At 42.4% G+C, this 144,179-nt stretch overlaps 1 protein-coding gene across 1 annotated transcript; it reads left to right on the top strand.

Moving 5' to 3' along the window:
• The first annotated feature begins 35,973 nt into the window (after positions 1-35,973).
• LOC136867178 (myosin light chain kinase family member 4) lies at positions 35,974-111,147 on the top strand. Its single transcript, XM_067144301.2, has 2 exons — positions 35,974-36,285; positions 109,968-111,147. Exons 1-2 carry the CDS (start codon positions 36,055-36,057, stop codon positions 110,616-110,618), a joined length of 882 nt encoding a protein of 293 aa, XP_067000402.2. The 5' UTR covers positions 35,974-36,054; the 3' UTR covers positions 110,619-111,147.
• The last annotated feature ends 33,032 nt before the right edge of the window (positions 111,148-144,179 follow it).

The following is a 144,179-nucleotide window of genomic DNA, read 5'->3' as shown; positions in this document are numbered from 1 at the left end:
AATCACCAATAATTTCACCCAAGTACTGGAATTGTTTGACTTGCAAGATGTTGCCGTATTTGGTCGCTAGTGATGTTAGGTGTGTGTACTTGGAGTCCATGTATTGCGTTTTTTCATAAGAGATATGGAGACCAGTTTTGATTGCAATCTCGTGAAGCTTCTCGATGGCGTGCCTGGCTTCTTCGGGAGTCCGGGTAATTATTGCTAGATCGTCAGCAAAGGCAAGGCATTTAATGTTAATCCGTTTACTTTTCGTTCCCATGTTTATTGCGGGTACTTCTTTCTCCCATGTTTTAATGACCTTATCCAGTACTAGGTTGAACAGAAGTGGGAACAATCCATCACCTTGTCTAACGCCTGTTTTTATTTCAAAGGGTGCAGAGATTTCACCCATGAACTTCACCTTAGAGGTTGTATCTGTTAAGGTTTGTTGGATTAACGTGACTGTTTTGTTATCAACACCGTATTCTCGAAGGACATTGAACAGGGTACCATGGTCTATTGAGTCGTATACTTTTTTAAAATCTACGAAAGTGACCACTGTGCGGTTTGACTGGCGGTGTTGGAGTATCATCTTCAGGTTCCAGATCTGTTTCACGCACGATCGATGTGGACGGAAGCCCACCTGGTATTCGCCGATCTTATCTTCTGTCTGTTGTTCCAATCTGGTAAGCAGAGCACGTGAAAGAATTTTGTATGCTATTGGAAGAAGAGAAATACCTCGGTAGTTGTTTGGATCCATCTTGTCACCTTTCTTATGAAGTGGATGGATCAGGGCAGTTTTCCAATTAGTGTTATTATTATTATTATTATTATTATTATTATTATTATTATTATTATTATTATTATTATTATTATATCGTAACCATGACGACCGAAATATATTTGCAGTGGTGGTGGTTATGGTTTTTGTTTTAAGAGGAATTATAATACTAAGAAGAGGGGGAAAATGGAATGGGTCCGACACTTTGAAAAATGAAATTATCGACCATGGAAGACAAGGGACACAAAGGACGTAGAAATAAAAGACTCCCTAGGCCTCGACACCTAATACTGTACCGTCGGGTCGGAAAAGAATAAGAGTTGACCAAGAGAGGTCGGACAGGATAGATGAAACTGAAGAGCCTGGCACAAGTAAGTAGAAGCAATACCAGTACTCAGGTAAGGGCACCTCGTCACCCCCCCCCCCCCGCCTCCTCAAGTTAAGAGTTCCTGCGGCCCATTTAGTCGCCTCTTACGACAGGCAGAAGATACTGTGGATGTCACTGTTGATGGACTAAGCGATAAAGATCGAATAATGTGTGATAGTGTGTGATACGCCGTGGGTTTGCATTACCTATGATTAGTACCACCACGAGAGTGGCACCAAGATGATACGTGGCCCGTGATTAGTTCCAGTATGTGAGGAACGCCATGGGTCTGCTTTGCTTGCGAATGGTGCCCTTATGTAAAGAGCACCATGGGTCTGTGTTGCCTGCGAGGGGTGCCATTATGTGTGATATACCATGGGTCTGAATTACCTGTGATTAGTACCACTATGTGAGGAACACCATGGTTCTGCTTTACCAGTGATCATTATTATTATTATTATTATTATTATTATTATTATTATTATTATTATTATTATTATTATTATTATTATAAGGGGCCGGTGACCTGGATTTTGGACCCCTTTTTATAACAAGCATCATCTCAGAAAAGAAGGCATTGTGGATTGGATCCATTGATTGTTTTGGATTCATGGCTATTTTTTTCATCATCATTCGTTTTGTATTCCAGTCAGTGGATACATTTTGAAGGTTTAATCATCGTTTAATTTCGTTGCAACTTGTACCATTAGGGGCCGATGACCTAGCTGTTAGGCCCCTTTAAACAACGAACATCATCATCATCATCATCATCATCATCTCCGCACGACGGCATAACCAATCGAGCAGATATTAAGGACGATCGTTTTGCCCCGGAGAATCATTTTTACCTGGTATCCCCTATATATACATAATCCTTTATTTAGGAAACTGACTGTCAACGTGCTTACCATAAGGCACAGCGTTGTCATATTGTTATCTATTTAAGGAGTGTACATGGCTCCTTAAATGAAGCAAGGACGCACGCACAGCCGCCTCGGTAATCGTGGCTAGGTAGCTGTTCTTCAGAACAACTCTCTTCCGTAACTCAACCAACATCCCTGATATGGTATCTCTTGAGCCCACTAACAATCCATAAAGGATGACGGAGCTTACGTGGTGTTTCTCCGTGATGTAATTGGATATTGAAATCAATTGCCGGCTGTTGTTCGCTTGATTCTAATCGCACTGTAGGGTCTAATATTACTCAACGATCTCTCTGTTTATCGATGGTTAGAATATCTACTCTTCTTGTGCTATAATTTTCAGCTAAGCAATTCAAATCTTCGTATACCTTCCACCCGTCATCTCGAAGGGCTTTTTCAATAAGGCTGGGAATTGTGTTATAGCGAATATTCCCATAGCTGTCTATAGTACTACAGGCGACAGTGAGCCGAATGGACAGTAGCCGAGATAATGAAGAAGACTATCGAAATGAGAAAAACAGCATAAAGGAACGACCTCTCAAGAATGAAGGGAAAGAGAAATCGTAGATGGTGGCAGAGGCGAGAGGACCAGGCCTCGAATGCCCTAATATCGCAGAGTTGAAAAAAAAAGATGATGGCCTGCTCTGTCATTACAATGACTGACTGTTGTTTATTAAGGTGTGTTTGGTCTCTTCTGTTCATCATTTCTAGTGAATCGTATTACTGCTGCGGTTACAAATCTAACCCGTCAACGACGAGTACGCAACGCCTAGTTTCTTCTTCTTCTTCTTGTTGTTATTTAATAGGGACGGGTTTTGCTATCGATTTGGCCAAGTTTTACGGCCGGATGCCCTTTCTGACGCCAACCTTTTGTGGAGGGATGCATTTTCTATTACATATTTCTGTGGTGGTTAGTTGTGTGGTGTGCTATGTGTAGATGAGACGAACACAAATAGCCAGTCCCCGAACCACCTAAAATCCTCGGCTCGACCGGGGATCGAACCCGAGGCCCTTTCAACCAAAGGCTATTACACTGAACATTCAGCCAAGAATACGGACCAGCTAGTTTCTAATATACGTCGTCTAAGAAGTTATTCCTTCCAAGAAGATTAATTACCGGGAAATGTTTTACAGTTGTATCACTATGTCAATATGTTTGAACAGCTTTAGATAAGTAAGAAGAGTTTCGTCAGTTTTTGTAAATAATCTGGAAAATCCGTAATGCAACTTACGTTATCGGATCTTTGTTCTCATTCCGCAGTGTGAACCATTCTTATCAGGTGAGACAACCGTAAACAATGACATAAGCTTCTGAGAACTATACTTGATTCTCCAGTCTGCCACGAATTAACTACAAATAGCTGCCACTGAGGAATAAGAGAATAAAATGCTATTTACCTATTAATAATAATAATAATAATAATAATAATAATAATAATAATAATATTTGCGTATGGAGCCTGTTGGATCACGCACTGCTTTTATGATTCGCCTTTCTCCGTGGGCTCTCTTACTTTCTTTAGACCACCTGGTTCCTGATCTCCTTGGAACTTCATTCTCTGGCTGTATTACTCATCCGTTTACTTTTTTACGGAGTAGATTTCTGTCTAATATTTCTGACATATCTCTCTGGGATGTTTAAAGGTCCTTTTTGACTTCTTGGATCCACGGTAGACTCTTCAATTGTCTGCTGTATGTCATGATGTTATGTGTAAGCCTTGTTGTTGGAAGTCTTTGAACGTGTCCATAAAATTTTCAATTTTCGTTTCCTAATATCTTCTGCCAGGTTGGACAGTTTCTCTGTCGCTTATTATTATTATTATTATTATTAGATGTGCAACCCCCTGTGGGTCGGGGTGGCATAATGACTAATGAGGAAGATATGGAAAGAGTTCGAAAAACCCCCAGCCTGTCAATGAGCATGAAGAAAAGAAATAGATGGATTAGACATGAGAGTTTACTAGCCTTCATCCTGGAAAGGCTCTGTGGAAGAAAGAAATTGTAGGAGGAGGCCTAGACTGGAATGCATTGCTCAAGTGGTGGAGGAGCTGGGATGCCAATCTTATGTAGAACTGGAGAGAATGGCACAAAACTGGAACCTTCGGAAAGCTGTTGCCAACCAGCCTTAGGGTCGTAAACTTTAGTAGTAGCCCCTGACTGTTCTAAGAGGCGACTAAAAGGGGGACCAGGTGTCCTCAGCGTGGGTTGTTGGCCACTGTTCCAGTAGCTTTTTCTTGTGTCCAGTTTCTCACGTTCATCTTCCTACCCCATTTCCCTTGATTTTCTTTCGATGAGAATGATATTAGATTTGCAAGCCCTAGGTAGTCTTGCATTTTCACGTCCTTCCTGCCCCTTTCCATTTTTTTGCCGATACCTTCATTCTTCTAAGTGTCGGGTCTCTCCTATTCTATTTCTAATTAATGTTAAGAGAGGATGGCTGCTCAGGTTTACTTCATCTTTAAAAAATGATCACCACCATCACAAATTAGATGTGTGAATTTCCCCTGTTTCACTGGAGACAAATATATTCAATCTCCATGCACTTGAGTATATTTGTATGTACAGTACATATAATAACATGAAGTTCCCAGTAGGTGGAGTTGCCATAACTCAGATGTCCAAAACCAGGACACTGTTGCAATTTAAGAGTCGAAAACTAGGTCATGATTTGCGTTTTGGTATGACCGAGGATTTATCATAAGAAAATATCATCAATATCATTTAACAGCGATATCGTATACATGAATTTATACTGCACTAAGCATTTGTATTTAAAACGTCGAGATCCTGACACAACAACAAAATAGAACCATTAAAATGGAAACTCAAGATCTTTTTTTTTCTTTTTGCTAGGGGCTTTACGTCGCACCGACACAGATAGGTCTCATGGCGACGATGGGATAGGAAAGGCCTAGGAGTTGCAAGGAAGCGGCCGTGGCCTTAATTAAGGTACAGCCCCAGCATTTGCCTGGTGTGAAAATGGGAAACCACGGAAAACCATTTTCAGGGCTGCCGATAGTGGGATTCGAACCTACTATCTCCCGGATGCAAGCTCACAGCCGCGCGCCTCTACGCGCACGGCCAACTCGCCCGGTAACTCAAGTTCTAGATTAATACAGTTTGCGACAAAATAAACAGTACTGATATTGCAAGCATGCTCTGAACATAAAGATTCGTCACACCAGGCAAATGATGGTGCTGTACCTTAATTGAGGCAACGGCCGTTTCCTTCCCTCTCTTAGACCTTTCCTATCCTATCGTTGCCATAAGACCTATCTGTGTCGGTGTGACGTGAAGCCAATTGTAACTAACATAAAAATTCGTCATTGTAAGATGCAAGCTGATGACGGCAAGACGTACCTAACTGCATCGGTTCAGCATGCATTCAAATGTGCATCCTCACGTCTCACGCGTTGTTCCTGAATATTGTCAAACAAGTTGATGGAGGTTGTCACAAGTACACAAAAATTGACTGTATCTTATAACGTAATTCGGGAACATTCCTAGGTGAGCAATCTGTCCGGAAAAGGATTATTTCAACATCCGTATTTCAACATTCTCTAAGCATACCACTGAGATATACTAGACTGGTCACCCATTTCGTGTCCTGGAAATAATGGAATAGTCACTTTTATTATCAGTAAGACACAGTTCAACTTCGTTTCCGAGTTACAATCTCTTCCGAAGTTAACTACAGGACAGGCAATGAACTTCCGAAATGGAGAATTGCAGGAGAAAATCTCGTGGCTTTGTATTGATACGAGGACCCGGCGATTGAAAAACACTGACCTTGAGGTTTCATCAAACAAGATGGACCAATGAGATAAAGAAAACAACAATAATGTGTACTGTTGTCAGCAGCTGATACTGTAACAGTGTTCTCAAACAAAATCGTGAGTTAGGTATCTTTCTTTCTGATTTTTCATGTGTAGGTTCTTCATTGATGGCCGTGTGGGAGTTAATAACAAAGAAATACTTTGTCGAGATATGCCGACAAATTAAGCAATTGTTCCTTATCAGCTGAACACGTTATCGTAAACACCTGTTGTTGTGATCACACAAGATATGTGATCACTCTTATACCGTCAAAATAAATTTTGCGGATTGTTATCTCCACATGGAGCAATGGATTGAATTTAGTTTCTTTCAAGGACCCTGTCGGGTCACGTCAGTTATTTGGATCCTTGCGGATTATCATAGAGATTGAATAACGTCAGCATTTCTAAAGAAAGCGATGTTGATCAATGGAGTCAAGGTTTGCGTTAAGAAACTGCCGAGCTCAGTAGCTCAGACGGTTGAGCGCTGAAGTTAGTGGGTTCGATTTCGGCTCAGCACGATGGCATTTGAAGGTCCTCAAGTACACCAGCCTCATGCCGGTAGATTTACCGGCATATAAAATAAATCTTCCGGGGCAAAATTCGCACCCTGCTGTCTTTCAAAACCGTACAAGTACAGTAGTTAGTGGTTTGTAAAACCATCTTATTATTATAATGAGCAATAAAGTAACGAAAGGAAAGTTAACTGTGATGATATTATTCTTTATTTGATAAATGTTTAACAACATTTGTCCGGCTTCTTGGATGAATAGTCAGCGCTCTGGAGTTTGGTTCAGAAGGTTGAGGCTCGAACATGGTCGGAGATGTTAACAACGTCCGGTTAATTCCTCTGGCTCGGGGATGCGGTTTTTGTATTTGTTTTCATACACATCTCTTCATTCACATTGCCAACTATCACAGAAATACCGCAATATACAGTAGAGAAAGATTCCCCCCACATACGGTTAGCATCAGTAAGGGCAATTGATTTTAAAAGCCAGGTTAATGTGTGTGACACAGATCCCGAGTGTGGGAAAAGTGAAAGAAGAGGAAGAAGAAGAACAATGTTTACCATTTCCCCAAAGTACTGCGATCAACTTCGAATAGCATGGGACACAAAGTATCAATCAATCAATCATCATTGATCTGCATTTAGGGCTGTCGCCCGGATGACAGATTTGATGTACATCGAATTGCATGTTACAATATTTCTTGAATAATGATTTTAAAATTACAATTATTATAGATTAATCCATCTATTATTGAGTAGATGAAAACGCGGGCAAACGATGGAAAGGAACGTCGAAGAACGGTCTTTTTGGAGAATCTTTCTCTTATGCTATGAGAAGTAACTCACGTAAGGCATACGTTCGCTTGTCATATTGCGAGTGAATGCAAGGTCTAGGAACGAGCCGCTGGTGGTCAGCGATGGTTTGCAAGACGTCCCAAGCGAATTCTTCGTCACAGTCGACTCCCAGTCCACAGGCGCGGTAGATGTTCTGGGCTGTACGTCCCGCTCCGCGGACGCTTCATTTTCTTGCACTGCTGGTACTCTCCGGCACATTCTGTTGCAGATTTCTCAGTCGATTCCTCTGATCATTCTTTATCCCCCTGAATGTGTTTATTGTAGTTCCTGAACTATTTAGAGCGAATATATCCAGTGGGGACGTAAGTCCGCATTGCAATCCATACAACCTGAGGGAGACCACAACCCGCTCCACAGCAGCAACAACACAGGTATCCTTTCACTGGAATGACTAGGAGTTAAGCCGGCAAGTTGTCCGTCTACGCCATTAAATGGCTCTGCATACATTCCAGGCGTTCTAAATGGCGATGAGAACGGACTTTTGTACCCTACTAGATATTGAGACTTTTTGCAAATTTAGCACAATTCTTAACTTTTCAACTGACGTGGTCACGAAGCTATGGTAACCAGTCATGGCTGATATGATTGAATTTTACAAGACAAATGAAACGATATAATTCTTGCAATTTCCTCGTTGACGACCGGCAACAGTTTGAAGCCTAGTTGGGTGGCTGTGTTTACATTCCTTGTCCGCGGGGTGCCAGGATTTCCCCAACTTGAGACACAGCATTGCCAACTCTCTGTTTTAACTGTTTAGCCTCTGATAGCGAGCAACCAGACTGGACAGAACTGCGAGCAGCTGTGCAACACTGGAGACCTGACAAGCGAGCCGGCTCCAGGACAGGTAAGCTTTTGAAGTACTCCACGTGGACTGTCACTGACAAAGCAGGCATGCTATTGGTCAAGAGGCATCTGCTATTGGTCACCTCTGCTGTGACTGTAGACAGCCATAAATCTGGTACTAATTTCACTGCTGCTCGACCATCTCGATTTCAGAAAGAAAAAAGAAAAGAAAAAAAGAGCGGTCTTCCTCCACTCGCAATGACGTTCCCTATTATTGTAACTAATTTAAAATAATAGTTTAATCCTTCACCATTTGAAAAGTTTTTTTATTATTTTATCGTATGGCGTTTAGTGCCAGGAGTGCGAGCAGCCAGACTGGACAGAACTGCGAGCAGCTGTCCAACAGTGACAAGCTCCAGGACAGGCACGCTTTTTCAGCTCGCCTTGTGCAGTTACTGTGGGAGACCTGCGTATCTGGCCTACCCCTGTCGAATAACACGGACGGGCCAGTTCAAGGCTTAAAGTCTCCATCCGACGGATAAATCACTATCAACAGCACCGTATGCCCTCACTCCATGTGAATACTGCGGAGAGCTTTGGAATCGAATCAAGGCCTTTCCACGTAATTTAGTTATTATAAATTTTACTCCACGACCTCCTCTACCCTTCCGGCCAACATTCTGATGGTCAATGTTTTTTCCACCAACGTGACTCGAACCAGCTAACCGCAGTATTCACGCCTTGACGTGGTCCTTTTGATCGTATATTAACTGTTTAGATATCGTTTATATTTCTAAATTTATGAAGCCGAACTTACTACACATGTCCGAGGCGACCTTCTTCCTGACCTTTTCCAAAACTTCTTGGGATCAGTGGTGGATGTGGATTTTGCCTAGTTTTACGGTCGGATACCCTTCCTGACAACAATCCCGAGTTGAGGGATGTATCCACTATTGCATGTATTAAGACGAGTACAAATACCCAGTCTCCGAGCCAAGGGAATAAACCAAATGCAGTTAAAATCTCCAGCCCGGCTGAGAATCAAACCCGAGGGCCTCTGTACCGAGGCTCAGTACACTGACCATTCAGCCAAGGAGCAGAACACCCATGTGATGCTTGAAATGTATATTTATATTATATACATTACGTGGTGCCAGCCCCGTGGTGTAAGGATAGCGCGCCTGCCTCTTATCCGGAGGTACCGAGTTCGGTTTCCGTGCAGGTCAAAGATTTTCACCTGGACCTGAGAGCTTGTTTCACTTCAGCCTGCGTGACGGCAATTGAAGAGCTATCTGACTGTGAGACTGCGGCCTCGGTCTAGAAAGCAAAGAATGTATATATTTATAATTTGCTTTACGTCGCACCGTCACAGATAGGTCTTATGACAACGATGGGATAGGAAATGGCTAGGAGTGGAAGAAAGCGGCCGTGGCCTTAATTAAGGTACAACGCTAGCATTTGCCTGGTGTGAAAATGGGAAACCACGGACAACCATGTTCAGCGCTGCCGAGAGTGGTGTTCGAACCCACGACATTCTGAATGCATGTTCACAGCTGCACGACACTAACTGTACGGCCGACTTACTCGGTAAAGCAAAGAATAACGGCCAAGCAAATTCGTCACGCTGACCATGCGTCACGTCATTATCTGCAGGGGCTGCTTGGTATGCCACGGGACTGATAGCGCCAGAGAAGTTTTTACGTATGGATTATGTCGACTTATACTCATAGCGCAGTTATTTCTTATTTTATTAGAAGACGTGGTACGCCCAGGCTTGAGGGGTTGAACTGGGTTCACTCAGATTCGTGACATCTTTTTTTGACATAAATATGTCTTATAGCTGGGCATCATCCGAAAATTCACGTAACGAAATAGTATCATGTGACAAAATGTGTGACGGGATATTACTACCAACAGTGCCTTGACAGATGAATTTTTTTCTTTTTACACGTTGTTTTAAGTCACACCGACGCAGATGGTTCTTATGGCGACGATGGGACAGCAAAGGCCTAGGAGTGGGAAGGAAGTGGCTGTGGCCTTAATTAAGGTACATCCCCAGCATTTGCCTGGTGTGAAAATGGGAAACAACTGAAAACCATCTTCAGGGCTGCCGACAGTGGAGTTCGAACCCACTATCTCCCGAATACTGGATACTGGCCCCACTTAAGCGACTGAAGCTATCGAGCTCGATGACAGATCAACAGGCCATAGATCTGTATAAAGTGAGCAGCACACTGTCATCCATCAATACTTCACATCACAGCCTGCACGGTTGCTAGGTAACATCACGTCACACATTTTATTGAAATACAATATATATTTATGATCATATGATTTTCCCAAAGGAAACTTTAACAGTTTCTCCCTTGGCCTTCATTAAGGCATTTGCCTGATGCGAAAATGGGGTAAACCACAGAAAACCAGGTCTGGCGACGGTGGGATTCGACCCCACCTTCTCACTAATGCAAGCTCACATCTACGCGACCCTAACCGCATGGCAACTCGCTCGGTTTTCGTGACATCAACCGATGAGCTATTCATATGAAAGCCATCGGACCCGGTCAAGAAAGATAAGTAATACAGCTGAGGAAATAGTAGGTAATTAATTAATTTTTCATTATCTTAACCGGATCGAGCGAACTGACAGCTACGAGATCCAGAAGTGAAGCATATTGCGGAACCACAACTAATGTGATCAATGGTCTTCTGGCAAGCACTGTTACAACATCTAATGCAACACCTCATCCTTGCCCCAGAAGGACGACGAACTTTCCTCTGTTGCCAAGTGCACGTAGAAAACTAAATTTAGCCGAATTTCGGAATTTCAATGTCTTCTCTTGACTCACGGTCGTGTATGTTGAATGGAGGTCGACCGCATTTCTGAGCGACTGCGCACTCTGGGAGGTTGGCCAGGTAAACAGCGGTGCAGAGAACAGAATGGAGTTTACCTGGAAGTGTGAGGTATGAACTGCGTCATCGTGAACTATTGAAGGGTGGCTATGACTGAGAGACATATACGTAGAAGGCTCTTTTATCAAAAAGGTATTGTGCCATCATACTCTAGAGCAGGGGTTCCCAACCGGTGGTACGCGGTAATGTTTCAGTTGGTACGCGTGGGTCATACGAGCATAAATACAGATAGAGTACACAAGCACGCCGATCCGATGCATCGAAGGTAGGAGAGAGAATCCATTACTCCTGATATTGATATTTTAGTCTCAGGCAAACAACAACAACAATTTTCGCACTGAAAGTTGATTTTTGATTGTATTGATGGTTTTTTCGGTCCGCCTCTGTGGTGTAGTGGTTAGCGTGATTAGCTGCCACCCCCGGAGGCCCGGGTTCGATTCCCGGCTCTGCCACGAAATTTGAAAAGTGGTACGAGGGCTGGAACGGGGTCCACTCAGCCTCGGGAGGTCAACTGAGTAGAGGTGGGTTCGATTCCCACCTCAGCCATCCTGGAAGTGGTTTTCCGTGGTTTCCCACTTCTCCTCCAGGCGAATGCCGGGATGGTACCTAATATAAGGCCACGGCCGTTTCCTTCCCTCTTCCTTGCCTATCCCTTCCAATCTTCCCATCCCTCCACAAGGCCCCTGTTCAGCATAGCAGGTGAGGCCGCCTGGGCGAGGTACTGGTCATTCTCCCCAGTTGTATCCCCGACCAAGAGTCTGAAGCTCCAGGACACTGCCCTTGAGGCGGTAGAGGTGGGATCCCTCGCTGTGTCCGAGGGAAAAGCCGACCCTGGAGGGTAAACAGATGATGATGATGGTTTTTTCCTTAGTTTGTACTAATTATATAGAATTACTTATTTTTATACCTGTGAGTAACCAAAAACAAACTGTAATTTTCAGTAATCATTTATTTTTTCCTTTATTATAAAAATGTTATTACTAAACATATATCTCTATATATTTTAAACTAAGAACTAGCAAGAATTTTTTTAAAAATCTATGTATATTTATTGTTGTCCTGATACTCCGACTCATTGGCTGAATAGTCAGCGTCCTGACCTTCGGTTCAGAGGGTCCCAGGTTCGATTCCCAGCTGGGTCGGGGATTTTAATCTTCATTGGTACATTCCAAAGGCCCCGAGGCTGAGTGTTTGTGCTGTCCCCAACATCCCCGCAACTCACACATAAGACTATCCTCCACCACAATAACACTCAGTTACCTACACATGGCAGATGCCGCCCACCCTCATCGGAGGGTCTGACTTAGAAAGGCTGCACTCGGCTAGAAATAGCCACATGAAATTATTATTATTGTTGCATTGATAAAGCCCAGTCAGCATTGCATTTCACAATAAATTCACTGTGAGTTCACAGTAAATTTCAACGCAGACTGAGCAGTAAAGAAACGAAATATGTTGAAACTCACGAAAACATTTCTGCAACTTGATTCTTAGTTAAAAAATAATTCACTGCAAAATCGTTTGCGGCATAATGGGGCGCAAATTGTGAAGCGCATGTGAAACACATGTAATTCACATGTGAACTCACAGTGAATTCACTGTGAAATTCAATGCTGATTAGGAGAGTTGAAAAAACCGAAATACAAGTGCGTTAATAATGAACTATGAAGTTTTCTCAGGAATTTAATTAAAATAAAACAAGCCATTGGGCACTTTCTTTCTTAATCTGCTTACCCTCCAGGGTTAGTTTTTCCTCGGACTCAGCGAGGGATCCCATCTCTACCACCTCAAGGGCGGTGTCCTGGAGCGTGAGACTTTGGGTCGGGGATACAACTGGTTAGGATGCCCAGTACTTCGCCCAGGTGGCCGCACCTGCTATGCTGAACAGGGGCCTTGTGTTGGAGATGGGAAGATTGTAAGGGATAGACAAGGAAGAAGGAAGAAAGCGGTTGTTGCCTTAAGTTAGGTACCATCCCGGCATTTACCTGGAAGAGAAGTTGGAAACCACGGCAAACCACTTCCAGGATGGCTGAGGTGAGAATCGAACCCCCTTCTACTCAGATGACCATCCTAGGCTGAGTGGACCCCATTCCAGCCTTCGTACCACTTTTCAAATTTCATGGCAAAGCCGGGAATCGAACCCGGGCCTCCGGGGGTGGCAGCTAATCACGCTAACCACTACGGTACACAGTTTATGCCATATACAACTCAATAATAGTGTATCTACGTATGGGCTATATTTTGAAAAATTCCTTAAGTAGTTGCTGAGATGTTGAAATGTTCTGATTTGTTTTTCAATTTGTTTTACGTCGCACCGACACATATACTGTATGTCTTATGGCGACCATGTGGTAGGTCAGGGCTAGAACTGTGAAGGAAGCGACTGTGGCCTTAATTAAGGTGCAACCCCAGCAATTTTCTGAGGTGAAAGTGTGAAACCACGGAAAATCATCTTCAGGGCGAATGGTATGTTCAGTTTACAATCTAAAATCCAACATTCGAGGCTTCTTAAAAATAGATTAAATGGATCTGTTGGTTTTACAATCATGTCTCTGTCAATGTTCCAAAGAGCCTACACATTGAGGCCGACTTTCACTTGTTTATTGTCAGTTACCGTTTATTTTATTTTGCGTCTTTTGTAGTACTGATAGCGAATTAGAGCTTACAAAAATATTTTTTTAATACTGGAATTAATTCGATTGTATTCAGTTCAACATATTATTACAGTATTGTACCTACTAGTCGTACCTGTGTGAATGCTTCTTACTAGGTCTATTCTCTTACTAAGGACTGAATAGATGATATCATGCCGTCGATATGCAGGACTGGAGAAACTTGGAAACGCATGTCTGAAATATGACGCATGCGAAGAAACAAGTCTGAAGTTGGGAAGTCCTGGAAATGTTTAGGAAGAAATACGATGTGAGTAAAGGACTCCATTCAAGGGTTGGACTGAAAGTGGAACATGCGCCTGTGAGCTATTCATCGACGTATTTTGGATAAACCGGCATAGAGTAGTCCTTGTATTTTAGACAGCTAGGGTCGGACAACGGTTGCCATTGACGTGTTCCCAATCACTAGCCCACTCTTGGCCGTACATTTATCAACAGACCAGAAATCCAAGATTTGGTTTTGGTCACTGACTAGTTGTCAAACATGCGCACTGCTATACACTTGGACTTGGCGTTATTCACTACGAAGTAATTTAAATATGTAGCTCATGTGATCATTATTATCGTCCTATTCAAAGAGTTGTTTACTTAATTATATAATTTTTATAGCTTTTACTTGACCGTGGATTACAAGTATGATACTGTAGAAGTTCCTCTTAAGTAATAACTGGGAGATATTTATTTACTTAGCTGGTATTGTGAAAATGCCTTAGTTTCTCTCCCCTATTAGTTCTCAAGTCTAACGCTAAGTAAAAATTCGCAGTGCATCCGTTACATTCGGATTCAAATACTCTTATTTAAATTTTATGATCTGCGCTGCCTTCTTTACAGACTTACCTACGTTTAACAGTAGATTACGATACCAGGATTTTGATAGCAAGATGCCACTGTCATGAGGGTTTTGTGTTATGCACACGAAACCGTATATTTGCTTAGGAAAATTCGTGCTGTGGTACATTAAAGGTGAAATAATTACTTCTATTAGACAAATTGGCTTCTTTAAAGCGTTTGTTCATTTTAGTTCATCCAGGAATACACAAGGACAGAGAGAGGATATATGCTATATCACAACTGAAGAGTATTACGCTAGTTGTTTTACGTCGCACCGACACAGATAGGTCTTACGGCGACGATGGGAAAGGAAAGGGCTAGGAGTGGGAAGGAAGCGGCCGTGGCCTTAATTAAGGTACAGCCCCAGCATTTGCCTGGTGTGAAAATAGGAAACCACGGAAAACCATTTTCAGGACTGCCGACAGTGGGGTTCGAACCTACTATCTCCCGAATACTGGATACTGGCCGCACTTAAGCGACTGCAGCTATCGAGCTGTTTCACTCACAGCCAAAAAACCCACAACGAAAATAGGAGTATTATTTTAAATTTCGATTCTAATAAAGAAGAAAAACAAATACCTGATATGAACTCGGCAGACTTTTGAACAATAAAGGAAAACACGGAACTGTAAAATGAAATGGGAGGGTAGGCCCATTAGAAAAATATTTCCGGTTTAATTTACACCGAATAAAACTAGCACATGGGTAGCCTACTTGAAAATAAATATGCCAGGCTTGAACACGGACATCTTGAAAGAAATTGCAAGGTAAAAGAACAATGTTCCTTTTAACACATAGAGTACAAAGTGGACTTGTATGTGATTAGAAATGACGAGATTATGGGGTAACAAATACAAGTACTGTGTACTCTTTTTTTTTGCTAGTTGCTTTACGTCGCACCGACACAGATAGGTCTTATGGCGACGATGGGACAGGAAAGGGGTAGGAGTGGGAAGGAAGCGGCCGTGGCCTTAATTAAGGTACAGCCCCAGCATTTGCCTGGTGTGAAAATGGGAAACCACGGAAAACCATTTTCAGGGCTGCCGACAGTGGGATTCGAACCTATTATCTCCCGAATACTGGATACTGGCCGCACTTAAGCGACTGCAGCTATCGAGCTCGGTAATATGTACTCTAGACGATATGTTGCAAGAGACGATCCCTGTGTGTATTATACGATGAATACCGGAATGAAGTGGCACCTGATGGGATGAAAGAGGTGAATAGAAATGTAGAGGTGAATGTACTGAATTGAGCGGGGATTGCAAAAATTCAGGGGGTTGGGAGGATATGTAATAATTTCATTAGTTCACAGTGAATAATACCGAAATACCTTCCTAATAATGTGGAAGCGTGATCATTTAACGTCTACGGATCTGAAGCCTTAATCAGATTCTAATGTTCTGGCATGGAGATAAAATGTGTAGGAGAGCGTGTTGCGTTTGAAAATACGCCAAATCCTGTGGATCACCTCATCCACTACCTTCAGCTAACCCTTGATTGATTCTTTGGAAGTTAATTACTGACCACTACCTCACATGTGCATCAATATACTACGAGTATTTTAGCCAATTCTTTAAGGATAATAATTCATTGACGTATTCTTACACTTACCATAGGGGTTTTATATCGTTTGGGATAAGATGTCAAACCTTCTAAATCATTGCGAGCACTTATTGAATATTATAACCCACACACACGAGCAGGTAATTGCGATTCTTTTCCTCTTAACGTAATTTATTTTGGCGTTCACAAACCAATACTTTAATTACGGTATCTGAAGTTTTACACGATAAGAATAATTACTACTCTATATGGACAGATGATTATACAAGTAGGAAAATAAAATCATAAAATCTACAATAGCGTCTGACAACGGAAGTCGTTTAGACACCACTAACTAGTGTCGTCAGCACGAAAAATTACGGGATGAAAAACATAAAACATATAGGAACTCAAACAATAAATGTAATGAAGTAGTCTACGGGCGAAAAATATATACGTGTTGGTATCAGTGAAAATGGATGTGACTGATGGTTATAAAGAACAATAGCAAGTCACAGTAAACTCTAGTGCGCATGCGTGAGTATGTGATCGCTTACAACCAATCAGTAACCAGAACTAAATCGTGGATTTCTGGTCTGTTGATAAATGTAGGGCCAAGGATGTTCTAGTGGTTAACACATTGAAGGCAGAGGTCGGCCGACCCCAGAGGGGAAACCGGAGCCATTACCCCTGCTGTCTAAAATACAGGGAGGACTCTATGTCGGTTCGTTGAAACGTAGGTCGTTGATCCCTGCTGTGTGCGTTGCCTACCTCTCAGGCGCTACCCCATTTTCAATTCAACCCTTGAAGATCTTACCTTACTTATATCGTACACTCAGCACAAAAATTAGGGGAACACATGTTTAACATGCTGTAAAAGTTTATGTCGTGGAGCATGAAATATTTACAGGTTTATACAAATCGCTGCACACCACAGTAACGCAGTCACGGTGATTTAATTGCGTAAAGGTTACCCTAGTTAACATAAACATGCTTCCAGTCCCGTCGGGTCTTAATACAAAGTAGTCCGCAGTACACGAACCACTGTAGCCACGCTATTGGTGACGTTAATACGCATTATTTGAATATGAGACAGTCAGCATGAGGCATGTAATAGAAGCAGACGTGTTCCGAGCTGTTGCCCTACGTCAGAAAGGAGAACAATGCGGTATGTGGCGAACGACCTCAGAGTGTTTCCATCCGTTGTGCACAGGCTCTGGCATCGTCATGCGGAGAAAGAAGGGTATGTTAGATGCCGTGGACAAGGTCGTATATGGAAAAGTACTGCTCAACAAGACACATTCCTATGGTTATCAGCACTACGCCGGCCCTCCAGTAGTGCCAGGGAACTTCGAAGTGACCTTACAAGAGCCTCTGGTGTTCAGCTGTGTGTTCAGACCGTACGCAACCGATTAAGAGAGGATAACATACGCTCAAGAAAACCTGCTCGTGTAACCCCCCTCACTAGGGAACACCGCAGAGCTCGTCTTGCATTTGCCAGAGAACATCGTCACTGGAGTCAGGTAATGTTTACAGATGAGTCCAGGTTTACCTTAAATGGACCGGATGGCCGTCAACGCGTGTGGAGACGACTAGGCAGCGATTCGTTGAAGGTATTATGCAGGAAGTGGACAGACATGGTGGTGGATCGGTCATGGTTTGGGGAGGGATCGTGGTTGATAATCGTACGGATCTTGTGCTGATACCTGGCCGTCTGAATGACACATTGTTCGTGCTGCCCTTGGTGTAGGTTCTGATTTCTTGCTGATGCATGACAATACGACAGCCCATACTCCACGATACACCAGAGATCATCTCCAGCGATTGCACATCATGTGATGGAGTGGCCTGCAGGGAGCCCCGACCTAAATCCACTGGAGCACTGGTATTGCAGAGACGGATTCGGCAGCGCGAAAATGCTCCACAAACATCACACGACGTCATCGAAGCACTGGTTGAGGGGTGGGACGCCATTCCACAGGCAGTCATCCGACGTTACATACGCAGCATGCCACGCAGGTGTGCAGCTGTAATTGAAGCTAGGGGAGGTGCAACACGGTATTAGACAACTATCGCTCGGGTATGCAGACTCTTCAGCAAGAACTTCACATTGTGATTGTGGTAGTTCATCTGTTGTTTTGTGAATTGTGGTGAATAGTTAAATGCAATAGCGATGGTTTTGTTGTTGCTAATTAAACAAAGCATGCAGTTCTTCCACCAACATGTGTTTCTTTCCTCAAATCCATATGTCGAGATTCTACACAGCATTAAAAACCTGTTCCCCTAATTTTTGTGCTGAGTGTATTTCTTCTGAACAATTTCCTGGACATTATCGTTCTTCAGATTTCCTTATTTCATAATTTCTTATCCGCCTTATTTCAGATATTTACTTCTACGTTTCTAAAGCCGCCCGTGTCTCCGCCATGACACCTTCTACGCAGGTGTTGTATCCAACTGGTTCCTATTTGCTGCTCTGCACCTCTCACTTCCTTGGTACTCTATTATTCAAAGTTATGTTCATCTATATTCAGTAAAAGTTGTCGGCCCGACCGGGAATCAAACTCCAAATGTCCTCTATTCACACTCCAGCGCCTTACCCCGAGACCAAACTTCACTGTCGGGCAAACACACTGAAATCATCGGTAATAAAGAGGAATAAATAAAAGGCTTATTAAAATCCTTTTCTACAAGCAAAATTATCGTGAATTTTGTTTAGCATGTTCCCTATTGTAAAACATACCGTAAGTGACCGAAATAATATAGAATTGTTTTAAATATAGTAATGAAATCGGTAGTATGCCTTATTTCTTACTTACTTACTTACTTACTTACTTACTTACTACTTACCTACTTACTTACTCCGTTTATCATCCAGGGTTGGTTTGTCCCTCGGACTCGGCGGGGGATCCCACACCTACCGTCTCAAGGGCAGTGTCCTGGAGCGTGAGACTTTGAGTCGGGTAGATAAAACTGGGGAGGAGGACCAGTACCTCACCCAGGCGGTCTCACCTGCTATGTATTTTCACCAGGAGCCTTTTGGCGGGATGGGGAGTTCGAAATGCATGGACAAGGAAGAGGGATGAAAGCGGCTCTGGCCTTAAGTTAGGAGAAGTGGGAAATTACGGAAAACCTCTTCAAGGATGGCTGAGGAGGGAATCGAACCACCCTGTTTCAGCCTTCGTACCACTTTTCAAAAAGTCCTGCTATACTTGGGAATTGAACACGGGCCTCCGGCGGTGGCAGATAATCACACTAATCACTACACCACAGAGGTGGACCAATACATTAATTACGGTACCCCTTTTCCTACACTGTGCCAACAAAATCAAATTCATGTCACTTATACATTAGGAATGGAGTTTATGCCCCCTTCTCTTTAGAACTTTATTACCCAGTATTTCAATGACTGCGTCCGACAGTATATATAGTTTTGGGGTAATGCGCTGGAGTATGAATGTTGAACACTGGAGTTCGAATCCTAATAGGGCGGGGTATTTACCTGAATAGTAAATGAATATAACTTTCAGTAATAGAGTACCAGAGAAGTGAAAGGTGCAGAGCAGCCAATAGGAACAGCTGAGTAGAAGGTGTCATGGCGGAGACATGGATGGCTTCAGAAACTTAGAAGCAACTATATGAAATATGACGGATGAGAAAATATGAACTAAGGAATTGTGACAAATGAGAATGTCCAGAAAATGATTCAGAAGTAATACGATACGAGTAAGGAAAGTTGTTCAAGGGTTGAATTAAAATGGGGGTAGCGCCTATGAGGTAGGCAACCCATATAGTAAAGGGCATAGACCTACTTTTAAACAAACCGACATAGATTTCTCCCTGTATTTTAGACAGCAGGGTTAATGGCTCCGTTTCCCCTCTGGGGTCAGCCGACCTCTGCCTTCGACAGGTTTCCAACCACTAGCCCGCACTTGGGCCCATTTATCAACAGATCAGAAATGTAATATTTGGTTCTGGTTACTGCTTGGTTGTAAGCAATCACACGCTCACGCATGCGCACTATTCTACATTTGGACTTTGCGTTATTCATTGCGAAGTAATTTAAAACTTTATCTCATTCGATCTGTATTATTTTTGTCATACTCAGGTAGTAATTTACATACTTTTATCCTAGTTACTCTATAGTGGCCATACAATCATGATACTAAAGAAGTCAGTAGCGTAACTAGGATCGACCAATTGGAGGGGGGGGGGGGGTAAAGTTTATAGTTACAAAAAGACAACAGAACATAATGAAGATGCTTGCGAGTGTGTGGTGTGCGCATGCATGGGTGTCTTTACAAGGACACTGATACAAGTGAATTATATTGATATTCAGATTGCAGTACACTACAAAATCTTACAATAAAATACAGAACGAAAACAACATGATCAGGGTCAACAGTTTTACAGCGAATGGTGTGTTCAGGTTACACTTTAAATCCAACCTTCGAGGCTTCTTAGAAAGTAGATCCAGGGATCTGTTGGTTTTACAATCACGTCTCTGTGAATGTTAAAAAAAGCCAACACATTGAGTCGACTTTCACTTCTTTATTGTCAGTTTCCGTTTATTTTCTTTTGTAAAACTTCCAAGGGTGGGGGGTGGGGGGTATAACCCCCAGTAACTCACCCTTGGCTAAACCCCTGTTATTGGCTTTTACGGTTTTCGGAGACGCGCAGGTGCCGGACTTTGGTCCCGCAGGAGTTCTTTTACGTGCAGTAAATCTATCGACACAGGGCTGAGGTATTTGGGCACCTTCAAATACCACCGGACTGAGCCAGGGTCGAACCTGGCATGTTAGGGTGAGAAGGCCAGCGTCTCAACCCTCTGAGTTACTCAGCCCGGCAAACTTGAATGTTACTTATGAAAATAGCTAAACATTAGCCTACACAAAAACAAAGAGTATCTTAATGCACTACTGGATATTCACTTATATAACTACCGTATATTATTCATGAAACTTTTAAAGATATAATCCCTTACCAATTGCCTTCTCCGTACAGACCATGAAGGCCCTTGGAGGAGTGGAAGGTAAAGGCTTCCATTTCACGTAACCTTGTTAACACTATGATCCGCCGCCTTTGCTCCCATGCATTAACACTGTCCTCATTTTTTGTGTAGGCTGAGTGAACCCCAGGCCCATGTGCCGCTGCAGAAGTGGAAATCTCGTTTGTTAATTTTTTTGACCTTCTGGTCACGTCCTTCCGGCGCCTTTACAGCCTCAGCTAGGCAGATTTCATCCTTGAACAATTTGGTTATTACTGTATTATTCGTAAATGCCACTATTCAACTGACCTGATTTTAAGCTAATCAGCTTACATTCCTAAAGGAGATAACATGAATTCGGCTCCAGAGGGAAGCGCATATTCTGGGAAAGACACGAATTCAGTCCCGAGTCCCTCGAAACCCCTCTTTCTCACCAAGCTTGTTCACTGTATCCCACTCTGCTCTCTCTACACGAGTAGCGCATATACCTTGAATGAGGTTATGTTGATTGTAAACATATATCCGTAAACATTAATTATTCAAACATAAATTTACTGGAAGAATATCAAATTTACACATATTCAAACAAACAGTAAATTATCCCGCGGCTTCAAAAGCTACCCTGAAAGAAGCACACTTCACAAATTGAGTCCTGTTAATTTTACCATTCTTAAATAGCAGTAATTTCTTTTCTACGAATACTTATTTTAATTTTTTTTGAGCACTTCCACTTTAAGCGCTGTTTATTCTCATATAACTGTGTCCGCGCACTCTGTAAATTTAAAAAAAGTTGGATGTGTTCGGATGAGTGAAAGAGCACGCGTTAGTAGTACGCCACAACGCTGAGGATCGACTGATCACCTGTGCGGAGGGAGACAGGTATATCATTCCTGTCATTGTCCTGTAAGGTTATCAGTAAAGACGGACAAATCTCGATTCGCTAGTTGGATTACTATGAGTTTAGAGAAGGCATCTTCTATTTCCTCCAGTCTGACGTACTCAAGTCCAAAGCAACAAGGGTGCAACCTCCCCACTTCTGATCTTGCTCCTTGTACTCTGTAGACAGGCAATGTTCCTGGATTTTTCTCTACCTGAAAATAAAGTAATACGGAAAAATTAACTAACAGAGGATTAAGCCAGTTAACTTGTTGAGATGTGAGCAGACTGAAAATTGTTTTGGTAGGAAAGAGTTGTCCAAAACCTGGTAGGTGGGTACTCTCATTTCAGATACACATACTGCTACATGTCAAATACATATTTTAAAATAATAATAATAGTCGGTAACTAAATTTGACTACGAAGGCAAGATATGATATATATAGCCTATATATAGATATGCCGGGTATGTTAATTTTCCCTTCAACACAAAAATATTAAAAGGATTCGGGGACAACGTTGTTTGATTATGATACCTCAAAAACCAACAACATCAATGTTAATTTCAGTTACAACGGATGTATCACTTACTACACTTATCCAGGATGGGACCTGCAGCCGACTCGTTTGGTATGAGGATTTTCAGACATCACACTCTCGGTGGTACTCTGTTCAAAGTCAGTTGCAACAATTGTTGTATGTGGTTTAAACTGTTACGTTTATTTTTCAGAAATTTGAAGGCATTTATGTATCTATGTTTGTTTTTCCTTGTCCTTAAGTAATAAATAAGCTAAGGGAACGTATTATCCATTTGAGTAGCCATGCAGAGTAAAAAGTTGCAACAAGTGTTAGGTGCATATTCAAATGTCTCGTCCATAAGCACAATGTCTTTTTCACACAAATTCCTTACCTGAAACTGGTTTCGCAAGAAAACATAGTCATTTCTTTCACGAGGCCATTTGCCGAAAAAAAACTTTCGTTTCGACTGTATTTATGTCGATCTTGTCCATTGCGGATTGCACTTCTGCTGAGGATTTTGGAAGTTATGGTAACAGTTTCAAACGAGTTGTGGCAATAATATTTCTTATATATAGTGTAACTTCCCGGTTCAAGGTGCTTAAAACCCTTGCATGATCCTTGATTTTTTGCATAGTCAGTTTAGTGGGTCTTTCGTCGACGTCGTCCAAAGCCTTTCTTTTTATAGAATTGCTGACTAGCTGTCTTCTCAAAACTTGTAATAAAACCATTTTTCTATAATTTGTATTTGGTTAACATTCAAAATAATTTTACAAGCATTCATTTGTTGGTAGGCATTTTAGCTAAGAATATTATTAAGTTATGGCAGTATTTTATATTTTTCTGTTAAAGTCACACAGAACAAATGGTTAAGGAAAGTAGCGTTCATGCCAGTAAATTCACATAAAAGATGTTCGCCTTCCTGTCGGGAAAATAGCGTTCCATCTTCAAATGTGTACAGTACGGCTTTCCAGTTATCACCGGTACAACTCCACGCCAGCTCTCCCGTGGACTTTAAATATTTACTATGTTTAAACTTAAAATGATTCAAAACTATAAGAGTCTTTCCTCTTTCACTTGTATTTTCATTAAATCTATATTACGCCATATTATTATAAGTTTGATTATTTCAAGTGTCATTTCCCCCTGGCCTTCCACAGACTCTGTAAAGGTTTCGTAGTAAATAAATAAATAATGAATGAATGAACTTTAGCACTATACCTATAAGTCAACTACATTCTATGCAGGACATAGTACAGGAACGAAATGAAGGACTTCGTCAAAAAATGCTGCAAACATACTTAAACTTGCCACTTTCAACGAACTGTTAGATGAGACTGAATGTTAATATGTATATTGACCTCGCTCGCTTCACATGCCTAGATTTTTCCAGAATTCCTCCGAAATCAAAGCAGTAAGTGTGTGTTTACTGGTTATGCTGCCTAGTTTTCGGGGTCGAGGCCGAATTCATACGCGAGGATTGACATTCCATTCAGGGCGTTTTCTAGCGTTCATGGTTTGGGGCCGAATTCGTGTTTGCCCTCCTAAAGCAATTAATTATTTACACACCGATATGAACTAGTGGTTAGTTACACGATGCAACAATATCAACACTCGCAACAGTTCAACTACTCGTAAATCACAAATTAAAAAGAAAATAGAAGTTAAGGCGGCAAAGTTTATGGCGTCTTTCTGACAGAAATTAAGTAGATCGAATTAGATGTAGCAACAAATCTTGCCCAATGCTCCTCCTCCACTCGGCCCTGGTGACCTTTTCCGAGCGGCTGGTGGTCGGAGATTGTCTGCAAGAGTTCCCCAACGACTACTTCTTCAGCTACATTTGACTCCCAGCCCACAGACGCGGTAGATGTGCTGGGCTGTACGTACTACTGCGCGAACGCCTCCACTCCCTTGCTGCTAGCACTCTCAGACGTTATGGGCTTACTCTATCCTCCTGAACGCATTTATAGTAGTTTCCGGTCCATTTAGACTGAAGATATCTGGACACTTTCAAATTTAGCACTATCTTCAGCTTTTCAGTTGTCACGAAATTCTGGAAGTTACGGTGACCAGTGTGACGGAAATGTATCGATACCACTTACAACTCTCCAGCACAGGGCCTCTCAGGGTGCGTGCACTGTGCACGGTGCAAAAGACGACTTCGCTTGGCTGACCAGAGTGCAGACCCCTACTCCTCGATTTGGAGCAATAGTGCTATCTCTTTCTTTCCCCATGCCTGTCTCGCTCGCTCCCCCTGTCTCCCTCTTCCTCACTTGCTCCGTAGCACTCCAAATCCGAGCCGAGTTGAGCCGAGCTTAGCCGAGTAGCCCAGAGACGAAGCGTTGGTCCGAGCCGAGCCGGGCGGGACCGATACACTGTGCACATGAACTCTGCGCCGCTGTTTGCACGCGTGAGGTTTTGGACGTTTGAGAGGCCCTGTCTAGCACTATTAATTTTACTGTGTCGCAACAATATCGATTTCAATACAAAGTTTCGGACGCCCCTACCATTTGCCATGACGTATTGTAAGTAATTTAAAGAATGTTTTCATCTTTTCGCCATCTTAATCGTATTTTAACAATTTCGATATCGTTTGTAGTTACGAAGTTACGAAGCCTAAATGACTGTATATTCCCGCGGTACGATTGAAATTCTGCGCAGGGCACAGTGCATGAACGAAATTAAAGATTTATTCTACGTCAAAAAATTCGGCAAACATGCACATTAAAAGGTAACTTTATGTATTGGTAAGCAGGATCTCTTCGCTTTATGAGTAGCTCCCTCAGTATCAGCCTCTGGATACCAAGATCACGGGTTCAAACCCGGCGGAAGTAGTCACACTGTTAAACGGCGGAAGAAAGTACACTGACTGACAGAGCAAATGCAACACCAAGAAGGAGTGGTTCGAAAGGGATGAAAGTTGGGGAAAAAACAGAGACGGCACGGACGAATAATTGATGTTTATTTCAAACCGATATGCAGGTTACACAATGCGCACGGCATCGACTCAGTAGGATGTAGGACCACCGCGAGCGGCGATGCACGCAGAAACACGTCGAGGTACAGAGTCAATAAGAGTGCGGATGGTGTCCTGAGGGATGGTTCTCCATTCTCTGTCAACCATTTGCCACAGTTGGTCGTCCGTACGAGGCTGGGGCAGAGTTTGCAAACGGCGTCCAATGAGATCCCACACGTGTTCGATTGGTGAGAGATCCGGAGAGTACGCTGGCCACGGAAGCATCTGTACACCTCGTAGAGCCTGTTGGGAGATGCGAGCAGTGTGTGGGCGGGCATTATCCTGCTGAAACAGAGCATTGGGCAGCCCCTGAAGGTACGGGAGTGCCACCGGCCGCAGAACATGCTTCACGTAGCGGTGGGCCTTGAATACGCACTAGAGGTGACGTGGAATCATACGCAATAGCGCCCCAAACCATGATGCCGCGTTGTCTAGCGGTAGGGCGCTCCACAGTTACTGCCGGATTTGACCTTTCTCCACGCCGACGCCACACTCGTCTGCGGTGACTATCACTGACAGAACAGAAGCGTGACTCATCGGAGAACACGACGTTCCGCCATTCCCTCATCCAAGTCGCTCTAGCCCGGCACCATGCCAGGCGTGCACGTCTATGCTGTGGAGTCAATGGTAGTCTTCTGAGCGGACGCCGGGAGTGCAGGCCTCCTTCAACCAATCGACGGGAAATTGTTCTGGTCGATATTGGAACAGCCAGGGTGTCTTGCACATGCTGAAGAATGGCGGTTGACGTGGCGTGCGGGGCTGCCACCGCTTGGCGGCGGATGCGCCGATCCTCGCGTGCTGACGTCACTCGGGCTGCGCCTGGACCCTCGCACGTGCCACATGTCCCTGCGCCAACCTTCTTCGCCACATGCGCTGCACCGTGGACACATCCCTATGGGTATCGGCTGCGATTTGACGAAGCGACCAACCTGCCCTTCTCAGCCCGATCACCATACCCCTCGTAAAGTCGTCTGTCTGCTGGAAATGCCTCCGTTGACGGCGGCCTGGCATTCTTAGCTATACACGTGTCCTGTGGCACACGACAACACGTTCTACAATGACTGTCGGCTGAGAAATCACGGTACGAAGTGGGCCATTCGCCAACGCAGTGTCCCATTTATCGTTCGCTACGTGCGCAGCACAGCGGCGCATTTCACATCATGAGCATACCTCAGTGACGTCAGTCTACCCTGCAATTGGCATAAAGTTCTGACCACTCCTTCTTGGTGCTGCATTTCCTCTGTCAGTCAGTGTATATGTGGCACTCGATATCGTACGAAGATATATTTAATAATCTCTTATATGGGTCTACCTAGTCAATACTTATTTGTGACAACAAATTGTTATCTACGTTTTATTTATTTCAGTACTTATTTCGGGATTGTATTCTAAGGGGGCTGATGAAGTGATTTGAATAGAATCCCGAAATATGTCCTGAACTAAATAAAATGATAACTATTTGTTGTCACAAATAAGTATTGACTAGGTGGCTCCATATAACATAGATTATTGTATTTTGTCAATACGGACCAATCGGCCTATAAAAATGATCAAGATTATAAATTCCGAAGGTCTCTTGACACATTTGGTGTCACCCGACATTATTAATTGAAAACTCAACCATCAATCGCCTGCCCTCTAGTTGAATAAAACGGAACAGTGAAGGGATACGCAGACAACCTAAATGACGTGAAACCAAAATGCCTGCACACGGTAGCTGAGGCCACAAATACAGTAATGATGATGATGATGATGATTACTTGTTGTTTAAAGTGGCCTAACATCTAGGTCATTGCATCGGCCATAAATAATATTAATAGTTATTAGTATTGTATTATTATTATTATTATTATTATTATTTACATTTCCGTAATATAACGGTTAAAGCTATTAGCTGCCGTTCTCGGAGGGCCGGGTTCGATTCCCGGTACTGTCAGAAATTTAAGGTTGTCAGGAATACTGATATGTGCTGAAAAAGGTACATACAGCTCACCTCCATATGAGCTGAAGAGACCTGCACTACCTTGGGACGATGACACAAATTAATTTTTCTCTTTCTACCCACAACGTTGTGCCCATCTAAGGAGGGCGATTGAACATATTTATCAGATACACATGCTTTCTTCTCTTTATAGAATCTCTTCGCCCTCTCACTATGATGTTTCTTCCGTTCTTCCGTCGACGTAGTGTTGGTTCTCATCTTGGGTTTCCCTGCAACATTCTGTTTATTCGCCAACGTTCTAAAGCGAGCCTTTTCGTTTGTTATGGTGAAGGTCTTTTTCAGTTTCTATCATCCATTAAGTCCTGCATTGTCCACTGTTTGAATATGACCATTACATTTCAGTCGTCCTTTTCTAATAGTGTATGATATTTTCTCAGAATACTGGTATAACTTCTTTACATCTACACTTCTTATGTGTAGCTGTCTCCAATGATCAGGGTTTCGGACGCGTATAATGTCCCACGCTTAGTTAAGGTGTTGTGTTTTACATAATTTAGCGTTGCGGGATATTGATTTTTTGTTGTGCCTGTTCCGTGTAGTTCTATAGACATTTTGTAATTTATAAATTGTATTACAATTGTATTGCAATTGTATTAAGTTTTTTACAGGGAGTGAATTGGTTCTTGCCTGTTCTTGGATAGAATTGCTAGATCATCTGCAAATGAATGTTGTAATTGACTAGCTTGCCGTAGTTAATCCCTTTTGTTTCCTTTACTCAGGTACTGGTAGATAGATTAAAATCGATCTCTCCCCAACTTTCTTCTTCTTCTATTATTATTATTATTATTATTATTATTATTATTATTATTACCACTAAGGATCACGCTACAGCTTCATTTCTTCGTGCGGAGTTTTCTCTGTTCCAGTACTCCTGCATGAGTTCACTGGCCTGCTTCCGTTGTTCGTCTGTCCAGGCTCTTCCGGTCTTCTTAGTTCTTCCTGCGGCTTGAACCCCTTCTAGAGTCTTCACTGTGTTCCTAAACGTATTCCTTTCTAACAACTAGACTTCCGAGATGCTTAACCTTTCCATATCCTTCTTCGTTTCCTTAATCCTTGCTATAGTGGTCTTTTTTTTCTCTAGAAGTAATCAAATATCTGTTTGGTAAGTGTGTTGCGTCCATTCTGTACAGATGTCCGAGAAATGTCAGTCTCCTTTTCTTCATCGTCTCTGAGATTTTTTCCACCTTCTGGTAAACTTCTTTGTTGCTCCGAAGTTTCCATCCGCTTTTAGTTTGGACAGCTCCCATAATTTTTCTGAGGATTCTTCTTTCCAGAACCTCTACCTTCTCCAGCTTGTAGTTCATGGACAGGCATTCACTGCCATATACACGTTCTGTTTTGTCCACTGTGCTGTAATGTTTTAATTTGGAATTCCAGGATAAGCACTTCTTTTTGTAGATGCTTTTTGTCAAGCTGTATGCTCTCTCCATTTTTGAGATCCGATTATTATTGTATGGGTGGTAACGTAAATGCAACCCAAAGGTGGGGGTAAAATACATCCACGTTATCCCCTGCCTGTTGTAAAAGATGCCTTAAAGGGAGATATCTGGTGGCTGTGAACCTGGAATGATGAGTTTGAAACTTCGGGGCCGGTAACTGAGTGTGGCATTGATTGCACATACCTATACCAGGCTCCTCACTTTTCTCTTTTCTATTTGACCTCCTTGGTTAACTGTTGTTTTCTTCCCACCCGGGCGGTATTGGGTTTGCGAGCTCTACTGAGTCCGTTGCAGCTCTTCACTTTATTTTGCTGATAGCCCCATTCCTCGAATAGGAAGAACTCTGATTGTTTTAAAGAGGGGAATGATTTACGAGTTGTATTTCCCTTTGAAACAATGATCACCACCACCAGCCCAGATCCACTTCTTTTTATTGCTTCTATAATCATCGTTCAATACTTACAATGTGCCGGAATTTGTTAGTTCTTTAGAAGCCTGTTAATACACAGTACTTTCACAAGAAGTACCATCGGACTTGAAGAAAAGCCAGGGAGGCGGTTCTGTTTCTTTAAATAGCACAGTAATGAGTTAATGTACCTGGAAGTGAGTGGGAGGGACTACTGGTCTTGAAAACAAAAGTTCAGCGCAGTCGAATGTTTTACGAGTATACCGGATGTGAAGCGGTGTTTACTGCTTGCTGCTGTCGGTTTCTTTCTGATGTTACGAACATCATCCCCTACCCACTAGTTCCTGGTAGTCATACGCGTACAGGTTATGAGTGGGCATGTTCCTGTAAAGGTATAGTGTATATAATGGGATAATGCAGTGGTTAAAGAGGCTATATTTAAAAATAAGCATTGGAGGAAAGGCCGAGAAGTAAGTATTAATTTGTTGGATGTAGAAGAAATGGAAGCGCATTTCGCCCTAATTGAGACTTGTAAAACCATGTATACAATATTGTTAAATTATTAAACAAAGATTGGAGTACACCGAGAAGAACAACACATGGCGAAAGGAAGTAAGACAAAATAAAATAAGCACTAACGAAAATGTCTGCCTCCATAGCGTAACCTTTAGCGCTATTAGCTGCCGTCCTCGGTGACCCGGGTTTGATTCCCGGTGCTGCTAGAAATTTGAGGTAGGCACGGATAACGACCGACAGGATTCATCCTACTGACCATGTGCCACCTCATAATCTGCAGGCCTTCGGGCTGAGCAGCGGTCGCTCTGTAGGCCAAGGCCCATCAGGGCTGTAGTGCCATGGAGTTGTTAACGAAAATAATGAAGGGTAAGATACATGTTTGTTCTAGAATATGCAGCATTGTATTACATCTAGTACAATAAGGAAAACACGGTTTAAGTATAGACCCTAACACTTAATGTAGTAATAGACAAATAATTGTAACAAGGATAATTTAATGCATGTATTAAATAAATTGATTACACTAAATGGATGCTCTCTCCCTAATTTCAACGGATCCTGAATTAGTGAATAGGAATATTCTATTCTAGACTTGTAAAACCAATAATAATAATAATAATAATAATAATAATAATAATAATAATAATAATAATCGTATGGCCTCAGATACCGTGTGCAGACATTTCAATTTGACGCCATCTAGCTGTCTGCTCGTCAATTTTGACGTTCCGTTTTACTCTAGGCCCACTAGATGGCAGACCGAGTAAATGGAAACTCTCTTGGACGTCTATGGCTGAGATTTAATGAATTTTGTCGGGTAAACACCAAATGTGTCACTGGAGATCTTTTACATGCCGACATCGTACGACATGGAGTGTCGAATGGACTTTTTCCGTCCTTCAAAAATCCGACTACCTCTGCCGGGTTTGAACCCGCTATTTTCGGATCCGGAGGCCGACACTCTACCACTGATCCACAGAGGCACTGATGAGTTAAGGATATACTATAAGTAAGGGAACTTTTTTATGGTTAGTGTAAATCTCAAATTTCGGAACAAAATGATTGATTTCGGTATTATTGTGTATAAAAACATAACTTTAACATCATTTTGCATAAAACAAACAAAAAAATATCTCCTCCTAATAAGAACAAATTTTGAAAGGGGCTGTGTCTGGATCCAGTCCTCAAGTGTCAACATAGATAGCCCTATTGTCTAAATAAGTTATCTAGTCAGTATGGGTTTCAAATTACATTGTTGATGTGTAAATTTGTATAGAATTAACATATCTTCAGTACCTTCTTCTTCTTCCTCTCCTAACGCTCTTCCCACGCCTGTGTCGCACATGTGAATTTGGCCCTGGTTTACGTCCGGATGCCCTTTCTGACGCCAACCCTACATGGAGGGATGTAATCACTATTGCATGTTTCTGTGGTGGTTGGTAGTGTAGTATGTTGTCTGAATATGAAGAGAAAAGTGTTGGTACAAACACAAACACCCAGTTCCCGAGCCAGAAGAATTAATCATACGCGATTAAAATCCCCGACCCGGCCAGGAATCGAACTGGGGGCCTGTGAACCGAAGGCCTCAACGCTGACCATTCACCCAATGTGTCAGACTACATATCTTCAGTACCATGAGTTCTAAATCCTTTTATGTCACTGGCGGCGGCAGATGTGCTAGACTCAGGCGCCAGTAGATCTGAACTGACCACACGACGCTCAGCCATCTTCACTTTGAGATGTTCGCGTGATGCATTTTGACGCTCGGCATTGGTGATTCTGGAATGTGGAATTGTGACAAGCCATTTTATTCTATCGAATGCGTTTTCGATAATTTTGGTACAATTCATTGTCCGTACGTCGCGACATTACACGAAAGAAAGAAAGAAAGAAAGAAAGAAAGAAAGAAAGAAAGAAAGTAATGCCGCACCACATATTTCTCAAATGTTCACTATTTGAATTATTTGCTATCTCTACTCCAAAAGATGAAGCACGCTCTTTAAGTTACGCGGTACACTGAGAGCGATACCATGAAAAAATTAAATGGCGTATGGCTTTTAGTGCCGGGAGTGTCCGAGGACAAGTTCGGCTCGCCAGATGCAGGTCTTTCGAGTTGACAGCCGTAGGTGACCTGCGCGTCTTGATGAGGATGAAATGATGATGAAGACAACACATACACCCAGCCCCCGTGCCAGTGAAATTAACCAATTAAGGTTAAAACTCCCGACCGTGCCGCGAATCGAACCCTCTCTCCTTGACGATTTTCTTCGTATGCCAATGACTGAAACATGCTGTCGCAATTATAATATTGGGGTCAGGAAGGGTAACCATCCGTAACGTTAGGTTTAAATTCACGATTCCAAGAAATTAGGAGTGCCTGTTTATACACGCGCATATACAGCCAGAAAGGAATAAAAACAATCAGACGTCTTGCACAACTCGCTCACGTCACGTAACGAAGAATTGAATAATCACTTTTGGCTCCATTGTAGATAGTTGCCCATTAATAATTTACCTTACGAGGTTTCACGACAGCTTCTTGGCATTCATGCTCACCGGTTAATGATCTATCGGCCACAACTTCTTATCGACCTACTTTATCTAATTGTTGACGACATATGTCACTCAAATAGACGCGAAAATCAGAATGGAAAGTTATAATAATAGTAATAATAATGATAACAACTTCGTATCCCACTAAAACCTTTTACGGTTTTCGGGGACGCTGAGGTGCCGGAATTGTGTCCAACAGAAGTTATTTTACGTGCCGGTAAATCCACAGATGTGAGCCTGACTGTATTTGAGCTTCTTCAAATACCACCAGACTGAGGTGGGATCGGAACCGCCGACTTGAGCTCACAAGTCCAGCGATCAACCGCCTAAGCTACGGTACTCATCTCGGCTCGAGAGTTGTAATACCCTACTAGAGTGAGTTCCGGCTCGGCTTCCTCAATTCTTCCCTCACTCAAACCAAGAACTGGTCCTCTTCTCTTTGTAAAGTATCGCGTTTGGAGCCTCTTGGTTGGTGGGGATGGAATACATTCGGGATATTCCCTGACTTTTTAAGACGTGATTAAGGGGCTCTCAACTGAGGAGCGTGGGATGGCGACCACGAGGTTCCTAGCTTACTCGAGTATTGCTTCCACTTACTTGTGCTAGGCTCCTGACTGCCCTTGTTCAACTCTTGTACTTCCGACCCCGACGGTATTAGTTCGTGAAACCTTGGTAGCCTTTCATTTGTACGCATTTCTCTAGTTCCATTATTAAAATAGAATTTACTTCTGTAACGCAACGTAATTAGCTCCTTTCCTTAGATGTATGAATTAAGAGTCTCGGCCTTCTGAAAGATCCAAGGTTGACAACCAGCAGCGCAGCTGGAGCTAACATATGACGCTGTAAAAGTGCGCGCTGCGTCTGATTGGTGTCCGGCCATGGACGTTCGTGTTGTCTTTAGTTACTACTTCAGTATCATCGCCATTGATTCCAGCCAATGTTTCATATCACTGTAAATCATCTTTCGGCTCACGATTCTAGAATTAACGTAATACAATAACTTGGACTTTCACGGTCAGCGTTACGCCAACGTTTCACCAGACACTGCGTCTAGCATTTTCAAAGGTCCACTCTCTCCGAAGGTCATTCGTGGAACGCAGGGCGCAGCCTCTGTTGAAACATTGGGAGCTTCAAATCCAATTGGACTAAGGTCTACAAATAAATAATAATAATGTTGTTGATTTACGTCCAACTAATTACTTTTACCGTTTCCGAGACGCCGAGGTCCCGGAATTTTGTTCCGCGAGAGTTCTTTTACGTGCCGGTAAATCTACAGACAGGAGGCTGACGTATTAGAGCATCGGACGAGTTGGCCGTGCGGTTAGGGACGCGCAGCTGTGAGCTTGCATCCGGAAGATAGTGGGTTCGAACCCCACTGTTGGCAGCCCTGAAGATGGTTTTCCGTAGTTTCCCATTTTCACTGCAGACAAATACTGGAGCTGTACCTTAATTAAGGCCACGGCCGCTTCCTTCCTACTCCTAGGTCTTCCCTATCCCATCGTCGTCATAAGACCTATCTGTGTCGGTGTGACGTAAAGCAAATAGCAAACTAGCGTATTAGAGCGCCTTTAAATAGCAACGGACTGAGACAGAATCGAACCGGCCAACTTGGGCTCAGAAAGCCAGCGCCTTAACACTCTGAATCACACAGCCCGGCTAGGGTCTACAAGCCCGGGAAACTTCTATCATCGTAATCTTAGGACTGGTTTGCGACAGTAGGCTAATCCATGTGTCTCGATCCTCAGGAAGTCTTGTCAGTTCTACGTAGCAGTTGCAGTGCAGTTTTTCCACAAACTGTCCTATGTAATCCACTCTGGGTCTGTCTCTACAGTTCCCTTCCTGTAAATTTTCCAGAATTGTATGTATAAATACTTCATATCCAATCCTTGAGTTTCTCTCTCTCCCGTGGCTACTTGCTAACTCTTCAAACCACCATTTAATTCGAAATTCGATCCACGTAAGTCATCTCCAACACCCACTGGTATTATCAGAATTCCATGGGAGGTGAGTTGGTTTCCACTTCAACCACCCACTAGCTCCCCTTAGAAAGCCTATTCAAGCGGAGTTCTGTCCCCAGCTTCCTGCACGCCAGAAGGAGTGTACACGTACTCACTTTGAGTGGGATTTATAATTCAGTGTATATTCAGTCCTCAGCCCGAAGGCTGGTTGGATCCTCAACAGCTCCACTATTAGCTGTCATAGATGGCTTAGGCATCATTGAAAAGGCGTACTAGGGAAATGAGGAGTGAGGTACTTTCCCGTTGCTTTCTTCACAGAGCCATAAGTTGCTATTACATATCAGTCTGCTAAGCCCACTGAAATGCATGCACCAACTGACCTTATGAGCAACATTTTCATACCATCCATAAAACAGGGGCTGGCTGCATTAGGAATGGTATTACTAGCATCGCTCATACCTCAGTCACTTTCATATTGTCAAAGCCAAGGATGAGACTGAGACAGATCAATGAGAGTAACAAAATTGTTCTAGTCCGTACCAGAAGACACAGTGCACTGTAAACAATAGGTCTCACCAGCAAAGGCATACTGTTAAGTAACAAAACCTAATTCATCAGAATATTTGAAGAACCAATTCTAATATCTGGATAATACTTATTTCTGTGACATTTCTGAGTTATGCTAATTGCGCAATGCTATATGCAGTACTACACAATGTGTTTTCCATCATTTATTCCTTTGCATTTTGTTTTTTTATGGGTTACAACAAGGTGTCGCGTTCACATAAATAAACTGGTTAAAATAATATATAAAAGCAAAGCAAAGCAAAGTCATCTCCGTACAGGCCATGAAGGCCCTTGGAGGGGTGGAAGGTAAAGGCTTCCACTATCCGTCACTTCGGCACTTGATGGGGTAGAGTGTTTAGCTCTACGCCCGGCCGCTTTTGCCCCCAGGAATTACCCTGGTACTCATTTTTGGTGTAGGCTGAGTGAACCTCAGGGCCATATGCACCTCCAGAAGTGGGAATCTCATTTCTTAAATTTTACGACTTCCTGACGGGGATTCGAACCCACGTCCTTTCGGGCGAGCCGAGCACGCCTTTACCGCCTCGGCCAGGCAGCCCCTTAAAATAATATATACAGTTCCAAAAGTAATGTGCATAATAAGTTATAGACATTACTAAGTCTGCAAGATGGGAAGGAATTATTGTGTGTGTGTGTGAGGACGCAATTCCATCCCTAACCATGCCATCTCAGGATGGAGCTAAACTCGTACAATCCCCACTCCTCCTCAAATCCCATCCCTAAACTACGTTGAACTGTACGCGGAAAGAGTCTCTACTCGCCAAACACACTATACAATGCTCTCCTGTATTTTAGTGCAGTCTTACCCACCTGTTAGTTCCATAAATTTGTCTGTAAGGGTTCTGAACCGACATCATCCGTTCATGGCCTCAATTAAACTGTCGTTGTTTCTTGTTCACTCGGGAGATTCCAGTTCCAAATTAGGAGAAGAGCGAAGTCACCTGTGGTCCCTACCCCCTTCTCTGGAAGCCGGCGCCGTGTTTGTTCTATAATTGGCGTCGCTGTGTCAGCTGCTAGGAATGCTGGCCGTACTCCAGCGGCCAGGCTGTCACAGCGCAACTCATCGCAACGCCCGTGGAGTGTTCCGTACTTCAGTGTGTTGTGTCTGTGTCTATCTCACTGCTAGCTCGACCACGCGCCCTTCCACATCCTATATTTAGAAGTGTTACGTAACAGGGCGTCACGTCAGTTGCACGTTCAGTACTAGCGCGTCGCGACGCAGACAAGGATGAGCTGCCTGACGGAGCGCCGGAATGTTCCTTGGGCCGCGCTCTTCAGCGACAAAGTGCGGCCCGAGGTTCGCCTGCAGCCCATGGTGGACTTCAGGCGACGCTATGAAGTGCTGGAGATTCTAGGAGCAGGGCGCTATGGCATCGTACGAAGAGTGAAGGAACGTATCTCCGGCAAGGAGTTCGCGGCCAAGTTCATGAGGTGCAAGGAGACGACAGACTTCGACAAGGTGAGAACTTACACGCATACCTTATTTGTATTATTGTGCATAGAGTGACAGTTGGGTCTCGACATTAATACTTATGGAGGAACCAGTTTATTTCTTTTACATCACCTTCATTTCCAGAGTGACATCTGCGGTCATTTGGTTGATAACTGTTTCCGTAGTGAATTAATAACAGAAAATTCCAGGAATTATTGTACGCTCTAACCTGACAAACAAGTTTACATTCCTTAGCGAACACGTCAGACTATCACTCCTCCGAAAGGAAACAAGAACATCGGCAACTTGGAGTCTTCAAGAACGTTAAATGCTAGGTTCCGACCGTCAGTGGTTTTGACAGACTACCGGGCTGAGTGGCTCAGGTGGTAGAGCGCTGGCTGTAGGCTGTTTGGATCCTGGCTCAATCCGGTGGTATTTCAAGGTGCTCAAATGTCAGTTTACTGGTACGACGAAGCGCCCGGCATCTCGGCGTCTCTGAAGAGTAGTTCATGGGATATTATTATTATTATTACTATTGACATGCACCTGACCATCGGAACATTATCCCAGAAGATTCTTTTAAGTGTCGGAAGCCAGCGATACGGAGATTTTAAATTTAAGCACCCGTAAAAGCTCGTCTGGCATCGATCTCGTTCTCTTCTGAACATAAAGAAAACAACTACAACCCAAGGTCCGTCAGATCAGCGAAGATGCTGAGATGTGTGGTGTGCAGGGTAAAGACCTTCAAGACACGGTCAATGCCTGCGGATGTTGTGATTATATGTTACGGAAACGTACTTTGTGTCTCAGTGAGGGAAGTAATGACACATTTTTCAACTTGCCTAACATGTCTCATCATCACGCAGTGTTTGGGATCTTTGAATGACATGGTATAGGGGTACCGTGCCTGCCACTTACCCGGAAGTCCCGGGCTCGATTCCCGGACAGGTCAGGGATTTTTACCTGTATCTGAGGGCTGGTTCGAGGTCCACTCAGCCTACGTAATTTCAATTGAGGAGCTATCTGACGGTGAGATGGCGGACCCGGTCTTGGAACCCAAGAATAACGGCCAAGAGGATTCATCGTGCTGACCACACGACACCTCATAATCTGCAGGCCTTCGGGCTGAGCAAGGGTCGCTTGGTAGGATATGGCCCTTCCGGGCTGTTGCGCCAGGGGTTTGGTTTTGGTTTGGAATGACGGAGTAACGTGTGGTGGTTGAGGATCAAGCTGCTCTTCGGGTTGACGGTGTCCATGTTAGTCTGCACTAATCTCAGGAACCTTGGAACGGATTTTGATGCAATGTTCACCGTCGTATGGAGCATTTGACGAGGAAAGGTTAGTGTATTAAACATTAATCTATGACAGAAGAAGTCGAGCAGTGGCGATTTTAATGAAGTCAAAGAAAACACGGCCATATGAGTGAGTACATTCTTGGCTTACACTTCAATAAGTCAATGATAGACTATAATAATTGTGGACGAATTGTAGAGCATAAGGAATTCTACCCACCAAAAAAACCGACCAAACTTACCAAGATAAAATATCCTTTAGAGTATGAATGAAATTTCGTATGGCTTTTAGTGCCGGGATATCCCAGGGCGGGTTCGGCTCGCCAGGTGCAGGTCTTTCTATTTGACTCCCATAGGCGACCTGCGCGTCGTGATGAGGATGAAATGATGATGAAGACAACACATACACTCAGCCCCCGTGCCATTGGAATTAACCAATTAAGGTTAAAATCCCCGACCCGGCCGCGAATCGAATCCGGGACCCTCTGAACCGAAGGCCAGTACGCTGACAGTTCAGCCAACGAGTCGGACAGAGTATGAATGGTTTGCGATTTATCGTCATTTTAATGAAAGCACAAAAATGATTCATTTATTACATGGGAAAAAAATGGGTGAGCAAATTGACAGGTGGCTGGAAGGGACTTAGAAAAATGACGCGTACATACAGTACAGGAAATATAACTGATGTGTATAAGGAGATCTTGCAAGGCCTGCCAATGCAAATTCAAAACTGCTCCGCTAGTGTCTACATACATATTATAATATATTTTTGGTCCCCCATGTGTATCAATTCGAGTCACCACTGTCCTGATGTCTTTCCATTGTGAATTGTTTTGTTCAGTGTTTCGTTTATAGTTAGTGTAGAATCATGTTGTCAATAAATGTGTCTAAATACTGCCACTGTTCTTTGGAATGTCTGACAGTATGAAATATTCACTTTGGATGGCCGAAATGATGTAGTCGAGAAGCTTTACGTCACGAGAAAACAAGTCACAAATCTCTGTTCCCCTTCGTTGTGAGTTATATTTATAAATGTTCTCTCTCACTGCAGACAAATGCCACATGTGATTTCCGTCACACCAAGCAGAGCGCTTTATCATAACGCTTGTTTAATGAGTAATAAATTAAAAATAACTCAAAGTTAAGGTTATTTCATTCTCTTATAAATAAACAGTCTTACAGATTTAATAAATACCGCTACAAATCTAGACGAAGACACAATACGCAGCTCGTGACTTACACGCCAGCACGAGCGAGGTGGTGCCAAAGTCGTAGTAAACACGGTACGGAACTAGCTATTTAAGTGCAGTATTTACCTAGGTTAGAGACGACTCTCATTTACTGACGCACAACAGTCCAGCACATTGTCAGTAAGTAACAAACTTCATCATCATCATCATCATCATCTGTTTACCCTCCAGGTTCGGTTTTTCCCTCGGACTTAGCGAGGGATCCCACCTCTACCGCCTCAAGGGTTGGTCGGGGATATAACTGGGGAGTATGACCAGTACCTCGCCCAGGCGGCCTCACCTGCTATGCTGAACAGGGGCCTTGTGGAGGGATGGGAAGATTGGAAGGGATAGGCAAGGAAGAGGGAAGGAAGCGGCCGTGGCCTTAAGTTAGGTACCATCCCGGCATTCGCCTGGAGGAGAAGTGGGAAACCACGGAAAACCACTTCCAGGATGGCTGAGGTGGGAATCGAACCCACCTCTACTCAGTTGACCTCCCGAGGCTGAGTGGACCCCGTTCCAGCCCTCGTACCACTTTTCAAATTTCGTGGCAGAGTATCGAACCCGGGCCTCCGGGGGTGGCAGCTAATCACGCTAACCACTACACCACAGAGGCGGTCAACAAACTTATAACACAAATTGTTAATGATGGTTATGTTTCATTTTTTAATAAATACAATAGGATTTTGTAACGTTCACATATTTTTAATTTTTGAAATAGGTTTTTGAAGAAAAATAATAGAATTTGAGTTGATTCTGGGAAATAGATAAAATCCTTTTGATAACTGTATATCTGTCCCTCAGTCCCGTTCCCTGATAGGGGATAAAGCGAGGTCATTCTTCTCGGTTCCTTTGATGATATTAATCCTTCTTTCTTTTTTTTTCTTTCTTTCTTTCCTTTCTTTCTTCATCCGTTTACCCTCCAGGGTCGGTTTTTCCCTCAGACTCAGCGAGGGATCCCACCTCTACCGCCTCAAGGGCAAGCCTTTTCGTCGGGGGTATACAACTGGGAAGGAGGATCAGCACCGTACCTCGCCCAGGCGGCCTCACTTGCTATGCCAAACAGGGGCCTGGTGGAGGAATAGGAAGAATGGAAGGGATAGACAAGGAAGAGGGAAGAAAGCGGCCGTTGCCTTAGTTAGATACCATCCCAGCATTTGCTTGGAGGAGAAGTGCGAAACCACGGAAAACCACTTCGAGAGTGGGAGAGGTGGGAATCGAACCCACCTCTACTCAGTTGACTTCCCGAGGCTGAGTAGACCCCGTTCCAGCCCTCTTGCCAGTATTCATATGTAGTGGCAGAGACGGGAGTCGAATCCGGGCCTCCGGCGGTGGCAGCTAATCACGCTAACCACTACACCACAGAGGCGGACGATAATATTAATGTGAAATTAAAATCGTATTTGTGTACAGCCAATAGAAAAATAAAACAATCTTAGGAAAGGGAGTTAGGGATTGGAATAACTTACCAAGGGAGATGTTCAATAAATTTCCAATTTCTTTGAAATCATTTCGGAAAAGGCTAGGAAAGCAACAGATAGGGAATCTGCCACCTGGGCGACTGCCCTAAATGCAGATCAGTATTGATTGATTGATTTGATTGATTAAAACTGTATACTTATTTTAAATAATATCGGCCGAAACATAACGAAGAAGAAACAGACATCTTATACGGATGGAAAATTGGAATAATAAAAAGGTAACTTAAAACATGTTCCTGAATCAGTGACAATGAACTTATCCCAGCATTTTGTTCTGTCATTCCTGTTCTACTAATTGCAGTTCAGTTGTACTTACTGAAATATTTTTAAGCACTTATAATCTCGATATTAAGTGCGGCCAGTATCCAGTATTCGGGAAATAGTAGGTTCGAACCCCACTATCGGCAGCCCTGAAGATGGTTTTCCGTGGTTTCCCATTTTCACACCAGGCAAATGCTGGGGCTGTACCTTAATTAAGTCCACGGCCACTTCCTTCCAACTCCTAGGCCTTTCCTATCCCATCGTCGCCATAAGACCTATCTGTGTCGGTGCGACGTAAAGCAAATAGCAAAAAAAAAAAAAAAAAAAAAAAAATAGCAATCTCGATAGGACCTCAAGGAGAGTACATTGCAGAGCTGCTTGGACAAACTCCTCGTTTTAAGTTCCCAGGAGGAAATTAAAGCATGAGTTAAGTATTTTTAAATTGTTGGTTTCGCATTTTATCTCATTTCCAAAAATGTAGATATTAGAACTGCTTTACAGTTCGCGAAAAATTAAAATACAAAAGTACAAGCCTTTTCAAATATTTCGCGTAATATTGCTATGGCGAAAAATCGGCGTCCCTAACTGTATATTGTCTGTGAGGTGACAAGAGACCAAATAACAGATTTATACAAGTTGTTTTACGTCACACCGACACAGATAGGTCCTACGACGACGATGAGATAGGAAAGGGCTAGGAGACGGAAGAAAGAGACGGTGGCCTTAATTAAGGCACAGCTCCAGCATTTGCCTGGTGTGAAAAAGTGAAACCACGGAAATCCATCTTCAGGGCTGCCAACAGTGGGGTTCGAACCCACTATCTCCCGAATACTGGATACTGGCCACACTTAAACGACTGCAGCTGTCGAGCTCGGTCCAAATAACAGAGGTTCGCCTTCGAACCATAGCGACTTTCCATGGCCTTGTAGTGACTCATCAGAGGTTTTCAAAAGTCGAGCTCCATTCACTTACATGCGACTTAATGGTCTGGCGTGAGTACGGTGAATGTTGTGGCGATCGTAACTGTACATTACAGCTTCAACAAAAACAAGCAGAAAAACCAATCTCATCTTCTCGCGAATTGTCAGAAAAATCAAAATCATAATATGGAGATAAAGTTGGAATTCAAGTGGAAACATTTGGGCAAATATTCATTTATCGGAAAAGGAATTTTGATTGGAATAATTTATCCAGGGGAATCTTCTTCTTCTTAATCTGTTTACCCTCCAGGGTCGGTTTTTCCCTCGGACTCAGCGAGGGATCCCACCTCTACCGCCTCAAGGGCAGTGTACTGGAGCTTCAGACTCGCCCGGGCGGCCTCACCTGCTGTGCTGAACAGGGACCTAGTGGAGGGATGGGAAGATTGGATGGGACATGCAAGAAAGAGTGAAGGAAGCGGACGTGGCCTTAAGTTAGGTACCATCCCGGCATTTTCCTGGAGAAGAAGTGGGAAACCACGGAAAACTACTTCCAGGATGGCTGAGGTGGGAATCGAACCCACCTCTATTCAGTTGACCTCCCGAGGCTGAGTGGACCCCGTTCGAACTCTCGTACCACTTTTCAAATTTCGTGGCAGAGCCGGGAATCGAACCCGGCCCTGCGGGGGTGGCAGCTAATCACGCTAACCACTACACCATAGAGGCGGACATCCCGGGAAATAATCGATAAAATTCGAAGTTCTTTAAATTTATTTCAGAAAGTACTCAGTAAACAACTGTTAGGGAATCTACCACCTTAGGTTTTGCAGGTCTTCACCAGAGTACAACGTGTTCCCGGCGATGCGGAAGCCTTTGGACACCGTCGACAGTACCTAATCTGTGCATACTGGGAAGAGAGCGACCGATTGCCTGCAGAACGTCTTCACCTATTCGGAAGCGAGTCCCATGCAGTGGTTTCTTCATCTTAGGGGTTAGGTCGATGTCGCAAGCACCCCACCCGGTACTTCACGACAATGCAAGGGCGCATGCATTAGGGCGGTGTCTAACTTGTTCAGTGCTGGGGTTGGGAAGTGCTCTACCAACCCCCATACATTCCGGATTTAAGTCCCTGCGACTTCGACCTAATTTCTAAGATGAAGGAACCACTGCTTGTGATTCGCTTCCGAACAGTTGATGACATTCTGCAGGCAAATGATCACTCTCTTTCCACCACCCACAGATTAGGCAGTAGTGTTGGCTACTGAATGCATGATTCGAAGCAGTGTATCGATTCATTCAAGTGTCCGAGTGAATCGATTCACAGGAACGGCGAGCTCACGGCACACGATTCAGCTTACTCCCAGCGGACAGTGCTGAGTGGCGCACTCACTGGACACGCGGAGAGCTGAGCTTCCGCTGCAGCGAGACATACAGTGAGCCATCCTACACTGAAAGAATCGTATGCTATAATGGACTCTCGAGCTCAGCTCATTTGAAAATAATACCCATTTGCATTCACTGTCCTCTTCTTACAGGGAGGTTTAAATAATAGATGGATTTATTTACAGTGTTAAAAAGGTAGTCACAACATAATTCTGAAGTAGCTAGTAAGTATGTAGGCTATTAGGTTATACTATTTATTAGTTTAATGAATCTTAGTAATATAACTTAGTTGACATTTGACAATTAAACTCTACACTAGCCTGCCCTATGACTATGAGTCATGCTCATGACCACTCAAAAGTACCTGTTTTATATTGGGAAGAACGGCTCAGTATTTTCTCAGTTCATATGTCACATCGTTGTACAAGACTTCAATCATATGTGTACAGACGCAATAACAGTATGTTGAATCAGAAAACCAGCGGGCTGCTGTACATCTCGGGTAGCCTATACAAAATATGATGATTTTAAAAAATCCTCAGCTGATAGAAAAATGCATATTTTCAAAAATGACTGAGCGAGTTGTCGTGCGGTTAATATCGCGTGGCTATGCGCTTGCATTCGAGGGATGGTGGGTTCGAATCCCACCGTCGGCAGCCGTTAAGATGGTTTTCCGTAGTTTCCCCATTTTCACACCAGGAAATGCTGGGACTGTTACCTTAATTCAGGCCATGGCTGCTACCTTCCTAATCCTAACCTTTCCCACCCTGCGTCGCCGGAAACCTTCGATGTATTAGAGTAACTAGCATTTTTTCTAAGAAAGGAGTTCATAGTATGAAGACCAGATGGCAGCTGCGAGCACTGAATGCTGTTGCTGCTGTCTTACCAGCACATACTACACAGATGCAGTAGGAGCGGTGACCAATGAGCTGTGAATCGGATCACTGTATCGATTCATTTACGTGAACGGAATCAAATGAATCGATTCAGTAAAATGAATCGAATGTCCCATCACTATTAGGCAGTGTCGACGGTATCCAAAGGCTTCTGCGTCGCCAGGAACACGTACGCAACGCTGGTCGACATCGAAGGAGTGTAAAACTTCGAACCTTACATTTTTGCTGTGCATCTAGAAAATATATAGGTGCCACTACTAAAAGTCAACCTATTTATATTATATGTTTCATTTATCTGTTTATGCAATGTAATCACTGTAAGGGCAAATAGTACGAGTAATTGTTTATTGGAATAAAATAGTAGTAATATACCGGGGAGTTGGCCGTGCGGTTAGGAGCGCGCAGCTGTGAGCTTGCATCCGGGAGATAGTGGGTTCGAATACCACTGTCGGCAGCTCTGATTATGGTTTTCCGTGGTTTCCCATTTTCACACCAGGCAAATGCTGGGGCTATACCTTAATTAAGGCCACGGCCGCTTCCTTCCCATTCCTAGGCCTTTCCTATCCCATCGTCGCCATAAGACCTATCTGTGTCGGTGTGACTTAAAGCAAAATAGCAACAATACTAGTAATAAACACATTGTCAACATACAATATTAATAAAACAATAACGTCCGAGCTTGATACTCGGGTGTTCCTCTAAAATGGACTGAGTAATGTCGGATAATAAAATATTATAAATAAACATTTATGTGTTTATGTTGTTTCATTCTTATAAAAACGTATTCTGTGTATGTTTTCATGAAAACTGTTGATTTTTATAATTGTTGCTGATCGTTCATTTAAAAAAGAAATCTTTATACAAATGTACCTTTGGCAACATCAAATTATCATAAATATGTCTTTCAGTAAAATGTGTGACGTGACGTTACTTAGCAAGCGTGCAGGCTGTGATGTGAAGTATTGATGCATGGCCATGGCATAGAGACCCATGACCTGCGTAGCTCTCAAGATACTGTTGCTACATAACATTGTGCACACATTTTGTTACATGACACTATTTCGTTATACAAACTTTTCGATTGACCCCTACTTTCACTTGGCTTGAATTTGGTTACTAACTGGGTATAAATAGATTGAGACGTGGATGTTTCACTCGTTATCTCTCTGCAAGTTGAGGGCATGATAGCCGAGTTTCATCGTCAAGGTTTCTCACCAGTACGGCAGTGCTTGCTTCTTGCTCGAATTGTATCACTCTGTATGGTCAAAAGGATCCAATAAGGAGTGGAGCTATGTTGACGCTACTATACTAACTTCAGTCTTCTTTGATTATTATTCATTTGAAAATGACGTAGTGTTGAAATGTGGATAAGACTTGGTAAGTCGTATCCAACCTCAGAAAGTTTCCTAACTCTAAATCTATGGACTCAACTACCTGCCTCTGTGGATCAGTGGTAGAGTCGGTCTCTAGATCCCAAGATTGCAGGTTCAAACCCGTCAGAGGTAGTCGGATTTTTAAAGGGCGGAAATATGTCCATTCGACACCGACGTGTAAAAGATCTCTGGTGACCCACTTGGTGTTTACCCGACATTTGTTAAGAGTCAGTCATAGACGCCCATGAGAGATTCGATTTACTTTCCCATCTAGTAGACCTAGAGTGAAACGGAACTTCGAAATTGACGAACAGACAGCTTCAAATTGAAATGTCCGTAGACGGTAACTGAGGGCATACGATTATTATTATTATTATTATTATTATTATTATTATTATTATTATCAAGGTCTGTCTAGGGAGGTCAAGTCACGAATGCTTCTTATGGAGCCGCCATATTGGGTCTTCAAGCGAGCGTAACGAAAGGCAAGTGCATTCGAATTTAGAGGATTTCGGTGCCGTACATTGAAATAAAAAATACCACTGTTGTTCATAAAGAATTTAATTGGGTATCTACTGTCATGTATATATAACTGTATAACACTTAAATGATATTAATACATTCACAGCTATTTGAATAGGAAGATAATTAACAGAGCCTGATTTTTTTTTTTTTGAGAAACAAGAATCAACAGAAAAACTCATGCCCTACTCTTTTACTTCCTTACAGCTTTGTCTTACTGTGTTTCTTATTAATATCATCTGTCAAATACGTAATCTTATTGACAGAAACATAGAAATCTGTACGGTACCTGTGTCATATTATGATTATCGGTACATGAAATACTGAACTTGAAGTACTGTATTTAAAGTACTAAAAGACAGTTGTAATAAATTACCTTCAGCGTTTTCTTTATTAAGAATGTAATTACCGATACTGCGTTTCTAAAAGGTCACCCCAGTATGTTGACAAACACTGAATGCCTCTTGAGTTGAGTGTATTAAATTATGTATGGTAACTGTTGTTATCCATTCATGTGGTATTTCTTTGGGTTCGAAGGCAAAAATACTCTGCACATGTGCAACAAGAATGATGTTCTTAGCTACTCTTAATTAGTTTATTGATAACCCATGCAGCTATATAGTACCAGCTGTTCGTGGTGATTATTGTTTTAAGAGGAAGTACAACTGGGCAACCATCCTCTATAAACACTAATCAGCAGAAAACAAATGGAAGGGGTCCAACACTTCGAAAAATGAAGGTATCGGCAAAAGAAAGATGAAGGCCACAAAGTGCGTGGAAATGAAAAACTTCCTGGGCCTCGAATGCGCTCGCGGCCGGAAAACAACAAGTGTTGATCAGGGGAGGTCGGATGGGGGTAGAATAGGTGAGAGCCTGACACAAGTAAGTGAAAGCAATGTAAAGACTCAGCTAAGGGCCTCGTAGTCACAACCCAAATGGATTTCCCCCTGTGGGTGGGGGCAATAGAATAACACCCACGGTATCCCCTGCCTGTTATAAGAGGTGACTGAAAGGGGCGTCAGGAGCTCCTAACTAGGGAGTGTGGGTTGGCGACCACGGGGCTCTTAACTGAGCCCTAACATTCATGCATATAATAATAATAATAATAATAATAATAATAATAATAATAATAATAATAATAATAATAATTAATAATAATAATAATAGTTAAGGAAAAAAGCCATTGGTAGACACAATTCCTTAAGAAATAGAAATTCAGACACTATTAAGTTGAGTTAACCTAGGTTAGGCTATTTTAGGGATTACATTAGGATATTATGTTAGGCTACGGTACGTTAAATTACAGTAGTTGGTTAGTGCGAGTGTTGCGATCTTTAAGTATTTGTCCAGCCATAAAATGTCTTCTACAGAGCATTTAAGATGAATGAAATATAGCTGTAAATAATAACTACAATACCGTATAAGACTGCTATTAACAATTATTGGTGTAATGATGGCAAGCTGGACACAAATTTTAGTTTGAAGAGATAGGCCAGCGAAATTAAGCAATTACGGTTAAAATTCCTGACCTTGCCGGGAATCGAACCCGGGACCCCTATGACCAGAGGCCAGCACGCACAATATCCCATTTTCCTGCAAAATACAAGTAATAACTCACATCATTACATCGGGCACGCCCACATAACAACGATATTTGAGACCCAATATAGCCGCCACCGCAAAGGATTGTGGTAGCGTGACCAGACCTCCCTAGACAGACCTTGTTATTATTATTATTATTATTATTATTATTATTATTATTATTGACTCGACTATATGTCATGTGTGAAGACTCTTTTCGCAGGTTAATATTGCTTCTGAGTAGCAATCTTCACCGGATAATTTGGCTCGTGTACTATAAAAGTGACTTGCCAACTTCTTTTATGATTTGTGATCTACATTTTCTCGTTTAGATACCCGCGAACTAATACTACACACCAAAAAGGTCTAAATAAATTTTTTTACCATGTGCATTACGTCACACCGACACAGACAGGTCTTATGGCGACGATGGGATAGGAAAGGGGTAGGAGAGGGAAGAAAGCGGCCGTGGCCTTTACAGGCCCCACATTTACCTGGTGTGAATAGAGGAAACCACGAAAAACCATCTTCAGAACTGCCGACAGGGGGTTCGAACCCACTATTTTCCGAATGCAAGTTCGCAGCTGCGCGCCCCTAACCGCACGGCCAACTCGCTCGGTTGTCTGAATACAATATCAATATCAAAGTATATTTATTTATAAATTTTTAACTTACGATAAGTACTGATTGGGATATATACATAATAAAATATTTTAACTTTCTAATTACATTCAAAGACCAGTACTATATCAATGAGTAGATTGTGGTTACATGTCATCTTCCATGTTTCCAAAATCAGACGAATAGTGTGACAGTTTGAAGGAACTTTCCAATTGGAGACCCGGTAAACTGGAACGATATTTTGGTTTCGTGAGTTTCAAATGTGAAAACTCAGATTGACACGAATATGTTGATCGAAAGCAAGAATGCAGCATTTTCACTGCACTTTTATAAGTGATTTTTCTTGGGAAACATGCTTCCAAAATTCTTCTTATGATGACTGGGCATTTAGTCTAAGAATACATCATACCGAAGATTTATTAGCTCATTCTGAAAAAGTGCTTTGTCCTTGCAAAATATCATACCTGAGTTTTCTACGACGCTCTTTGTCTTGGTCTTGTATGAATGATAAAGAGAGATACTGAACAATATCTTCGATTTCTTTGAAATTGCTGATTCTAGACTCGTAAGTCCTGAAGAATTTTACCAATTTCAACAACATATTTCTCGGCTTCAGTCTCAAAATCAGGGCGCTTCGCTAATAATCTTGCTAGTTTTGGAAAATATCGAAATGTTTTAAGTGAAGACCACTAATCACTAGTTAAAACTGTTTTTATAGGTAAAAATCAAGCCAGTCAGGTTACAAATCGTCTTCCTTTCGGGGATATGAATATTTCTGGCTTACATTTAGCCCTTTCAGACCTGAAAGAAAACTGGAGGTGTGAATTTTTGTTTGTACGTCAAGAACTGACTAAAATGCTGCTCAATACACATATTAATAGTTTATTTTACAAAATAAAAACTAACATCCTAAAAACAGGACCCACACAATTGCGCGTATCAAAATTCAAAACCTCGTTGTATCACGTACGATGGTGTAGCTTCAAAATTTACGTTCACTAACCAATGTACACACTTCATTGAATATATTCCGGTATTCAGTAAAGCTTCTAGATTAATATAAACGCAGTAAATAAATACTTACTTTCGGTACTACTGCTTCCTGCCATCTCGCCGATCAACTGTGCTTTTTAAACTCTTCTTCCTTCGCCCTGGCGGTCAAGCGCATACTAAAATCAATTGAAATACATGCCACGTGTCCTGCACAATCACTGCAGTCCGGTGTAGCGCCGAAAAAACATCAAATACGGTCAGGGATAACTAAAATACGAACCCGCACAATTGTGCGTACTCGGTCTGAAAGGGTTAGAGATCGATCAATAGTACTACTGCGATCGATATGTTAGCTAGACTGCTATAAAACATATCTAACAGCTAGACACAGAGAGAGAGAGAGAGAGAGAGAGAGAGATCATTCGAAGACTTTTATCGTCCTCTGATTCATGACATTCTTCCGTTTAATATCGGGGTGTAAGAAGTTCCTCAAAGATAGTTTTCTCTTAAACATCAAAACTGTTGTGTGCTCCCTGTTCTGACCTAAGGAGCTCAGAACTGGCTTCTGATAAACAGTTAAATAAACTTCGAGTTTGTCAGAAGTTTTCTGGGCATTTCTCTGAAAAACCCTCTGCGAAAACACTGAAATCAAGCGCAAAACCGGAGTAAGGACGCCGGAAGAGAAATTTGGACTCAAAATTAGTGTTCGGTGGATCATGTAGCGAGAATAGATCCTTTGAAGTGGACAAGGGTGTTAAGTGAATGGTGCCCTAGAAATGGACAGCGAGGCAGGCGTGCTCTTCCACTCTACTGTAGATGATCTGATGTCCTGAAGCGGGTTGCGAGACCAATTTGTATGAGGAATGAGTGTGACAGATGAATTTGAAAACAGATTGAATCAATAAGAACAGGCATATAGGGATAGAACTAGAAAGGTAGCGGTTGTGGCTGTAACGGGTGGTGTGGTTATGGTGTGAAAGCGGGAATCGATAGGAAGCCATCTTCAAGGCTGCCGATGGTGGGATTCAAATTCACTTCCTCCCGAATTCGAGCTTATAGACCTGTATCTCGTAGCCAGCTCACATGTTTCGCAATCGCTTCCAGTTGAGTGGCTTACGAAATACTGTGGTGAAGCGAAGAGTATTGAATGAAATTATGTTTCCCTGCAACCCAAATTCTTGGTTCTAATTTTAGAATTTATTTGGTTCACAACAGTTCTATATATACAATGCCAGAGTGTGTCTCTTATTTATGAAACTAGTGACTGTGATCTTGTTCCCATTTCCTTCCTTGACTTCCTTTCTTGTACTAAATATGAAATAGAAGGAGAAGGGGAGGACCTTTCAAGGAACAAAGATATATTGATCATCCCAGTGAGAAAAGAAAACAACAACATGTACCTATATTAATTTACCTCTAACTAATCCAGCTCTACTTCGTCAGTCCATCTGTTCTCGGTCTAGAGTCTCCTTCCTCCTCTACTTCCTTCCTTCCTTCCTTCCTTCCTTCCTTCCTTCCTTCCTTCCTTCGTTCTTTCCTTCCATCCTTTGCACAATACTTTTGGTGCTCTGGAGTTGTTTCTAAATGTCCAAGCTATTGCAACCTCTGAGCCTTACTCCCCGAGGATTTTTTCTACCTCTTTGTTTGCCTGTCCATAATTAAGCTCTACATCGTTTTGCATTCTTCGAGTAACTTTCCTTTGAAATACTCCAGAGTGTATTAGCGTCACTGGCAATCGGATTCCACCATACCATATGTTACAAAGGAACGGATCATAATGTTATAGTTTTCGAGCTTTGTCTTAGGTGCTACGACTTAATCACCTCGAAGCTTTATTTCCTACCATTATGGTACATTATTTCTGCATTAACATGATTTTTTAAATCATAGTTCAAGGTGCTCTAAGTGTTCCGCTTTTTTAAATGTGTAGAAGTCTACGAACAGACAATCGTCTTTTCTTCTTTTGATGTCAGTAGCTTACTACAATGTGGACAATTGTATTTATTTACAAGGATAGGAAACTATAATTCAACTCTGCACCATCGATCCTCGGCTCGGGAGTAATAAAATGTATAGTAAAGTTCGGTTTACTCAAATCCTGATTAACCGAGGCTCCATATTATCCGACTGTAATGTGACTGAATATGGGAATATTCCTAATGAAGAATCCAGTTGCCAAATAAAACTCGCCATATAATTATAACATAGAATGAAACAATATGCCTACGTAAACAATTGTAGTAGCTAAGTATTTGAAGGAGATCCTTAGGAATCTGAAGAAGTTTGTGGTATTAAACATGTCTGGAAGTTTAGAACGTTATCCAAGACAGTTCCATAACCTCCTTCCAAACCGAGCGAGTGTCTGTCCGATTTGGGTCATGTAGCTGTCAACATGAATTCGGGAGACAGTGGGTTCGAGCACCACTTTCGACAACCCTGAAGGTGGTTTTCCGTAGTTTTCCACTTCCGCACCAGGCAAATGCTGGAGAAGTGTCTTAATCTGAGTTGGTGCAACGTAAAGCAAATTGTAAACAAACAAAAGAAAACCTCCTTCCGTAGACTGTCAAGAGAATAGGCGTACTAATCCGAGCACTTTTAAATGCATACCTTGTGCAAAATGTTTCTGCTTCCTTGTTTGATCAACAAACTTCATAATTAATAGCTCCTTCTGCTGATTAGCGCTAGCGTCTCGACCTCCGCATCCCAAGAACGCGGGTTCAAACCAGTCAGAGGTAGAAGGTTTTTGAAGGGTGAAATGGTCCATCCAGCACTCTATGCCGTACGATGACGGAATGTGAAAGATCTCTGGTGATACGTTTGATTTTTGTCGGAAAAAATGAATTAAAACTCAGCCATAGATCGCCCAACAGAGATCCGTTTCTTCTCCATCTTGTAGAGTAAAATGGAACGTGAAAATTGACATGCAGGCAGCGTAAACAGTTTCGAATTAAATGCCTGCTGAGGCATACAATTGTTATTATTATTATTATTATTATTATTATTATTATGTATCTAAATTCGCAAATACGTACGTACCGAGCGAAATGGCTACAGCGTACGGGTACGGAGCTGTGAGCTTGCATTCGGAAGATGATAGGTTCGAATCCAATTGTTGGTAACCACGAAAATGGCTTTCCGTGGTTTCCCCATTTTCACATCAGGAAAATGCTGGGGTGTGTACCTTAATTAAAACCGTGGCACTGCCTCCCAAATCCTGTGAGCTTGCATTCGGAAGATGGTAGGTTCGAATCCAATTGTTGGTAACAACGAAAACAGCTTTCCGTAGTTTTCCATTTTCACATCTGGCAAATGTTGGGGTGTGTACCTTAATTAAAGCGGTGGCACTGCCTCCCAAATGCTTGCCCTTCCCCATCCTTGTGTAGCCTAAAATCTCCGATTGTTAGTGCGACTTTAAACCACTAGTTTAGAAATGCATACATACATGACAGACGTAATGCCGTCTGCAAGCCTCTTTGAATGAATACATTTGCTACTAGCTCTGTGACCTTGTTTATCTACTCTCCTCCTAACTGTGAAGCATTCAAAACTGAGTCTAACTGTCGGCACTTTGGTCTCCGTCTGCTTTTTCAACTCTCCATGGCCGATTGTACTATTCTCCTAAGTAACCTATTCCCTACCATTCGCCTCACATAATCCGACCATCAAGGCGCACAGCTACATCTATCTGGTTCATTACGGGGACCTGTAACCATCAACGTCAGTTACTTTTTGTGTTATCTTTGATTTCGGAAACTCACTCACTTCTGTATTCACCGCATAATTTATTATCTCAATTTACGAAAACTAAGTTTACGTTTTAATTTGAATTTGAACATTAAATACGTCACACTGACGCATGGAAAACAAATGACTACTAGCTGCTGCGATTTTCGAAATTAACACAAGTTTTTAATTGCATTCTGTGTTTGCAAATACAGCAAATCATCACAAATTATGCCCACTATTGATCAGAAACGAAGATAGAAGCCTAATATGACGTTTCAAGGGAAAGAATTGTAATTGAATTTAGTGGCTGAAAGCATTAACATCACACAGAATAAGAAAACAAATGATTGCCCACACATTGTAGCCAATATTTCACTCAAAAAATAAGGGAATATTCCTTACATCGTCATTAAATTAAAGTATACCCAATCGTACAAGATATAAGCCATAAATGACAATTCATCTTAAGGTTACCTACAGTATCTGTTGGGAATTCCAGGATATGTTCGATCATGGATAGTGTCGAAATTTTAGATGCATTCTTTTTATCCCCCTAGGACGTTTTATTGCATAATCTTGGTTATATTTCTCGCCGCTATGATTTTCTCTTTCAGTTGAATTTTCCAGTCGTCTACGAGCTGCCATCTTGAAAGGCTATTATCTCAGATTTTCTATTTTACCCGCCAACCTTTTTACAGTGAAATTTTAAACCGAGATATTACCCATTATCCGAGATGATATTGTTGGTGAATACAAATTTAAATGTTATGTCGGATTTCTTAGCTTTAAACCAAGATAAAAGCCTTTACTCGCGTTGGTGAATACGTGCCTTAGCCTTCATTTCCTTATTGCGAATACCCTCCTCCCGTTGTTTCCATCTGTTTGTATTTGCAGTCATTATTGCCACTTCATATTTTTTTCAGCTTATGAATAAGACATCCTGAGTCCACCCAGCTTTCAATCCTATACAGCGAAACTGGTATAAAGTATGTTGGGATGATTGTAGTTTGAGGGCTGACTTCACCTGATTGCAACTGCGAGCTCAATGCATTAGCTTTGCTACGCATTAATTTTATTTCACTTCCTTCACTGGGAGAATTCACGTTCTAAGTAGTTGAAATGATCCACTTGTTCCAGTTTCGTAATCCTTACCTGTCATTCAACCCTCTTAGATTTAATCTCAGCGCACACCACTTTAATGTTAGAAATACATACTTTCCTTTCAAACTCCAGAAATGAATCCCTCCTTATCATTTTTTACACATTTTTTAAAATAAATGTGTATGTTGTCCTTCTATGTCACTAAATGTACTCTAATAATATAAGAGTACAATATTTACAACTTATTTAAATATATGCTGTGTTCACGGTTCTTCCAGCTTCTCACAACTGCCAGGACTAGGAGACGGATGTTTTTGAAATGTCTTTTTTTTCCCCTTTGCAATAGGACGTTGCTCAGTTGTACAGAAAGTCATTCTGTAATATAACAAACGATAATAACAAGTTTTATTTTGTATTCTTTTGTATTTTTTGCCAATTTGGGATTATCAGTAAGTATTTCTATTTTGAAGAAGCTTTTAGGTAAATATTTATAGCAATTTGAAAATATTTAGATCATTTTTTTATTTAAGCAAGTATTCTTTATTGTCAGACTAATACAAGTCCGCAAGTGACAACATAAAGAACAACAGTGTTCTTACATATAGTTCTTCTTCTTATCCTTCTACCGCTTTCCCCACATCTGTGGGGTCTTGGGTGCGAACTGTGTTGCCCATGTAGATTTGGCCCTGTTTTACGGCCGGATTCCCTTTCTGACAGCAACCCTATACGGAGGGATGTAATCGCTATTGCGTGTTTCTGTGGTGGTTGGTAGTGTAGTGTGTTGTTTGAATATGAGGAGGGAAGTGTTGGGACATATACAAACACCCAGTCCCCGAGTAAAAAGGATTAATCACACACGATTAAAATCCCCGACCCAGCCGGAAATCGAACCCGGGACCCTCTGAACCGAAGGCTACATCTACTAAACATATTTCTTGGCCAAGCAAAGTGACCAGCAGTTGTTGGTGATTAAGAAAGGGTATGGCAAGGATTTATACCTGTGAGTCTTTTGTTTCCAAGATACGTGCAGGAAAACAATACAGAACTCTGATAATGAGGATAAAGTATTTCACAGTCCGCCTCTGTGGTGTAGTGGTTAGTGTGTTTAGCTGCCACCCCCGGAGGCCCGGGTTCGATTCCCGGCTCTGCCACGAAATTTGAAAAGTGGTACGAGGGCTGGAACGGCGTCCACAGAGCCTCGGGAGGTAAACTGAGTAGAGGTGAGTTAGATTCCCATCTCAGCCATCCTGGAAGTGGTTTTTCGTGGTTTCCACTTCTCCTCCAGGCGAATGCCGGGATGGTACCTAACTTAAGGCCACGACCGCTTCCTACCCTCATCCTTGTCTATCCCTTCCAATCTTCCCATACCCCACCAAGACCCCTGTTCAGCATAGCAGGTGAGGCCGCCTGTGCGAGGTACTGGTCATCCGCACAGTTGTATACCCCGACCCAATGTCTCAGGCTCCAGGACACTGCCCTTGAGGCGGTAGAGGTGGGATCCCTCGCTGAGTCCGAGGGAAAAACCGACCCTGGAGGGTAAACAGATAGAGAAGAAGAAGAGTATCTTACAGCCGGAGGCTTTGTTGTTCATTCCGTCCTGTTATGCATCCTTAAAGCACGGTGTGGATTACTCTAGTTCATCTTAAGCAACATCCTTGGGGCCACTGTGTGGAAAGCTTCGCGCACCGCATTTTTCAGCTCATCAGTTCCAACATACTGCTGCGTCCCCGCCTGTTCCTTGATGTAACCTTAGAGAGCGTTATCGGGTGCTGTTAGAGGAGGGCTCCTTGGTCGCCATGGAAGAGGAGCTGGATCATTGTCCAATCCTCGACCGATCCAGCGATTCCCAAAGACTGCGTTCAGACGTTGTCGAACAGCCACTGTGAAGTGGGCCCATCGCGTTGAAACCAAACAACGTCTAAGATTCCCGTATTTTGCAGCTGCGGGATGAACCAGTCATAACCGAGCTCGATAGCTGCAGTCGCTTAAGTGCGGCCAGTATCCAGTATTCGGGAGATAGTAGGTTCGAACCCCACTGTCGGCAGCCCTGAAAATGGTTTTCCGTGGTTTCCCATTTTCACACCAGGCAAATGCTGGGGCTGTACCTTAATTAAGGCCACGGCCGCTTCCTTCCCACTCCTAGCCCTTTCCTGTCCCATCGTCGCCATAAGACCTATCTGTGTCGGTGCGACGTAAAGCAAGTAGCAAAAAAAAAAAAAAAAAAAAAAAACAGTCATCAATCATCTGGAGGTAACTCTTCTGGTTAACAGAACGATCAAAAACATATGGGCCAAACAGATGCGTTTGTGTCTTTCCGGCCCTAGATCATGACATGAGATGGGTTTTGCTCGATTTCTTGGAAAAAAAAAAAATGTGGATTTTCTTTTCCCCAAAAGTAAATATTGCCACTACAGGAGCTGCGATAAATCGCACATTCATCAGTGAACATGACTTCTGCCTTCCGAGCCATTCTTCGGAATTGTTGCAGCATCCGACCACAAGCATCATCACGTCTTTCCAAATAATCATCTGATAATTCATTGACACACTTAATGGACGCCACACCTCATTTTCAGATCCACTTTGCTGTGTTTCTTCGTGGTTGATTCCGGCATCCCCATCTCTGACGCACGTTTCCGTATGGATTTGACCGGAGGTTGTTCGTTAGATTTTTCCACGTCAGCACAAAGTGGTGGATGGCCTTCCACTTCTCGGCGCGTCGTGAACACTGCCCGTTAAAAAGGCTTTCTTTTCCCACGCTAACAACGTTTTCTTTGTCAGTGCTGCTTTCATAAACCACGCAACGAAATTGTCCTTCAGATTTTAATTGATTTTCCACTAATTTTACGCTCATGAATCCACACAGCGGCCAGCAAACGTTTCTCAATCTTATAATCACTTGTATCAGCCATCCTTACAATGTCCTGGCACCAACCGCTGTCAATAATCGAAGTCGATAACAATGGGTATCTGACAATAGAAATAAATAATGAGTAGGGGTATACGGACTTTGTGCTCACTCTGTACAATGAGAGTTTCTTTTTATAATTATCAGCTGTTGATGAAATCTTATCTAGATCTAGGTCAAAGCTTGTTGATATGTGAAATGTGTCAAGATTCTAGAGCATAACAGTAATAATGCTGTATCGAGATCGAGGTAGGGACACGATCAATGAGAAACATATGGCTCATAGGACAAATCGCCTTGCTGACAAGCCGATGAGACAGCGAGAAATTGCACAAGGAGTAGACTTGCCAAAATCCACAGCGCACCAAACTCAGTGCGCCATATGAAGTGTTTCGCAAGTTTACTGCTAGTAGATGGACTGACAAGCCTGAGCCAAAAGGGAACATGTGTGTTAGTGCTATGATAGAGGCGGTGTCGTAGTTCCTTTTGTTTTTTGTTTTACTAGTTGTTTAACGTCGCACTAACACATCGTAGTTTTTCGGACTAGGATTGAGACGGTAGCGACAGTGACCTTAATTGAATTTGCCTGATGTCCGGCTCCATGGCTGAATGGTTAGCGTGCTGGCCTTTGGTCACAGGGGTTCCGGGTTCGATTCCCGGCAGGGTCGGGAATTTTAACCATAATTGGTTAATTCTTCTGGCACGGGGACTGGGTTTACTGTATGTGTCTTCTTCATCCTCATTTAATCTTCATTTCATCTTCATCACGACGCGTAGGTCGCCAACGGGCGTCAAATCAAAAGACCTGCACCTGGCGAGCCGAAGTCCACGGAAACATCCCCGCACTAAAAGCTATACGCCATTTCATTTCATTTGCCTGATATAAAAATGGGGGAAATTACGGAAAACCACATTCAGGGCTGCCGACAGTGCGATTTGATCCCACTTTCTCCCGAATGCACGCTTACAGTTGCGCGACGCTAACCGCACGGCGAACTCACTCGGTCTGTGTCGTAGAGATTCCGTCGCGATCGATGTAAGGCATTTAAGTTCAAAACTCACCATTCTCTACTTCATGGAATTTTTCAAGCGAAATACGATTTTTTTTTCTTTTTTTTCGGAGAGTCTACTTGGTCAAACGCTACACACGGACAGGGTGATCAACAGCTGCATAGCGCATGTGTGTGGTCATGGCTACCATAAATCATTGTTACATATAAATCCAGTGTGAAAAATAAGCCTATCTACTGTAGGCTATATATTGCAGTTTCGTGCACACTTTAAACACTGTTTTTGTTTTGTTTTTTACCGAGCGTATTGGCCGTGCCGTTAGAGGCACGCAGCTATGAACTTGCATTCGGGAGATAGTGGGTTCGAACCTCACTATCTGCAGCCCCGAAGATGGTTTTCTATTTGCACACCACGAACATGCTGGGGGCTGTACCTTGATTAAGGCCACGGCCGCTTCCTTCCTACTCCTAGCCCTTTCCTATCTCTTCGACGCCATGTGTCGGTGCGAAAGCAAATTGTAAAAAAAACACTGTTTTAAGGGTCCCACACACGCTACGTTTTGCTTGTCGATTTTCATCAGCAAATATAAATTGCAAGATAAGACACACGTCCAGTGTGTGCTAGTAAATCGAACGATTTCCTAGGCATGGGATAGGGAAAGTCTGCCCCTACTTAATATTTTTCCGCGTAAACAAGTAAGGCATTCTGTAATTTGTACCGTGTCTTCAGCTCAGTTTCAACTTGTGATTAAATTTTGCATCAAAATGAGTGATTTGCACGTATTATTCTGTGCCCTTTTTTCAACTCCAGATATAAGATGTGTCGGCGGATAACAACAACTGTCTGACTTATGATCCCCAGTTCATGGTTTCAGTTCTGGCCGAAGATTTTTCTTCTTTCTTTTAAGAAGGGGCACCAATCTTTGTAGTCCGTCTCATAATTTTTGGCATGTTAATAAGCTTCGGTGGCGCCCTCGGCGACCAATCGCCAAAATTAACGACTATGTGTTAAGAACAGACTGTCAGACAGAAAGGAAGTTGTTTAGACTAACAGTGTAAGGAATGTGGTACTGAGTTGGCAAATATAACCTACAAAATATTGCTCAGCCTCTTAGCCGAATAGTCAGAGTACTGGCGTCCTAGCCTTTGCTTCAGAGGGCCCGGGTTCGATTCCCGTAACTGCGTTTAATTTTGTCTACCTTGGTCTCTCTCTCTCTCTCTCTCTCTCTCTCTCTGTGTGTGTGTGTGTGTGTGTGTGTGTGTTCGTTCGTCTTAATAGACACCTGCATTTCCAGACAAAACATGACACTACAAATCACTACAGAAAAAAGCAACACTGAATACATCTCTCCAGGTAAGGTAGGCGTCAGGAAAGGCATCCGATCGTAAAACTGGGCTTAATTCACATATAATGCCGACCCCAAGTAGTTGGGAAAAGGCTAGGAAGAAGAAGTAGGTATTTTTAAAATCTTCAGCGAGCTAGAATTCAAAGATTCTAATAAAACAAGACTAGGAATGGTTCTGGCATTACTGGGCTTGCTCAAGAAAAATATATGCCATGCACACGTCTCTCCGACATGGAAATATTTTTAGTACGCCATCTCTAACAGATTGCTACTTGATTATATAATTCACAGAGGACAGAATTAGTCGAGCCAGACATGAATACAGGCAACTCCTTCTGTGTTGTTGAACTTTCTGTTTTGGTGAAACAAAGCGGCGTTCATCCATTTAATACAGATCTAGTCTTGTACAGAAAGGATAAATATTATCGTAATTCTTGATCACCATTAATGTTCTAAGTGAACTCCTTATTGTCTGCTCCTTCACCTTAAACTTTGGTAAGGACATGGTGTTGTTGTTGCTTAGGCTGACTGGCGCAGTTGGATAGAAGCTCTTATCGAGTGCTCGAGGAGAATTCTTAAATTGCGATAGATTCGTCTTCAGGGCGCAGGTACCAGCATTTCGATAGCAGTTGAAAGGATATTCTCACACCACCCTCCGTGGTGGTGATTTTTGTTTCAAGAGGAAGTACAACACCCTGTGGATGTGGGCGGTAGAACACATCCACGGTATCCCCTGCCTATCCTAAGAGGCGACTGAGAAGGGGACCTGCGGCTCTGAAATGGTGACCACGGTTTCCCTAGCTGAGTCTGTCATTGCTTCCACTTACTTGTATCAGGCTCCTCTCATTCATCTTTCCTATGAACTCTTGTTCTTTTCCGGCCCCGATGCTATCAGGTTTGCGAGGTCTGAGGAGCCTTTCATGTCATAAACCCTATCTGTGTCGGTGCAGCCTAAAGCTCGAGTCTTTCATTTTCATGCTCTTCGTGGCCCTGGCCTTAGTGTTAATAGAGGATGGTTGCCCAGTTGTACCTCCTCTTAAAACAATAATACGGCAGCCCTGAAGATTGTTTTCCGCGGTTTCCCATTTTCATACCAGGCAAATGCTGGCGCTGTACCTTAATTAAGGCCACGGACGCTTCCTTCTAACTCCTAGGCCTTTCCTATCCCATCGTCGCCATAAGACCTATCTGTGTCGGTGCGACGTAAAGCAAAATAATAATAATAATCACCACACCCAATCACCATCACTCCTCCCTCCCCCGAAGGTTCACGACTTGGAACGTGGGTTGACGATCAAGGCCAAGCTGAGTCTTACTTCCGTTACTGACTCCTCACTTTCATCTTTCCTATCTGACCTCCTTTGGTGAACTCTTATTCTCTTACCGACACGACTGTATTAGGTTTGAGAAGTCTAAGGTGTATTTGATTTCGCGTCTTTGTTTTGCCTATACGTACCAAGCGAGTTGGCTGCGCTTTTCGAATTGCATAGCTGTGAGCTTGTATTCGGGAGATGGTGTATTCGATTCCATTGCCGCCAGGCCTGACGATTATTTTCCATGGTTTCCCATTTTCATACCAGATAAGTGCTGGTCGCAGCTGCTACTTTCCGAGACCTAGTCTTCATCCTCGCGTCGCCGAAAACCTACGTATTCGTGTGACGTTAGGCCTATAACACTAGAGAAAAGTTTGTCTATATCGGTACCCTCATTCACCAAGGGCTCGGAACTCTAGGCCTATCCATATTTTCTGATAGCAGAGGATGATTACTCAGTTGTACTTCCTTTTAAAACAATAATCGCGTAGAGGCGCGCGGCTGTGAGCTTGCATCCGGGAGATAGTAGGTTCGAATCCCACTATCGGCAGCCCTGAAAATAGTTTTCCGTTGTTCCCCATTTTCACACCAGGCAAATGCTGGGAATGTACCTTAATTAAGGCCACGGCCGCTTCCTTCCAACTCCTAGGCCTTTCCTATCCCATCGTCGCCATAAAACCTATCTGTGTTGGTGCGACGTAAAGCCCCTAGCAAAAAAAAAACAAAACAAACAAACAATAATCACTATCACACCACCGAGAATTCTTAATGCGACAGATCAGTTTTCAGGGCGAAATCATAACACTTCGATAGCATTTAAATGGACCGTTTCTTCTTCTTCTTCTTCTTCTTCTTCTATTATTATTATTATTATTATTATTATTATTATTATTATTATTATTATATTTCTTCGTTATGCACCGGTATGGAGCGCGATTTAACTTATTTAGCCGGTGTCGTTCCCTTTTTCTTCTCTTCATCTTCTCTCTGTGGCTTTTCTTGCGATCTTCTAACCTGGTTTTGTTGGTGTTAATGCTTGGATGGTGTGCAAAGCGGTGATTGTCGAATAATTTTCTGAACTTGGACCTGTCTAATACAATGTAGTTTGTGATGCCTATTTCCTGAAGATATTTTCCAACTTCGAGCAGCCAGTTGTTTTTTACTTTCATTAATAGGGCAGGGTTCAGAATTATTTTGGTCAATCGCTGATTACTCATTCTGAGAATATGTTCGTAAAGTTTCAAACGTCTTTTCCTAAATATGTCTGAGGTTTTCTCTGAGTGCTGGTACAGGCCATACGCCATCCAGATTTCCCCTGTACAGACTGGTCTAAAAATTTCCATTTAAGTTTTCTCTTTCTTGCTTTTCTACATCTTTAATCAATGATATTATTATTATTATTATTATTATTATTATTATTATTATTATTATTATTATTATTATTTCTTTTTGATGCAGAGTACGTCAATATTTTCAAGTTGTGATCTGTACTTGGGCCGCCAAGTGTTACAAAATACATGAAAATTTTCAAATTGAAATAATTTCTAGACAATGCGTGCGACGACAGCGTTCAGCATCTCTTCATAAAGAAAGAGGACCAATGCACCCAACAATAAGAGTTACACTTGCGTATATTACCATAGGGTGATGCTATACCACCACCATTTTAAGGTACTAAAGTCGCCGTGCCGCGCGGCTAACAATCAGTGTAATTCTCGACTTCGGCGTGGTAGCACGTCGTGTGATGAGTCGTTTGATCATCTCGGCGAGTTCTACAAGCATATGACAAAAAGTTAAATAGGAAACACTTGGAAAAATGTGGTGCGAAGAAGGGAAAATCATTTCTTTCTTTTACCAAAACATCGAGAAATATGAGCAATAAATGTCTTCAAAATTATCGAGAAGGCATTCGAGAGGATAGAGCGGCTATTCAGAATTCCAAAAGGTCCAAAATCATCAATGTCCTGCATCAAAAGACTTATCGGAAGCGATTCAAATTTAAGGCGGCCGAGTGACGTGCGGCGAGTTCCGCGCTACTGGAGCCCCAGCCGAGCACATCTACTGCCCCACTAGTAGAAAATGATTTAGATATCATGGATATAGATACTGATGACCCCGGTGATGATGAAGAGGCCCCGATGCAGTTATCACGAACGTATCACAGAAGCGACGATTAAACTGTTCTTACCATATGTATTTTATTTCTCATAAAACGAACCCATGGTACATCCACTTTGTGTTGAAGATTTGTGAAATTCTTAAGAATTTACGAATAAAATGTGAAAAAATAATATTTCAAACCAACACTGATTAGGTACCGGTACTTTATTTCGACTATACCTTAAGTTGCTTTACGTCGCACCGACACAGATAGGTCTTATGGCGACGATGGGATAGGAAAGGGCCAGGATTGGGAAGGAAGCGGCCGTGGCCTTAATTAAAGTCCAGCCCCAGCATTTCCTGGTGTGAAATGGGAAACCACGGAAAACATATTCAGGGCTGCCGACAGTGGAGTTCGAATCTACTATCTCCCTAAAGCAAACTCACAGCTGTGCGCCCCTAAACGCACGGCCCACTCGTTCGGTGACTATACCTACCACGTGCTACGTATTGTGTGTCAAAACTCGCAGCCGTGACCCCTACACAGTCTCTTTCAATTTTTTCTTATATGCTTTCTTATTTTGATTAAACAACTTTTTCTTTCTTTTCCGATAATTCGTTTCTCAATGGATTACGAAAAGAAAAGCGAACTCTTTTCCGAGAGGAGCGACTGAACTTCTATACGGACAAATAAAGAAAATAACATCTTGAAAACTAACAGGAGATTGTCTAAACTACTTTTCATTAGGTTAAGAAAAAGAAACACCGTATAAACAAATTCATGTACTGAAAAACGAAGAAACAATATCGTAGCAGACAGTTGAACTGGATGCTGTTTATTTGAATTAGTGAATGCAGATCATTCATCAGCCCACATTCTCTAGAAAAAGAACAAAGAAATGAGGAAATGAGGAAATGGGTCAGATCAGTTAAATACTTTCTTATGCCTACGTAAGAAACTGATTCATTTGGAGATGTCTTCTTCTGCCATTTTACCGATACTGTGTGGAACATGTTGATTTCGCCCTGTTTTGTTGTTGGATGCCCTTTCTTCCTTTTAAGTGTTAAATGTAACTGAACCCGGGGGGGGGAGGGGGTGGCTAAAAACCCCCCTTAGCCCCTCCCTGGATCTGCCTCTGAGCCTGGGCACATTGAAAAGATGTGCTGTAGTATCATTTGTCTATATAAGTGAAATTATCATTATAAGTTTTTTGCCTCATACTCTGATTTTAGCTCGGGTTAGGTGTAGAAATGTCGAAAGCAGGGCTAGTTTAATTGTTGTCTGTCTGTCTGTCGACATTACGGGACACCTTAATGGGACACCTCAGCAATCCCGAACTGATATGTGGCGCGCAAGCTGCACTCGCTCCGAAGAATGGTTGACACCAAGTGAAGAATTACCACCTGGTCACATGGAGAAATGGAGTACCTGGAGATCACTGAACAGATTACGGTCAGGCGTGACAAGATGTAAAAGCAACCTGCAGAAGTGGGGTTTCAACATCGAGTCATCATTGTGTGAGTGTGGTGCAATCCAGACGACGTCTCATTTGTTGCAGTGTAGTAAGTGCCCTAAAACATGCACAGTACAAGATCTACTTCAGGCAACAGAAAATGCACTGGATGTCGCCAACTTCTGGGCAAAAGTAGTATAGACCTTTGTTTTTTGATAAGTGTGACTTTGTATATAATGTATATAATTCAGTAAGAGTATATATGTATATGTATTTATAGTATTAATGCTTCTGATACGAATAAATAAATAAACGGGAATATGCCTGAACAGAATCACCTTAAACACTTGATGTGTAAGTTCAGGGCTAGCTGAGTTGTGCCCTGGGCTATATATATTATTTGGTTAGTATCCAGTGATGTAGCAGTATTTAGAGGGCCAAAGATGGAAATTTCAACTTTCTCCGTTAATATTATCTATATTGTAGGTATTGCATGATAAAATTGTGCAAAATGTAATTTTCGATCTTTTATGTTTTATATATGTTTACTAGTAATAATAATAATAATAATAATAATAATAATAATAATAATAATAATAATAATAATAATAATAATAATAATAATAATAATAATAAGACACCTCCGTACAGGCCATGAAGGCCCTTGGAGAAGTGGAAGGTAAAGGCTTCCACCATTGTTAACCGCGGCACGTGATGGGGTAGAGTGGTTAGCTCTACGCCCGGCCGCCTTTGCCCCTAGAAATTAACCTGGTACTTACTTTTTGTGTAGGTTGAGTGAACCTCAGGGTCATATACACCTCCGGAAGTGGAAATCTCGTTTCTTAAATTTTACGACTTCCTGACGGGGATTCATTCGAACCCACGTCCTTCCGGGCGAACCGAGCACGCCTTTACCGCCTCGGCCAGGCAGCCCCTAATAATAATAATAATAATAATAATAATAATAATAATAATAATAATAATAATAATAATAATAATAATAATAATAATACAGTTTCATAATCAAGAGTATGACTCCTTGCTTAGGCCGAGTCAGCTCATTATGTTACCGGCACAAGCCGAGCCTTCCTAAATTGATGTAATAATAATAATAATAATAATAATAATAGTCCGCCTCTGTGGTGTAGTGGTTAGCGTGATTAGCTGCCACCCCCGGAGGCCCGGGTTCGATTCTCGGCTCTGCCACGAAATTTGGAAAGTGGTACGAGGGCTGGAACGGGGTCCACTCAGCCTCGGGAGGTCAACTGAGTAGAGGTGGGTTCGATTCCCACCTCAGCCATCCTGGAAGTGGTTTTCCGTGGTTTCCCCACTTCTCCCCCAGGCGAATGCCGGGATGGTACCTAACTTAAGGCCACGGCCGCTTCCTTCCCTCTTCCTTGCCTATCACTTCCAATCTTCCCATCCCTCCACAAGGCCCCTGTTCAGCATAGCAGGTGAGGCCGCCTGGGCGAGGTACTGGTCATACTTCCCAGTTGTATCCCCCGACCAAGAGTCTGAAGCTCCAGGACACTGCCCTTGAGGCGGTAGAGGTGGGATCCCTCGCTAAGTCCGAGGGAAAAACCGAACCTGGAGGGTAAACAGATGATGATGATGATGATGATGATGATGATAATAATAATAATAATAATAATAATAATAATAATGGTGATATTCGCGATTATTAAATTTTTCACGAACTTACAAATAATCCACAAATATGAATTATATCTGAAAACTGTATATAACAAAAATGGAAGAAAATGGTTTTTCTAACCTTTAAGTCCCATACATTTTTACCTTAAGAGTTTTGATAACGGAGATATTCACTCATTTAGATGTTTACTCTAAAGCAGTAAATATTGGTCAATTGTCATAGTAACGAGTTACTTGCGCTGTGGTGATGATTATTGCTTTAAGAAGTGGTGGCGGTGATTAATGTTTTAAGAGGAAGTACAACTAGGTAACCATCCTCTCTTAACACTGATCTTGGCTGTGTGGTTAGGAGCGCGCAGCTGTTAGCTCGCATCCGGGAGATAGTGGGTTCGAACCCCACTGTCGGTAGCCCTGAAAATGGTTTTCCGTGGTTTCCCTTTTCACACCAGGCAAATGCTTGGGCTGTACCTTAATTAAGGCCACGGCCTATTCCTTCCCATTCCTAGGCCGTTCCTGTCCCATCGTCGCCATAAGACCTATCTGTGTCGGTGCGACGTAAAGCAACTTTCAAAAAAAAAAAAAAAAAAAAAAAAAAACACTGATCAGGGGAAAATGGGAGCGGTCCGACACTTCGAAGATTGAAGGAATCGGCAAAAGTCAGGGAAGGACCACGAAGGACTTGACAACGAAAGATTTCCTAGGCCTCACAAATCTACCACTACCCAGGTTTGAAAAGAACAAGAATTGACCAAAGGAGGCCGGACAGGAAAGATTAAAGTAAGAAACCTGACACAAGCAGGTGATTTTATAAGATGCGAATTCGCGCGGTTATCAGCGTATATTAATCAGGAATATCAGCCTATGGAAATGACCACCAAAATGGGAAGGAAAACAAAACGAGGAAGAAGAAGAAAGTGATGAAAAAAATACTAAAAAGCTGTTCAGCAATAATATAACACCCACTAAAAAAATAACTGACATTATAAGCTACAACTTCATCCGATTATGCGTCGTAGTCACCCTATCCAAGAAAACAGTGCAAACGAACGGGATTTTGCAAGGAGATCCATTCAGTCATGTATTATTCAACATATGACGGGAGACATCACGAAGATCATCAGAAACCGCTCCGCAACACTGATCATGTGTGCAGATGACATGGTGATAGTATCAGCTGGCACAGAAGAACTTCAGAAAATTCGAAATAAACTCAAGATATGGGCAGAAGATAACAAACTAAAAATAAATAATTAGAAAACAAATATAATTTCAAAAATGTAGGTAAACAAGCAGCAAAATACATCCTGATACTACCGGACAAACCATTAGAAATTGTTCCATAATTCAAATAACTTGGTATCTCTATATAAATAACACTCAGATCATTCAGTATTCACATACAAGTGAGACAGCAGCGGCAATAAAAGCCATTTACTCAATCAAAAACCTCCAGCAAACAAAAAAACCCAGCAATGTTCATATTTAGTTCAGTTATATTTCCCATAGCAAAATATGCATTCAACAGACGGGACAAACTGAAGTCGGAGACTTGAACAAGATTGAGAGGGTAAAGGTACGTTTCATGGGACGAGTCTCGAGGACATTAGACGCAATGCTTCAGCCTAACGCGCACACCTATTCTTCAAACACTATGCGAAAAAAAAAAAAAACTAATCTGGAGTGAATTTTATTCAACAGACGCTATGATGACATACGAATGGCAGCAATCAAATTGTATATTAAGACATTTAGTGATGCGTTTCGCAGTACATGGCTTTCACCATTATGTGTGTGTTAACAAACGTTTCGACGTCCGAAATGACTACAAGTGTACGCAATAAGATACCACGCTGCCAATGTAAAAATAGGACAATATCACTAACTAAATCCTGATCAAAATAATCCTAATCAGTATATTAAACATGAAAATAAATAACTTCAGTAAAATAAAATAAAATTGTAAACCCTCTTGGCCATTTGGCTGCATTAATAACATAACACTGGCTGCTGTTAGTCTCTTCTGCTGCCAGTCAGTAGTACTGCTGCAGCTGTATAAACCTGTCAACGACGGGTTCAGCAACTAGTGTTGGATACATTGAATGATCGTGTAACTATCCAAGATAGATTAATGAGGAGTGAAAGTGACGACATGAACATGTGACTTTTCTAAATGTACGGAACACTGGACGTCAGCCAGAAGGTTATATAAGTTATGATTGGAACTGTATACCACTGGACAACTGCTGTACCTGGTTGTACGCCAGAGGAAAGGCGTTAAGCTATTCATAAGCACATTAATAGCTTCTTACCGAAGAGACAGAAGAAATAATAGAATTATGTAGGAAGTGTTGGACGCAAAAAGACTTTAATGAATATTTGTTTATTTGTCTTTTATAGTCGGACTTGCTGTTATTGCCATAGCCTCCTACTTTATCTGTCATCTACTAACCAGTCGTACGAGTTGACTAAATATCCTTCGTTATACAGTGTGAAACGAAATTCATTACTCGAATTCCTAGGGATGATAGAAGAGAGACGAAAACAAATATAAAATCCATTTTTTTGGCTTTACGTCACGCCGACACATATAGTTCTCAACGACAACGATGGGAGAGGACAGGCTAGGAGTGAAAGGAAGGAACCGTTGCCTTAATAAAGGTGCAGCCTCAGCATTTGCCTCGTGTTAAAATGGGAAACCGCAAAAAATATTAAATATACGTAAACTGATAATTGAGGTACTTTTTAACGTGATTAGTAATGAAACTGCTACATTTCAATTTAATTGTAATCCTTTACTGTTCAAAAGTGCGGTCTCCTCCTGCTGCAATGAAAGCCCTGCAACGATGTGCCACTGTCTGTTGAACACGTTCAAGCACTCCACCAGACATATGCTGTAGAGAACACGCAGCTGCAGGCATCTGAATTATGAGCACTTTCTCTGATTCAATTGGAGTCTCATATACCAAGCTCTTCAAGTGCTTCCACACAAACGAAGTCAAGTGGAGTGAGGTCAGGAGAACGAGAAGGCTATACAGCAGGAGGCAGACTTTTGAACAGTTTTTGTAAAGGATTACAACTCAATCGAAGTGTAATACAGTAGTTTTATTTTCAATCAAGTTAAAGAGTGCCTCAGTTACAAATTTCCGACCTATGGTTATATTAAATGACATATTTGTTTTGGTCTCTTCTTCTACAATCTGTAGAAGTTTGAGTATTGAACGTTTTTACACTCGGCATTTCTCTGTTTGAAGGTTCTGAGAGTATTTTTGCCTATGTGTTGTCCTTGCTGAGCCTATCACTGTATTATATCTACTTTACGTTTAGCATTCGTTGGTTAACTCGCGCTTCTTCCGATCTTGACAGCATGAACGTTATCAGGCCTAGGGAGTCTTTCATTTTGCCATTTTTCATGGCTCTTCCCCCTCTTGTTTATCAATGCACTCATTCGAAGAGTATCCTCAATGGTACAATTCCATTGTCTACTCTTCCGATTTAATTCCATTTTGAAGTTTATACCAAACTTAAACATGTATGCAGTGGCGTAGGGAGATTATCGTCAAAGAGGGGGGATTATTTTTTATATTTTCAGCACTCAAATGTACTTGTGTTTGGAATGCTGCGGTTTATTTATTTATTTATTTATTTATTTATTTATTTATTTATTTATTTATTTATTTATTTATTTATTTATTTATTTATTTATTTATTTATTTATTTATTTATTTATTTATTTATTTATTTATTTATTAGTTTTACTTCATTGTTAGGCTATTATTATTTCTCGTCACAGCTGTTACTTTGGTTGTAAGAAACTAATAGAGAGATCCAATTAATACTAGTAATATTTATTTTATATTGTTTTATGCTTCAATAAAAGCGGGAGTTCAAATATTCAGGGTGACAGGTTAAATCCAGCAACCCACTCTGCCCCCTTACCCTTGCGTACACGACTGCATGTATGAATTTGTAGAGGGTTTGCTGAGAAGATAGACATATTGTTACCCTGAGCATAGTCTTCTCTAATTCCGGGAATTTTAACACACTATGGTTTGTAGAATATTACAGAAAATGATGACAAACTTCTATGTATTGTTAGTATAAAACTTTCCGATACTGTACTTCACTTATCTTTACAACATACCCTCTCCCTCCACGGCTAATGTATTGAAGTAAACGAAGGATGACCATGGCGTCTAAAATTTAAGCGCAATTAAAAATATGTTTTATTTAACAACATTCTTAAATATTGATCCTCTCGTGCGCACAAGTCGCATACGAGGGTCCTACTATATGTTTCAATGCGCTGTCTGATACTGTCCTTTCAGAAGGCATGGAAAATAATGACTCTACACTTCACTTTAGACCTCATGTGAGGTACTTAACTAGATCCACCTAAATCCAAGCAATGAATCCGAGAAACACTAGTGGTCTCTTGAACTGTTGATGTTTTACATGTGTCTCATATGCTGAATTGCTGAAGTTCCATATAGTTATGTTAATCGATAGGTGAATATATAGCCTATGGTAGAAATATATGTCCTTCCCAATGATACTCCTATTTTGATCGTAAATACAATATGTCGTAATTTTCTCGAAAAATGTAAAGGCCACTTTTGAAGCTTTTGCAATTTTCAAAGAAAATAGTTTTGGAACTTGTTTTAGAAAATGTGATTGTGTTTCGTAAGACTTGAATAAATAAAATTTGAGGAAAATTTCTTCTTCGCTTCGAAATGAAAATACATGCACGAGCAGCGATCTTGATGGCACAGGATGCGCGATGCGTAACTGTAGAAACTAGTTCTCTTGAACGTGTTAGTGGTGCAACGTTCTCTCTGCTTCAGGCGGTTGTTTCTTTACTAATGAGAACATTGCAGATATTCTGAGAAGTTTTCTTTTGCTGAGTAATTAGAACTCCGCCAGTTAAGAAGTGACGTACTGGTCGTAAATACGATTCACATTACTTTCCTAAACATCGACAGGAAATCAGATGATTTCCCATTAGTTTACTAAATGACAATAAGCGTATTTATGATTTTACATTATTTTTTATTCGTCCGTCATAGGGGGACATTAACTGGAGACCCTACTTATTTTTTAAGCAAAATGGTCCAAAAACCAAACTTGAGGTGTTTGCTCTAAAAGTTACCCCATTCCTCGGGGCACATGGCGATATAATTTTTTTCATGTTCGGCCATCTTTAAATGTCCCGCTGAGATATTTAAGAATTCTTTCGAAAGGCCAACCCCAATTCCTCGATGAATACCTTCGGAATTTCACTATATGTCATAATTCCACTTTTGAATTTCCGACGATTCCTGACGTACTGGTCTGTGTTGTCATCCGTTTCCTTAGTCATGTACACAGAGGAACATTTGAAATAGTCAAATTAACCCTTTCCCACTTATAAACGACAAATTATATCGAGCAAGAAATGCCCACCGCATGTGCCTTGTATTTTTGTTTACGTTTGCTGAGGAATATTTCATTCTTCAAAGTTTAGCTTGGGTTCATCGTATTATATTTACCAATAATTGTTAACTGGAATTAGTAAATTGAAACGCATATATGTTGTGGCTTACCATAATGGAATGAATACAAACAATTTTTGGTGAAAACCCGTCAGTAGATGCAGAGTGAGTCTCGGCCCATAAGTGTCCACGGCTGGTCTGTGGTCCAACAGCTCTGCACTCTGATCGGCCGACCGAGCAGAGGAGGGGTGGCCACAGCTCTACTGTGGCTCTACGCCTCATGGCTGGCCCCAACCGTCGGCTGCCCTGAGAATAGTTTTTGTGGTTTTCCATTCTCATGCATTAAAGCGAATGCCGCGGCAGTTCCTATTATAGGCCCCGACCACCAACCACCTCACCTTCTCCGAGCATCTCCTTCACCGTAACAAATCTCCGGGCCTGAGAGACGGCGTCACGTCTAAGAGGCCCGCCTCCCCCTTCAGGGGAGGAATGAACACATTTTAGTAGTAGTAGTGAAAACTATTCTAAAATTTCAACATTCAAAGACCCATCGTTACCGTTAGCGGTACGAATTTTTATATATAAGGGCTTAATAAGTAAATTAGAATGTAAAAATGTTGCTGAGGAGAAGAAAAGGGCCAAGGAAAGAGAAATATATGGCGCTGGGAAGTTCTAAATTAGCTCCTGTAATTTTCTACAAAATTAGTTTTTTTTTTTTCAGTATTTGAAATATTTTAGGGTCTAAGTGCAACAGTTTTTGCCTGATTGTCTTCAAACTTGGGATGCCTATACTACCATGTGGGGTATATAAAAGTAGGTAACCATAAAAAAATAACGATATCTGATTATTCAAATTATTTTTATAAAATGTATTATAAATCTGAAACTATGGTGCCAAAATGTTCTAAAGTTTAGAATAATATTAATTTGGGAACATAAATGAACTGACAAAATATGGTGAATACCGGATAAAAATTCCACAATGGGCCACCCCATCATCATCATCATCATCATCATCATCTCTTGCCTAGACGCGCAGGTCGTTCATGGGCATCAACTAGAAAGGCATACGTCTATGAAGGTCACACGACATCGTCACTTCAACACATACATTTGTAAAAAATTCTTCTTGTCTCTTCCAACGTTTGAAGGACGGAAAAAGTTCATGTGGCACTTTATGTCGTACGACGTCGGCATTTAAAAGACCTCTGGTGATTCTTTCTGTGTTTACTCGGCAAAGCTGATTAAATTTCAGTCATTTGTCACGCCAAAGAGTCCCACTCCCTCTACTATTGTAGAGCAAAACGGAATATCGAAATGTACACGGAGGCAGTGCAAGTTCCATGATATCTAATATTTTTTTTGCAATTTTTTACGTCGCACCGACACAGATACGTCTTATGGCGACGACGGGATAGGAAAGGCGTAGGAATGGGAAGGAAGCGGCCGTGGCCTTAATTAAGGTACAGCCCCGGCATTTGCCTGGTGTGAAAATTGGAAACCACGGAAAACCATCTTCAGGGCTGCTGACAATGGGGCTCGAACCCACTATCTCCCGATTACTGGATACTGGCCGCACTTAAGCGACTGCAGCTATCGAGCTCGGTCCATGATATCTATACACGGCAGCCGAGATACTGTAATACAACAACAACAACAACAACAACAACAACAACAACAATAATAATAATAATAATAATAATAATAATAATAATAATAATAATAATAATACGAAGAAGAAGACCGGGCGAGTTGGCCGTGCGGTTAGGAGCGCGCAGCTGTGTGTTCGCATCCGGGAGATAGTGAGTTAGAGCCCCACTGTCGGCAGCCCTGAAGATGGTTTTCCGTTGTTTCCCATTTTTCACACCAGGCAAATGCTGGCCTTAATTAAGGTCACGGCCGCTTCCTTCCCATTCATAGGCCTTTCCTGTCCCATCGTCGCCATAAGACCTATCTGTACCGAGCTCGATAGCTGCAGTCGCTTAATTGCGGCCAGTATCCAGTATTCAGGAGATAGTAGGTTCGAACCCCACTATCGGCAGCCCTGAAAATGGTTTTCCGTGGTTTCCCATTTTCACACCAGGCAAATGCTGTGGCTGTACCTTAATTAAGGCCACGGCCGATTCCTTCCCACTCCTAGTCCTATCCTCTCCCATCGTCGCCATAAGACCTATCTGAGTCGGTGCGACGTAAAGCAACTAGCAAGAAAAAGACCTACCTGTGTCGGTGCGACGTAAAGCAACTAGCAAAAACGAAAAAGAAGAAAGCGTTTTTTAGTAACTGCCGTTTGCGTATGTTTCCGGTAAAGCGCAGCGATTGTGACGTTGAGTATGTGCTATGGGCCTATGGCTTCCTTAATTTGTTGACACCCCATATGCAACGTTGGAAACAGTCAAACAGTGTGGCCATCTCGTAGCGAGTGTTTAAAATGTCCAAGATAAAATATCAATCCGCCGACTCTGAGAGACTCTCCATAATTCGTTTCTTGAATGCTCCAAACATTAAACCAAAGAGTGTGGGGTATATGGTGAAAGTGCAATGAAGGATGGAATGGTAAATCATTTTGAAACATTTATGGAGGGAGATGTTTGATAGATTTTCAAATTCTTTGAAATCATTTTAAACAACTGATAGCGAATCTGCCACCTGGACGTCAGCCAATGATTGATTGATTGACTGATGGTGAGGAAATGGGTTCTGATGTTCAATGAAGGTCGTGAGTATGTGCATGACGTCCTGCAGAAATTCCGACCGTGTTTTAAACCATAACCACCAAAACAATGTACACTTTTAAAAAAGGCTATGAAGAATTACTGAAATTATATGGTGGAAGCGACGAATTATGATATATGGAGCGTAAATGAATGAATGGGTGATACAACTTCTAAACGATTCTGCGATAGAGAGGTCAACAGCCAATAAAAAAGAGCAAGGAACTGAAGGCAGTCCATACCATTAAACCTCACGTAATGCGATATTTTATTATCGTGGAAGATAAGCTATTGCAGGTCTCCTATTGTTCAAGGAAGACTAACAAACTGCGTGTTAGATATAAGTGAGCCTAAGGCTTTATTAGGAATAATGTTCAATGGAGGATATGAGATTCAAGGCAGCACCGCACTCACTAGATGTCCATTTCATGAGATTAAATTGATGATCAGCAGCACTCTCCGATCGACTCATTTCAACTCCATAGCACGTGACAGTCGTTCCCTTCCCCGCCATGGTTCCAATTAAACTACTACTACTAAAATGTTTTCATTCCTCCCCTGAAGGGGGAGGCGGGCCTCTTAGACGGTGACGCCGTCTCTCAGGCCGGGAGATTTGTTACAGTGAAGGAGATGATCGGAGAAGGTGAGGGGTAGGCGGCCGTGGCCTATACTAGGAACTGTCCCGGCATTCGCCTTAGTGCAGGAGAAAGGAAAACCACGGGGCCAGCCATGAGGTCCAGCCCTGCCTCGTCTCCCCAATGCAGAGGCGTAGAGCCACGGCAGAGCCGTCGCCACCCCTCCTCTGCTCGGTTGGCCGGTCAGAGTGCAGAGCTGTTGGACCACGAACCAGCCGTGGCCACTTATGGGCCGAGCCCTACTCTGCATCTACCGACCTCCAGTTAAAGCAAATGTACCCACTTTTAAGTCCATGAGGCTGTTGATACGATGTGACAGGTCCCTAGAATGAAACGACATTGACGATGAATGGCTGAGTTAGGAACCACCTGGAATGTACAGGACAAGGGAAACGTTATTTCGACAACAAAGGATCAAACATAGGTTCACCCAGTCAGGGTACCCGCTCTTTATTTGTCAGACAATGGTGACTGCCAACAAGATGCATTATGTACTGATGTGGACGTCAACGATGTACTCGCTATACCACATTTTCAGAAGTTGGTCCGTGTCAAAATTCTATTGGCTTAGCTCCATACCTCTACTACTACTGAAAATGTTTTCATTCCTCCCCTGAAGAGGGAGGCGGACTTCTTAGACGGTGACGCCGTCTCTCAGGCTGGGAGATTTGTTACGGTGAAGGAGATGATGGGAGAAGGTGAGGGGGTTGGCGGCCGTGGCCTATACTAGGAACTGTCCCGGCATTCGCCTTAGTGCAGGAGAATGGAAAACCACGGAAAACCATTCTCAGGACAGCCGACGGTTGGGACCAGCCGTGAGGTCCAGCCCTGCCTCGTCTCCCCAATGCAGAGGCGTAGAGCCACGGTAGAGCCGTGGCCACCCCTCCTCTACCGTTCCACTTCTACTCGGTTGGCCGGTCAGAGTGCAGAGCTGTTGGACCACAGACCAGCCGTGGCCACTTGAGGACCGAGACCCACTCTGTATCTACCGACCTCTCCATAAGTAGTGGCTGGCATCTTCACAATGAATGATTTGTTCCTTCTACACGAGTAGTAATCAGTAGCAGTGGGCTTATATACTCTATTTCCGGCGAACTTATTAGATGATACCAAAAATGAAAGAGAGAGAAGAAGAAGAAGAAATGGAAGGAAAGACGGAGGAAGAAAGAGAGGAAAGAACGAAGGAGGGGAAGGAAATAAGGGAGTGGTAGAAGGAAGTGCAAGGAGGAGGGATCAAAAGAGAGGGAAGAAAGGGATAAAGTTAGGATCAAAGGAAAGGAAGGAAGGAAGGAAGGAAGGAAGGAAGGAAGGAAGGAAGGAAGGAAGGAAGGAAGGAAGGAAGGAAGGTGGAGGGAACTAAGGAAGAGAAAGAAAGAAAGAAAGAAAAGAAAAATGGGACAGGAATGAAGTGAAAAGAGGAAGAAAGGGAAGAAGGACGAATTTGGAAGAATGAAGAAAGGAAACGGAGGGAGGAGGGAATGAAAGAAGGAAGCCAGAAAGAATAAAATAAATAGGACAGACAAAGAAAGGATAAAAATGAAGAAAGTACGAGGGAGGGAAAATAAATAAGGAAGGAAGGAAGGAAGGAAGGAAGGAAGGAAGGAAGGAAGGAAGGAAGGAAAAGAAAAATATCTCTGCCTCCTTTCTTTTCCTGTTCCTCTGAAGAAAATTATTAAAGATATTAGAGTGTTCTGGCTTCATTAGAATATTCTTCTAAGATTAGAGGCGTAACGAATATGATACGGGCCCCCCTCAAAGAAACTATAAAATGTACCATTAACACAGCAGATACTTGAATATCAATTTAACATGTACAGAGGACTTACTGTAATATTACAACCGAGCTCGATAGCTACAGTCGTTTAAGTGTATCCAGTATTCGGGAGATAGTTGGTTCGAACCCCATTGTCGGTAGCTCTGAAGATATTTTTCTGTGGTTTCCCATTTTCACACCAGACAAATCCTGGGGCTGTACCTTAATTAAGGCCACGGCCACCTTTCCACTCCTAGCCCTTTCCTATACCATCGTCGCCATAAGACCTATATGTGTTGGTGCGACGTGAAACAACTTGTAAAAAAGTAATATTACAAAACTAATTTATTAATAGATTATATTTTTAAAGTTAAAATTTTTGAAGGGATTTAAATGCAACGTAAATAAGTATATGCTTCTATATTTTGTCTTTACATTTTTTGAACTTCATTGTACTCACATTGATTCTAAAGAAACTGGACCATGCACCGTACTCGTGGGATGCAAAGGCATTGCTGATGGATGACGCATTCGATGCTAAGGAGGCTGAGTTCACAGATTTTGTTCTTGATCATAACATTTCGTAGGTAGTTCTGTATAAGTTTCCAAAATGCTCGTTTGTTGGGGGAAACATTAACAGGATAATTACGTCTAAATATTGATATTTTGGTACCACTTTACAGTGTTTCTTTAATAATAACTTGGCGCAGATATTTGTGAGAGAGCTCGTGCTACGAGAAACAGCTGTCCCAGACTCAAAAGAGTAACAAAAATTTGCAGACAGATGCAATCATCCGACAATTACTCCACATACGCACTATAGAAGACAAACTTTTTCGACCTATTATACAAACACATCACGATGTCACCTTTTCCGTGCGGAGTGACATTTGGATAAAGTTATTTATTCGTTTATTTACTATTTCTGAGGAAGTCTGTGGGCCCCATAAGCCTTGGGCCCGCCTGCACTGTTGAGGTACAAAAGCTGTGACCAACCTTCCATTCAGAAAGAGCGACTCACTCCCTTAGAGCATGATAGCCGCTCCTGCTGAGAAAACGTCTGCAGACACTCGGACTGACAACCGTCCATTCTGAAAGAGCGGCTCACTCACTTAGAGCATGCTAGCCGCTCCTGCTGAGAAAACGTCTGCAGACACTCGGACTGACAACCGTCCATTCAGAAAGAGCGGCTCACTCACTAACAGCATGCTGGCCGCTCCTGCTGAGAAAACGTCTGCAGACACTCGGACTGACAACCGTCCATTCTGAAAGAGCGGCTCACTCACTTAGAGCATGCTAGCCGCTCCTGCTGAGAAAACGTCTGCAGACACTCGGGCTGACAACCTTCCATTCAGAAAGAGCGGCTCACTCACTAACAGCATGCTAGCCGCTCCTGCTGAGAAAACGTCTGCAGACACGCGGACTGACAACCGTCCATTCTGAAAGAGCGGCTCACTCACTTAGAGCATGCTGGCCGCTCCTGCTGAGAAAACGTCTGCAGACACTCGGGCTGACAACCTTCCATTCAGAAAGAGCGGCTCACTCACTAACAGCATGCTAGCCGCTCCTGCTGAGAAAACGTCTGCAGACACTCGGGCTGACAACCTTCCATTCTGAAAGAGCGGCTCACTCACTTAGAGCATGCTAGCCGCTCCTGCTGAGAAAACGTCTGCAGACACTCGGGCTGACAACCTTCCATTCAGAAAGAGCGGCTCACTCACTAACAGCATGCTAGCCGCTCCTGCTGAGAAAACGTCTGCAGACACTCGGACTGACAACCTTCCATTCAGAAAGAGCGGCTCACTCACTAACAGCATGCTAGCCGCTCCTGCGGAGAAAACGTCTGCAAACACGCGGACTGACAACCTTCCATTCAGAAAGAGCGGCTCACTCATTTAGAGCATGCTAGCCGCTCCTGCTGAGAAAACGTCTGCAAACACGCGGACTGACAACCTTCCATTCAGAAAGAGCGGCTCACTCCTTTAGAGCATGCTAGCTGCTCCTGCTGAGAAAACGTCTGCAGACACGCGGACTGACAACCTTCCATTCAGAAAGAGCGGCTCACTCCCTTAGAGCATGCTAGCCGCTCCTGCTGAGAAAACGTCTGCAAACACGCGGACTGACAACCTTCCATTCAGAAAGAGCGGCTCACTCACTTACAGCATGCTAGCCGCTCCTGCTGAGAAAACGTCTGCAAACACGCGGACTGACAACCTTCCATTCAGAAAGAGCGGCTCACTCCCTTAGAGCATGCTAGCCGCTCCTGCTGAGAAAACGTCTGCAAACACGCGGACTGACAACCTTCCATTCAGAAAGAGCGGCTCACTCACTTACAGCATGCTAGCCGCTCCTGCTGAGAAAACGTCTGCAAACACGCGGACTGACAACCTTCCATTCAGAAAGAGCGGCTCACTCACTTACAGCATGCTAGCCGCTCATGCAAACACTCGGACGGACAACCTGAAAGCCTGCTTTAGTGATTAGGATTCTTTACGCTTCATTCCTGTCGAATCAGTTCGAGCATACTTTATTGAACTGCAGGAATGTCCCACACCTGACTTACGATCTAATTTTGGTCAGGTATGTGATACGAACAAACAGTTATTCTAAAGTTAAACAGTGGTTCTTAATTAATGAGCCTACATCCAATGTTGTCGATAAAAGAGAATTTCTTCTTTCATGCAAGAAAGTGGCTACCAATGAGACGCAAGGAACCGCTGGCCAGCCCCAGGACATTTAGCATGAAGGTACATCAGTGTAGATTTAGCTAGCGTGAAAAGCTTTGGACTTCCTCCAATGTTAGGCTATCAGGAGAATGCACATGTTGTTCTTGTTCGAAGTACGTCATTAGACAGTCGGACCTTTCACTGCCAAGTTACAGTTTTAGAGGGGAACGACAGGAATGATATTGAGACATGACTGCACGTCGTGTGCGTAACATATATTGGTAACAACTCGCTGGTTCATTAAAATCACCAATCAGCCCGTACGGTGTCGGCATGTAAAAGATCTCTGGCGGCACATTTAGTATTTACCCGACAAAATTCATTCAAACTCAGCCATAGACGCCCAAGAGAGATTCGGTTTACTTTCCCATCTACTAGAGCCTAGGCCTAGACTAAAACGGAACGTCGAGATGACGAGCAGCCAGCCATATGGCGTCGAATTAAAATGTCTGCACAGGGTAGCTGAGGCCATACGAAGATTATTATTATTATTATTATTATTATTATTATTATTATTATTATTATTATTATTATTATTATTATTATTATTATTATTTCAACTCGTTATCATACGAATGAGCCAGGCTGAGTGGCTCAGACGGTTGAGGCGCTGGCCCTCTGACTCCAACTTCGTAGGTTCGATCCTGGCTCAGTCCGGTGGTAGCCTATTTGAAGGTGCTCAAATACGTCAGCCTCATGGTCGGTGGATGCAGGGTGGGTCTCGGCCAATAAGTGACCACGGCTGGTCCGTACTCCAACAGCTCTGCACTCTGACCGGCCAACCGAGCAGAGGAAGGGTGGCTCTCTACCGTGGCTCTACGCCTCTGCATTTGGGAGAGAGGACAGGGCTAGACCTCATGGCTGGCCCCAACCGTCGGCTGTCCTGAGAATGGTTTTCCGTGGTTTTCCATTCTCCTGCACTAAGGCGAATGCCGGGACAGTTCCTAGTATAAGCCACGGCCGCCAACCCCCTCACCTTATCCAAGCATCTCCTTCACCGTAACAAATTCCGGGCCTGAGAGACGGCGTCACAGTCTAAGAGGCCCGCCTCCCCCTTCAGGGGAGGAATGAAAACATTTTAGTAGCAGACTAGTAGTTGTAGTCAGCCTCCTGTCGGTAGATTTGCTGGCGCGTAAAAGAACTCCTGCGGAACTAAGTTCCGGCACACAGGCGTCTCCGAAAACCGTAAAAGTAGTTGGTGGGACGTAAAGCAATTTTTCTTCTTCTTCTTCTTCTTCTTCTTCTTCTTGTTGTTGTTGTTTTTGTTATTATGATTATTCATACGAATGAACAAATAATTCCATGTTGGAGATGTCCACCATTGATGGACTTTGGAAATTAATCTTCTTCTTCCACAATCTGCCGGGGTCGCGGATGTTAACTGTAGGCCTATAGTATGTATAGACTTGACGCTGTTTTTACGGCCGGATGCTCTCCCTGACGCCAACCCTGTGAGATGTGTGCATCGAGACAATCACAAGCACCCTGTCCATAAATTGGAGAAATTAACCAGATCCGGCTAAAATCTCCGCCCACTGAGCAAGTTGGGCGTGTGGTTAGAGTCGTGCAGCTGTGAGCTTGCACTCGGGAGATAGTGGTTTGGAACCCCACTGTCGGCAGCTCTGAAGATGATTTTCCGCCCAGAAAATGCCGGGTCTCTACCTTAATTAAGGCCACGGCCGCTTCTTTTCCACTCCCAGCCCTTTCCTGTTCCATCGTCGCCATAAGAGCTAACTGTGTCGGTGCAACGTAAAGCAAATTATAAAAATAAAAATCCCTGACCCCGTCGGGAATCGAACCAGGGACCCTCCGAACCAAAGACCACGATACTGAACGTTCAGCTAAGGAGCTTAACTACTGCCGGATTTCAGCTCATAAGGTAAAGATGTATTCGAAGACGGGTACTACAGCTAATCATACATTTTTCATGAAGCCTATGACGAATTGTAATGTTGAAGAAGGCGCTAACACTCTGACCCCGACCTGAGGAATTGAAGGTTCAAATCCCCGACCCGGCCCGGAATCGAACTTGGAGCCGGACATAATCTATAAAATTATATAAATGGAAATCACGTTGCAGCGATCTATAAGTGAATTATTAATGAGGCACTTCGGGGCATCTTAGAAACTTAAAACTCGCTACCAGAGTAGCTGATGACCTCAGGATCCCTAGGAAGTCGAAAATTCCCGAAATTTCCCGAAAGCCTAGACTAAGGATTTTGGAAATTTGGGATTCAGCATAAGAACGCAAGTGTAAGCATTACTTAATTTTATAAACTGTGCATATACTTTAGTATATCTATCTATCTATCTATCTATCTATCTATAAGTTACAATGAAGTCGATTTGTAGCGATCTAGAAAAGTGTGTGTGTGTGGGGGGGGGCTGTCATTATAATTAAAACTCTACAAATTGATAGTGCGTGTCAGTAGAAGAGTTGTCTGCAATTGAAATAAAAACTGCTCACATCGACTGTAATAATAATAATGGCGTATGGCCTCCGGAGAGGCTTAGTGCAGGTCTTTTTCTAGTAGACGGCCTATTAGGCGACCTGCATGTCTGTGAAGATGAGGGCCCTACGTAGGATGATTTCTAATGTTGAATACGCTACACACACCCAGCCATTGGAATTAACCAATTAAGGTTAAAATCCTCGACACATCGACTGTGACTGGCATTCGTAAAGGGGGCCTGCCATTGTAATGAAAAATACCTTTCTCGACTTAACTAGCAGAAGGCAAGGGAACATGCTCTTTTGGTCAAAACTCCCCTACCCGATTGTGTCTGGCAGTAGTTAAGGGTATCCGCCGTTATAAACAAAATTCGCCAGCTAGATTGTGACTGGCAGTAGGAAAGATGACCTGCCGCTGTAATGAGTACTCCTCAACTAAACTATGACTGCCAGTAGGAAAGTGTGTCTTTCATTATAATGAAGACACCCCAATTCGATTGTAACTTGCAGTATATAAGAGGGTCTACTATTATAATGAAAGCACTCCAAAACGATTGTGACTGTCAGTATGCAAGGAGGCCTGCCATTATAATCAAAACTTCGCAATTCGATTGTGAATTTCAGTATGCAAGGAGGTCTTCCATTAAAATCAAAACACCCAATCTCGATTGTAACTGGCAGTAGGCAAGGAGGCTTGCTATTATAATGAAAACTCCCCAACTCGATTGTGAATGGCAGTAGGAAAAGGGGCTTGCCATTATCACAACAACTCTACAACTCCCACCTTAGATGGGAAACAATGTATGGGGACCTCCCCATGATGTTTCTCGGATAACGCTGCTAGTAATAAATAAAATTGTAATTTTGTCTGCACACCTCAAATATTTGCTTCAAGCTTCGTTTTTAACTCGGATTAGGTGTACAAAAGTCAGAAATAGGTTCACTTCAGGGAGAATGACTGAACAGAATTTCTCGAAACTGTATTTAAGTTCCGGTATAGCTAGGTTGTGCACTGCGATATGTGTGTTATTTGATAAGTACACAACTGTGTAACAATATTAAGGGGGCCAAAGCAGGAAATGCCAATTTTCTCCGTTAATTTTAGGTCTATCAAAAATTAATCGACGTTGTGCAAAATATAATTTTACAGGGCAAAAGTAATACCGGTGATAAGAGTTATGCGTGATTTATAACATCTTTTACTAACATCTCCGCAAATATTAGTTCTATCAAAATGTATAGAAGAGTGAAACTATGTATGTGTGTGTTTGTCTTGAATGTACTCAACAACTACTGGACCGATTTCGCTGAAACTTTCACAATTTGTTCTTATTACTCCTAAGAGTGTTTAGAAAGTGGTTTTGAATGAAATCCTATTGGTTTTTTATGAGTAATTTTATGTAATTTATTCAATTACTAAGCCGCACCAAGATTGGATCGACCTAGATGGACGATTGTCGCTAGGCGACAGCGACTTACTCTGTACCATGAAAGTCCCTTAAGAAATGCTATATACAGGAGGATGGGAGCATGTCGTCATATATTTTCTTTTTTTGCTACTTGCTTTACGTCGCACCGACACAGATAGGTCTTATGGCGACTATGGGACAGGAAAGGCCTAGGAATGGGAAGGAAGCGGCCGTGGCCTTAATTAAGGTACAGCCCCAGCATTTGCTTGGTGTGAAAATGGGAAACTACGGAAAACCATCTTCAGAGCTGCTTACAATGGGGTTCGAACCCACTATCTCCCGGATGTGAGCTTACAGCTGCGCGCTCCAAACCGCACGGCCAACTCGCCCGGTCGTCATGTTTTATAAAGTACCTTTCTTGCTAGGAGGTTCATGTAATTGGGCATCTTATTACCTGTTATTTGGAAATCTTTGTCTGTAATTGTAAACAACATGAATAAATGTGCCCTGCTTATTGGGTTATCCCGTGCATGAAATTTTCAAGTAAATATTGGCATACATTTTCACTACAATTGTACTGTAGGCCTATTTGCTCTTTCCATCGTCATTAGAATTAGAATTCTTTCATCATGCTATTCTACTTTTCAATATGAAAACATGACTTATTTCATGACACCCCTAGAGAAGAGGTGACATGTAAAAATAATCCAAAGTGACCGATATTAACGTCGAATCCACGGTTTTCGGGGTCGCTCAGATGGATTGTGGCACTCGGGATGCGTTTAAGTCCAAGTTCAATACCATCGGCATGGGTGAAGAATAAAATGTCCAAAATGACCGATATTAACGTCGAATCCACGGTTTTCGGGGTTGCTAGGCTGATTGCTGATAGTCCCAATGACAGTTGAAATCGTCTACGTCATATCTTTAGCGCCAAGCGTAAATACGTAGTTACAATTTATTTTTACACGGTACTTATGCGTTTCAAAACCTATAAAATTACATATATTTTACAGTAAAAATAGATAGTTTTGATCCTTTTTCCCCCTCTAATAGAATACTGGGTCAACAACGGCTACTAAATCTAATACAGTATATAACAAAAGATATGGAAAAGAAAATTTTCAATATATTTGTCCCATTTATAATTACCTAATAATAATAAAAAATACAATTTTATTTACGTCGCGCCTACATAGGTAGGTCTTATGACGACGATGGGATAGGAATGGGCTAGGAGTGGGAAAGAAGCGGCCGTGGCCTTAATTAAGGTACATCCCCAGCATTTGCCTGGTGTGAAAATGGGAAACTACGGAAAACCATCTTCAGGGCTGCCGACAGTAGGGTTCGAACCCACTATCTCCCGAATGCAAGCTCATAGCTGCGTGAACCTAACCGCTCGGCCAAAAAAGGAAAGAATTTCCAAATTACAGAAAGCATACAGGGTCACTTGGAACAGGTATAATAAAAGAAGCAATATCTCGGAATGCAAAACTTAGACACTATAATACAGTGATCAAACCTGAAGCTTGATATGCCTCAGAAACCTTAATCATTGGTGGCGGATCTTTAACCAAAGACATTGAGAAATGAGAAAGGAAAATTTTACGAAAGTTTTTTGGCCTAGTTTATATAGATGGAATATGAAGAAAAAAATCATCCCAGGAGATATATTGTCATTCTGAAAATAATTCTCACACTTTTCGGAAAAGAAGATTGAAATTTTATGGACACATTATCAGAATGAACACTAACAGGCTAACTAAAAGAATTCTCAACCTGGCCCTTTCGTCTAAACCAAGAACAGCTGGCTTCGTGAAAGTGAAACAGATTTCCAGGAAATCAACATCTCAGAAGACATTGTACAGGACAGATGTAAATTCAGAACCAAAATCGACAATCACCACTTTGAAGACAAACCCAACACCAGAGCTACTATAACCTGGACAGAATAACGAAGGAAGAAGCTCAGCGAGAGGATGAAGAGATTTTGGGAGGAAAAGAAGGCCAACACATCAGCTAAGCAAGTTCAACCGTGCTCCTGAGTAGGGCATAACGATGTAAAATAATAATAATAATAATAATAATAATAATAATAATAATAATAATAATAATAATAATAATAATAATAATAATAATAATAATAATAATAATAATAATAATGTCATGTACAGAGAGCTTGTGGCCATCTTTGCGACTTCAGTCACTGATCCTTTATCTGATCATAGACTCGCGCAATTAGCCTAATAACACTGTACTGTTGCTTTGTGAAGACACCCACGTTCGCCACTAGAGAGCTCTCATTCTATACAGGTCTGAGCACGGTTAAAGATGCCTCATTCAGAGCGACCCCACTGCCGCCTGACCTAGGACATTTACCATGAAGGCAGACCATTGTCGATTTAGCTTGCGTCAAGGATTCTGGACAATATCCAACGTATGAGGAGTGAGCATGTCTTTGAGTACGGATGTAATTAATTTTATAGTTCCAAGCAAAGAGAAATTATTTCCTCGAGGAAAAGGAATGATAACATCGCAATGCGTGTGGTTTATTATTAATACTCCGTACTAAATGCTCGGAAATGACCAGTGCTGTTGTTTCTTGAGCTATATTTACTTCCATGAGTGCGTCTACTTCTCTCCAGTCATCACCAAAACCTGCAGTACAAGTGAATTATTCTGGCGCTGTAGGAAGAACATTAGGTAAGATTAAAGCGACGCAATTGGACCAGATTAGATCGAGATCGCAACGTCAGATAACTTTAATTACGGCGATACATTTGTACACAGTAATGCTGAGAATTATGTGAACTAAAAATCCCAAAATATGCATACAAATATGCACTAAAAGTTTTGGAAACTAAGCTTTTTACAGTACAGAATACGTGGTAAAAAAAAACCTACTATGAACATAACATGAAATGTTCAAATGTCTAATCATAAAAATAAAAATACTATTACTTGCACACATAAACATAATATTCCTACCCTTTATTTCTTTTCAACTACAACTGTTTTTGTAAATATCGGGCAAATTTGTAAGCCAGTTCTCTAACATTTTTTGTGGTCAAACTATAGTTCATTTTTGCGATCTTCATACACTTACAAAAACAACTTCATTCGATCTCAGAAAATACCGTGCTTCTGTTGTCTAATATTGGGTTATAACTAAGGTCTGAATTTTGATAACATGTCGTCTTTTAACTGGTGTATCGTGTATATTTGTAACTTATACACAGATTCTGTTAATTGCCCCCAGAGAAGAGTAATACATATTTATTTAGTCATTCCTCTTCATTTTTGTAAGTATTTTATTTGAGGTCAGTTTTAGCTTTTTATGAAATTACTTTATCATTTTAATTGTTTAGTTTTAGGTATTTATCCATATTTTACATCATCCAAACTGTTTCTCTATCTACGTACTAGAAAGTTTACGTGAATTTTCATCTTCGAAAGTTTGGAGTACCATTACTTTTACAGAAAAGACTTTTCCTTTTCAGATCATTTCTGCCTAGGGACTACACGGTGTCTAAACAATAACGAACTGTAGATCTTCTCACAGTTTGTTTCTATGGAAAAACAAGATTCCAAAACAAAGAACTTAAAAGTATAAATTATGAAAATTCTGCATACCCAGAAGTGTGTATAATTTAGATTTTTACAATAAACAGTTGGTTTTTAGGTCCTTTTTGTTAATTTTTAGGACATTATTTGAGATTATTGAGGTCATTTTATAGGTCATTTTAGGTGAACAAAACCCGGGCCCTAGTTTTAACAGAAACTAGGTTCAGAGTTTCGAAATGTTGACAAAAGTCTTGACAGAGTAGCTAACTTCATACCGATCACTTTAAAAGCTTCTTTGATTGAAATTTTGGTGTCTGGAAGAGTCATAGCTTCTTCAACTGATTTCTTCACGACATAGGGATCAAGCGAAATACTTTCGACGCCCGTCTTAATTCTCGATATAATCTAAAAAGAAAAAAATTCACAAAGCAAGAAACGATAGCATCGTGTACCATTCGGTGTTTTCTAAGGTACAATAGGATGCACTTTTCAACATATTTGGTTAGAAGTTATAATATATCACTGAAGTCAACATATCATCCCTGTTTTGCCAAATCGGCGAATGTGACAATGCTCTTCCTATCCATTATTTCCCTTAAGACTGGTCACGCCTTCCAGCCACATATTGATATGCGGTCCATCAGAACAATTTTCGTTGAGTTCATTTTCCTATGCGCGTGTGTAAAGGAAAATTAACTTTACTGTACCATACTGAAGGAATGTATGTTTTCATGACATTTACCCACTCCTAGAGTGTGATGTATTTCATTTTCCTTTACACACGCGCACAGGAAAATGAACTCAACGCAAATTGTTCTGATGGAATGCATATCAGTATTTGGCTGGGCGGTGTGACCAGTCTTAGGGGAAATAATAGATAGGAAGAGCACTGTCACATTCGCCGTTTTGGCAAAATAAGGACAATATGATGTTTACTCAATCAGAAGATAAGAAATGCACTACAGGTGGTTGTAGTAACAAACAAGATGTCGTTTCTGTGTTACAGAACATAAAGGCATGGTAAATATTATTACTTTGAATGCTAACAATGCAGGGACCCTGAACAAGCGGGATAAGCTGCGGAAAATGGTGATGATTATGATTATAGTTAATATTATTTGGGGGTACGCCAACCAAAAAATGTGAATACCACTGGTCTAGACCTTCTATTGTAGCCTACTCATTGTAATTATACATTTCTCATTCCTGGCCCTGTTTTTTTCTCTTCAGTTTTCGTGGCGTCGGCACTCTGTGTGTATTTGACTCAGTTTTATGGTCGCCTTCTTGATGACCGCCTTATGTGCGGGGATGTGTGTGTTTCTATTGTGTGTTTCTGAGGTGGCATGTTGTGTGTAGATGAAGACTTGTGTCTTAAGACGGGCATAAACACCTAGCCTCGAACTCTAAACTATACTCAGTTAAAATCCCCTGCCCGACCGGGAATAGAATCCAAGCCCTCTCAACTGAAGGCAGCTCCGCTGAGCACTCGGCCATGGAGCCAGCCACTCATTGTCACAATTTATTTTTCACTTATTTTGAGAAGTATATACAGTATATTAATTAATTTTAGAGACCGAGTGAGTTAGCCGTACGGCTAGGGTCGCGCAGCTGTGAGCTTGTATTCATGAGATAGTGGATTTGAACCCCACTATCGGCAGCTCTATATATGGTTTTCCGTGGTTTTCCATTTTCCAACCAGACCTTAATTAAGGCCACAGCCGCTTCCTTTCCACTCTTAGCCCTGTCCTGCCCCATCGTCTCCTAAAGACCTATCTGTCTCTGCGACAAAAAAAAAAAAAAGATACTATTTAAGTCTGATCCCATCGGTGGAACCTTCGGAAGACAGTACCTTTTTAACACGTTTTAATGCGGCCCAGACCGCAAAGTATTTTGTCCAGGGTCACCAGTTTGATAGGCCTAGTTAAGAGTACGAAATATCATAGCATGCCTGTCTGCCTGTCTCTAATTAGGAGAAAGCAAGTAGCCTTTCACTATCCTTGTGTGCTCATCGACGAACGCTATATCCGGTTTCAAGTGAGATAACCTATTTACTCACTACAGTCACGTCCGGTGTCAATGTCAGCTCGATTTCCTGAAAAGTATCACCTTGAAACCCGAGTGCTAGGCCATCCATATTACAATGACCTTCTTGAGTCAATGCGCTGTGTGACCACTTTTCCATCTCCGAGTGACTCACTCTTTGGCCTTAAGTCCAAAGACTGTTGGCTCGATCATGGCCTAGATACATTCACTTGGACAAACATGATCTCTTTCTGTTGAAAAATCGGATACTAAGAGGATTTAGGGTCGTATTCAAGAACAAGACTTTGAGGCAAAGTCGACTTTTTACCCACCAAAGTCACCATTTTCCTATTCATAGTCTAGGCTTCGCGGAAAGTAGACTTTGGCCGAGACTTTGCTTCGAAGTCGCCAATGGCCCGTACTTTGACTTCATGGAATGGACTGTAGAGGATAATACAATGGCGGACATTCTAAACTTACCCCATTCTGAGGAAGATCTTGAAATTGTTCAGGAGATAGCGAATTCAAAATTAGGCACAGATACGATAAACGAACTGTATTAGCCATGGGGCGATGTTCGAGGTTGTACTAATGATGTGAAGTCAATGATACAACTGCTAATTGCTTTAAGATATTATTCACGTGTAAGTAGCTTATTAATTTATTATTTATTGTAAAGCTTGTACACGTCACTGATTGAGGTTATGTTAAATGAATGAGGTCAATGGTCTAGTTACAGGTATAATATACTTTTTTATTACAGGCAATTTTCACCTGATGTCTGCTGACTTACGAAGTGTAAGCTAGCTAAGTCAGCAGAATAATTAGAGGGTATCTGTACCGATTGCCAGGAAAATACCTCAGTTTATCAACTTTTCACAAGCTGAAACTTTCTTTTCTTCCATGCTTCAGCATTTTTAAAAAACCATAGCTTGGCCTGATCAGAAATAACTGAAAACGCTTGACGGAGGCCGTTCTTCACTTGTTTTCTACTATTACAGACATTACCATTGCCAACCTCAATACAGTTCATAAAATCTCTATTTGACTTTGCAAAGTCTACCTCAGCCAAAGTCTACTTTGGAGAAAGTAGTGTCTACGGAACAGACTTAAAGTAAAATTAGACTTTCCTATGAAAGAATACTTTGTGAAGTATCCGCTCGAAGACTTGTTCTTGAATACGATCCTCAAGAGTAGCAGGAGGTTAAACATGTACAGCATACATCAGGTCTAGCCAACATGTCGGTGGATCGCGGGAAAATTTTTGGTCGATCACTAAAGGCTTTAGTGAACGAGAAATATTAAAATATCCTAAAATCGAATAACTTATATTCGTGATATAAACACATACCAGTTGAATCAGCATTCATGCAACCCGCAGTTTATAACTTAACAAGAAAACATCTCCCTTGCCATCCGCTAAGTTCTCGTGTAAGCACCAGGCTCAGAATACATAGGCTATATTCGTCGCTTACAAACCAGCAATAAGGCGCTAATAATGAATGAACGGATAGAATCGTGTTACGCGTATAAAAGGAACAGTCCGAGTTGATCCGAAACTGGTCTGATAATGAAATGTTACGGTATAAGGTCACATTTCCGCAGTCGCAGTTGAGTGGTATGTTCGGAGGTTCAAACACAGTGTTGGCGGAATATTTTTGTGCCTTTATTCCAATACTATGTGAGCCGTAATCATTAAGACCAACGCAATTATGACCACATCTTAATACACTGACTGACAGTGACAATGCAACACCAAGGAGGAGTGGTTCGAAAGGGATGAAAGTTGGGGAAAAAACAGAGACGGCACGGATGAATAATTGATGTTTATTTCAAACCGATATGCAGGTTACACAATGCGCACGGCATCGACTCAGTAGGATGTAGGACCACCGCGAGCGGCGATGCACGCAGAAACACGTCGAGGTACAGAGTCAATAAGAGTGCGGATGGTGTCCTGAGGGATGGTTCTCCATTCTCTGTCAACCATTTGCCACAGTTGGTCGTCCGTACGAGGCTGGGGCAGAGTTTGCAAACGGCGTCCAATGAGATCCCACATGTGTTCGATTGGTGAGAGATCCGGAGAGTACGCTGGCCACGGAAGCATCTGTACACCTCGTAGAGCCTGTTGGGAGATGCGAGCAGTGTGTGGGCGGGCATTATCCTGCTGAAACAGAGCATTGGGCAGCCCCTGAATGTACGGGAGTGCCACCGGCCGCAGCACATGCTGCACGTAGCGGTGGGCATTTAACGTGCCTTGAATACGCACTAGAGGTGACGTGGAATCATACGCAATAGCGCCCCAAACCATGATGCCGCGTTGTCTAGCGGTAGGGCGCTCCACAGTTACTGCCGGATTTGACCTTTCTCCACGCCGACGCCACACTCGTCTGCGGTGACTATCACTGACAGAACATAAGCGTGACTCATCGGAGAACACGACGCACAGTGTGCCGAATCCCCGATCTAGGTGGAAAAAATTAATAACGTCGTTAATAGTCCTGGGATCCTATTAAAAGTTGGCACTATACCGTTTTCGAGGTCGCTGAATTCATATCTGGCATCGTCTAAAGTGTACGATGTTCGGGGGTAAATATATAAGGGGTGAGGGGCAAGGGGAGGTTTAAAAAATGACCGAAAGCAACAAAAGAATCGTCTATTTACGGGAGTAAAAACACGATTTGGATGTGTATATTATAGTTTATAACAGTGGTAAACATACAATTTAAAACTGGATAAAATATGAATAACAATGAGAATTTCAGTCCAGTATTCTTGTTACACCTTATTTGAGGGAATAGACGAAGGCATTGTATGTAAATTCTTCCAGATTGAAAACGTATTTTAAATACGTAGTTTTAGTAAAACACACCTTACACACGAAAACAATATTATATATATTATATTTCCATATAAAAAAGGTTAAGATTACACTCAGAAACATTTCATAAAAAACGTGAAAGGATCATATTGCAGTATTTGCAAGTAATTGTCTCATCAATCTCATCCTGTTCATAATAACAACATGTCCAATGTTCAATCGTCCCCTGATTCGTCTGTAGAGTCCAGAGAATCGTAGTCGTTGCTTCTTCTTCATTTGATGTGAAAGGATCTTGGGAGTCAGTAAGTAACTCAATTGCTTCCATAGGTAGATTACCATGAGTTTTACGTGGCATTGTTCGGTACTTGTTTATTAAGGGATTTGATGTAATCAACAACATCTTAAGCTGCTACATTTTCGAGTATGAAGTTCACGAAACCTCCGACAATCTTTATTTCTAGCTTCTTGAGCTTCTTCAGATAAAGTTCTTATTGGCACAAGAAAATGTTTAATTACTTGAGTAATGTGTACTAATATGGCATGCACAGTTACGGGCATATAATTCCATGGATATAGTTTGACATACAAAGCCGCAGTTTGCGCACGAAATTTTTTGAACTTATTCACATTTATTTCAGAGGCAGAAGAAAGAGCAGCTAGTAATACACGATATCGTTTTATTAAGCCTTCATCTTTTCCCGCTTGATCGAAAAGAATCTTCAGCAGCAAACGCGACTTCCTCCAAATTACGCGATTCGGTAATATCACAAACATTTTGCTTCTTCGTCTTTATGGAAGAGTCCTTAAATTCCTTAGGGTGACGGCCGGCTTTGTTAGGTACACAACTTGTTTTTGGATCATACGCTGGATCAATGTCGTCTTGTTCACTTAACACGATGAAATCCGTCACATTTCCCTAATCACCGAATTTTTCTCGGAATCGTTCTTCTCTTCTTCCTGCACTCTCCCATTTTTGTTGATATTACGGGATATCAACTTAATTTTGTTTCTTAGCTCCAGAAATTGAGTGTCAGTAAGATTTGTAGGCTCTAATTTATCCATAACATATTGAAATATGATTTCTAAATGCCCCTTTTTACGACAGGACCGCCACGCGTTGAAATATTCTTCTCGCGGTAACGCCCACATAGTCACTGAAAATAAGAAAATAAACCATCATGCACATTCGTGCGCAACCAAACCACTACAGATCCTGAATCTACATTAAATTTCCCATCGAATGACGTTTAAAGTAAAGTGGCACTATGAGGCACTCATAAAGTTTTTTTCGAGCAAATCGTAAAAACAATCTAATTTTCTACAACTGCTTCCTTTTACAATGCACTGTAAATAAATTGTTTACTGCAGAACGCTTGCATTATGCTTAAAATGAGAACACATACCTCTTTTCACTATTCCATGAACCACAGAATACAACACCTCGTTGAACTTACTAGAAACACAACGTTCGGTTCTCTCCGACACCTCCTATCAACTGAGTTGATAACTGCAAGGAAGATGTTTCAGCACCTGCCCCCTCCATCCTACGTACCAGAAAGCGAAAAGAAAGACTGAAGGTCAACATCTGGTTTGTTTACTATCGAATGAGCCAGGTTGCGCTTTGATTGGCGACAGTGAATTTTTTCCACCTAGATATGGGATTCGACACACTGTGCGACGTTCCGCCATTCCCTCATCCAAGTCGCTCTAGCCCGACACCATGCCAGGCGTGCACGTCTATGCTGTGGAGTCAATGGTAGTCTTCTGAGCGGACGCCGGGAGTGCAGGCCTCCTTCAACCAATCGACGGGAAATTGTTCTGGTCGATATTGGAACAGCCAGGGTGTCTTGCACATGCTGAAGAATGGCGGTTGATGTGGCGTGCGGGGCTGCCACCGCTTGGCGGCGGATGCGCCGATCCTCGCGTGCTGACGTCACTCGGGCTGCGCCTGGACCCCTCCCACGTGCCACATGTCCCTGCGCCAACCATCTTCGCCACAGGCGCTGCACCGTGGACACATCCCTATGGGTATCGGCTGCGATTTGACGAAGCGACCAACCTGCCCTTCTCAGCCCGATCACCATACCCCTCGTAAAGTCGTCTGTCTGCTGGAAATGCCTCCGTTGACGGCGGCCTGGCATTCTTAGCTATACACGTGTCCTGTGGCACACGACAACACGTTCTACAATGACTGTCGGCTGAGAAATCACGGTACGAAGTGGGCCATTCGCCAACGCCGTGTCCCATTTATCGTTCGCTACGTGCGCAGCACAGCGGCGCATTTCACATCATGAGCATACCTCAGCGACGTCAGTCTACCCTGCAATTGGCATAAAGTTCTGACCACTCCTTCTTGGTGTTGCATTTGCTCTGTCAGTCAGTGTATAACAAACGACGTGCACGGTTTACTGCGATGCAATACAGGCACATGGCTGATGTTCATGTCATGTTCAGACCGTGAGCTATGAACGGGCTTTTCTCAATTGTATTACGCACATATTCTTCCTGATTACCAAACATCACTGGAGCATCCCTAACAGGAATACGTAGATGTTTCAGTCCCAAAGGACAAGGGCGTCGTTTACCCTTCGGAACGTATCCGCAGTCAGTAGGCTTCGTCCAGGAAATCATTCTTAGCGCTCCCTATGCATAACATCTTGCTTCACCGTAGAGCAATATCATATTCAGTACTTATCACCTCAATACAATTGGACTGTATCGCGATTGACCTATCTAAGGCATTTAATAGGGTAGATCATGGGAGACTACTGGCTAAAATGAGTGCAATTGGACTTGACAAGAGAGTGACTGTATGGTTGGCTATGTTTCTAGAAAATAGAACTCAGAGAATTAGAGTAGGCGAAGCTTTATCTGTCCCTGTAATAATTAAGAGGGGAATTCCTCAAGGCAGTATTATTGGACCTTTATGTTTTCTTATATATATCTATCAATCATATGAGTAAAGAAGTGGAATCACCGGGCGAGTTGGCCGTGCGCGTAGAGGCGCGCGGCTGTGAGCTTGCATCCGGGAGATAGTAGGTTCGAATCCCACTATCGACAGCCCTGAAAATGGTTTTCCGTGGTTTCCCATTTTCACACCAGGCAAATGCTGGGGCTGTACCTTAATTAAGGCCACGGCCGCTTCCTTCCAACTCCTAGGCCTTTCCCATCCCATCGTCGCCATAAGACCTATCTGTGTCGGTGCGACGTAAAGCCCCTAGCAAAAAAAAAAAAAGAAGTGGAATCAGAGATAAGGCTTTTTGCAGATGTTGTTATTCTGTACAGAGTAATAGATAAGTTACAATATTGTGAGTAATTACAAAATGACATCGCTAATGTTGTGAGTTGGACAGTAGGCAATGATACGATGATAAACGGCGTTGAAAGTCAGGTTGTGAGTTTCACAAATAGGAAAAGTCCTCTCAGTTTTAATTACTGCGTTGATGGGGTAAACATTCTCTTTGGGGATCATTGTAAATACCTAAAGAAAGATCTACCTTGGGGTACTCACATAAATATGATTGTAAATAAAGGGTACAGATCTCTGCACTTGGTTATGAGGGTATTTAGGAGTTGTAGTAAGGATGTAAGGGAGAGGGCATATCAGTCTCTGGTAAGACCCCAACTAGAGTAAGGTTCCAGGATTACTTGATTCAAGAACCAGAAACAATCCAAAGAAAATCAGCTCGATTTGTTCTGGGTAATTTCCGACAAAAGGGTAGCGTTACAAAAATGTTGCAAAGTTTGGGCTGGGAAGACTGGGAGAAAGGAGACGAGCTGCTCGACGAAGTGGTATGTTCCGAGCTGTCAGTGGAGAGATGGCGTGGGAGGACATCGGTAGACGAATAAGTTTGAGTGGTGTCTTGAAAAGTAGAAAAGATCAGAATATGAAGATAAAGTTGGAATTCAAGAGGACAAATTGGGGGTAAATATTCGTTTATATGGAGGGGAGTTAGTGATTAGAATAACTTACCAAGGAAGATGTTGAATAAATTTCCAGTTTCTTTGCAATCATTTATGAAAAGGCTAGGGAAACAACAAATAGGGAATCTGCCACCTGGGTGACTGCCCTAAATGCAAATCAGTAGCGATTGATTGATTGATTGATTGATTGATTGATTGATTGATTGATTGATTGATTGATTGATTGATTGATTGATTGATTGATTGATTGATTGATTGATTCAGTATGTGCGGACATGTTTACCTTGCTGTAAAGGCCGCAGTGTGTCGAATCATATCCCTCGTTAAGGGCAGATTAGACCAATGAATGGAGTAAGCTGTACCTGTTAAGTGATTGAATGAGTACCGTATAATATTGACAATGGTATTAACAACGAATTTTTGTCCACAGTCGGTGTTTACGTGATAATATCAACTAATTTATGAAGCTATCGGATGTTTCAGGAATGTCAGTTCTTCACAAAGGATGCCTATTCGAGTATATTTACCCCTTAGCTCCATTTCTTGATTCGTGGTCGAGGATGAGGCGAGATTACTTTTGCAGCATGTTTTACGACCGGATGCCCTTACCGACGCCAACGTCAGTTGAGTTGGGGAGCTGTTGAAAGATGAATGATGTTGAATGAAATTGGGTAAGGAGGCGTAAGGAATCGGTTGTGGCTTACGAATAGGAACTGGCCCGGCATTTGGCTTGAAGTAAATACAGTCACTCGCATAAGTATTCGTCCATCTGTCCTGTTCATATATTGAACATCAAAAAAAGCATTACAAGGCTTCGGGTACGTTCAGAAACAAATACGCAGTGCATATGCAATATATACGTACAATAATACCGGCAGAATATACATCTTGCACGTCAATACTATTTAGTAAATGATAATGAGTGTGGTTGGGCTAGGAAATGGCAACGTAAAAGTATTCGTCCACCTTGTGCACTGGCTTGTAGAACGAACCCATCATTGAGGAAATGAGACACATCACCAAGCTCAGTCCATCAGTGATACGGACAGTGTCGGTGAGTTAACATCTAGTGCATGCCTTGAGTATAATGGGTAAGATAAGGGAACGAACTGTTGTTGAACGCCAACGAATTATCCAACTCCACCAACTTGGTAATTCGCAACGAGTAATTGCTGAAAAAACCGGAATACCGCGAACTACAGTCGCAAGTATCATTCAGCGATATAAGACCAGTGCAACTGTACTCAACAGAGCAAGACCTGAGCGGCCAAGGAAGCTGACAGCACGCGAAGAGCGAAGCATTATACGCACCGTCCAGGCAAATCCCCATGTGTCTGCACCTGTGCTTCGAACAGAAGTACAAACCTCCACTGGGAAGAACATCAGTACCGACACCGTACGACGTGTGTTACACAGGGCTGGTTTGCAGGGGCGTACAAGTCGGAAGAAGCCCTGGATAAGTGAGGTGAACCGTAAGAAGAGGCTGGCGTTTGCCAAACAGTACGTTATGAAGCCACGGACGAGAGCACATTCTGTTTATATTGCTGTGGAAAGCGACGTGTATGGAGAAAGAAGAACGCCGAGCTCCAAAGTCAAAATCTGCAACCAACCGTAAAATATGGAGGAGGTTCCATAATGGTATGGGGGTGTATGTCGGCGGCTGGGGTAGGCAACTGCCATATAATACCTGAACGGATGGATAAGATGGTGTATTTGAATATATTAAAGCAACACTTACAACCCAGCGTAGCAAAATTAGGTCTTAGTAGTGGATACTTCTTCCAGCAAGATAATGACCCTAAGCACACTGCTCGGGTTGTTCGGGAATGGCTACTCTACAATACACCTCATGTGCTGCAGACACCACCCCAGTCCCCGGACTTAAACCATTTATGGGCGAAATTAAAGTGTGAATTGAGCAAGCAGCGTACTCCCAATAAAGAAGCTCTGAAGCAATCCTTCATGGAAGAATGGCACAAAATAGGCCCGGAAGTGACAGAAAAACTGGTGACATCCATGGTAAAACGCCTTCAAGCCGTGATTGATTCCAAAGGACGTTCGACGTGCTTCTGATACTTAGGCAATGACTGAACATTCTTTGAGTTCTTATTGTGGATGAATACTTATGCAACGTGACTTTCCTGCAAGCAGTGCGATTGTTTTTTATTTATTCCAAATGCCAGCGCTTAGGGTGCTATAAATTATGTCCTCAGCTGTTCAGATGGCAAATAAAACATACTATTACTTGTTTACAATTAACTTCTTTATTGTATTGGTGCTGTGGGCTATTGTCCTAGCATGACGAACGCGGATGAATACTTATGCGAGTGACTGTATGTTTAAACCACAGAAAACTGTTCTCAGGGAAGCCGACGGTGGGGCTCGAACCCACGCTTCTCCCGAATGCAGATCTTGGCTCCATAGCCGTAGCGCGTTAACATGCGCACCCGCTCCAAGTAGAATATGAAAATTTAAAAAGTTTGAGTAAAAGAGGATTTGAACCCTCACCGTGAAGTCAAATACAGTATCTACCCTGCACAATTCAACACAACTACTTGAAAGTGTGCAGCTTTTCGCATGATATCTCTTCGAAATATTTTAAATCTTTGTTGAATGCTCTAACAGGAGTAATTACGTAGCGAAAATCATCAAGTCTGCTGTATGCCACGTATGTGCCGCAGTTTATAATTAAATATGAAACACATGTTTCTATAAATAGCCTATCAATCACAGTCGCGATTAATCTGCATTTAGAACAGTCGCCCAGGTGGCAGCAGGCCATTTGCCTTGCCTTTTCTTAAATTATTTCAAAGAAGTTGGAAATTTAACAAACATCTCCCTTGGCAAATTACTCATATCCTTAATCCCTTTTCCTTCTTCTTCTTCTTATCCTTCTTCCTTTTCCTGTTTATCTTGCAGGGTTGTTTTTTCTCTCGGACTCAGCGAGAGATCCCACCTCTACCGCCTCAAGGGCAGTGTCCTAGAGCGTGAGACATTGGGTCGGGGATACACCTGGGGAGGATGACCAGTACCTCGCCCAGGCGGCCTTACCTGCTATGCTGAACAGGGGGCTTGCGGGGGGATGGGAATATTGGAAGGGATAGACAAGGAAGAGGAAAGGAAGCGGCCGTGGCCTTAAGTTAGTTACCATCCCGGCATTTGCCTGGAGGGGAAGTGGGAAACCACGGAAGACCACTTCCAGGGTGGCTGAGGTGGGAATCGAAGCTACATCTACTCAGTTGATCTCCCGAGGCTGAGTGGACCCCGTTCCAGCCCTCGCACCACGTTTCAAATTTCATGGCAGAGCCGGGAATCGAGCCCGGGCCTCTGGGGGTGGCAGCTAATCACACTAACCACTACACCACAGAGGCGGGCAATTCCTCTTCTTATAAACGAAAATTGTCCCCGATTTGTCCTCTACTTTCAAGCTTTTTCATCTACAAATATCATTCTTCACTGACAACTCAGAACATTCCGCTCACTCTAGCAATTGCGCTTCCTTACCCTCCAGTCTTTTCACCCCAAAGTTTGCAACATTTACATGACACTGCTCTTTAGTCGGATATCACCCAGAATAAATCGTGCTGTCTTCCTTTAGATCTCTTCCAGTTCTTGAATGAAGTAATCCTGGTGAGGGTCTCATACAATGCAACCATACTCTAATAGGGGTCTCACCAGTAATTTATAAACTCTCTCCTTTATATAATTACTGCAACGCCTGAATATCCTGATAACGGTAACAATTTATCCCGTACTAACTAATGTTTATAACATTCTAAAAATTAGAAATGATGAAATCTTACTTGGAAAGAGCGTCAGAATATTGATGTGGTGACATATGCCTGTAACTGGGTGTAACCTATCTCGTCTTCTGCGATTGCGTTCTGCCATTTTCTCTCAAAAACAATCAATCAGATACGTAATTCTCCACATAAATTTTAATTGAAAAGTTAACTCCGCTCTACGTAACAGGGTACAACATCTGTAAGATGGGCCTCACTGGCCATCTGCTGTACAACTTTTGCATTGTGCGAGGAAGCCTGTACCGGTTCTTAAGATGTCGCGTAAGATATGACCGGATACTACTATTCTTCTTCTTCTTCTTTTGCTACCGCTTTTTCCCACACCAGTGGGGTCGCGGGTGCTAACTGAGTAGCACATGTGGATTTGGCCCTGTTTTACGGCCAGATGCCCTTCCTGACGCCAACCCTATATGAAGGGATGGAATCACTATTGCGTGTTTCTGTGGTGGTTCGTAGTGTGGTGTGTTGTCTGAATATGATGAGGAGAGTGTTGGGATGGACACATGCACCCAGTCCCCGAGCCAGAAGTATTAATCAGAAGCGATTAAAATCCCCGACTTGGCCGGGAATCGAACCCGGGACCCCTCTTAACCGAAGGCCAGTACGCTGACCTTTCAGCCAACGAGTCGACGACCGGATACGACTATAAAGATATTTAATTCCTAGCAAGTTGCATATGTTCGAGAAAATATACAGCTACAACTTGCTTTCCGTCGCACCGACACACGTACGTAGGTCTTATGGCCACGATGGAATAGGAAAAGGCTAGGAGTGAGAAGGAAGCGGTCGTGGCCTTCATTAAGGTACAACCCCAGTATTTGCCTGGTGTGAAAATGGGAAACCACGGAAAACCATCTTCAGGGCTGTCGACAGTGCGGTTCCAACACACTGTCTCCTGAATGCTAGCCGACAGCTGCGCGACCCTAACCGCACAGCCAATTCGCTCCATTGAGAAAATATAGGTACAGATGATTTATCCGGTATGTACTGCATATGATGTCCGGGCTAGAAGTAATGAAAATCGCATCCTTTCGTTTTAGCACCCATAAGATGTATTCAATTTATTTGTCCAGCACTGTGCAAAGTAACTCAAGGAATGTTATCTACGTTGTTACACCATTTGTAGCTCTACAGATACCTAAGTGGTATGCAAGCTCTTGCCACGTGTTTATAAGCATTTGCGTCGTTCTAAGTTCAACTGCTTCAATGATACGTTGTCTCAAATCGGGCAGATCTCCAACTTTTTTCATGTACACAACGTTCTTAATAAACCCCCATGCAAATACGTCTTTAAGCAGGTCAAATCCAGAGGTAGAGGAACCTGGCAGCAGAGGCCCCTCTTGCTATACAACGTCCAAGAAAACCGTTGTTCAGGAATGGGATAACATCTCTGAGGAAGGTGAGGTGGGGCTCCACCCTGCTGGGATGCGAAATTAGGAGGTATCTGTTAGACGGCAGCGTATTCCAACATAGGAGTGTCTTGTCACTGTCTCAGTGAGGGGGGGGGGGATCGGCTGATCACACCATGGTTATGCAACTAGCCCACCTGATGGTCTATGGTCTGACACCGTGGTTAGCCGGTTCGAGTCCCGTTGGCGGAAAAATCATCAGAATGTTCCCGGCAGGGCAGGAGAGGTGATGGTATACAATTTCTAATCACTAGCTAGTATGCGAAAAGCTTCTCTGCAGAGTTCATTTGGCAAATTACACTGGTGATGGTGATTCGTCCGTCGGATAGACACGTTAAGCCTTGAACAAACTCCTTGGTGTTATTCGGCAGGAGTTATGCTAAGCGCTGATACCGGGTTTCACCATCTCCCTAATAATAATAATAATAATAATAATAATAATAATAATAATAATAATAATAATAATAATCTGAAATCCAGACGCGCAGGGGTTGCCCATGGGTGTCAACTAGAAAGATCTGTGCCAGGTGAGCCGTTCATGCCTTAGGACAGTCACGTCACTAAAATACAATAAATAAATAAATAAATAAATAAATAAATAAATAAATAAATAAATAAATAAATAAATAAATAAATAAATAAATAAATAAATAAATGTGTATGCAGTCATAACCAGACATTTAATTTTGGTGTGTCCCCTTCATACTCGATCACTTGGTGCGGTTTCTCACTATCCCAAACGGCTACCTGCTTGTACCGGAAGCATAAAACGTTATTTCATCAGCGAGTAGCTTCAAATAAAAAATGCTCTTTTATTCGATATGACAGCATTTTAAATCAAAATCCATTTTCGGTAAAAATGTTGCAAACTCATGTCCTCGTTCCAATGAAAATTACTTATAATGTACTTTAATTTCTTATTGTCCTTATGGATTAATCAGTAATCTGAGTGAACCTTTGTTGTTTCCCTGGTATAAGGGTACACCCCCAATGGAGGTGAGCTGTATGTACTATTTTAACCACACTCCAGTCTTCTTGTCATTCACAAATCTCTGGCAGTACCGTTACACTACGGAGGCGGACTCTTTTCCGGTGATCAAGTAGTTTACGGTGAAGTAGGAGCTGCACGCATTGTACTTTTACTCTCTGCAGTCCAACAAGAGTAAGTCACGCTATTTTATCGATTTAGCATTTAACTACAAACATACATACTGGTGCTGAATAGTTTTCACATTATAAGCTAGTATTTTTGTATACCTCAAGCGCGGACAAGGCGTGTACCTCAAAAGTGTGCTATGCCTTCTAACAGTAATTACAGTGATTGTTAAGTTAGTGATATAAGGAATCCACAGAAGAAGCTACGTAATAAATAAATACTTCGTTGTTCGAGAAATGAGGACAGCAACAACAATTTTAGTGTTGTTTGTTTTGTCGCTTACCGTATGACAAAAGGGAGACGAGTTGTGACATGTTTCGTGAAGAAAATACAGAAACGGTACTTTTCTTCGCTTATATTGATTAAGCCGTCAACGACAGACCCCAGGTATACGAGGAAGAAACGTTGAGAATAAAAAAGTTTTAACAGCAAATAACTGTTTGTAAAAGATAACCCTTAATAAACTTTCTTATATTATAGTTTGCAGTAAAAAAAGAGTCTTAGAAATCAAATTTTGAGATTAATCACACAATCCTTATCAAAATTATTTGTTTGTTCACCTCAATAACGTAAAGATACAATATGCAATGTGTATGTCTGGTTTAGCAGTTATCGTTGTTGTAGTAAGAAGTGCAGGAATGGTTTACACTGACTGACAGAGCAAATGCAACACCAAGAAGGAGTGGTCAGAACTTTATGCCAATTGCAGGGTAGACTGACGTCACTGAGGTATGCTCATGATGTGAAATGCGCCGCTGTGCTGCGCACGTAGCGAACGATAAATAGGACACGGCGTTGGCGAATGGCCCACTTCGTACCGAGATTTCTCAGCCGACAGTCATTGTAGAACGTGTTGTCGTGTGCCACAGGACACGTGTATAGCTAAGAATGCCAGGCCGCCGTCAACGGAGGCATTTCCAGCAGACAGACGACTTTACGAGGAGTATGGTGATCGGGCTGAGAAGGGCAGGTTGGTCGCTTCGTCAAATCGCAGCCGATACCCATAGGGATGTGTCCACGGTGCAGCGCCTGTGGCGAAGATGGTTGGCGCAGGGACATGTGGCACGTGCGAGGGGTCCAGGCGCAGCCCGAGTGACGTCAGCACGCGAGGATCGGCGCATCCGCCGCCAAGCGGTGGCAGCCCCGCACGCCACGTCAACCGCCATTCTTCAGCATGTGCAAGACACCCTAGCTGTTCCAATATCGACCAGAACAATTTGCCGTCGATTGGTTGAAGGAGGCCTGCACTCCCGGCGTCCGCTCAGAAGACTACCATTGACTCCACAGCATAGACGTGCACGCCTGGCATGGTGCCGGGCTAGAGCGACTTGGATGAGGGAATGGCGGAACGTCGTGTTCTCCGATGAGTCACGCTTCTGTTCTGTCAGTGATAGTCACCGCAGACGAGTGTGGCGTCGGCGTGGAGAAAGGTTAAATCCGGCAGTAACTGTGGAGCGCCCTACCGCTAGACAACGCGGCATCATGGTTTGGGGCGCTATTGCGTATGATTCCACGTCACCTCTAGTGCGTATTCAAGGCACGTTAAATGCCCACCGCTACGTGCAGCATGTGCTGCGGCCGGTGGCACTCCCGTACCTTCAGGGGCTGCCCAATGCTCTGTTTCAGCAGGATAATGCCCGCCCACACACTGCTCGCATCTCCCAACAGGCTCTACGAGGTGTACAGATGCTTCCGTGGCCAGCGTACTCTCCGGATCTCTCACCAATCGAACACGTGTGGGATCTCATTGGACGCCGTTTGCAAACTCCGCCCCAGCCTCGTACGGACGACCAACTGTGGCAAATGGTTGACAGAGAATGGAGAACCATCCCTCAGGACACCATCCGCACTCTTATTGACTCTGTACCTCGACGTGTTTCTGCGTGCATCGCCGCTCGCGGTGGTCCTACATCCTACTGAGTCGATGCCGTGCGCATTGTGTAACCTGCAAATCGGTTTGAAATAAACATCAATTATTCCTCCGTGCCGTCTCTGTTTTTTCCCCAACTTTCATCCCTTTCGAACCACTCCTTCTTGGTGTTGCATTTGCTCTGTCAGTCAGTGTAATTACGTCCACCTCTGTGGTTTAGTGTTTAGTGTGATTACCTGCCATCCCGGAGACCTGGGTAAGATTCCCGGCTCTGCCACGAAATTTGAAGTGGTACGAAGCCTGGAACGGGGTCCACTCAGCCTCGGGAGGTCAACTGAGTAGAGGGGTTTCAATTCCCTCCTCAGCCATTCACGAAGTGGTTTTCCGTGGTTTCCCACTTCTCCTCCAGGCAAATGCCGAGACGGTACCTAACTTAAGGTCTATCCCTTCCTATCTTCCTATCCCCTACAGGGCCCCTGTTCACCAGAGTAGATGAGGCTGCCGTGGCGAGGCACTGGTCCTCCTCCCCGGTTGTATACCCTGACCCAAAGTCTCACGCTCCAGGACACTGCCCTTGAGGCGTTAGAGATGGGATCCCTCGCTAAGTCTGAGGGAAAAACCAACCCTAAAAGATAAACGGATTAATAATTAAAGAAAGAAAGGAAGATGGTTCAATTACCACATGGGGAAGAAAGGAGCGAGCTAACAAGCAGGCGGCCGGCAGGTCCTTGGAAGAAGGTAGGACTGAGCTACGAACAGTGCATAAAACAACTCATGTCATCTACAGGGAAATCTCGTAAGCACTGTCACTATAAATTTAAATTTGTTCCGGGGTGAAGATGGCGTGGGTCAGTCAATAAAGGACTTGGCGTCGTGAAGGGTTTTTACTTCGGTTATTGCCCTGCTCCATGGTTAAATGGTAACGTGCTGAACTTTGATCCAATGGGTCCCGGCTTCGATTTTCGGCCGGGTTGGTGATTTTAGCTTTTATTGGTTAATTCCCCTGGCTGGGGGGCGTGGATATTTGTGCCGTCTTCAACATTAGAATTCGTCTTACAATAGGTACGGTCCCATCTTCACAGATGCGCTGATCGTGAACTCGACAGTCCTGCACCAGACCTCTCCGGAGGCCATTCCACATTATTATACCTCAGTTATTTAGGTCTTGGAGGAGACCTTCGGGCTAGACACCGCGTGGTCAGCGGAGGACAACAACCTTCTACTCATTCAGTATCCAGTCACGGAGAAAGTCTTCCAAGGAGACCAGATAAGCAGATCGTGAGAATGTGCTGCATACCTCCTCGTTCTGCGTACACTGAATATATAGCCGTGTAACTCAGAGTCCATAGTTTACCCACGGACGATTGTTTCAGTTACTGACGCATCTTTTGTTATTCTTTAATATGTTGCCAACGGCCGTAGCCGTGTTGAAACACCGGATCCCGTGAGATCTCCGAAGTTATAACAACATTGGGCGTGGTCAAGATTTGGATGGGGTGCCACGCGCTGTTGGTGGGGGTAAGGGAATGGAGGAGCGGAAAGGAACTGGCTACCCTACCGTACGTAAACTCCGGCTCAGGCATACCTCTGCGGAGGTTTGGACCTGCCTTCGGGCAGAATACACCCTTTTTTAATAAGTTAACCAGAGAACACGTGTTCCCACTTGAACTAGAGTGTTAGGCAGCCATGGCCGTAGTTAGAATTAGGTTGGGTGACAAGATGAGAAACCATGAAGACAAAGCGAGAGAGAGAGATGGAGAGAGAGGGGAAGGCAAACGGAAGAATAGAGTGATAATCCCGAGAGAAACTTAAGAGACTGGAGCGAGAGGAGTTTTATTGAAGTATAATGCATTAATCAGGAATTGTAAACAGATTGAAGGAACTGGTACAAAGGAGCAATACCGGGAATGATCTCAGATTCTCATCGGCTGTCTAAGCGACCAGAGAAAATGAGTGTTAGTGGGGGAGATGTATAAAACGGGAAATTTTACAGGGTTCTATTAAGGCAGTTATATGGATTGAAGGAAGGATTATCTAATAACCATGATTCTTACACTGGCTCATATGGGAACAGTGCGAGAGACAGAGAAAAACGAGCGTTATGGCAGGATTATATAATAGCCGTGATTCTTACGCAGGTTCATATAGAACAGTTCCAGTTTCGAAATGACAAATACAGTGCAATCTGGTACAAGGAGAAGATTATCTTGAACGCGAAACCCCTAACAGTGGTTCCACTTCTGGTAATGTTAAAGTGGGTATGATTATGTAGTTTAAAGTGGGTATGATTATGTAGTTATACTTCCCCTCAATGCCTTTGCTGGCGAGATGTAGTGTTTACAGTGCACTATGCCTTCTGGTATGGGCTATATCAAATTTGTTACTTTCATTGACCTGTCACAGTCTCATCCTTGGCTTTGACAATATGAAAGTGACTGAGGTATGAGTGATGCTAGTAATACCATTCCTTATGCAGCCAGTCCCTGTTATGAATGGTGTGAAAATATCGCTCATAGGGTCAGTTGGTGCATACATTTCAGTGGGCTTGGCAGACTGGTATGTAAGAGCAACTGCTGGCTCGGTGAGGAAAGCAACGGGAAACTACCTCACTCCTCGTTTCCCTAGTACGCCTCTTCAGTGACGCCTAGGCTATTTATGACAGCTGTTGGCGAAGCTGCAGAGGATCAAACCAGCCTTCGGGCTGATTACCCAACATACACATACATACACTTCCCCTCAAAGCCTGAAGGTGGTTTTACGTTTCCCAGCATTTTCTTGGTATGAATGTACAATAATATTATATTAACAAGCAAAATTATTTGAACGTTTTACTGTTATCTTCAGGTAGTGGACTAGTGGTGGTAATGATGATGATTATTATTATATTTTTTGTGTCGCACTGACACAGACAGCTCTTGTGGCTATGACTGCATAGGAGGGACCTAGGAGTGTGGTCGTAATTAAGTCCTTTGTTAATATACTATTATGCTACTGCTACTAATACTGTACCCACAATTCACTTCTCAGGGATCTTCAAGCCATTCTCTGGTAAAGTTCCTAATCATGTTTCTGTTCTCAGATAACATTCTACCGAGCAAGTGGCCGTGCGGTTAGGGGCACGCAGCTGTGAGCTTGCATTCGGGAGATAGTGGGTTCGAACCCCATTTTCGGCAGCCCTGAATATATTTTTCCGTACTTTCCCATTTTCACAACAGACAATTGCTGGGGCTGTACCTTAATTAAGGCCACGGCTGCTTCCTTCCCACTCCTTGCCCTTTCTTATCCCATCGTCGCCATAAGACCTGTCTGTGCCGGTGCGACGTAAAAGAAACACATTCTCAAACGCTCAATACGTTATCCTGATGTTATTCCTTCCTTCCTCGAACCGCCCCTATGTGAGCTTACCAGTCTACCCCTCCAAGTACGAGGCTGCGTGCAGTGGAAGCCTTTACCTTCCACCCTACCAAAGGCCTACATGGCCTGTAAAGATGGGATCGGATTGGGCTCCTTTCATACGTTTTTTGAGTGTTCCAGGGTTAGGATTTTTAGGTGCAAATTTCAGATTTAAAAAAGGAAGGGAAAGTTGCTCAAATAAGGTAAAAAAAGGTGCTCAAATAAGGTGCTGGTTTATTCAACTAATTCAACGATTTCTCTTTCCTCTACTCGAATTACAAACAAGTACATCAAATTATCACTCATCAAAAGAAGGAAAAAACATGAAGCTATTATACTTCAAAACGTTAAACATCTCTACATTTTTAAAAGTTAGTCTGTTTCTATTAGGAGATAGAATGTCTTTGTAGATGCTAAAGTTTCTTTCGACACTCACAGAAACCAGTGGGGCAAACATTGTATTCACTCGGGATGACAACTCTACAGATGTGGCGAATTCCTCAATGTCTGGATTCTTCTGAAGATTATACTCAAGTTTGTCTTTGGCAAAGCCATTTAAGTGCTCCCTCACGGAAGTAAAAATATCCCATTGTTTTCCTTTTCCAGACCTTGTTCTTCTAATCGTTTAATAACTGCAGTCAGGTACTTGTAACTATGGAACCTAAAAATCCTAACGTTGGTTATGACATGAATTCTCGGCTCGACGGAGTACCTGACGATGTAGGTATTTCTTATACGTGCATAGGGAGACTATTGAAATGCTTGACAGAACATTACAACACATAATTTTCGTTTTAATGAGCAAATTCAATGTATTTATTTATTTATTTATTTATTTGCAACATTTTATTAGCTCCTCCAATAAGGCTCGCAAGTATATCGGGGTTTGAAGTTGTTCAGAAATGAGAGGCAGGCAAGCAAATTTACGTCATTATTAAAGTTAATCCATACGCCACAAGACCGTCAGTTTTAAGTGGAATCCGATCAATTACGACGTGGGGTCCCATTTCAAAAATGTGACTCTCATTGGTCGGATTTGAAACGTAATTGCCTCGGTGAGAAGCAACGAAATCGCTCGGCTTCACGCCCACTGAATGAGTAAACATACAACCTACTGCGCAAAGGACTCGTGCCAAATTTCCATTGTATATTTTCTCATAGCTTCGTCGTTTATTCAGGGCCATCAGCATATTATAACCATGACTTTATATGCGTGTAAAAATCATTGCGAGTTATAGCTGATGTAAATGAATTGTCATCTGGACTAATAGTGGGGAAGCAGCTGTTGGCCAGAGTCAAAAAACAAGTGAGGTTTGGAAAGCAGCCATGCTCTTTCTTAGCATCACAAGATAAATTCCAAGTCTATTACTCGTGCTATGATTGCGTGTATCACAGTGAGTGATGAGGTAGTTCCCGAAGCTCTCTATACTGCGGTATGCCACTGGGTCAATGGACTTCTGCCAACAGCAAGTAATTTACAGTATTTGCTATAATTATCACAGAAAGAGGCAAAAAGTAGTGAACTTTACATATTCACCAAATAAAGTCATGAACTACAATGTAAATAAAAAACTTCCTTTGTAAAATAGGAAGTTAAGGCATGAGAATATAAATAAAAATGTCTATTAAGGCTTTCGCATCCACGGATCAAAAATTAACAGTAATAAGAACCTTTTGGCTTATTAGGCAGTGTGTGGGCAGCATTTCGCCCATAGCGTACCACTGGGCTCCTCAAATGGACTGGTACACCTTTCCAAGACACTGCCTAATGGTAAAGTAAACTCGTGTCCTCATTCCGAGGTGGTGCAGCTCTTTTCAGGCACACCCCCACTGGAGGCGAACTGCATGTACCATTTCAACCACACACCAGCCCTCCCGCCATTCCTAAATTTCTGGCAGTACCGGGAATCGAACGCGGGCCCCCGAGGACGGCAGCTAATAACACTAACCGTTACGCTACGGAGGCGGACACTGCCTAATGGTGACAGACGGTTAACTACTTAAAAGCCAAGAAGGTGACGCCCTCTCTCTATCCACAAGGCGAGATTTGGATAATTACAGACGATTTGGTGAAGGAGAGTAGCTACTACTACTACTACTACTACTACTACTACTACTACTACTACTAAAAGTGTTCATTCCATCCCTGATGGGGCGGTGGGCCTTGTAGACGGTAACGCCGCCTCTCAGGCTAGGAAGATTGGATTCGGTGAAGGTGAGAGCCTCTAAGAAATAATGCCTAATGTCTGGCTCTCCTATATAAGAGCCAAAGGAACGAACGGTATTTCTACCCCTCCGGCATGACAATTTTAAACACTTTTGTTTTCCACGCATTATTTTCCTCTTTCTGAACTCAGGAGGTATAACGGGAAGTTGCTAAAGATGGCTCCCAGTAGTTCTTCCAGAAGCATTATGAACGCTGTCAAACCCAAGGGGATTGTGGTGAATCTCAGATACTTTACTTATTTTTCTTACGATCATCACCATCAACATCATTATTTATTAGTTTAAGGTCGCACCGACTCAGATGAGTTTCGAAAGTGCATTAATGTTTCGAAGTATTTGCGCTAAAGAACTGTATACCAAGTCCCTGAACTTTTAGATCCTCCTCACCTGATACCACAGGGCGCCACTACACGCGATACTTGACGTGTTCGGTCGTTCTACTCCGTATTTCTCCATTTAGCACACAGAATTCAATCCTGCTTGTTGACTCAACCAGTTCCTTCCTCCCACAAACTCCATTAACGTTAATGACCTTCCTTCGCATGCCAAATCGTTCCTGTCTTAATAAAAGATACAAGGGCATAATTTTAAAGTTCTATAAACATCTGCTGTTTTTATGTTCTATACAAAACACGCGAGAAAAAAGGAGGACTCTTCTTCTTCTAATAATAATCATTATCACTGATGTGGATGTGCAGCTCTTTAGAGGTTTATCTTCTACGCTCTATTTTTCAAGACTGAATCTCATCATATTTGGTTGGTATTTAATAGTTCTTAGGCCTAAATGCTAGATTTTTTTCAGTATCCTCCTATCTTATATTAAATAATATCTTTACAAACTGAAACTCTAATACTCCTGCGGCTTTAGAGATAAACAGCAGCCGAAGCAAAACGTGTAACTCAAATGCTTTGCTTTCCTTCTTCTTTTTCTTCTTCTCTGATGACGACGATGGTGATTTGTTACGTAATGCGGTCATTTCGTTCGCAATACCGAAGCGCTTCTACCTTCCGTTGTGAACTCGTGGAGATGACGCACGATGACTGTCAGATATTCTCGGTTGTTTTAGTTGTGTTGTTTTGGCAGTGGCGTGACTTTGAAATAGTTAAGTATCCATAACTGTCTGTTGGATTGTGTTTACAGGTGCAGAACCTTCCTAAACTAATGGTGCATGAGTTGAATGCAGAATGTTTATTCAATTGTTGGCAGGTGCGGGATGAAGTGGAGATGCTGAACCAGCTCCGACACAAACGGATCGTGCAGCTGTTCGCCGCCTATGAGGGTCCTCGTGAGGTGGTTATGGTGACCCAGTACCTGTCCGGTGGTGAGGTGACGGAGCGTGTAGGAGCGCCGGAGAGCGAGTGTGCCTACATGATCCGCCAGGTGTGCGAGGCGCTGAGGTACATCCACAGGATACCTGTCGTCCACCTCGACCTCAAGCCCGAGAACATCATGTGCATGTCACGTGACACCAACGACGTCATGCTCATCGACTTCGGCGTGGCGCGAGCCCTCTCTTCGGAAGTTCCGGTTCGCATGCTCTTTGGTACCCCGGAGTTCGTCCCGCCAGAAGTGATAGCTCGAGAACCCGTGGGAACGGACTGTGATATGTGGGCTGTCGGTGTAGTGGCCTTCATCTTGCTCTCAGGTCTGTCGCCCTTCCTAGGAGACGACGATGCCGATACGTTCGCTAATGTCGTGAAACTAGACTACGACTTCCAGGATGAAGCTTTCGATGGGGTATCAGAGGACGCCAAGGACTTTATCAGCCGGCTGCTGGTGAGGCGTAAGGATGGACGTATGACCGCGAAGGAGTGTCTTCAGCACCGCTGGCTCACCAGGCGGCAGGACAATTCCTGAACAGGAGGTCAATTAAAGATCCTTGATACAATGTCGACATGGCAGTCAAGGAGGCCACACACTATTCTTCTGGTGCCACGTTCCAGAGAAAGAAACATTCCTTTTTGTCCAGTGTGAGGTAGATGAGCAGTGGTTGCCACGAAGGTCAAAGAATTTTGATGGCGTTTTTCGTGCACTCTCTCTGTTCTTTCAACTTCACTAGGGTATTTCATTCCATCAATTCGTCCTACTCAAAGGAACTAACAGATGTTCAGGAAATCCATAAGTATCAACATGAGATGAACTCAATGTAATAGAAATCCAGGTATCTGCACAGCATTCATATTCTACTCTGAGACTGGCAGTTTATTTAAGATATTTCACCTAACTCGGTTCAGTGTGATTCGTTAAGGCTACGTTCAGAAGTTAATAGTATACTAAATCTGTGAAGGTGATTATGTTGACACATTAGACACTAAATATTGTAAAGAATAAAAATTATTGTATGAAAAATGTATAATATAATTTACTTACAATTTTGTAGAAATCAAGTCTTTCTTCCATCCAAGTTAGACATATGAAGGTAAATGACATTGTTTTCATCCTGTAAATAATATGGATATTTTCACGCCTAGTTTGCTCGAGAAATAGAAAGTCAAAACCCACAAATGTTCAAGACAATCAATATAATGTTTCACTTACTTAAATACCAACTCTACACGCTGATAAACACATTTTGTCATATTGGTGGTACGAAAATAAAAAACGCAGTATACGTAGTATTGATAAAACTATTTTTAAATCGGACTAGTACAGGTAGAGCATTTGAACTACGAGCCAGCCGCACCGTATTTTTCCTAGTGGTGACACGAGAACCGTTAGCAGACTTCAATGCACGGGAAGTGCGCGCGCGAATATGTATTATGGAACTAACCACCAATATTTTTTGTGAGAAAGTATTTTTCTTTTTGAGACCCTACTTTAATAGGGTAAAATACTTTACGGATACATTTGTAAGAATGTACTACTGTTATTAACTTACACAAAAATAATTGCGACGCATTAAATAAAATCTTCCTTGAAAATTGTACCAACAATTGTGGAACGATTTGTTCTGGGTGCCTTCCGGAAAAAGAGTAATGTGTACTGGGAGGGCTTGGGAGTAAGGAGACGAGCTGTTCGACTAAGGGGTATGTTCCGAGCTGTGGCGTGGAATGACATTTATAGATGAAAAAACAACAACTTGAAAGGACTTCTTAAAAGTAGAAATGATCATAATATGAAGACACAGTTGGAATTTAAGAGGACAAATTGGGGAAATATTCGTTTACTAGTGCGTAAGTTAATAGTGGTATATAAAACGTAATTAGAAATTTGAAATCAACATGTTTATATATCTTAGGAACAAACGTTACACTTCCCATGTTACATACAGTACTCGTCAATTGTATAGAATGTCCGATTCGTTGGCTGAATGGTCAGCGTACTGGCCTTCGGTTCAGAGGGTCTCGGCCAGATCGGGGATTTTAACCTTCATTGGTTAATTCCATTGGCTCGGAGGCTGAGTATTTGTGCTGTCCCGAACATCTCTGCAACTCACACATCACACATAACACTATCCTCCACCACAATAATACGCACTTACCTACACATAGCAGATACCTCCCACCCTGATCGGAGTGTCTGCCTAGGACTCGGCTAGAAATAGCCACACGAAATTATAATTGTATAGAATCATAACAGGTATTATGAAATGTCGTTGTGGACGATATTGAATGTAGCTGTAAATGGGAGTTGCACTTTGACTTTTATGGATCTGCGAACTTTTGAGAAAACTACAGTTCATTATAGTTATCCATGGGTAAACAGCAGAGTGGAGAGATGCATTCCAAATCTATGCAAAATTTACCCCTGTGCCTTTGACAGAGAAGGCTAAATTTAGAGGAAACTGACTCACTTTAAGAGCGAATGGTATCTCAGAATTTTCAAATATATTGGAATAAAACAAGTTCTTCCTGAAGCTGAGCCCATTAGAATTTCTGTATGAATGTTTGTCTAGCTTTATCACAGTCAAACTCGCTCCATTGTGCAAACCAGATTTAGATTGTGAAGAATATTAGAACGCATTCAATTTTTATGTCTATCTTGTGAGGTACATGCCTGAAGGAGGAAGAGAGTTAAGAAAACTAAATGTACTGCTTCATAAACATCATCGCGTTCTGCGTAGTCAGTTTCTAATGTACGTTATTTTGTCGCCTTTCAGAATGTTCAGGACCTGTTAGTTGATTACGTTAATTTGTCCTGCTACTATAGGAAAATAAATTGCATTCTCATTTGGAAGCGAAAAAAAGCCCTAATAAAATATTGTACAATATATTTTAGAATTTGGTTTTGTGAAATCTTAACGCAATTTTGGTCTAGTTCTTCATTGCAGAGCTTTAGAAACCATTCACCATAGTTGGGCTCTACAGCATTTACCTTTTAGTTTTAAAAATCTTAATGTTGGACTATAGAGTAGAGTAGAAGGTCGCGATAGGGAACATTTCTTCTGCCGGTGACACTGGAAGTCGTTAGAAGTGATTCAGAACTTTTGAAGCTAATTTGACTGTCATTTTCATTTTCCGGCCATTTGTATGTAGATTTCTGAGATCTTTCCTAAGTCCATACCGTCATTCTTGTTGCAGCTCCACCGAGCTCGATAGCTGCAGTCGCTTAAGTGCGGCCAGTATCCAGTATTCGGGAGATAGTAGGTTCGAACCCCACTGTCGACAGCCCTGAAAATGGTTTTCCGTGGTTTCCCATTTTCAAGCCAGGCAAATGCTGGGGCTGTACCTTCATTAAGGCCGCAGCCACTTCCTTCCCACTCCTAGCCCTTCCCTGTCCCATCGTCGCCATAAAACCTATCTGTGTCGGTGCGACGTAAAGCAACTAGCAAAAAAAAAAAAAAAAAATTGTTGCAACTCCTTTCAATGTCTCAATAAATTCAATTAATAACACAGAATTTTTGTATTTGCTTTCATCTCATAATTTGGTAATAAAACAAAAGTAGACTGCAACCGGTCTATAAGGTAGTCCCAAGAATATGGCGGTCAAGCGTGTCCGTTGGCTTCAATTTCTGGCTGCACTGCATATTGGTGAGGCGCTCTGTCGTATCCTATTTTGTGCTGGTTGGCTGGCATAGACGGTTTTGCCAATATGGTGACGGGCAAAAAATCTTGACCTCAGCGAGCGAATACATTGCAATACGTGTCGCCATCTGTACGTTATTTTGTGCTCGTTGCCAAACCACCTACAGCGAAGCTTCAGACACGCAATTCTTTTTTAAAAGTACCAAATTCTGGTGGTGAGAGTTTCGCTGTGTTTTTCTTGTAAAGGGGAGACAACAGCATAATATATCTGGTGCAAATTTCAGCTGTTCAAACTTTCTCGTTTTTTCAATATCGCTTTGAATGACAGACGGAGTAGGGATTTTATATATAGGACTAGAAGTTAGGGATTGGAGTAATTTACGAAGGGAGATGTTTTAATTTCTAAATTCTTTGAAATAATTGAAGAAAGGACTAGTAAAATAATTTATAGAGAAAATGCCACCCGGGCGACAGCCTTAAACGTATATCAGTGGTGATTGATTTGTTATAGCAGTCCACTGGTGGTGGGGAAAGAGGCGGCAGGGCCGTAAAGCTGGACGAATAAAATGACCACATAAAAGGTAAACACTAATATATTTACTATCTCTTCTTCTTTCTCTTGTTTTGCTTCATTCTTTTTTTGTTGGCAAAATCAACAAAATTAGATAATGGTGATCGATCACTCTTAAAAGCAATAACAATTGAAACTTTAGAAAAATCCGAAAGCTCTCAGAGCTTCATAAACAACAAGGGGGAATTGAGCTTCCAATTTCCAAGGCCTATGCGCCTTCACATACCAGCATAACTGTACTGTATCTTATTTATAATTTGTTTTACGTCACACCGACACAGATAGGTCTTATGGCGGCGGTGGGATAGGAGTAAGAAGAAAGTGGCCGTGGCCTTCAATAAGGTACAGCCCCAGTATTCGTTTGGTGTAAAAATGAGAAACCACGGAAACCATCTTCAGGACTGTCGACATCGGAGTTCGAACCCACTATTTCACAGCTGCGCGACTCTAACCGCACGACCAACTCGCTTGGTGATCTCTATAGAAAACTCGCTGCCATTTTATTTGCAAGAGAAGCCAACGACAATGCAAAAATGAGCCGGGAGAAATCCCAAGTCAGCAGGAGCTAAGCTCATACTACAATATAGGTCAGGATTTATTTACATTCCGAAAAGAGATCAGAAAATGAAATTTGGAAAATATGCTAACACAAAGAGGAACGGGATTCTGAAAACAACCAAGCGATCCCATGACATTACATTGTAGTAAAACCTAATGGGACATGAGGGTCAGAAAAACAGAAGATTACGCCATACTACCTTGTGACTAGAAGGAAGGAAAATAACAGCCGAAAAGTGAAAGATAGATCAAAGTTTGAAAATCCTAGCCACAAAAAACAAAATTCAGAAAAGAGAAACTAGGGTCCACATTCGCGCTTCCTTTTAAGACATTACACCCATTAGGGACGTCAAATTCGCTGTTTGAAGAAACTAGAAAACCTATATGGTACAAAAATAAATAAGTTACTAAAATCACCACATAAAACCGAAATAGGTACGGCACAACCCTAAACTTTACATTGAAAGGGAACGCTGTTATCTTCCCGATGCCATTCGAATCGTCGAGAACCACGTTGCTTAGGATGAAGAAGCCTACCGTACTAGTTGCCCCAGCACGCAAACTGCCTTAAGCGAGGTGTGAACCTCAGTCGATGATCCAACAAGGGAATCTTTAGCAGACAACTGGAAGTTCCTTTTACAATGGCAGGTTGGACTATGATTGGCTGAATAAAGATCAGTAGGAGCAAACCTTAGAAGTGACCTAAGGTAATGTGCCAAACCCTTACCATTACATTTTTTCTCTGAATGAAAGTTCCAACATAGTTCTCTAGGGGAAATTTCAAACAGGAAAGTGGTATTTTCACAACTACTGTACCTACTAAGTTAGAGTTTAGCATATCTCCCCTAGATGTCACTCGTTCACAGTGCTGCCTAACTCAAGGGAGAGGCCCTCTTCATCTTACAGACCGATTTATTTATTTATTTATTTATTTATTTATTTATTTATTTATTTATTTATTTATTTATTTATTTAATTTATTATAGAAAAATAAAGAACATCTTCGTAGAGCTAAGAAGACCACTGGAGAAATGAAATGTAAAAGCTTCCTCTACACGGAACCTTGACATTGACATCGACAAAATTGCTAGTTCTATGGCTGGTCGAGTTTGCTCTCAGGAATTAACCTGGCACTTGTGTCTGGTATATCCTGAGAGAACTTGTCGAATACTCATTTTTGGATTCCTTTTACTTAAAGGCGGCGAATCGAACTCGCAGTTTCCGAGTAAACTGAGGACGCCTCTAGCTCCTCGGTTACCCAACCGCTAAGAATAAAGATGATTGATGTAAGAAGGGTATTTATTTATTTAGAAAAGATAAGCTCAGTGGTTTAGCTGCTAGCTCCCCACCCGGAAGATTGAGTTTTGAATCATTGTCGATTCTGGGTTGATATTTTCATTTCAAGAATCACGTTGCGTCAGAAAGAGCATCTAGTCTTTGTAAACAACCGCCAAAAGTACAAGGGGTCTGGGTGGCTCCAGCGACCCTAGAAATATCTGAGATTAGCTAAAGGAAGTTTTGTTTAGCATATAACAATGATGAAACGCTGGAAATGAGCAAAACCACTAACATAATATACGTAGAAAGATTCATTATGTTGACTGGCCCAGCAGTCCGTTCTGTCAACAGTCTAGATTATTTAGCCAGTCATCTATTTCAAGAGTACGTCTTGGTTGTCACCTGATCAGACACTTCACAGCTATGGGACTCTAACCGCATGGCCAGCACGCTCGGTCGAACATTGTGAGTCCATCGCAAGAAACCCCGGGTGGCTGACTGCTTCAGTCACTGCTAAGGTAGCACAACGACCATAATTTGTTCGTGCTCTATTTAGGCTTGACAAGATAGATCGAATCCCGAAGGTGTAGAATTTTTCTTCTCGATAGGATGTCATTTTAGAGGTGCGTTGCTGGACTACTCCTATTCCCATTTTTGTCCCAAGTTGAAATCATTCGCTGACTGCAGATATTGGTGGTTGCTTTGAAGTTACCCCAGGGTGCTTCTGTCTCAGAAGGAAACACACCTGATGGATTTGCAGCATATGGCGATGGTAGTCTGGAGAGGAAAGTCACAGGATTATCAACCCTTTCTTAACATTAATCGTAGGGGTAAGCATGAAAGTACCGATATCGATTAAAATAAATGGAATAGGAATGTACGTCGAGGAATACATTCTATATGCGTGTATGTTCATTCCTCAGTCCAAACGCTGGTAAGGTTCCCAACAGTTACACCTTCTGCTGTCTTATAAAGCCCAGGCATCACCAAGGAGTTGTAGGTACACCAATTGACTTGTCTCTATGTCATCTGTAATTCTGATGTCCTTTAAACTATTTCGTCGTGGCCTTTTGAGCGACATACTTCAGCATTTTGAAATCCTGTTTTTGTTTTAATTTGCTTTACATGCACAGATACAGATATATATATATCTTATGGAGACGATGGGACAGGAAAGGGCTAGGAGTGGGAATGGAGTCAACGTATAGCCCCAGCATTTGCCTGGTGTGAAAATGGGAAACCACGGACAATTATCTTCAGAGTTGCCGACAGTGGGATTTGAACCCAACCATCTCCCGAATGCAAAGTCACAGCTACGCGATCCTAACTGCACGACCCACTTGCTCGATCGAACATTTTGAGCCCATCAAAAGAAACCCGACAGTGGCGGAGTTTATTACCAGCGTCCAAAGAGGAACCAGGTACAGGTAAAAAAAAACCACTCAAGTAAAGGAGAGAAAATAAACGGTTGTAGTTTGTACTGTATGTGTGATCTCCATAATAGAGCATTTCCTTACCCGATATTGAAGCCTTTAAAATCTCAGTTTCATTGGAATCGTAGCAAAATCTCTCAATGAATAAGCTCGTCCTTCACTTCTACACGGATCGTATGACCCTCGTTATTTCTGTAAAGTGACGTTCATGCCAAAATGTGACAGTCATTTGACATGCTCTTCAAGCTCATTATGCTATTTATACATTCTGAGGGCGTTTTGCGTGGCGTGCAACTGGAAGTCAGAGAAAGCAATGCATCATAGAGAACATGTCTGTTTTGACACCTATTTTGAAATCTGTTAGTCGTCAGTAATCTGTTTCCAAGGTGGGAATTGGGGTTGGTAGCGTTAAAGACTGTTTCAATGCTATCAACCTGCGTTGTTGGCTCCAGACACGGTAATGAACTCCTGCTGTGCAAAATTCCTTGTCTTAAAATCTATGGCAATTGAAATGGCGTTAAGATTATTATTTTGCCGTCTCCGAAAGGAAAGTTGGTGAGCTTTATTGCACATGCATTTCTATCTCTGGCTGTTCGAGTAAGTGTTGTAGATTCAGTTCTGTTCATTGCAGTATATTGGAGAGCCAAGAAGTCCTTCTCCTACCTTTTGCTCCCCTTTCCTCGATCTTCCCTCCCATTATAACCTAAACCAATAATTCATACCTTTCATGACTAAGGGCATGACCAAGATATGCTCATTTTCTCATTTCAATGCTGTGAGGCGGCTCTTTTTTATCCTACTTTGCGCAGGGCTTCTTGGATCGTCATTCGTACTATACAAAGTATTTTCAACATGCATCGATACACCCACACCTGAAAACCTTCGAGTTCATGCTCCATAGCTGTTCTGAGAGTCCATGATTCTAACTCCTTAACAGGACACTCCAAAATATAGCCCTTAACATATCTCATTCGTAGAGTTTTTGTGTTAAGTAACTGGCTGATCGATAATTCTCCTTATCGCTAACTCAATCTTGATTTCTACATCCGTTTAAGTTGATGTGATCAATCTAGTGGCTGGAGTACTTGAAGCACTTTACTGTTTATTTTAACAGGCAATGGCCCATCGTGACTCGCTGAGAATTTAAGCTTTTGATTTTGATATTCGTGCACTATTTTGAACTGGCTACTTTAACTAGGTTAACGATACGCTTTTGTCCTAAGCCTGAATCTGCAAGCAGGGCCGTGTCATTAGCGTATGTGGTGTCGTTGATGAGTTATTCATTTACTTTAATATAACAAATTCCATTCTCGAGAGTTTCTTTCAATATCCGCCTTGGGTATACAGAGTGGATCTGAACTCTATCGACAAGCTTTCCGAGGTTGTTCGGGGGCGTTTGCTGAGCGTCCTGAGATAAGGAACCCACGGTCCACGCTGGCTCATTGCTGACATGCTAGATATGCAATATCTTTTGGACAGTGTACGTGGGTGCTGATAGATTACAAAAGAATGAATCAACTACTTATGATTACTGCAATTAATGTGTTCAAGGACATATAACAAAACATTCCACACAATGACATGAAACAACCAAAATTACATACCCGCTATAACTGGACACTACTACGTGTTCTTCAATACCCCTATGAGTACGGGATGTACAACACACCGGTTCTTCAATTTAAATGTCTACCGCGATGATCACGACAACTGTACAGTTTATAACGGCGTATGGCCCGGTGTAGGTCTTTCGAGCTCATACCGTGTAGGTAACCTCGCATCTGTGAGAATGGGACCTTACCTATCGGAATTAACCAACGAAGGTTAAAATCCCCGATCCGGCCGGGAATCCAACCCGGGACCCTCTGGACCAAAAGCCAGCACGTTACCCATTTAGCCATGGATCCGGACAACTGTGACACTCCGTTAACTGTTGCAGGCGCTCCAGCATTACAGGTGAGTGGCACACATCGTCCCGCTGTTGCTACATGACCCCAGAAGAAGGAGTCCATGGGTATCGTTTTTGGTTATCGAGCTGGCCATAGAGTTTTATTTCCCTAATATGAGTATTGGACAAAAATTCAAAGTTTTCAGTCTAACAGACAATTTTATATTTATGATGTTCTTGAGTGCCGGCCCCGTGGTGTAGGGGTAGCGTGCCTGCCTCTTACCTGGAGGCCCCGGGTTCGATTCCCGGCCAGTTTAGGGACTTTTACCTGGACCTGAGGGCTGGTTCGAGGTCCACTCAGCTTACGAGATTAGAAATGAGGAGCTATCTGACGGTGAGATAGCGGCCCCAAGAATTTTTTTTTTTTTTTGCTAGTGGCTTTACGTCGCACCGACACAGATAGGTCTTATGGCGACGATGGGATAGGAAAGGACAAGGAGTTGGAAGGAAGCGGCCGTGGCCTTAATTAAGGTACAGCCCCAGCATTTGCCTGGTGTGAAAATGGGAAACCAAGGAAAACCATTTTCAGGGCTGCCGATAGTGGGATTCGAACCTACTATCTCCCGGATGCAAGCTCACAGCCGCGCGCCTCTACGCGCACGGCCAACTCGCCCGGTGGCCCCAAGAATAACGGCTGAGAGGATTCGTCGTGCTGACAACACGACACCTCGTAATCTGCAAGCCTTCGGGCTGAGCAGCGGTCGCTTGGTAGGCGAAGGCCCTTCAAGGGCTGTAGTGCCATGGGGTTTGGTTTGGTTTTGGTTTGATGTTCTCGAGGAAACCATACCTTACGCGGCAAGATTTTACTGGAAGAGGAAGAAACGTGATGAGGTGAAAAATATCTATTGTTTATTTCAGCGCCATTTGTTAGTCTGATCCTTAAATTACGGCTCGATAGCATCAACAGTTCTGTCAGTGCAATGAAAAAATCTCTAAGAAGCGCCTTTAGGCTATACTTGCACGCTGAACAGATAATTCTGTAAATTCCGTCCAAACGTTAAACTTACGGCAAATGCTCAATTTTCAAGCTGGATACTTCTGGTTTCCAAGAAACAATGTAATATTGAATGATAAAATAAATTTTAAAAATGGCATTTATCGACTTAAGATATCATTTCCAGTTGACTATTGCAATTTTTAGATTTGTTACAGATGGTTGAGGCGCTGGCCTTCTGACTCTAACTTGGCAGATTCGATCCCGCCTCAGTCTGGTGGTGTTTGAAGGTGCTCAAATATGTCAGCCTTTTGTCAGTAGATTTACTGGCACGTAAATGAACTCCTGCGGGACTAAATTCCGGCACCTCGGCGTCTCCGAAGACCGTAAAAGTAGTTAGTGGGACGTAAAGCAAATAACATTATTAGATTTGTTACACTGATTTTGAGTATGATCCAGCGAAACGCTGTCCTGTACTGAAGTCGAACGTTATACCTAAGTCAACGAAAAAACATTCTCAAAGAATGAGAGGACATGTACGTGGGTGCCTGGACAACACATTGGCTTGTCACACAACAATGCCATTTTTAATCTCGGTATATGAGTTATTTCTGATTTTCGCCTAATCTTAACATTCTGTATGTATTTTCGCCTTGATAATAACCCCCAGAAAAAGGAATGGAACATATTCATTTTCAAACAAATTTATGACGTTAAGTTCACACAAATTTATAGCAGGTGAATATCACGAAATCGTGTATAGTATATGAAAACTATTTTTCTTTTCAGTTTAATTTTAATTATTTTCAGTGTTTTATTTTGTATATACTACACTATTTAATTGTTTTTCGCATGTTTATTTTATAGATTAGGTTATTTTCTTTAATTTGATTTTTCGTTTCATTACGTAGAGTAGATTACTAAACTGCCTTCATGTTTCATTTGTTTTATTTATTCGTCTGGCTGGGTGGGATTTTTGAAGCTATAAAATGAAGGTTGAATTATATTTACCCCGCTATTATTTGAAAATAATATATTTTAACAAATCGCATTGTATTTTTGTATATATTTGTTTTAGTTAAGCTTTGATTGTTCGTCGTATAGGATCACAGGAAATCAATCCAGTGTTGATGAAAATAAAAACATTGGCCTACTTTTTGAAATTATTAATTTCAAATAAATTATATTCAGATATATATATTATTTATCCTGTGTAAATCAGTGAATCGTCATATTCTGAAGGAGTCGTGAATCCATCTGCTTTATTTCTTTTATTTTTCAAAACTAAAGCAAATGGATTCTTAAACCTATGTGTTGATAAGATCAGCAGCCATTATTCTTTTGTTAATAAATAACAATGGTATGTATTAAGATGCCATAATGTATGCTCATCAGTGTTATTTTTTAAACAATTAATTTATGTCACATTTCTATTATGACTTCATTCTCATAAATGGAATTATTCAAATTCACGTATGTAAGAAAAGTACAATTTGACGAAGAAATTATTATCAACACTGTTTTTAAAATGTCCTATCAAAACAAAGAAAAAAGATTCAATAACTGTTTTCCGTTTGGAATGCCATATTTTTACGTTGCTTTACTTATTACTGTATACAACATCCTTTACCCTTTTGATTATGCATGTGAAATTCGGCTAGATAAAATCAACAAAGATAACGACTGGACATTTCAGAATATGACAATTCAAATATGAATTGTGTTCACACAAGTTCCTTACAAAGTTATGCACTATAGTAATTACAATTATACCATATTACATTGAATTAGACGTTAAATTTATAATATTCCATTACCACGTTGACGAGCGTTGTATTTTCACGTAATGTATGTAATGTTATTGTAATTTATGAAGTTTTTAAAAATGTAAATAAATGAATGTAATGAATACATTTTCAGAAAAATTAATTGTCTTATATATTGACATGATTCCTTACTCCCACAAAACTTGACATACTTTCAAATCTATAAAAAATAAATTTGCTCAATTTTTTAAAAAAAATGTATTTTTACATCAGCCGTTTCCACACTAAGGATGAAATGCAATATTTAATTTTCCATTATCTCTGTCAGTCTGTGTCTGTATGTGGGCCTATGTATGCAAGCGCATCACGAGAAAACGTCCGAACAGAATGTAATCAAAATCGGTATGTAAAGTTGGGAATAAGGCACTACAATTTAGGCTGTAAATAATTTGATTTACACTGGTTGAAATGGCAGCTTAGGGGAAGGCCTAAAATGTAATTCTCAAATATCTATGTTATTAGGGGTGCTGTCGATAAATACTACACAAAAATTTTATAGATAATGCAATTTCCAATTATTTATGTCTTATACGGTTTTACCGTACCAGATTTGGAAATGGAGATATTCATAATTTAGACTTTTGTGCTTAATCCACGTCAATGCCGAGCATTGCTGACATGGAAATATTGTTCAATCATGTTAAACTGGCGATGGTAGTGTTTTTGTCATGAGTGTTTTAAGGTGAATAGTGCGCGGTAATCAGCCCATATCGACAAGGAAAATTGCAAAGATATCTATCACAATTAGAAAAAAGTCGTGAAATAACATCCTGAAAGGAGGAAGAAGGACTCCCTTTAAATTGGATATCCTAATATGATAGAGTCGGAAGACAACTAAATATGAAGGCCTGCAAAATCGAAAGTCCATAAAATTGATCATTACATTACATTGACTATTGTTTGTTGTGATGTGCTTTATCTCCTCTGCTCCCACTCATCTCCAATAGATGGCATTACTGCTGCGTGCCTAGGGTGATCATTGCGGAATGGGCCCACTATTATTGTCGTGAGTAGCCTCGCGACAACAGGCTCCATCGGGCAGTGATCACTGCGTGGGGACCCACTATACTTGTCATAGCTTGTTCATTACTAATAACTGTAGCTTAGATTTATTCACAGGGCTAGCGGCTCTCCGGAAGTGAGTTGACCGTAGGCCATTTGTTTCCAACTACTAATAGCATTCTTTTTGTCATTGTGCTTAATCAGGGGAGTTTATACATTTTGTACTTGCTTAGGCTGTTATGGATTTGAACACTGTATTGGTCGAAGGCCTGTAAGGTACAATAAATCCTGTACGTAAGGAATTAGCTTGGCCATTCCTCTGGTTCATACATGTTCTCATAACTACTGGTACGTGACACGCTGGTTCATCATAGTGTTCCAGCTATTCGATTCCTGCTATGAGGTGCTGATAGAAATGGGCAGGGTGCGCACTTAACGGAAAACGTCAGAGCAGTGTTCACCACTGTCTGTGGCGGAGTCGTTCCAGCTATGGAACTGCTACTGTTACAGTAGAATCCCAGCGTAGTACTGTTCTTGAAAAGGGAGAAGCTGTGCCATTCTTTTTCATTTGATCGAACACTTCATACTATAACATTGCTTTTAAACACGACGTTCCAGTCGGTTAATATTGTTACTCTGACAAGAATACTGACGTGATTGTAATGGTCTATGTTGAATGGATGTTATAATTATTTGTCTGTGTTTGTTACAGTATCACGGAAAAAACGGATGTGTGGATTTAAATGAAACTTGGTATTCGGTTTAGAATTGTGAGAATGATCTTAGGTAGACATTCTTCAAAACATTTCAGCAGGTTGGGTTGCTTCAGAAGGGGCCTAAAGTATAAAAGTATAATTTTTTCCGATACAGCATAAATAGGGAAATATCATTTACAGTCGAGTGATATTTCAGGACAGCTGGGGTAATGGCTTCAGGCGACCGTTCGCTTCCGCGTAGTCGTAACTACTAGCTCGCTCTTATGCCTACCTCAATCAGCAGACCAGGATATCGACATTCTATCGTGTGTTTGGACTGATTGTCAGTCACGTGCCAACCCATGCGCATTATCACCTTTTCGTCTATGTCGTCACAACTAAACGATGATTTACAGTAGTCCTAGCCTTGTTTAAAAATTTTTATTCTACGCCAATGTTTGAATTAGAGAAAAGTTCCAAATACTATCCAAGGTGAAGTATTCATAATAAATATAAAATTAGATGACGGCAGAAATTAGGTTAGTCTCATATGTAGATGTCTAAAACGTTCTATTTGCTCTCGTTAAGGTATCGTGTAATTCCTTGTATAGCACAAGGAATTCGGTCGGTGTTCATCGTTATTCCTGGAGTGTCCATGTTCTCTCGTATGTCACCATACAGTTCACCCCGCGTCAACCAACATCCTTCACGAAGCACTTCATGAAGCCTTTTTCTTGGTGAAGAATTATTTGCTTGCCGCACGGCACGGCTAGAGTAATACTGTATACACTGTAGTAATTCACTCACTGTGCATGTTCCAGTTCGTCCGATAAACGACAAAGATGCCACCCATTTCCATCATGAAGACGAAGGACATTGCATGTCTAGAGACTTACGCGGATATACAAATTATTATCCACATCCGCAATTCCTTCTTCCGCATCCGCTAATGGTTATCCACATCCGCCAATGGTTATCTGCGGATACTGTAAATATTTAACTATATTACACGGAAGGTATTGAAACGGATAGATCTCTTAACATAATACAATAGGCCTGATATCTGGTAACAGACCCCCCCTACAGTCACAAGTTTATGAGGGATTTCCTATCGCGACAAGTACCTACATATTGAGCGGTTCTCTTTCGATACCTTTGTTCCTTCCTTCCGCTAATTGCAGGCAGGACCCAGTTAGGCTTAGGTGAGATTTACGGATTTATGGTCTCAAAGCTCTTTATATATCACCATTCTTCCATATCAATGTCAAGGGTCACCTAACCACAAGTAAAAGTAAGAGGATACCTGAGTGAAAATCAATCAACTTCATTATTTAGACATTGTCAGCAAAATTATCCGTAGTGTCATACAGTTTGCATGCGCAAAGGTACTAACTTAGCGGGTATCCGCGGATATCTGTATACGTGCAGGGCTCTATCAATGTACCCAAGTATCTAATAGTTAGTGTGGTGTCAGTTGTGCAAATCAGGCAGCAGAAATTGCTGAGACACCCTTTTTTACCCGCGTAGTGTAAGTGTAAAGCAAAGCAAAGGCACTTCCGTACAGGCCATGAAGGCCCTTGGAGGAGTGGAAGGTAAAGGCTTCCACCATTGTTAACCTCGGCACGTGATGGGGTAGAGTGGTTAGCTCTACGCTAGGCCGCCTGTGCCCCCAGGAATTAACCTGGTACTCATTTTTGGTGTAGGCTGAGTGAACCTCAGGGTCATATGCACCTCCGGAAGTGGAAATCTCGTTTCTTAAATTTTACGACCTCCTGACGGAGATTCGAACCCACGTCCTTCCGGGTAGTGTAAGTGTGGGTATGTTAATTTATCACTACTGGTGTGTGTGTGTGTGTGTGTGTGTGTGTGTGTGTGTGTGTGGCATATAAAGGAGTTAGATTTCTACCTGCACTCACACCGCGGCAGTGGCGAATGTTCTTCCAGAAAGACAAAGAAATATTTGCTATAATTCGTAGTATTGGAGAAGCGACAAGCAGACTGATCAGTGTGCAGGTTAGTTGTAAGAACGTCCCTGTATACCACGTATGAATCATTCTTGACAAGACGATACAACACAATGCACCCAGTTTAAGAATATTTCGCTTTTCATGGTACTGTGCATCAAGGGTTACCCGAAGCCATTTCCGCAGCCATCTAAATTATAGCGGGGACACATTGCTGGTTGGTCTAATAGTAGGTCCTTAACTCCAAGGGTGCGTTCGCTACGCTCAGTTATCACCCAAAATCTGAAAATTCTTCACTGGATCTTGGATTTTTCTCATTTCGCGTCGCCCCGGCCGCTAGTTGCTTGCCATTTCTATTCTAAACATTCAAGGTTAAAATCTCCGACCCGGTTTGGAATAGAACCCGGGGCGCTCTGCACCGAAGACCGCTGCGCTGACCATTCAACCAAGGAGCAGGACGTTACATACACTACAAACGCTATTAAAACAAAACTTTGCACGCTTAACATGCATTCATTACCATTCATAAAATAATGTTCAGATTTTTAAAAGTCTTGTAATTCTATACAATTTTTGACGTTGAATACTTCTTTAGTTTCGTTCCTGTATGTATTGTACTCCGCGTAGAATTTCGAGCATCACTTGGGAATGCATAGTAAGTTGGGCTTCATAACTTAGTTACTATAAATTATATCTTCGTTAATTTACCGTGGAAAAGGTGAGAACATTAATTTAAATATTTCAATTTATTTAGCTATTTATCCGAGTCCAAAACCAATACAATATGAAATGTTACACTTTGTAAGTCCAATATTCAGCAGTCCGAATGGCATGGTCATTCGCTTTCAACAAGTCCGGGATATTACACGGTTCATTCAACTTACTGCATACCAACAGTTGTTTGGGATCCTGACTTTCTCCACACTTACTCAATTAATCATCACTGTAGCCCCACTTCTTCAAATTAATTTTGCACCATATCATTCCAGTTCTCAGTCTTCTGAGGGTCTTCCAAGTCTCATATTGAAGATGATATCTTCTCGTTTGCTGTCCACAGTCCTCCACGCGACTTCGTTCTCCACAGCTCAATATTCTAAAGTACGAGCTTCGGCTGAAGATGGAATTAGTGCCGTGGTAAGGAGGAAGTTTTTCCTCGACTCCAACCTGGACGGGTTATCGCGAAATCCAAACATTGGGTTGGTCTTAGGTACCCTGTGATTATGCGGCCTGTCTCATGAAGAGCCGTATCAACTTAATCAACGTGACCAGAATTCCTCCAGACTGAAGCAGCATATTCTGCAGAGAAAACCACAGGGCAAGGGCAGATGTTCGGACACTAGGCTGAGCTCCCCATTTGGTGTTCGTGAGTTTGTGGACGAGATTGTTATTAGTTTCAATAATAGGTGACGTAATGGTGAGTGGTCGCGAGCTTCCGTCATTTTGAGTCGAAATCGAGTTTGTCCCAGCACAGTTCACGACTTCATGGTGCTAGTGTGTTGAAAGTGATATCGTTAATTTTGTCTCGTAAAACCCTTATCACCGGGCGAGTTGGCCGTGCGGTTAGGAGCTCGCATCCGGGAGACAGTGGATTCGAACCCCACTGTCGGCAGCCCTGAAGATGGTTTTACGTGGTTTCTCATTTTCACACCAGGCAAATGCTGGGGCTGTACCTTAATTAAGGCCACGGCCGCTTCCTTCCCATTCCTAAGCCTTTCCTGTCCCATCGTCGCCATAAGAACTATCTGTGTCGGAGCGACGTAAAGAAAAAGAAACCCACACAACTCTTATCATACTAGTTACCATTGGTTACCATTCCATTCACAACTTCGTGCCCAGGTGGGTTGAAATGTTGAAAATCAAATTTGCAAAGTGTCGAAATATCTTAGGTTTAAATGGATAACGAACTACCATAAACGCGTTCAGGTGGACAAAGGAAAATCTGAGAAACCGAGTAAGCCTAAGAAGCCTGCAGCAGAATATGCCAGAGAGTTTTTTTTTTTTTTTGCAAGTTGCTTTACGTCGCACCGACACAGATAGGTCTTATGGCGACGATGGGACAGGAAAGGGCTAGGAGTGGGAAGGAAGCGGCCGTGGCCTTAATTAAGGTACAGCCCCAGCATTTGCCTGGTGTGAAAATGGGAAACCACGGAAAGCCATTTTCAGGGCTGCCGACAGTGGGGTTCGAACCTACTATCTCCCGAATACTGGATACTGACCGCACTTAAGCGACTGCAGCTATCGAGCTCGGTATGCCAGAGAGTACAGGCAGTGCAAGAAAATATGGGCGTCGACACAGCGGAACGTACAGCTCCGCCGGGCTGAACAGCTCGGACGGTAGAGCGCTGGTTGTATGAGCCCAACTTGGCAGGTTCGATACTGGCTCAGTCTGTTGGTATATGAAGGTGCTCAAATACGCCAGCCTCGTGTCGATAGATTTACTGGCCCGTCAACGGACTCCTGCGGCTCACAATTCCGGCACCTCGGGGTCTCCGAAAACCGTAAAAGTGGTTAGTGGGACGTAAACACCAATAACAACAATACAAATAAGCGTACATCGGAGAATTTCTACCGCGCATGTGGAATGGAAGTCGGCTGTAGATGACAAAGCAGTTGCTGGGTGAACTCTCGGACCACTAGCAGCTCGTGGAGGCCCGAGTAGCGGAGGCGTGACAGGCGGCTGTGATTGATAGGATTTAACAACCTGCCACTAAAACCATATTCAGTATATACGTAGTTACATCTAGTTCGATACACTTCATTTCTCTCAGAAAAACGTATTCAACGCCATAAATCTTGTGGCGGTATCTCCGACATAGTCCGTTTTTGTTGTTTGTTTTTCTTTGCAGCCAACTTTACAAATAATGCAATTAATTTAATATTTACAGGATTGTTTTTTTTTGTCCAACCTTTGTCGCGTTTCTCTACGGGGTCGGCTATGAGGTGAGATGAATCTGTCGTGGTGGATTTTTACGACCGGATGCCCTTCCTGACGTCAACCTCAACAGAGGCGTCAATGAGATGAAATGAATGATTTTATACGTGATATTAGGAAGGGAAAGGGTGAAACCCAGTGCCGACGCATGACCTACTCCTCTAGAATAGCACCAAGGGGTCTGCTCAAGGCTTAACGTCCCCATCCGACCGACGAATCACCATCAAGAGAGTCATATGCCCTCACTCCATATGAAAACTGCGGAGAGGTTTGGAATTTAATCCAGGCATTTGGCACGCAATTATAAATTGTATACCACCACCTCCCTTACCCCGTCGGCCAACATTCTGATAGTGAAAATATTTTCATCAACGAGGCTCGAACCGGCTAACCACGGTGTCAGAGCCTTCAACGCATTAACGATCATTCTTTATGCTAAAATGATTGCGAGTTTTATTCTTAACTCAATGGCCTATGACCAGATATTGTGGAGCGGGCACTGTGTTGAGCTCATGGGCTGTTCAAGGCACATCATACCATATACAAGCAACTTTTTGGTAGAATGGGATGTCTGTAGGCCTACGTGTAAAAATTAATGAGTTATTTAGCTTCATTTTCTGCGATTGGTGTGTTTAAAAATGCACCCTGTTGCAGAACGTGTGTAGTAAAATGACTGATATTTGTTTCACATCCGAAATGTAGCACATTGTAACATTCATTTGTTCGCATCCGGGAGATAGTAGGTTCGAACCCCACTGTCGGCAGCCCTGAAGATGGTTTTCCGCGGTTTCCCATTTTCACACCAAGCTGTACCTTAATTAAGTCCACGGCCGCTTCCTTCACATTCCTGGGCCTTTCCTGTTCCATCGTCGTCATAAGACCCATCTGTGTCGGAGCGACGTAAAGCAACTAGCAAAAATACCAGCAAGCATTCCTTTGTTAACCAGTAACTAGGCATCCCATTCATCAGCAGTGCATGCGAGACACTAATATAAGTAGGAAGAACGGGGCTGAAGGGCCACCTGGTGTATACAGTACAGTGGAACCGCGATATCTCGAATCACCTTGGGAGCTAAATTTTGTTTCGAGTTATCGACATTTCGAGATATAGAGAATATCGTTTATGAGCATGTATAGCACATAATTGAAGCATACGGGCTTATACTGCATACATTATTTTTAACAGTATTTAAAAATATACAAACAATAGTACATTATGCAACAAGCCTATAATGACAATTTTATAATTTCGTATTCGGGAGATAGTAGGTTCGAACCCCACTGTCGGCAGCCCTGAAAATGGTTTTCTGTGGTTTCCCATTTTCACACCAGAAAAATGCTGGGGCTGTACCTTAATTAAGGCCACGGCCGCTTCCTTCCCACTCCTAGCCCTTTCCTGTCCCATCGTCACCATAAGACTTATCTGTGTCGGTGCGACGTAAAGCAACTAGAAATATATAAATATATATATAATTTCTATACGAGTGTCTTAATTACCATTATAGGCGAGTTGCATACGACTGTTTATGCTCGACGATAATCATAACTGTATTTTTTTTAAAATATTCATACATTTCTGTCGAGATGTCGCTTGAGATTTAAGTTTACTGAACAGAGCGCAGAGCGCATGCGCTGGGTTATTTATTTTCCGTGAGTTGATCAGAGTCCGCCTCTGTGGTGTAGTAGTTAGTGTGATTAGCTGCCACCCCCGGAGGCCCGAGTTCGATTCCCGGCTCTGCCACGAAATTTGAAAAGTGGTATGAGGGCTGGAACGGGGCCCATTCAGCCTCGGGAGGTCAACTGAGTAGAGGTGGGTTCGATTCCCACCTCAGCCATCCTTGAAGTGGTTTTCCGTGGTTTCCCACTTCTCCTCCAGGCGAATGCCGGGATGGTACCTAACATAAGGCCACGGCCACTTCCTTCCTTCTTCCTTGCGTATCCCTTCCAATCTTCCTATCCCTCCACAAGGCCCCTGTTCAGCATAGCAGGTGAGGCCGCCTGGGCGAGGTACTGGTCTTTCTCCCCAGTTATATCCCCGACCAAGAGTCTGAAGCTCCAGGACACTGCCCTTGAGGCGGTAGAGGTGGGATCCCTCGCTAAGTCCGAGGGAAAAACCGACCCTGGAGGGTAAACAGATGATGATGATGATGATGATGAGTTGATCAGAGACATTCATAATGCCATATGCATTCAAAGCTTTTATAGAAGGTTATCATAACCTAGCTTTATTTCAAATTCGAATTGTTTATTGTACAGTTGGTGAAATGAATTTGCGGGAATGTGCCGTCTGGTTGTGGAATATTGGAAGTAGAAGGTGCATTGATGTAAATATGTGTGTCCGACATGTTTGATTTTGCTATCCTTACCTACTATACGCGAACCTTTTCTTGAGCCCGATTTTTACGGGGTGAGGAGAAAGGAGGGAGCGCTGTCGGTTCCGGTTATACTGCCAACTGGATGGAAATGAAATCAGAATTGAATCGATAATATGATCGATCGATATGAATTATCTAAACATTTATTATCTTACGTCAACAACTGTGTCACACATACATTATTTAACATTATACAACATTTCTCGATGCCAATCTTGTTACTATACTAGACTTAACTAAAGTTGGCGTCTGACAGGTAAGGTTGGAGGGAGGAGCGCTGCACGTGCCATTTCACGATGTTGCCACATTCCAGCATTCCTTTCTACATGCTCTTACCCCTCGCTTCTGGCTCACTTGTTCCCTCCTTCATTCTGACCGCTGTGATCTGTTGTAGACTACCTGGCCAGGTGGTGTCGTCCCATTTGCGATCACTCTTATACAAACAAGCAGGTTCTTATCAGTGACAGTGACAGGTTTGGCAACTCCCAGGAAGACGAGCTGCCCTGAAATTTTATCTCCATGGCAACCGCAGTCGCCCCACCCTCGTTTCCATGGCGACCACACAGCCACTCCCTTTATCCCGCCTCGGCAGGCAGTAAACGGACCTCCCTCTAAGAAATGTCAGACACCAACTCTTATTATTAGCAGTATAGCGTGAATGATATAGTTTGGCTTTGCTGTGTAAACAACATCAGTGCTAGTTCGTAAAGTGTACGCTAGATGTCGCAAAGCGATGAATAAACGATTCATAGTTTGTGTTTCAAAGGTTGCCAATATGGATGTCGAAGATAACCGAGGTCTACCGATTCAGCACTAGGGAGCTCAGGGCTCGAGAAAAGGTTCGCGTATAGTAATCGGTCGAACAGTTGTATCTTAATGAAAATCTGAACTGTGATTGCTGGGTAACCTGTATGATAATGAAACTTGAATTATAATGAGCCTCATTAAAATTCATTTTTCTGGCATATAGGCTTAATATTTATATTTCGGCATCGACGAGCATAAACTCTATTTTACGGCATCACTTTAATTATGACACTTATTATAGTAACTTTTTAGAAGACCGGATACAGCAGTGAAACAAGAAACATACCTCCTTTAACACCTGTGGGGAAAAATCTGTTGGTCTCTTCTGTTTGTTTGTTTGTTACTGTTAACCTTTCCTCCCTTCACGTTGAAACTTTCCGTCAATACAACGCAGCCGAGATTCGTAAATGGAGCTTGTCAGCCGCGACTTCGGGGGTTGCTTTCGTACGTGACCGGTTATTAATTCAGCCCCGAGAAACAGCGAGGCTTCGCGAATTTTTCGATGACTAGAAGTATTAATTTTTCGATTCCCGTCAGATTAGCTCCCAGCATCACCGTAACCCTTTATTTACTTGTTAACTGTTCCTCACAAACCACAAATGCCGTACTGCACAATATTAATGTTGCACAAAATTCGAGTTACAGGGTATTTTTTTCTTCAAGGGAGGAAAAGTTTGCTTCGAGATATCGAGAAATTCGTATAACCGAATTTCGAGTAATAGAGAAATAAATGCACGTGAAGAATAGGACAAATGGCCGGGAAATTTAAGTTACTTCGAGATATTGAATGTTCGAGTAACGGTGGTTTGAGATATCGAGGTTCGACTGTGTACAACGGAGGTGTCCCGCGGGTGCACAGCACTGTAAGGGGCGGGCGGGCAGGCAGGCCATGAGCGTATGCTATTCGGCCACAGTGACGTTGTGGTTACATCACAGGCCGTGAATGTTGGGCGAAATTCTTCCAGTCAATCACTGCATGGATACCCGAGTTTGAATGAGGGCAGAAATCCACGCCATTTTTAATTTACGTTGTAAGAAATAGCTTATTTATGTCCATTGCAGTTTATGCATTTTGACCTGATACAATAAAGAGTTAGGCCTACAACCTCAAATATTTATGTACTGTACTATTATATTTTAAGTAGTGTAAACTACTGCAAGTCCGCCTCTGTGGTGTAGTGGTTAGTGTGATTAGCTGCCACCCCCGGAGCCCCGGATTCGATTCCCGGCTCTGCCACGAAATTTGAAAAGTAGTACGAGGGCTGGAACGGAGTCCACTCAGGCTCGGGAGGTCAACTGAGTAGAGGTGGGTTCGATTCCCACATCAGCCATCCTGGAAGTGGTATTCCGTGGGTTCCCACTTCTCCTCCAGGTAAATACTGGGATGGTACCTAATTAAGGCCACGGCCGTGTCCTTCCCTCTTCCTTATCTATGCCTTCCATTCTTCCCGTCCCCCACCAAGGCCCCTGTTCAGCATAGCAGGTGAGGCCGCCTGGGCGAGGTACTGGTCATCCTTCCCAGTTGTATCCCCGACCCAGAGACTGATGCTCCAAGACACTGCCCTGGCCGGTAGAGGTGGGGTTCCTCGCTGAGTCCGAGGGAAAAACCGACCCTGGAGGGTAAACAGATAGAGAAGAAGAAGAAGAAGTAAACTACTGCAAGAGCTGTTCCCAACTGCTACGTACTGTTACTTTTCTCTTTTCTTCCAAACCACGCAATTTTTACTAAACTTTTTCACGTCTTTCGGCTTGTTGTGACATGGAAAATCGTACGCTATCGACTGCCAAGGCAACAACGGTATATGAGCGCTTGAGGGTTGGTCATACTGATAATTAAAAATTCGATATCTCAGACCGTTGTCATGTTATCAGCTGCTCAGGTTAGCCAGTCAGATCGTTTCCCTGGCGAATTCAAATGGGCTTTGCGAGGCGATGTTGCTAAATCTGTACGAGGCATAAGACCGGCTTGAGAAATCTACATCAAACACAAACACACAGTGGGTTTCAGCCGGGGTCACCGTAGCCCACTTGCTAGGGCGCAATCCTGCCAGCTGGGAACTCCGTGTTCAAATCCCTCCCCTGACGAAGTTTACCTCTTCGATTGATGCTCCTAAACCGATCTTAAGCCACGTGGAGATTTAGAAACACTACCCCACAAAACCCACTTGTTTTCGTCCACGGAGCAATCTGATTGGCTAACTTCAGCCACTGATATGTCAACAGTGTGAGGTACCAAATTATTTTTTCAAATCATTGATCAGTATGACCAACCCTCTAGCGCTCACATATCTAATTCACGTTGTTTTCAACCACCTGTAGGCCGTATATATAAACTTGTGATCCGATATGTCCAAACAAATTAGATAACAAAATAATATATTTAGTTTTAGGGGAGTGAGAATCACAATGTCTTAAAACAAGGGGTACTGGACGTTTGTAGCCCCATAAATGTTTGTTTACAGCACGTATTACGTACATGCATAGTTCCTTCTTCTTCCGACAGCCAGGTATTCGCTCTACTGTGCCCTTGAATACACTATGGCAGGGCCTCTCAAACACCCAAAATCTCACGCGTGCAAATCGAGGCGCAAGAGCTCCGTGCACTGTGCATCCGTCCCGCTCGGCTCGGCTCGGACCAACGCTTCGTCTCTGGGCTACTCGGCTAAGCTCGGCTCAACTCGGTTTTGATTTGGAGCGCTACGGAGCAAGTGAAGAAGAGGGAGACAGGCGGAGCGAGCGAGACAGGCGTGGGGAAAGAGAGAGACAGCGCTATTGCACTCTTGTCAACCAAGCGAAGTCGTCTTTTGCACCGTGCACAGTGCATGCACCAGGCGCATGCACCCTGAGAGGCCCTGCGCTATGGTTACATTATGTGATTTAAAACTTTTCATATCACCGTATCAGATAAAGTAAAAACTAGCACATGCGACGTCTTTTAAGGGACAACATTCATGCGAATAGGGAGGCCCGCGCCTGCGGAACGAAGCACCTTTGAAGACATTCCGCTTTCCCGAGAACTAACTTGTCGAATTATCACACCCCTGAATATGTAATGCGCATATCCCTAAAGCTAGTTGGAGAGAACAGTATAGCTGCGTTTAAGAATACGAAGATGGTATCGTTATCGGGAAAATATTGTAAGTTCATTTGTGAACCCCTTAGCATCATTCATGAAATTGAAAACGGATTTTCGATATTCTTAATGATTTATGAGTTATTTGAGGTGAACAATTTAGCTAACTCACCCCGTATATTATTTTTTGCCAAACAATGCAACATTGAATTAATGTAGTTTATATAATTTTCAACCCTCAATTTTTCAGTTTCCTCTTTGCTATTACCGTCCACCTCCAAACTGCAACTATCTCCAGTGAGGGATTTAAAGATTAGTAGATATTTTGTTTACTTTAATTCCGTACAAGTGGTGATTTACATTTAAAGAAACTATCCGGTGTTTCAGTCCTACATTGTACTTCATTGCCCGTCTAGATTTACCGTTTACTGCTATATCAGGCAACACTACATTTGTTCTTTAAACTCTCTTCAATTACTATGGATTTTAAGAGACTTCTGGGTGTAGGAATTTTGTTCCAAAGGAGATCTGTAACATATAAGTATAGAACTGGCATATCAGAACTACATTAAATATCGCTGACCTCAGTAGGGATTGGCATTCAGGTGTCTTGGGAAATGAAGGATAGTTCCTGATTTCCCCCCCCCCCCCTTTTGGCTCCTTGTAGCAGGTTCCATATTTCTTGAGTCGAAATAGCTTCATCTAATTCAGGCAGAGTGATACTCAAAACCCCCGAAACCACAATACCCTCATACTGATCTCCATTTGTCTTCTTTATTGAATAATTTCTTGAAATACTGAACCCATGTACTATGACTTATATTGGTCCCCCCAGAACCCGAATTCTTCTTGGTTATCTGATTTAGGCTATTATATCCAATACTTCCCTCCTATCATTGTCCTTACACTTTTTATTTATGTCTGCAGCCATCGTTTGTTGCCATGCGAACCCGAATTCTTCTTGGTTACCTGATTTAGGCTATTATATCCCATACTTCCCTGCTATCATTGTCCTTACACTTTTATTTATGTCTGCAGCCATCGTTTGTTGCCATTCCGACTTCGTTTTTCTTAACAATTCTCTGTATTATTATTATTTTTACAACTTTCGTCTCTACCTATTTGACGTCCATCTACCCTGTATCTCCTAAGTGCCTTCATAACTAGAGTCTTTTAATGAAGGATAGCCACTAACAGATTAAGCCGCTGATGCCGGTTCAGAGAACATTCTCTATGAACTCACAGTCCCCAATGATTCTATTACAGTGGTTCTGTACTGTAGTTTTGTCTCTACATTACACGTCCTTTATTTAATTATGCCGATTTCCTGTTTCATTTGTTCTTCTTGGAAGTACGCCAGTACCAATTGCGTCTGACAGATGAGTAGGGGTCGGTTTTATTCGCATTAACTACAAATGACGAATGTAACTTGTCTTCAGTTATAGTATTTAATTGTTATTGTGACCGGGTGTACTGCTCAGTTCATTATCCCTTAGCCTCTCCTGCTCGGGGCTGTGGGGAGAATTTCAGATCGGTTTGATGGTGCTTAACTACCATAGAACTAGGTCAGAGGATTCCAAATAATAATAATAATAATAATGAAATGAAATGTCGTATGGCTTTTAGTACCGGGATATCCCAGGACGGGTTCGGCTCGCCAGGTGCAGGTCTTTCTATTTGACACCCGTAGGTGACCTGCGCGTCGTGATGAGGATGAAATGATGATGAAGACAACACATACACCCAGCCCGCGTGCCATTGGAATTAACCAATTAAGGTTAAAATCCCCGACCCGGCCGGGAATCGAACCCGGGACCCTCTGAACCGAAGGCCAGTACGCTGACCGTTCAGCCAACGAGTCGGACATAATAATAATAATAATAATAATAATAATAATAATAATAATAATATAATATGATATTATAATTATATAATTAAATAATAATATTAATATAATATAATATTATAATTATATAATATATTATTATTATTATTATTATTATTATTATTATTATTATTATTATTATTATTATTATTATTATTATTATTATTATTTCGTGGATCATAAGAAGCGCCTGGTTTGAATGGCTGGACAAGGAATTAACTAGAGCAGAACTTAACACAACAAAATTTTGAAATTTTATTTCTTTCCTTTTCTTTTTCTAGTTTAAAAATTGATAAATAGAACATCTGAATGGATAACAACAACATGAATGAGCTTGTCAGCTCTAGCAATAACAGGGACTTAGAAGTCCGAAAATCGGATACAAGATTGACGATTGTTAACGGTTTGGTTGATTTACATAGAAAAGGGCGTTATTGCTCTTGACAGAAACAACATTTTACAAGAGCAGGTTTTGCTCCGATCATTTACACAGAATAGGAGTCTTAGCTCCAAATATATTATAGTCCCGCCTTGCAAGGGCCTTAGTTTCTTATGGCGCACTCCAATCCCGCCTTATAACCTATCGGTTGGTCTTAATTAAAGTTTTTGAACACAGTTGCCCCTATGTGGGCTTATCTAATGTTCAACAGTTATATCATTCACTGTTTCATAGAGAACTAACACCAGAAACAATTACAGAATAAACAGGGGCATGATTGCCCATACTAAATGGCTCTAATGACAAAAGAAAAAGGTTGGTTGTAACCGGCCATAAACAAAATACAAGGAGGTGAAATACCTGCACTCCTTCTAGAAATAGTTAAAATCCTAAGTGGGCTTATGGCCCAAAAATACAGAGGCTAGTCCTATACTACACTGTGGGTGACTAAATGCGAAACGTTAGTAAGGGACGTTGGTGGGGGAGGGGTCCAGGCAAATTCTGGGCCTGTACATCAATTAAGGCCACGACTACTTCCTTCACACTCCTAGCCCTTTCCTATTCCATCATCGCCGTAAGACCTATCTGTATCGGTGCGACGTTAAGTTTAAAAAAAAAGCTACAGACCCCAAAGAATAGCCTACGACGAACATAGATGAAACTCGGTTTGAGCGATAGTCTTTTCGGTGGATGTTTAAAGAGCTGGCTGGATGTTCACACCGCATTCAAGTTGTTCAGCATGTAGCAGAAAGCGTTGAGCGAGCACGATCACAGTATTGCAGCCGTATGAGGTTTGAGATTTCTTCTGCAACGGAAGTGTTTCAGATGAAGGCCACCCTCACCTTGATGGCTACATCAACCGACACACAACTCGTCTTTTACGGTTTGAACGGCCTGATGTCGTTTAACAGGAAGCACTACACAGTGCACGGGTCACGATTTGGTGCGCCGTGTCCGGTTATGGAATACTGGGCTCTTATTTCGTCAAGAATACAAACAACAGTGAACCAGGCAGTCTACTACTCAAAGTTTTCAATGTTTTTCATTCCTACTCTAAAAGGGGAGGCACGCCTCTTAAGCCTCATTCACAATGCAAACGTAACGTAACGTAAACTTAAAATTAACGTTAACTCAGAAGTTAGCGGCCATCTTATCTAATGGAACCATTCACAATGCGCTGACGTAAACTTAACTGCGAGTCCGTAAAATTAAGGGATTGCAAACTCCAAGCTCTTGCGGTTAATTTTACGTTAACTTTAATAAGCAGCCAATCAGAGCAGAGGTAAACATTGTATTTTGTGCACGATGTAATGACTTCTTTCGACGAAACACTTGTAATTCTCTTTCAAAACAATCTTTGGAGAAAGAATTACAAAGACGCTGTACCGAAAAATTAGAGATGGAAATAAATATCCTGTAGCAAAGAAATCTGACGGTAAATGGCGGGAGACAAGCTCGCAGCGCTGGCGAACGGACGAGAGACAATCCCTGTCATAAATAAAACAGTGTCCCTGTATATTTCTTAACATTATACTGACTACTAGTTTACGAAAACGATATCATCCAAACAAATAGATCCAAACATCTCATCGGGGTGTGATAGATTAGGGGCATAGATGTCGGTAAAGGAGACCTTATGTTTCTTTTTTATTAGAAAAGAGGAAGTAAATCCTAAGAAAGGCAAACAGTTCAGGTTTCATCCACATGTCCATAACGAACTGATGAGGGTCATTTCTTACATTATATTACCGAAATCGCACTGAGGTAACCTTCTTTGATTCAAGGGGTGAACCCATGTTCTGCACCGTTGTTTAGATCGCCTTTTCCCAGGAGCAAAGCAACAGATGTTTGAAGTAATATGAATTCCACTACCACGTTGTTTGATTCCATCGAGGTATTGAAATATAAAACTGCGAGATAGTCCAAAACCCGACTTCCGTGCTAAATAACATTGCAGTGTTTTGATTGGCTGCTGTACTCTTTACGTTAATGTTACGTTCCTCCATTGTGAATACCACAAATTTTACGTTAATTTTACGGTTACGTTACGTCGTTAAGTTTACGGTTACGTTTGCATTGTGAATGGGGCCTTAGAGGGTGACAACCACGCACCCTCTCTTTCATCGGCACTGTGGGGTAAACCACAGAGCCGTGCAGCTTGTGGCTTGTCTACCGCTACCGGTCTTGAATGCCCTGTCTTGATGATTTAATCCTCTGACTGAATGGTTTTTGTGGTGCGGTTCGGAATTTGGAATTAGTCATGGCTAGGCGCTGTTCAATTCAGGATGGCTCTTGGCCTTTTGTGTTTAAGACACTTGATCTCACATTGACCCAGTGTGCTGAAGAGGGAGTTATCTACTGGAGTTAACTTTCAATATAACTTACAAGCCATGTTCCGCCTTCTTTCCCTTAGAGTGCCTATATGTCACTCTTCATGGATGTCGGCATTACGTACTTAACCATCGGTACTTGTAATAAAGCGAAGGACCCGGTTTTGAACGGATTGCACCATATCCAATGGCCTCCACTATATGCACTAGCCATGTTTCTAGTTAGGTGTGCTAGTTACCAACTGATGAGCCCAAATTGGCACACTGGTGCGAAACGGAGGCAACCAAGAATGAGTTAGCTCGAAAATTTATAATTTTGAATAACGGACCATTTATATTATGAATTTATGCATTCAGGACAAATATTTCAAGCTCTCTATGGGAACGTTCACAATTTACTTTACGCCGCACCCACACAGACAGGTCTTATGGCGACGATGGGAAAGGCAAGGGCTAGCATTGGAAAGGACGCGACCTTGGCCTTGTAGAAGGTATAGCCCCAGGCAGCATTTGCCTGGTATGAAAAAGGGAAACTATGGAAAACCTTCTTCAGGGCTGCCGGCAGTGGGGTTCGAACCCACTATCTCCCGAATGCAAACTGACAGCTATGTGCCCTAAACCACGCAGTCACTTGCTCGGTACCTATGGGAACTGAAAAAAAAGGTAGTTATTCCTGCTTGCTAATGAATCGCTCATTTGTACTGTCACGAGGTTCTTGGCTCCTCAGAATCACGTTCTATGAAGTTATTAATAAGCGTCAGGTGGGCTGAAATAGAGGAATTCAAGACAACATCTCCCTGTAGTGAGGCTGCCAGGCGGAGTGCACGCATTAAGTAGAAAGTGTATTTTTTCCTCTGGTTATTTTGAGAATAGGCAGTGTTACTAGATATTCATATCATGGCAGGATGTAGACATGAAGCCCCTCAACCTACTCAGCGGATGGCGGCGTTTATCAGTTGGAGGAAAAAGAAGAAGGAGAAGAAGAGGGAAAAGAATCAATAACAGCAATGATAATCCTTAAATAACAATAAAAAGGTCAGTTTTTATTTCATTTAGAATAAACTCTGTAATTCACTTCCACCTATCATCAGAATATTATTTTCCATGCCAATATACCTGAGTGCTTCAAAATTTTCAAACTTTTTTTCCCTGTGTTAACAATAGCATGGAGAGTTAGCAGTCCTTATAATGCCACATGTCCGGCTCCATGGCTAAATGGTTAGCGTGCTGGCCTTTGGTCACAGAGGTCCCGGGTTCGATTCCCGACAGGGTCGGGAATTTTAACCATAATTGGTTAATTTCTCTGCCACAGGAGCTGGGTGTATGTGTCATCTTCATCATCATTTCATCCTCAAGAAGACGGGCAGGTCGCCTACGGACATCAAATCAAAAGACCTGCATCTGCCGAGCCGAACTTGTCCTCGGACACTCCCGGCACTAAAAGCCATACGCAAAATATATATATTCATGCCACACCATATAAACAAAGAGATAACCCCGCGGTCTCCTCAGAATTTTAACCACGTGACAACATAGCCTACATTCCTCAGTCACCAAGAGCGGCGCTTCTGCCATATGGTGACGCAGCGACTAGCTTTAGTAAGTGTGTGTAAACAGTGGCTACCACAAATGGGAACACACCCCTTTTTTACTAGTATCTTTACGTCACACCGACACAGATAGCTCTTATGGCGACGATGGGATAGGAAAGGTCTAGGAACGGTAAGAAAGCGGTCATGGCCCTAATTAAGGTACATCTGCCTGGTGTGAAAATAAGAAACCACGGAAAACCATCTTCAGGGCTGCCACCATTAGGGTTCCAGCCTAAAGCAAGCTCACAGCTGCACACCCTAACCGCACGGTCAGCAACATATCTCTTCATCATCTTGGCCAGATATGTAAAGACCGAGCTCGATAGCTGCAGTCGCTTTAGTGCGGCCAGTATCCAGTATTCGGAAGATAGTAGGTTCGAACCCCACTGTCGGCAGCCCTGAAAATGGTTTTCCGTGGTTTCCCATTTTCACACCAGGCAAATGCTGGGGGCTGTTCATTAATTAAGGCCACGGTCGCTTCCTTCCCATCCTAGCCCTTCCCTGTCCCATCGTCGTCATAAGACCTATCTGTGTCGGTGCGACGTAAAGCAACTAGCAAAAAAAAAAAAAAAAAGATATGAAAAGAAAAAGAAAGTCCGTTGTTTCCAGTGTCATCTTCTAAATTTTGGATGGCGGCCTCATTTCTCTAGTAGCCTATTAGAGCTTATAAATTAAATATACACTCACTATAGCAGGCCTGTCCAAACAGCGCTCCTCCCTTGCGCGCCGAACGCTGGAGTGGTGGGTGTGTCGAGGGTTGAGGAGGAAAGGTTAGTAAGATGGCCGCGAGACAGCAGCACAGTCGCCTTGCCAGTCTGTCAGCCGGTCCATATACAGAGAGTTTTCAAGAATTCGAAAGTTTCAAGTCGCACTTTGATTTTATTTTATCAGACCTCTCTCGCTTTTGGTTGAGAATGTTCCCCATTCCTTTCAGCTTGAGCTGAAAGATCTGCAGTGCAACACCCAATTGAAGAACATATTTATGAAATCCCGAATTTGGCACAAATTTAATAAAATACTTCGTCAACAGCAATGTTCTCGACTACATAAAACAAACTGCTAAAATTTTTCCAACGAGCTCGATAGCTGCAGTCGCTTAATTGCGGCCAGTATCCAGTGTTCGGGAGATAGTCGGTTCGAATCCCACTGTCGGCAGCACTGAAAATGGTTTTCCGTGGTTTCCCATTTTCACACCAGGCAAATGCTGGGGCTGTACCTTAATTAAGGCCACGGCCGCTTCCTTCCCACTCCTAGCCCTTTCCTGTCCCATCGTCGCCATAAGACCTATCTGTGTCGGTGCGACGTAAAGCAACTAACAAAAAAAATCCAGTGTTAGGTTCCATTTACAGTATGTATGCGAACGTTTTTATTTTCTGTTCTGAAACTGACCACCTCCTGGCAACGTGCAGATTCAATGGACTTTACCCTGCTCAAATCCGCGCGGTTGACTGTATCGCGAACCTTTGTTCTCAACATAGGACTCATTGTACAGCCCAAACGTAAATACACTAACACACGCCCCATCTCAGGTCACAGTGTTCGTTGTTTGGATGAATGCAAGTGTCAGTACGCTATGTGTTATAAAATGCATACGGTAATATTAATTTTGTTATCATTATGTTTAATTACGAAGTCTATGAATGTGGACTTCGCTACATCAATCTATTTTCACCACAAACTCACCTTCCGCGACTGTCAGCAAACACCCGCGTCTCACGTATACTTCCACCGAATATCGCAGTGGTGCTCCGGCAAGAATCTCTACCGTGCGAGGGGCTCACGTCTGGCCACCGCTGCATTATGCTATGTTTGCTGAGATGACAGACTCTTTCAGCTCTTCGTTTAAAATGGTTATCAAGTGTTAGGTGAGAGGAAGGGAACGGAAATCCTAATTCCAAAATTTGATAAACGTCAACACGGTTCAAATTCTGCTATTATCTAGTAAAGTTATCAATTATCATAGTTTTTCAGGAGAAAATCGCAGGGCCCAAGGCAAGTTACACTTCCTGTAGCTTACTGTTGCCGTAATGTTTTTACTAGAAAGGAAGATATTTTGTAAAATTCTAGTGAAAACCTGAGAGATTTCACAAATGACATGGACAAATCAAAATGTAAATTAAATATTAATAAAGTGACCTCAGTCATAAACTTTCCAGTTGCTAGCAAAGCGAAGCCGCACCGAGCCTCTAACCTTTGTTAAAGTCATAAGGCCTAACCCTTCCCCTCACTCCCCACCCCATTCCAACCCTCAAATCCCTCTAAGATTTTTTTTTCTTTTTGCTAGTGGTTTTACGTCGCACCGACACAGATAGGTCTTATGGCGGCGATGGGATAGGAAAAACCTAGGAGTTGGAAGGAAGCGGCCGTGGCCTTAATTAAGGTACAGCTCCCGCATTTGCCTGGTGTGAAAATGGGAAACTACGGAAAACCATCCTCAGGGCTGCCGACAGTGGGATTCGAACCCACTATCTCCCGGATGCAAACTCACAGCCGCGCGCCCCTAACCGCACGGCCAACTCGCCCGGTCTAAGATTTTTTTATTCGTGTGAATAGCTATTGTTATATTTCCATGATTTGGAAAAAAGTTACTAGTGTGCAGCGTCTTCTCGAGCTGAATACCGCGTGAGATACAGTGTTATAATAATACTACGTATTTGTTTTTACGGAGCATATTAAGGGGCTGCGTATAATTTATTAGCTATTTAATATTAGTCATCGAGTTTTTGACAGGCCAACATCAGGCAATGACTTCGGCAGGGCTTTTAATGTATACTTTCGAAAAACAATAGATGAAATAAATTAGAATTTAGGC

The sequence above is a fragment of the Anabrus simplex genome, chromosome 3 (genome assembly GCF_040414725.1).
Source record: "Anabrus simplex isolate iqAnaSimp1 chromosome 3, ASM4041472v1, whole genome shotgun sequence".
Lineage (NCBI taxonomy): Eukaryota > Metazoa > Arthropoda > Insecta > Orthoptera > Tettigoniidae > Anabrus > Anabrus simplex.
Note: the sequence above shows the minus strand (reverse complement) of the source record. Positions and strands in the feature narration are given on the sequence as shown.

Excerpts from the sequence above, each read along its gene's own strand:
- LOC136867178 (XM_067144301.2), top strand. The coding sequence starts at position 36,055 with ATGAGCTGCCTGACGGAGCGCCGGAATGTTCCTTGGGCCGCGCTCTTC. Across the intron at positions 36,286-109,967 it reads AGACGACAGACTTCGACAAG|GTGCGGGATGAAGTGGAGAT; the intron begins GTGAGAACTTAC and ends AATTGTTGGCAG.